This window comes from Balaenoptera ricei, chromosome 12, assembly GCF_028023285.1.
Source record: "Balaenoptera ricei isolate mBalRic1 chromosome 12, mBalRic1.hap2, whole genome shotgun sequence".
Lineage (NCBI taxonomy): Eukaryota > Metazoa > Chordata > Mammalia > Artiodactyla > Balaenopteridae > Balaenoptera > Balaenoptera ricei.
This window is the reverse complement of record NC_082650.1, coordinates 66304222-66448400: the sequence shown is the minus strand read 5'-3', so window position 1 is coordinate 66448400 and position 144179 is coordinate 66304222. Positions and strand designations below refer to the sequence as shown.

Sequence of the window (144179 nt, the reverse complement as noted above, 5' to 3'; positions counted from 1 at the left end):
CAAATATCCCCAGGATAACCTTTTTAAATACCACTCAGTGTTAAATTTGGAGATCATGAAACACTTCCAGGAATGTTTTTTCAGCCAAACCTCCTAACAAGTAGAATGAAGTAGAAACAATTCATCACCCAATGTAATGGCACCCATAGGTATTTTGTAATTATTCTATAAATGCTAAAATGTGTGACCAAAAAAATAAGAGATAAGTTTCCTAATCAACAAAACAAGTCAAGTCTCAGGTCAAGAATAATCCGTGTAACATTAAATTGTACCTTATTACGACATGGCTGCTTGATTTTATTACATTTATATCCATAAAGGAAACAAAAAGGACAAACAAATGCAGTTGATGAACTAAATCATGCCTTTTTAAACTCACATTATATCTGATTAGAAAAGGAAAAAGTCCAGCCTCAGGATCTGAGCTCCATGCTCTCTTGATTTATTTTATTATTTTGTTTCAGATCTAAGTAGTCATTTTATTTGAGACACAGCCAGCTGAGAATTTAAATTTCACTTTTATGATAGTTTTCGTTATCCTTTGGCTAAGAGGGCACACAAATGGACCCACCAAAAACTAAAACCAGTTCATAAAAATATAATTATACATTTTTATATTTATCTACACTTTATGTGGGAGAGTTTGGTATAAAGTACATTTGATTAAAACGTTCCAGAGCATAGAATTGCCAGGAACAATTTAAGCTCCATAAATGTTTCCTTTAAATTGAATCAAAGAAGGCTGAGAATTCTATAACACTCTGCGGAAATTCAATGCTTAGTTTTTAAATGAAACAATTTCAAAAATTGGAGCTCCGTCATCATTTTCAGCCATCAGAAACACTATCATAATACAGAGCTTTGATTTCTCCTCATCCCAAACTCATCCACACTGAAACTTTCACTTACAATCCACAAAGTGAGGCAGAAGGCTGAAAAAGTATGTGTTTTAGATCATCTGAGCAAATGGTCTCTTCTGTTCACAGGTAAATCTATTCCTTTACTTAAGCCGTAACTTTTTGACCTTAAAAGTGAAAATATTCCATTAATTAAATTTCTCAGGTCTGTTTAAATCACAAGGCATTCATTCTTTTTTTCATAGCTAAAGATTTAAATCGCTTATGTTTAATATCTTATGTGTAAACAAGGGCTATAAATTATTGATTGGTTAATATGGTCCATGAATGAATGCATTGTTCTCAAAGTAGACTAATTTTGCTTTCTAAAGAAAGAAACAAATCAAAATCTTTAATGTCTGTGAGGTGTTATACAGAAAAAAATGCTTTTAAAATTTAGTAGGAACAAATGAAAATGTGCATTTAGTTAGATTGTCTCTGGTGAAAGTATATTTCATTCAAAACTTTTATTAACATAAAGAATTGTGTTACTATATTAAATGATATTAAAATATATAGCAACATATATAGATGTTAAAACACATATTTAGCCATTACTCTATTTAAGGGTATAAATTAATTTTGCAAAATTCAAAAGCTAATATTTGTTTTAAAATACAGAAATATAAACTACAAACATTCAGGAAACTAGGAGCAAAGATTAGATGTACATAAGCATGTCTCTAATAAAGATGAACTAAGGAATTTAGTTGATGCAGAAGCCAATCTGGAAATTCCAGAATGAAAAAGTTGACAGTAGCTTCAGATTCAAAATGACAGTAAAGATTTTCGGAGACAAATGAATCCAAGGAATGAGGAAGCAATGGTATTACTTAACTGTATATCATGTCTAATATGTTAAATAAAGAAAGGAGATGGATTTGCACTGATGGATTAAAGTACATTGTGGCCTAAGAATATAATCCAGGAAAGGAATGCAGCAAAAGTGAAAGACATTCTTCTAGCTTAAGCTCAGGAAATACTCAAAGTTCAGAGTAGGAGAAGTCAAATTCTGAACTCAGAGTTCAGAGAGAGTGGACGTGGGCCACAATGATTGTTAGAAACAGTGTTGACTATTAAAAATTGTTATCATTATTGAAACATCTGGGCCAGTCAGCCCCTCATCCTTCTCTCCTCGTCCCCACTCTTCACAACCAATATAAAGAGACAGACAACAGTACCATTAAATCTAAATCTGGAGAATAACTCTGAAGATAATAGCATATCTGTCTGGGGAAGTTTAGTGTGGGTGTGCCTTCAAGAGAAGCAATAAAGGGACTGCTATAGTTTTAGACAGACAAAAACAAAACCAAAGAAAAACACGCAAAAATAGTTCTTCACAAGAGAAAACAATACAAATATTTTTATACTAATATAAAGATCTTTATTATGTTTTTACTTTTAAACTAACAAATATTGAGTGTGAGGTATTGGTTTAAATGTTTTCTATGTAACTTACAAGAACCCTATGTTAAAAATTCTATTATTTATATTTAGCAGGAAAAAGGTACAAAACAGATCAAGTAAATTATACCAAGTCATGGAATTTACCAGTGGTGGAGCCAAAATTTGAACCAGACGGACTTGGTTTAAGAACTGATGCGCTTAACTCCTGATCTGGGCTGCTTCTCCTCTGTGATGCCAGGGGAGGGCTGAGTCCAAGTCTGCCTGTCTCCTTCCACTCTCCCTGACTTTATTTTCTAAAAATGAATTACACACACAATAGCCCCTTAACAGATTGCCAAATCACTTTTAAGCTTCTTTTACAGGGAAGAAAATTTTAGGAATAAACTTAAAATTCTGCACGAACCCCCTTTTCCAGCTAACCCAGTCCATTTTTCAGATATGAATGACTCAGATAGTATCATCAGCTGTTTAACAAAAAACAGCAACACAAAAAGAGAAGAATGAAGAGAAATAAATCCAATGAATGATCCCACAGGAAAGTGATTATTTTTAATATAAGAAGAGAAAAAATATATATATATGTAATTATAAACGTTATCTATATATGTATTATACATATTCTTTTTCATATTCTTTTCCCTTATATGTTATTACAAAATATTGAGTTCCCTGTGCTATACAGTAGGTCCTTGTTGGTTATCTATTTTATATGTAGTAGTGTGTATATGTTAATCCCAAACTCCTAATTTATCTCTCCCCCATCCCTTTCCCCTTTGGTAACCATAAGTTTGTTTTCCATGTCTGTGTGTCTATTTTGCAAATTTAACTTTTAATTTTGCCAATGCAGAAGGGAATACTAAATATTTCTCTAATATAGGCATTTCATTCATTTTTTAAAACACTGTTCCTGCAATCTATCATACTTTAACACTTGGATTGTTTCATTATCTCCTTAAAAAGTGCTCCACACCCATTTTTGATCCTTCTAAGCCCTTCTCTATATCTGCAGTGATCCTCAAATGGAAATGTGATCATCATCTCCCCTGCTTAAAAATCATTGCTTTAATAAAGAGCACTGTCATTAAAATATATCTCTGCATGATCTGATCTCTGCTCTTCTCTTTCCTCCTTCTTTTTCATGTTCAGATAAATAAATTGTATTACATGTTCTACTAATTATTTTGAATATTAATGAGTCTGACACTAACGGCAATGTCCATTTAACATAGTGTTAGCCAGAACACTGAACCCAGGGAAACTTACCCAAGAAAATGTTACAAATTTTTTCCTTCACTTTGAGGGACATGGCACCATGTACCTTTCAGCCTGGAGGTTTTTGCACTCCAAATGGACATGCTTATTTCAGAGTCCAGATTTAGTTAGAACTTAATCATCACATTCCCATTGGATCATCTTCCCCAAGAAGTCACACACAATCTCTGAGGACCCTCAGATCATGTCTAGTATCTTATTTATCTCCCTGTGACCCTGAGATTATTAGACAAACTAAGCATACAAAACAGAACTGGCAAGATTCAATCAACTTGATCAAGTGTTTAGTCTGACTCATATAATTATTCAATATTGAACTTTCTCCATTTTGAGATATAAAATAAAAATGTGAAAATTTCAGGAAAAAAAAAGCTTTCTTTTAGATACAATAGATTATTTTTTAAGTGCCTAATATAATTCCAACCTAGTGACTGGAAGTAGAAAATAAAATTCTAGTACTGGTAGCATGAAAGAAAGTACAGAGCATAATAGAGTATCAATAAGTAAGATGGATGAAAGTGGGTGGCAATTTGACTATACATCTGGTGAAGGTAGAATTTTGAGAAAGTAGAGTTTACATAACATTGCATCATTATATAGCTCAGGGTGTAATATCTCGAATGCAAATTTTAAATAACTCGGATATATGGCCAAAACTGAAATAAGCATTTCTCTCTTTTGAAAGGCACAGCTGTGGCATTTAAAGATGAGTTATAGAACTTGTGTTCCAAAGTGTATGAGAATTACAGCCAACACAGCTTCAAAACATAAACCAGATATAAATAAAAGGAAGGAATCAAGCGCTTATCCTACTTTTTCTATATGAACTATAGAATTGGGTAACCAAAGAGTAGATGAAGAAAAGTGTCTCTTCATGAGAATATTTCAACAAACACATGAAGAAGGGTTGACGGAATTGCAATTTCAACATTTCACAAATCCTAATGAATGAAAGGATCCAGGGATTGGGTATTAAGGGCTTCTACTTTTATCAAAAGAGAAAATTGGTCATTAAACACCTCATGAAGAATACAACACTGGTTATAATGTAGTTTTCAAAAAGAAAGAAAAGAAAGAAAGAAAAGCTAGCCTGAGTTAGATTAAGCCTCTAGATTCAACTACAAATTTGGAAGAAAAGCAGAGGAACATGTTAAACTACAGAGGAATGAAATCAGCAAGTTTCAGCCTGTAGAAAACTATAGGACAGATAAGGGTCTTTAAACAAATGGATTTCAGGAAAGAAAAATGATAGAGGGGGATTTGATAGATTAAAACAAAAATATTTTCAAAAATAACAGGCAAAACTAAATCTCAGCATCTATGGAAGCACAATTAAATGATAAAGTAAGGGGGTAGTTAGTATAAAAGTCAGGAGAGGTGAATCTTAGAAGAGGCTATCATTGGGGTCCACATAGGGGACTTCTGTGGTGGTTGATGAGGTCTTATTTCCCGACATGAGTGGTGTTTACAAGAATGTTCCCTTTCAGATAATTTAGAAAACTAAACATTTGTTTTATGAGATTTTCTTATATTTCTTATTTAAGAAAAATAATATAAGTTAAAAAAATAAGAAGAGGAAATAAGTTACTTTAACATACTCTGGAATTTGGTATCATATCATAGTTAGAGTGAGTTAATGTCTTTAATTAGCAAAATCCTGAGTAAACTATCCCAAATAATCTATTTTGTTCAAAGAATCTAGGTTGGTGTTTAGAAAATGTGGCATAGCCCTAATACTTGTATTAATGTCAAATTATTTTGTGCTTTCTATTTCCTTTGCTTCTTTAATTAAAATGCATATTCATTAGTTAAATTTTTAGAATTTGGAAAGCTCATTGGGATAGTTGCTGGTAATAGGATTAGAATGGAATTCATATATAGATTGGTGGGCTATTAAGATTTTTAATACATTCAACTTATCTCCACTGAGTGTTATAAAAATTAGCTGCAGATTTAATAAAGTACCTTAAAGTCTTTACAGGAAAGCACCATATAAATACACAGCAAGCCATAATAATAACAATTGTAATTTATCCTGTTGCCTAAATAAAACCATGGTCAGTTAACCTAGACTGATGAATTTGTACATTGGGAAGACTGAGATAAATAGAAACCTAAGGGAAACAGTAGAAAAAATAAAGAGTAGGAAATTTACCATCTTAAACATCACAGAAGTACAAGAAAGCTGAGAATGATTAGTTATGTTAGATATTACTAATATTTACCTACATGTTTTCCACCTAACACCTGCATCACTTAAGACACAAATGATCCCAAACATAGCTCTCAAATTTCTGGATTTATTGACATGTTTATATAACAATTTCAAACTTGATATTTTATAACAAAATTAAAAATAAATATGACTGACTGCCTTTTAAGTCGTTTTGGTTAATAAAAACTTCCTTCATATGGAAAATATTACATATTTAAAATTATTCACTGGAACCTAATAAATCCTTATTTTTCCTGTGGCCTCTCTCCTGAAAATTGTCTCAGTTGGTGAATGCTTTAAGATATGTGTATGACTCTACACAAACCAAATAGTCCATAGACACCTTTTATTTGTTAAACACAAGCCCAATGCCTCTTAAGTCAGAACAAGCCCGGGGAAGAGAGAAGGAAGTCGGTTTATAAGACCCCTGAGTTGCAAGCCCAGGCAGTTGGATCTATCAGGAGATGGTCATTCATCTCCCACATCAGTGGCATCTTCATCAGTAGATCTCCTGGGCCAAGTTCTCCTGAGTCCAGCAAGTAGCCTTCAGTTTCTGAACAGAGGGCCTCCATGACCCTCAGTCTCACTGAGACCTGCAGACGATGGCCTAGTTTTTCTTTTTAATCTGGTTCTGGAAGGCAGGATCTGCCTTAGGAAACATTTCAGAGGAAGTGTTTATGGCTCCCCTGTCATCTCCCCACCCTTTCCCAGCCTCTCCTCCATCTATGAAAACCCCCTTCTCCCTTAACTCCCCCTTCATCTGGGTTTTGACTAGTTCTGTAATGGGAGCACTGGAGGAGAACTGGAGGGCAGAGGTAATTTCTCTTTCTTGCTCTGCTTCACAACCTACAGAAAAAAAGAACCCTCAAGCTGACATGCTTTAAGATGAGAAAATTTCTTATAAGAGAGGGAAACATCTGTGAACCACTCCAAATGAATCACCCCATATCTTGAAGAAAAGACTCTTAAAACCACGCTACTAAAGACCAGATTATAGCTAACAAATAAGAGAGAGTAAATATTAAAGAGAAAAATCAAGATACTGGTCATGAAGAGCTTTGTAGTTTGACTGGATGACTTTACTTAAAAGTCATAAGTAATTATCCATTACTTATAATAATAAAGTAAAATTATTACTATCACTGTTACCAATACTAAAGAAGAAAGCTTGTATACCAGAAATCTTTTTGGAGATATCAGAGTTGTAAAGTCCCCATTCATTAAAGCTATTCATTAACTGGATTTATCGCTGGCAAATGTGAAGGCATTTAATAGCTGTGGATGTTTGGGGACTAGTGCGCCTTTCATTTGCATGTTGCTCCATTCTTTAACCTTCTGCTTTGCTTGGTATTTTAGGAAAATATTTTTTCAAGCTCCTTTGACAGCTGGGTTTTGACTAGTTCCATAATGGGAGCACCGGAGCAGAACTGGAGGGCAGAGGTAAATTCTCTTTTTTGCTCTCCCTCACAACCTACAGAAAAAGCTGCACCTCCCTGGTGGTCCAGATCACATGGCCTGGCTTCCAGATTCTGGGTACCCCACTGCCTCCCACCTTTCATTTAGCCGTTGGGTTTTTCCAGCTTCCTACTCTTGCTAGTCTGGGTTAACTAAGTGCTATAAATTGCTCAATTGGATTTTCAGTTCTTTCTTCATTTGCATATCCAGTTTATCCAAATGTTGCCTGAATTAACTTCTCTTTACTTTGAAGAATCTATCATGTTTTCTGTTTTCCTGACCAGAACCAAAGGGATGCGGCAAGTATGGAAGCACCGTGCGCTGTCTGCACTCAATGAGAGGGCGTCCAAGCTTGCACAGCTGTCAGACAACTTTGGAATCCTTCAGCTGGTTTCATGTTCCCATCCTCCCAATCCTGCTGCGGATCTGTGTCAGCAGGACCACAGCACTCTCCTGGGGGAGAAGAAAAATGATGGAGGTTGCAGGTCCCATGCATAAGGCTTCTCCCTATGTCTCTGTACTACACGGACTCACACATAAACCAGGGTGGAAGACAGAATCCAGGCAGCAATAAAGATTTGATGGCGGAAGCACCAGGCTCTGTAAATATCCCTTTATGAAAAGAAGAAAAAGAGAAAATGCATATATTTAATTTCCAAAGAATCCCATATCTGATGACATTGGATGATGGTAACACATTACCAAAAATAGAGAAACTCTATGGAATGCCAGACAGATGAATTAATATAGGCTTAGAAGACTTGGATTCAAGCCCTAGTTTTGATCTTTACTTTCTGTGTGAACACAGAAAGCCAGAAAACAGCACTGAAACTCACTTTTCTCATCTGTGAAATAGGAATGGTAGCGGTAATTTTTAACGGTGAATAGTTAACACCTACCTTGTCAGCTATATAGCAGCTGCTTCTACCTCAAAAAGGAGATATATTTTCAGTGGGCAGGTAGTTACTTTCAATGCCTCTGCCAGCCTTTCTGTGAGGATAGAGCAGGCAGCAGAACAGAGTAATGAGGTACTGCATATGCAAAATTAGCCTCAGAGTCAATGGGGGTATCAAATGTGTATCAATGGGGGTATCAAAGAAAGGTGACAGGAGTGCCTTGAAGGACAGTGGGCGATAAGTAACATAGGTAGAAGAGAAGTGGCCGGGAGAATACCAGTGGTGGGTAGCAGGAGTCTTTATAGCAGGGAACTCAGTCTGATTTAAGGTTCTTTGCTTTGCCCAAAACCTATATACAAATTGCCAGTTTTGGAAAACGTTAAGGACGGGGAACTGGAACTTAAAGCAAGAAGTGAACAGGAAAATGTAAGCTTTTCCCTTCTACCTGGAGATTTGTAGGGATCTTGGGGAGGACTCCAGTCTGCGTTGAATGGGGCTTGATTCCAATTCATTTAACTCTCAAAGAAAAAGGAATCTCAGCGAATATATGGACCAAATAATATACAGGAGAGCACATGACAAACAGGTAGCACTAAACAAATCTCATTCATTGTTTTTAATGTTCCTCTCAAATAATTAGTAATGGTGATTCCGAGAGCTTTCCTTTATTTAAATTTTGTATTACATAACTGTTTCAATTTTTAATTAGTAATCATCAGTCTCTTGTCCTATATAACTACTTTCGCATATAGGAAATGACAGGACTAAACACTTGCTACAAACTAGGTTCTTACAGCGCTATTCAAATAAAAGCACATGTAGGACATTGATGGAACCATAGTCCAAACATCCAGACAGTTTCCTATCATTACAGTTAATTGTGATCTTAATTTGACTAAGGGCCACTCAAGTAAGTATCATTCAGATGTCATCTTCCTGTTTTCATCCCCTGGCCTTGTATATTGGCTAGACATTGTTCTGAATGCCTTGTGTTTGACTCTACACCCCAGTGAAAGCCTGCTCCAGTAATTGCTTCATTAATGGAAGACTGCTTGATATTGAATATCTTCATGTAGCTTTAAAAGTCTCCTAAAAGCCATAAGTTCCTTAGTGATATCAAATCACACCATCATTGCACCTGTAATAGAAAACACAGGTAAAAAATAGTGCCCTGCTATCTCTATATTGGAAATGCTTGTCTTAATTAATATGCATTCTTTTGAAAGAAAGAATGCACTAGTTAATATATAGTTTGTTAAAATAAATGTGCATTGCATTTAGGTAAGTGTAACTACATGAAAATGATGCTTTGACTTCAATGAGCACCACTGGAATTTAAATGAACCAAAAATAAAAAAACAAAAAAACCTCATTGAATTTTTTTTCCTTAAATGCAGGCAAATATACAATGCAATATCATATATTTCCCAAGTAACTTTTTCTGATAATATTTCTTTGAGGAAGATCGAGAAGCAAAACACAGATTGTCATTACTGCATTTTCTGTATTTCATGCATTCTTTTTAAAAACATGGCTAATGTAAAACCATGGTGATTTTCCCTGCCTAGTTAAAAGATATATCTTCTAAGCATAGTGATATTTGGCATTTTCATATTTCTTGCAATACCATACAACCAAGTAAGCCTGGTTAACTTTAAAATTGTTTCATGTTTAGAATCAGCAGATTGTGGGTATTATTTGTTCCTTTGTTCATTTTTTAATGATATGGGATGACAGGTATCCTTTTTTGAAGGAGTAGTGTTTGTCCAGCAAGGTTAACAGTCAAGGGGGTTCTATAATGTGCCTGGCCTAACTTCCATTTTAAAAACAGAAATAATTTCTAGAAGAGGAAACTTTCTTTAATAGAGTGAAATATATTCCTATTTCATTCTGGAAGGGATTAAGCCAGAGGTATGATTGGTGCTGTAGTATACTAGAAACAATGAATTTAATGTACTTAATTATAATAACACTTCCTATCTTCTTAGCAATTTTCTCTCTCTCTTCTTCACCATCAGCATCCCCTTCTCATCCTTCATGCCAGAATTTATTTTCCATCCCTTTATGAGGTTATACCATTTGAAATTAGTAAATATTTGCACTTGTCTTATGATTGTCAAAGTAATCAATGCATGTTGGTGGAGCCATAATTAGCAAGGTCCATGAAAGTGCGTTAAGAAATACTGCCATAATCTGAAAAATAAATCCAAGCAGCATATCACATCTCTGCAATGGAAGTTACCTTCTAGATGAATAACTCCCTAGGCTGAGACTATCGCAGAATTAGAATGCAATCCATTTTGCACTATGGTTCCATTACTAATATTTATTCAAATATGAGCTTTCGTATGCTAAGTACATATCTCCTCGCACATTTGAAATGGATATCTTACACATATAATCAGCAAAAAGATTTTCGTCAGAAAGAAAATTATAAATGATAATATATCAAGTTTCTTCTAGTATAAGAATTCAAATACTGTTCAGTAAGGCTATGTGTTTGTTCAGAGAGCTTATATTCCAATCTTGTGTGTCTGTCTTCTAGTTACCAGAAGGACTTATTCTGCAAGTATACAAGTGTGTGTGTGCCTTGTAGTTCATTACAAAATTCATATCAAATTAAAGGGGCAAAAACATCTCAATTCCTTATGACATATTTAAAAAGTCATTTTTTTTTTCTGAAGTATACCTCACTCCAGTTACTTTACACGGGAAGAATTTCACTTCATGTATTGAATATAAGATTCATTGAATTTCACATTTCTCCTGTCATATATTTGTTTAACTTACATTTGAGAGCTGAAATGGTCAATGGTACATTTTGGAGGTTTTTTTTTTCTTCATTTATTTCTTAAAATTCATCTATTTTACACAAAAACAGAGTCTCCAAAATTCTTGCAGATAAAAGAATATGGCTACCGAGTGGAAAACAGATAGCAGGAGGAAAAACGTTCTAAGAAGCACAGGGAATGAAAAGAAGAATGCATTTGGTTGACATCTGAAATGGGAAAGAGAGTCAATGAGGCAAAGAGATTCCGAAAGGTACTTCCAGAAGTTGGGAAAGTTTTCTCTCTGACGCTAGTAGGATTATGTTAAGGGAACAAGAGAAAGCTAATGTTATGTGTCAAAGGGTTAGTGGTTGCATGGTCTATAGAAAAGAATGGAGCTCCTGCACATGGTCAGGGAAGTGTCTGGAATATGTTAAAACAAATCATGGCAACTTTAAACAGAGCCTCACATCATTCACAACCCTATGGAAAGAAGGGTCCTTTATTGGAAGACTAGGTTTACACTACTTGAGATGGTTGCAAGGGAGTTCATGAGGAGAATCAAAAACAATCCATTGGATTGTCTCCAGTTTGGGGCTGCTATGAATAATATTGTTATGGACATTTACAAAATCATCTTCATGTGGACATATATCTTAACTTCTCTTGGGTAGATTCCTAAGACTGGAATTGCTAAGTTGAATACTAAGTTTATGTTTAGCTTTTAAAGGAAGTGTCAATTGTTTTTCAAATAGCTATATAATTTTGTATTTCCATCAGCAATATATGTGTTCCAGTTTCTCTATATCTTCTCTTTTACGTGAGAGTAGAAGCATAGAAGGCTTATTGGCTCAAGATTTTTTTACAAAGTCTAAGACCTATCACTGGCTGAGCACTAAACTATGCAGATGTAGAGGTGCCCTCTAGGAAGCTACGCTTAAAACTAAAATCAAGAAGGGGGAAAACTCCCAGAGCAGAAACATCGGTGACCATACATTATAGAGGAGAGAAAATACTTTACAAATTTAACCCAGGTAAATAAATAAATGAGCAAATGAAACAAAACCAAACCAGAACGACAGGTTGAGAAGTGAATTCAAAGGTCAGGGCATATTTAGAGTGTGTCTCGTTTTTATTTGCTGCTAAGCCCCTGTGAATAAATGTGCAGGCACCTTCAGCCAAGGATGTGTGTGTAGCTTTGGCTTACTCTGACCTCTGCAGTATTTTAGCCTAGGATCAACCTGAGATAGATAAAAAATTTATCAAGCCCTGCTGGTTGTCACACCTTCTGGAACTTCCTGTTAAATCACTCACTCATTTGCAGATCTGTTGTTTGCCCCAGGTAGTGCTGTAACCTCTGGCTAGCTGAGCTGCTTGATTTTCTTATTCGCTTTCCATTTTAAATGACAAGAATCCAACTCCTCTTGCAGTGGAGTTGAACCTGAGGGTTTTCAAGACCTGTCCTGCTTTGGCTGAATCTCCACAGCAACAGTACTGGGGGCAGGGGTTGGGAGAAGACTGGGAACAGCCTCAGGGAAGAATTCCAAGCACTCCTGTTCCCCTTTGCCAAGTTGAGTCAGTTTCATTTGTAAACTCTCCTTGGTATATTGTAGGCCTTTGATTGATCTTAACGGTGCTGAAATGATTGTCTTTTGAAAGTTTGGGCCAGTTTTATAGTCGCTCTTTGAGGAGAGAATTTGTTGATCTCCTCACTCCAGAAGTGAATCCTCTGGATTATCTTTTATCTTCCCTAAAATACATCCCTTGAAATCATCTAGGAAGACTAGATCCAAGTAAATTACAGTACATGTGGTGGAAAAAAAAAAAAAATCTGTGTTTACCCCTGTATATTCTTCCCTCAAAAACAGCTTAAAGAACTAAAATTACCTAAAAGATTAAGAAGAAAGAGAATGAAGAGGAGGTTGAAAGCAGATAAGTGATATGAAGGGAACATTGGAAGATGGTGGGTACAGGAACTCAGCAGATGACAAAAGCTTGCATGTCAGACTGTAAGGGGTGGGGCGGTGAGGGGGAGGGGTAAACAGGCAGCAGCTAATTCATACTACAGAACCCAGAAGAGGGTCAGGAATTTGAGGTGCCAGTCACCTGGAAACCAACTGCCCAAAAACAGAAGAGTGGATGAAAGATACAACCTCATAAATGAAAAAGGCAGCAAACAAAATAACTACAACAACAGATAAATACGGATATATTTTAGTAATATATAAATGGAAGGAAGTACAAGACGATTATGTAGAGCTTGGCATTCCTTATAATATTAAAATAAAATAGTATACGTATGATTATATGTGTATCATGGGTTATTAAACTATGGCCTGAGGACCAAATCTACCTGTTTTTTGGGGTGGTTTCTTGAGCTAATGTGTTTTCTATACGTGTAAATGTTTGAAAAACACATTTCAAGGCCCATAATACAGATTTATTGGAATATAGCCAAGCTCGTTAATTTATACGTCATCTATAGCTGCTTTTATACTACAATAGCAGAGTGAGTAGTTGAGACTGAAACCATATGGCCCTCAAAACCGTATCCAGCCTTTTACAGGAGAAGTTTGCCAAACATATATATTCACACATACATACACATACATACACACTCATATATATACACATATAAGCATATTAAATTTTAAAAGACTAAAATAAACATATAAACCTACATATAGTTATATTTGCACACATATATATTTAAATGTGAAATGCAAATGTTTTTATTTATAAACATATATAGTCATATATTTATAAACACGTGTATCATAAATGCATATATTTGTAATACCCATAGATAAGATAATCATAAACTCAGGAATCAGGGAAGCAGTTGCCTCAGATGAGGGGATACCAGGAAATGGGTTGAAGGAGACCATATAGTTAGATGTAAGTTATTGTCAAATGTTTAGTCTTTATGTTTAAGTGTGCTTATTAAAAATAAATAGATGAGGGGCAAGATAGGGGCGGGGATTAAGAGGTACAAACTACTGTGTATAAAATAAATAAGCTATAATTGTTGTAATATATATATATTACAACACAGGGGATATAGCTAATGTTTTGTAATAACTATAAATAGAATATAACCTTTGAAAATTGTGAATCACTATGTTGAAACATATAAAATTGTACATCAACTATACCTCAGTAAAAATAAATATAAAAAATAGAAGATAGATAGATAGATAGATAGATAAATAAGAGGTCCATGCATGGACCAAAGATTAGAGTGTTTTGTAAATGAGAGAATATGATTAATTGAATTATGTGCAATGGACATTCATTACATTTAAAAAAATTATCTTCCTAATTAGCAATTAGCCCTCTTGATATCCTTGCCCATCTCATACAACCTGAAAGTTACTTTTACCATCCAAGAAAGAGACTGAGGTTTTACTCTTCAGAGGGCTAGAGTAAGAAGCAGTACCAGGCATGGCTGAAAGTAGGAGAGTGGAACCAAATTGAAAGTAGGAGAAATAAAGGAACTCGTCTCTTTTTATGTATATTTATATATATACTTTTTTTTCCCACCAAGACTTCTTTAAATATTCATAGACCAGCATTCTTAGATATGTATATGTATATCTAAGTTAGATGTGTATAGGTCTATTTGATATGTATATGTAGGTTCTTAGATATGCATATATATATATATATATATATATATATATATATATATATATATGAATTCTTTGTTGGTCTATGAATGTCACTTTTTATGGCATCATGTTCTTATTTCATGGATGTAATACAATAGTAATTTTTATTTTTTTAATTAATTAATTTATTTTTGGCTGCATTGGGTCTTTGTTGCTGCTCATGGGCTTTCTCTGATTGTGGCCAGCGGAGGCTACTCTTCGTTGCGGTGCACGGGCTTCTCATTGTGGTGGCTTCTCTTGTTGCGGAGTGTGCGCTCTAGGCGCGCGGGCTTCAGTAGTTGTGGCTCGTGGGCTCTAGAGCACAGGCTCAGTAGTTGTGGCGCGCAGGCTTATTTGTTCCGTGGCATGTGGGATCTTCCCAGACCATGGATCGAACCCCTGTCCCCTGCATTGGCAGGTGGATTCTTAACCCCTGCACCACCAGGCAAGTCCCTAGAATAGTAATTTTTAAAGTAACCAAATTTATTGAACACTTAATGTTCCAAATGGAACAAACTTTAATAGGACTTCAGGAAATAGACAATAGAGAAAACCAAGGGGGAGAAATTATTAAAGAAATAATATATAAATATTACCTATATTGGTAGAGCATGCATTTCCACATTGAAAGGGAACACCACATTATAACCAACATAATAAAACTTTAAAAGACCTACTAAAATACACTACCTTATTAAACTTCAAAATTCCAGGAATACAGAGAAGATGCCAAAATCTTCCAGAGGAGAAAAAGTAGGCAGGTAAAGATTTGGTAATCAGTATAGCATCAGATATATGTGATATAATACTAAAATCTGGAAGAAAATGGAATTACATTTTCAAGTTTCTTTTACAAGTTATATCCAACTTTAAATTCTATATCATGCCAAAATATGAAACAGGAGTGATAGCAGAACATTTTCATGCATGCAAATTCTTAAAATTTTAGTATTTCATACTTCCTGTTCTAGGAGGTTTCCAAAGTTTTACTTCATCAATATGAGGGCAACAATGAAAACAAAGAGGAAGGTGTGGAATCAAGGGAGTTCATCCAGCTCAGGAGAGAAACAAAGGCAATTCCCATCCTAAGGCCGTTTTAGGATGACCACTGTGCCAGTGTGCATAGCAGACTGCTACAAGCTTTATGGGGGCCAGAGGGTAGTGGCTCAAGTAGGAGGAGTTCCACGCCCCCGCCTGCCTTAAATATTGGAACTGAGAAGATTTGTGATGTGACAATATAAAGTGGAGTTTTAAAAAATTCTGTGAGTATCGTATTTAATATAATGACAGATTAAACTAAGAAAAGAATGTATCTACTCATCATTCCATTTTAACCAAAAAAATCCATCTTTGTTTAGTGTGATATATCCCCTGGGAAAACTCATCTCATCTATACCTACTGACTATGGACCATATCCTCCATTGATACCATGAGTATTGTGGTGGTTGATATATCAGTATTAATTAAAAATAAGGTATCACAAGTACAGACAAAACTTCAGTTAGCAATTTATGAAACCAGCATTAAACAAATGAAAGCCTTTTAAAACTCTCTAAGAAAAAACTTAATCAATATAATTTCAATTAGTAAGAAAATTCAACTTAACTTACTTAATCAAAAATTTCAGCATTATTTAGAATAATTTTTATTGGCCTGTCTGAGCAATATTCTCTTTGTGAACTCTGTATCTTTTTTGGATATTTTAATAATGATTCTTCTCTTAGCTATTATAAATAATTATACATGCACACATACACATATGGGCATAACCTGCCCACCTCTGAATAACACATGTTTATTGAAATTCAAGGGCAAGGAGTTGGCACTTGGGAAACTTAGGGTGAATGTCCAGTTGACAATCTGGAAATCTCATCAGGTACACCCGAAGAATATTCTCCAAACACTCAAATCTGCTCTCCACTTCTTTCCAAGTTACTGGCACTTGTCATCTCCTGCCAATAAAACTAAATCCTTTTTCCATTCTCTTGGCTCAGTGTTGCCTCACAGTGTTTTTTGTCCAGCTGCAAGAAATGTTGTCTTTTCTCTGTTGCCAATTATTTCCTCAGCCAATACATTTTTCTTCATTGCCTCTTCAAAATACTTCACACTTATGTAATACTTTCTTAAGTAGGCTCTCAAAGTTCTTCCAAATATATGACTTCATTAGTCTTCTTGGTGATCCTCTAATGAATGCAGGTATAAACAACCCCAAATTTGTCAATAAGCTGGATTCTCAAAAGTCATTTGGATGTTGGTTGTTTGGAACCCAGAGGCAAATTATGGGGTTTGGATCTCAGGGCAGCTCAAACATACTTACATGAATCTATAACTAAAGAATAATTCTGTATAAATGACACTACATGGATCATCTAGTACGTATCATGATGTTTCTGCAGGATTATGAATCAAAAAGTTCAACTGAGGATTCTGGGAAAGTATTTTTCCTTGGTTGACCTCCCAGCAACAGTTTGGGAATGTCTACGCAGTCCTCAACTTTAATTCACATAATGGGGGTAATTGGAGGACTGATCCAGCCCTTATCCACAAGTGGAGTCATAGCTCCATCTGGAAGGTGTCTGACAGAATGTAGGACAGGGACATGGAAGCAGAAGGGTAGTGGTGAGCTGCAGAAGGTATGGGGCTAAGTTTCTATTTTATGAGTTCACCTTTGTTTGCTATTTTTTAACTTCTAGTTTCCCAGGGTTTGGCCCATAGATACTATTTTCATCATCAATTGCTTGATAATTTCCATCAAGGTTTCTCACTTCCTTGGTACATTGTGAACTAGAAAACAGTTAATGCAGACTCTATCTTCCTATTCCTCCAAGTTAAAAAAAACAAAACAAAAACAAAAAAATCACTTTGGGAACAGTGTAAATATTCGTAGTAAATATTTACAGCTTTGAAGAGATACAATCAAATTTCATGGAGGGGAATATATACCTGTATATTGGTAATGATGCTGGTCATGATATACACAAATGACTGGGATTATATTGATACATTCTTTAAAGAACTGCTCAGTCTAAATACTTCTCTAATATTTTAGAGGAAAAAACTCAGCTTTTTTGACACTGTAGCACAGAAGAAGTACAGCTTCTGAAAGTATGAGAAAGAGAGAGATTAGTATTTATGGTGAGGGCAGGATGGGATCATTTATTCACAGATGTAAGTTAAGAAGAGTTGGACACTGCCAATGAATCACCCACAAGTGGTTAAGAAGAGAGGTGCTATGAGGAGAGAAAGAGAGAAGGAGAGAGAGAGAAAGATGGAGATGAGTTTGTGTACGCAGATTACTCGGTAAACGTGTATGGAGAAGGGGCTCAATGTGAGAGGAAAAGGGAAAGGACTGAAAACGGGGGCATGAAAAATATTTCAGGGGTACACAGTGATATAGAAAGAGGGTAATTGCTAGAGATGATGCACACAGCTTCTTTATGTTCCCATATTGTTGATAATTTTCTGATTTTTCGCCCATTGTCACAGAAAAAATAGAATTCGTGTTTTATGCTAGAATAAAATTTTTAAAAATTGAGGTACAGTTGATTTACAATATTATAAAAGTTTCAGGTGTACAACATAGTGATTCACAATCTTTAAAGATTATACTCCACTTGTGGTTATTGTAAAACATCGGCTATATTCCCTGTGCTGTACAATATATCCTTGTAGCTTATTTATTTTATACATACTAGTTTATACCTCTTGATCCCCTACCTTTGTCTTGCACCTCCTCTCTTTCCTCCCCTAAGTGGTAACCACTAGTTTGTTCTCTATATCTGTGAGTCTTCTTCTTTTTTGTTCTATTCACTAGTTTGTTTTATTTTTTACATTCCACATATAAGTGATAACATCCAGCATTTATCTCTCTCACTCTGACTTATTTCACTAAGCATAATAAATACCCTCCAAGTCCATTCATGTTATTGCAAATGGCAAAGTTCCATTCTTTTTTATGGCTGAATAATATTCCATTGTGTGTGTGTGTGTGTGTGTGTGTGTGTGCGCGCGTGCGTGTATGCCACATCTCCTTTATCCATTCATCTCTTGATGGACACTCAGGTGACTTTCATATCCTGCTAACTGTAAATAATGCTGCTATGAACATCGGGTTCATGTATCTTTTCAAATTAATGTTTTTGATTTCTTCAAATATATACCTAGGGGTGGAATTGCTGGGGCATATAGTGGCTCTATTTTTAGTTTTTTGAGGAACCTGTAGAGTGTTTTCCACGGAGGCTGTACCAATTTACATTCCCACCAGTGTACGAGGTTACCCTTTTCTCAATAACAAATAACATTTTTTATTTGTGGTCTATTTGGTGATAGCTATTCTGACAGGTGTGAGATGATATCTCATTGTGGTTTTGCTTTGCATTTCTCTGATGATTGCCGTTGTTAAACATATAACTTTTTTTTACAATCTGCATAGTTGATTTCATATGCGATCAGTTTTCAAGTTCTGAAAGTTCTAATTATTTTTGTTCGTGTTTACTTTTCCTTTGTGAAAAGTTTTATGAGGCTGAGAATTTGAGACATTACGTGCAGACATCAGGGAAGCAAAGTAAAATACAAGAAGGGAGGAATACCATGATATTGGTGGTGGCACTTACTTACCATTTCTTTCTTCCTCTGATGCCATGCCATTTAGGGAGAAGTAGACCAACTACTTGACATCTTCTCTTTTTCTCTTAGAGCCATTTATCTTATCTGATGATTTACTCTATCACCTGGGATACCAAATGAGAAACTATCTCTGGGGATGTGGGGATTCCGAACCTTTGCTAGCGTTTGGAATAACAAGAGTTGGAGAAGAGGAGAGAGATGAAGTAGGTGCCCAAGTCTTTAGGGTTGGGGGAGGAGCTTCTGTGACACTGATCATTTGAGGTTGTTGCCAGGCTGAGTGTCTAATGTTTTGAACTGAGTAGGTCTTGGAGGTTATTGATCCTGATACCTCATCTAAAGGATAGTTTTAGATCAATTGCATAACACACGGGAACAGATAGGGTTCCCAGAAACAATTACTGAAGGAAATTATTTATCTAATAGCTTAGTAGTCTTACTGAAAAAAATCAGTAAATTTGAAATGCAAAATCATCCACGGAGAAAGTTCTTTTTCTAAATTCCGTTAACTTACCATTAAAGGTGACTTGAACCTTCAGAAGATGCCAGAGCTAAAGCAACAGTAAGCAGAGGTATCATTAATAATTATATACTAATGCTCCAGTTTGTACATAAACACGATTCCTGGTCAGTAGGTATAAATGAGGCATAAACAAGCACATCTGGAAGGTTCTGGATATACAGTAAGTTGATTGATTGATAATAAATAATGGATCACATTTGGCCATTTGAATTAATTTGGAAATGAAGTCAGCTGTAAATAGATTATAAGACTAATGCTGCAATATTAAAAGTAATTAATGAGTTAAGTTTCAACATGGTCTCAACAGTAGAACTGCAGACTTTGCAGGCACTCAGGAGAACAGATTCTGCATGTGGATTCTGAATTAATTTATTATGTACACACAGCTAAATTCATTTTAGGAGAGTGTCATGTAAACTCTAAAAATAATGATGTTACACACATCTGCTTTTTCATTTTGTTAATTAAAAAAAAATTTTTTTTAAATAAATTTATTTATTTATTTTTGGCTGCGTTGGGTCTTCGTTGCTGTGCGCAGGCTTTCTCTAGTTGCAGCCAGAGGGGGCTACTCTTCAATGCGGTAAGTGGACTTCTCATTGAGGTGGCTTCTCTTTGTTGCAGAGCATGGGCTCTAGGTGCACGGGCTTCAGTAGTTGTGACACACGGACTCAGTAGTGTGGTACACGGGCTTAGTTGCTCCATGGCGTGTGAAATCTTCCCGGACCAGGGCTCGAACCCGTGTCCCCTGCATTGGCAGGCAGATTCTTTACCATTGTGCCACCAGGGAAGTCCACATCCACTTTTTTAAAGACCACGTTCATTTTGCAATATAGCTTAAAATATTTTTTAGTCTAATCATACGAAAGTGAAACAATGCAAATCTTCTCTCCTATAGTAATTTTTATGCTTTTAGATAAAAAATGTTTGTGTATAACATTTTTTAAGTTGAAAAAATAAGCTGTTTTAAAGAAACAAACTAAATGAATGCCGTCATCCACTCTCCTTTTCATATAAATCATTTGGTTGAAGAGTGTTAGTATGTATGTCTCCTGTTCAGTGTTTTAGAAAGTCATTTAGAGAACACTACAATCTGTGAGTATAATACTCGCCGTAAACTGATGATATGTTGACTGTCACAGAAGGGCTACACTTTTGTTTTTTTGTGACGAGGTCACCGTCTATATTTCAGCATTGAATTTCAATGCGCATATATTCCACTTAAAAGTCTTTAGAGCATGGTGATTAAGTGCTGGGAGCAGAGAATGTCTAAAGTTATAAAAGTAGAGAAGCAAAAGATGTGATACTTCACCTGATCCATTTAACTGCCAGTTCAATAATGTCTCTCCTAATTTGTTTTTATTTAAGGTATGTAACATTTTGAGGTTTCTGAAGGATGGGTGCTATTCTTTTTTTTTTTTTTTTTTTCTGAATGGTGCCATGAGTCATTAAATGGCCACTCTGTAGTTCTTGATACCTACCTGGAATGGGTTGCAATATACTTGTGAGGCTCTTTTGCTCGGTGATCTCCTTCAGTGTGTCAGAGAATTTGCTTTTTAGCCTTAACTTCTAATCTATGCCAGTGTAACACATAGTCTTATTGATACAGGCCTAAATTATTGCTCTTACACAAATTAACATTTTCTCTTCACAATAATCATGTAAGGTAAATATTAGTCCAAACTGACAGCTGCAGAAACCACAGCTCAGGGAGATTACCCAAGATGCTTCTATCAATTACTTGAACCTAGATCTTCTGAGTCAAAAGAGCATCTTAGTTTCAAAATGTCATAGAGATGAATATGTTTTGATATGAATGTGAAGATGTGTTATTAATTATATTTTGAGTTATTCCTAGAGTTCTTTTCTTTGCTACTTTTCTGCCAAGATGAGTGAAAATTTTAAATGCTTTGAAAGAAGGAATTAATGGGGCAGTCTGAGATTGTAACAATAACTCTCATGCAAAAATCAAAGCAGAGTAGAGACAAGACACTGCTATTTTTATTTTCTATGATGCATGATTTTTATCGAAGATACTGTCCCTGAGTCTATGTGATTATAAAGTGTATATTTTATATAATATTAGTTTGCCTTAGTTAAATGGCCGGTTGTTTCAAACTAGCATAGTACTAATCAGATGCATATATTCTCTTGTAAGGAATACGAAATGTGATTTCTAGATGGGGAGGTTGTATTTGGAATTCTCTGCATCTTTTATTCTCCCATTGTCAAATGTATCATCGCATTTTCAACACTTAATTATCTTTTCACCTAATTGTGTCTTATTTAACTTGATCATTTAAACTGCGAATGTGACTTTTTAATGTTCATCTTGTCTTTATATAAATGAACTGCTAGTTTCTAACTTGACTTTTGCTTAACATATGAAATCTGAAATTTATAAAAGGAAAAGAGAGAAGTGAGAATTAAAAAAATAGTGTTTGCAAATGAGAACAGTTTTCAGTAACTTAGCTACTAGACCTTGACACGTTCCTTGAACTAGGCATTGGGTCACTCCCATTTTTCATAGCTTGTTACATAATTAACTAAATCATAAAAATGGAACTAGTCCATTGTGACAAACTGAAATGTCTAAAAGCCTGCCTAAGGCACTGCACTGTGCAACTGTTTAAGAAAATTCCATCTCTTCTGAGTTGGTGATGGATAATGTGACAAAAATATTCCGATTAAATTCTAACTTTGGAATACTTAATAAATTAGTAACAGCATTAGAAGTGCCACTTTTATTCACCTGTCAAGGAGGAGGGCTGTGGTGCTGATCTTTTTGCCCTCTTTGTCTGCTTTCATGGGAGCTGCTTGCAGCTGAGGGGGTCGTATCTTATGAAGGTACAAGATGACAGCAAGGTAAGACATGTGGTTCCTTTGATGCCTTTGTACTTACTCATTTCTTCTCTTCAGACTTGGAGTCACTGAAGAACACAGTGTTTTTCTTTGACAGCTTGAAACCTTAACTCTCTCTTCCTCATCATCATTTTCCAATCTTTTTTTGTATTACGGAAAAATTATTTACTTTTAGTGCTTTAGGGCATTGCTCAGTGAGGTGTTTCTCTGCATAAAAGAGATATATAGTTTGAAGCGATATTGAAGATGTAATTAAGTAAAATTATAATTTGTGAACAGGTCATTGAATGAAAGTTTACATGTTAGCATATACATTTCCCACGAGGGTTTTGTGGCACATGCAAGGATGAAATGAGTTATATGTTTTTACACAAATTAATTAAAAATCATTTAATCATTATTATAATTACTTTAGCAGAGTTATTCATAAGTTATTGTAGGTATTGTTTTTGTGTACTTGCATACTTGCAGCCATGTGTAGAGTGATATACTAGAAAAACACACCATACTAGTAGTTAGAGCATGGAAGGTTTAATCCTTCCATGAAGTAATGTGACTAGCAAAATTTTTCTAGTTGGTTTCAGGACAAGATTTGTTGAGACCTAATGGGCAAATGGCTTTTCCACAATGGTGAACTTCCATTTTAAAGTTAGGAAACAAATCACTGAGGCATTTCCTCTATTTTGAGGAACAATTTGTGATCTTCCTTTGAATCTATGGTTCTGTTCTAGGGTGATTTCCCTGCTCCTCTCAACACTGGTCTCGGTTATTCTAACTTTGGCTTGGACAACCTGTATCCATTCTCACGTGGGCCCAACATCAAGTGGCTTGTTATCCAGACCTATTTACATTGGTTCCTGTTTTTCCTTTTTAGTTTGCTTCCTTGGTATCTTTTCCCTATCCCAACATGACTACCATATTTCTGACCACTTTGATAACTTGGCAACTATTGATATTTGCCTGATTTCAAAGGATTCTTCTATAGTGGTTTAGGAGGAAGGGACTTAATTCTAACTTGGAAAATTCCAATTCTGGATAATAATAATTATATTATTACTATTGCTACTACTAGTAATAGTAATGGTCATAGAAAAAGTTCACAGCAGGTTAAATTTGATATCTATTTCCTGACCCATCACATCACTTGCTGTAACCAGGTGAGGACCTTTCTTTTCACTGACTAACCAGGTAATGCAAGAGAGACCTTTAAGACTACCTACCTAAGTGACTAGGTTAAGCACAGGAAGCTCAGTTGTGAAAAGGAGAATACTGTGATATTACTTCAGAGAGAGAAAAATCTCCTGAATAACTACACAAGTCATGAGAAAAAAAAAAAAAAAAAATTCCTAACCAGGGAGTGTTTCCAGACACTCTCTTCCCAGGGAATTTACAACTATTTGCATTGTACATTCTATCACAGTATAGTTGAAGTCCTAGTTTCATTATATTTTTAATTTTTTATTTACTCACACTCTAGTATGTGTTGTGTTGTATTCATCTTTGTATTCTAGTTCCAACACAGGTTTGGTCACATAATTGTTATTATTATGGTTGTTGAATGAAAGAATGCATAACATAGTCTGGAAGTCAGTCCAAATACAATTCACAGGCATCTCCATGGAACATCTAAAACTAGGACAGGATGAGTGTGCACATTTGTCTTTTCTTAAAGTCAGTTCAACCATCATTTTTAAATAGAGCCTCAAAGAGTTGCTGAAAATTATGATTTAGGATTATTGTAATTTGTATTGAGATATGAATCCCCCAGCATAGTGCAGTCTACAAAGTAGGTGCACAGAAAATACCTGTTGAATGAATGTGTAAATTAATGAGTGAGTCCATTAAAAATCCACCAAAAAATGTAACTACTAAAAAATTCCAGCCACCTCAAAGATTAAAAAAAGAAGAAAGGAAGGAAGAGAGGAAGGAAGGAAAATGGAGGAAAAGAAGGAGGGAAGGAGGAAGGGAGAGATGGAGACAAGGAGAGGGATTAAGGATGAAGTAGGCTTGGCAGTGAGCATTGGAACTATTGACATAAAATTTTCCTAATGTTTATTTACGTATTTCCAAAACAAAATGCAAAATCATTAATAGCTTTTGAAGTAAAAGACGCACATAGTTATAACACCTTAAAATAATAGAAAAGGGAAGAAGGATGTCAAAGATGACTCCAGGTTTCTGGCTTATTAAACTAGGTAAATGGTTGTGCCATTCATGGAAATAGGAGCCCCTAGACATGAGTCAGTTTATGCAGAAAGATCATGTGTTTGATATTAGGTGAAGTTGGAAGTAGCTTTGAGACAGGCAAATGCTAGAGTTAAATAGCTATAGGAGAGGTGGAGGATATAGCATGTCGGTTTGAAAGTGGGTTTGTGGCAATTAGATGGTAATTAGAGCCATAGGTGGGGATGAGCTGGAGTAAATAAAAGGCTCATGTTGAGAAGTCGTTATCTATTCATTTCACTGTACACCACCTTGTATTATATATAAAAGACTGTAAGTCAATTATGTCAGTTAAAAAGTTTCTGATTAATAAATGAGGTTTTGTTTGTTTGTTTGTTTTGGCCGTGTGGGGAGGCATGCAGGATCTTAGTTCCTTGACCAGGGATAGAACCTCTGCCCTCTGCAGTGGAAGCTCGGAGTCTTAACCACTGGACCACCAGGGAAGTTCCCTAAATGAGATTTTATAGACATCCTTTTTTCCTCTCTGCTTTTTACTTCCTATCATTTATACTTGATATTGTACAAATAACTGCCCACCCTCATTTCTCTTCATACACTCAAAAAAGTAGGTTTTTTATGTAAAATTCATTTGTTTCTTCATTCATGAAATGTGTCTCTTATATAAATTTATGTTTTATATACATTACATACATTATATACATTAGTACAAGCTTCTGGTGGGGAATTATGGCATCATTACCTATTTGTTCTTAAAAATGCTACTTTTTAAGGATGTTAAAATTCATTGCTTCTACACTAATAATTCCGTATGTTGTAAAACAAGCTAAACTGGAAAAACAATTAAAGCCTCTGGAAAAATATTACTTAAGGTAAGAAAATAACATTTTTTTCAAATTTCACATTCAAAATCCAAGGAAAAAAATCTTTATGTTTATCCAGAGCTGCGTTCACTATATTACACTCAGAGCTAAACTTTCCATGCATGTTCTGCTTTGTCCTTATAGTCAATTTTTTAAATAGTCCCCTTGGAAAGATAATTCTTCTGATACAGAAAAAACAACAAAGAGGAGCAAAATGTTTTGGAAATAATTCCAAGAGTTGATGTCCACAACCATCACTGAAAAAAAATGTTTTATTTTTCTTCCCTAAGAAGATTTATTTCCGAAACTTCCTCTTTCAGATTTTTATATTTGAATAGAGTTCTCATATAAGTTGTAATGTGTGAGTGCTGTCTACCTACCCTTCAGAAAAGCAAACCATGGAGAAATACCAAAGAAGAACATGGAAATGTGTCAATATGTCACAATTTTCATGGCAGATTATTAGTGTGAGTTTTCTTCAATTCTCTAATTCTGTCTGGCTTCATCAGAAGATACTCATTCTTCCTACAAGAAATCTTGTTACTTGTAACTGTTCACATTTCACTAAAAGTAGGAAAAATTAGTGGATAAAATCAACTATTCTATTTACCATCTGTATCTTCTTCACTAGATTGTTAAATTTCTGATGACTTCATTTTGTTTCATTTAGCCCAGTATTTTTTTTTTTTTTTTTTTTTTTTTTTTGGTTCTCTCCATCAGGTTGGCCTGAATTCTCTAGTCTTCAATTCCTGGAAATGGAAATGTATAGCTGCTTTTTGGTCCCTAACATTGCTGCATAGCTCTACTGCAATAGATACTGCTGATTTTCTTCTGAAAACTGTCTATTCATTTGACTTCCATGTATTCTCTCCAGGTTTTCCATGTGTCTCTGTGATACTGATTGTTCTATTTTTCTCTCCTCCCTCCCATCGTGAACACTGATACTCTCCCAGCCACTTGCTCCTTAAATATTATTACTTTGGGTTCCTACTTTGGCTTTTAGCGTTTGCTTCTGTGTATTTTCTTCAGATGGTCTCATGTACCCTCACAGTTTTAACTATCATCTGCCTGTAGATAACTTTCAGATGCTTCTTGAACTACGATTTGTCTGAGATTTAGATCATAAGGATATTTGAATTATTTCACACCCTCTTTCACTTCAGTATGCCTAAAACTGCCCTTGCATCTGCATTCCTCACCACCACACATCTAATCCACCAAGTCAGAGGCCTGGGAGCCACTCCAGAGCGCTTCTTCACACCTCCACATCCTGTCATATATAGTAAGTTCTGCCACCTTTACCTAGAAACTCACATAATGACTTCAACCAAGCTCCACACATGTATTTACCGTTCTGGTTTAGAGCTTATCCTTGATCTCACTTTAATTACTCTAGTAGCCCCTTACAGGAATCCCTGCCAGAAGTACCCATTTTAATATCACAATAATCCATAAAGTACCATATCTATTTATCCATAAAAATATATTTCATCATTAAAAACAGTTTATTTTGTACATCATTGAAAATAGTTCTAGACATTAATCCTAAAGTTATTGTATTCAAGAAAGAGTAAATTGTCTTAAAGAATTATGCCTAATAAATTGTTAAAAGTTTAAAAGCTGGGAAACTTCATTCTAGCGTAGAAAGTTTTAATTTTCTGGGTTCCAAAATACCTTAGATATATTTTGTGTGATATTTGGCAAATAATATAAAATCAGCTCTTGCATTAAACTTACTTTGAAGTTTCAGATTTAGTTAAGCAGGCCTCCTCTGTGGCTACCCAAACCTCCCTAGACATATTTTAACACAACACGTTATATGGAAATTTTTAATTTATGATTTATGCATTTTTTTCCCATTATACCATAAAAATCCTATCCTTTTTTTTGTTTGTTTGTTTTCCCTCTATTTAGTACTTTGTCTAGCATACGTAAAGTACTTAGTAAATATTTATGAGCTCACATATTAGGATTAAGTGCATATTATTAAGTAAAGACACTAGTTCTCAATTCTTAGAGTATGAAACATACTTGATAAAATTTGGTGACTTAGTCTGTGTAAATAGCTGACCTTCTGTGATGTGATGTGGTGTGCAAAACCTCTATTTTACATTTTTCATATAAATGGGGAAAATGTTATATTAAGCCCTGTTAGACCAAGGGTTAAAGTGAGAATTCAGTGTTCTAGCACATATTTGTTTATATCACATAAGGGCACAGCACTAATGTGCTTTGAAGTGATTACTGCTGTGGTAAAATACTGAAAAAAAAAAAATACAATCCAATGTGACATGGGAGAGTGAAAATCTAAATCAAAGCAGAGCATGCATATTGTTTTTACATTGTACCTGCCAGTCAAGCTAAAATTTTATGAAGAACTGAGAAGCAATTTCCACTCATGTACATTATATCATGTAGGTCATATTCTTTTATGTAAATCTCTTTCACTTGGGTGTTTAAATATCAATATAAATGTAGTTCTAAAAAGTATGGCTTTTATTTCTTTCTCTCTTTAATTCATTCTGAGTTTTGGAGAGCAAATGTTTTATGGAACATGACACCTACAAGGGGCATTGTCTGAAGAGGTGTTAAAACATGAGCTGCATGTGTTTTGGATAACAGTGGTATTGCAGGAGAATGCTTCTTCCGCCATTGTACTTTGTCCCACAAACAAGGAACAGGGAGATGAGGGCTTGGAAGATGTGTATTAATTCACAGGTGAAATGAAACAGAAAAGATAAAGGCTCAAGTTTATCCCTTGGGGGAGAATAGACATCCATTAGCTTTAAGATCGTTTTGTTTCACATTTCCGTAGAGCTAACTGACAAATTCCACATTTTTGCATCCATTTTCCCCAAATATCCAATGCTTCGTGTTATGAAAATCTCTCTTTGCCAGTTAATTATAATGTTGGACATTGTCTTGTGTATATTAGCTTTTTCTTTCTTTATACGAATGTGATCAATAATAGCGTTCCTAGATTCTGCCAGGACACGTCATTTTTGACTTTCTTCCTGGGAAAGAAACAAAACAAAGCAAGGCAAAACAAAAAATCCCAAATACACACAAATACACACGTCGCTTGTCCATAATTATTCCTATAGTAATAAACAATGATTTGTGAACTAAACATGTGAAACTCCAGGTCATCTCTTTAATGTTTCCTTATTTACTATTTATGAAAATATCATTAAAGTGACATATATTATTTTCATTATTTGGAATTTGATTAAGATAAATACATGTAGCATACTACTAATTAATTCTAGTGATTCTTTTTTAGTTCTGAAATTCCATTTATGACAAAATATACACTTTAAAAGATTCTGGAATTAAGGACCCAAGCAGGTGAAAGAGTTCATATTACCTTAATCAATTGTTCATTTAATAATTGTATCATTCATAGTTGTAACAGAAAACAGAAATCTCAGACAAGATAATTGAAAAGAATTTAACGAAAGGACTAATTACAAAGGTGAGGGCAGGGTTAAGTGATAACGGAAAAAGCTGGCAAAGGATCTCAGTCGTAGCAACCTCATTCTGCATGTGAACTTTCTTATCAAACGTAACATGTTTAAAACCTAAGTAGTATTTCCTCCCCGAAATGGGCTTCAGTTGCAGCCTTTTCATCACAGTTGAAGCCAGTTTCATACTTCAAGCTTCTCAAGCCCAAAATCATGGAATCATCCCTGATTCCTCTCTTTAGGCTACACTGTATATCTAATCAATCAATAAATCCCTTTGACTCCACCATCAAAGTAGTCCCAGAATCGGAACACATTTTACGACTTCTACTGTTCCAATACCAACGTCCAAGCCTGAATTACTGTGACAGCCTCTTAGCTGGTCTCCGCAATTGTACCCAGGCTCCCTAACAGACTGTCTTCAAGACTCTCACTGTAATCATTTTAAAGTGTGAATTAGATCCTGTCACTTCTCTGCTCAAAACCCTGCCATGGTTCACACTTCATCCACTTATAGCCCATAGGGCACCACATAGCCTCACTGTTTCTTTTGTTTTCATCTGCTTCCTCTATCCTCTTTTCTCAGTATAGTCTAGCCATTCTGACCTTTTTCTTTGAACAAACAAGCCATGTCCTTGTCTAAGGGACTTTGTAGCCCCGTTGCCTTGGCCCAGAGTGTTCTCCCACGTCTTCCCTCTGAAATTCACATGGCTACCTCACACATCTGTTTTAAGTCTTTGCTCAAATGCCATTTAAATATTTTATTCTATTGTCTCTGACTTCCGTTGGTTCTGCTAAAAATTTTGCTATCCGTCTAGATCTTGTAGCTAATCCATATTTTTTTCTTGCTTGTTGAATTTAAAATTTCTTTTCTTTTTTTCTTTTTTTTAGTGTCCTCTAGTATCACTGTAAAGTAACTGAGTGTTTCTACCCTGATTGGGACTCAGGCATTCTGAATTCATCTTTCATCAATTCTAAAACGTAACTCTGAATATTTTCTTAAGTGTTTACTTAATCTTTATTTGTGTCTAATCTGCAGTTTAATTTATCTATTGAGTGTTTCATTTCAAAGACTATATTTTTAACTATTAAAAGATTCATTGGATTTTCTACAAAGCTGACTGATCTTATTTCACAGTCTTATTTTATAGTATTTACCTGAAAGTTCTATTAAACGAAAATTCCATTATATAATGGTGGTTGTTTCCATTGATTTGTTCAAGGTAAAGTGTTTACTCATGTATTTTCTAATTTCATAAACTCAAACCTGAAAAAATACGTAATAATAGCAGTCTAGAGTTGATGAATAAATGAATTTGGACACGGGACAGAAACAAATGCAGAACTTCTCCAAAGAGAAACACTCTTCATCTAACCACAAAGGTATTTCACCAATAAAATTCTGAATCAGGACAAATCTCAGGGCAAATCAGGACCAACCCAAGAGAGACAAATTTCCTTCTGCTGCAGGTCATCTTAACTCATTTTTTTCTACTCCACCAGCTTCTGAAGAAGTAACCCTCCGTTGCTCTTAGCTTTTTTGTGGAACTTATATTTAACTCACTCTGCTTTCCCAAGGCCTCATCACTTTTGTCTGCTCCTGTGATAACAACTATAATCCTGGTTTACAGACCCTAACAATCCTTTCCCCAACCCTGCTAGGGTTTTATCTCAGTTTCTGGTCCCTGTGGATTTGCAAACCCAACTGCACATTTAAAGGATATTTGGGACTTCCCTTGTGGCACAGTGGTTAAGAATCCACCTGCCAATGCAGGGGACACGGGTTCGAGCCCTGGTCTGGGAAGATCCCACATGCCGCGGAGCAACTAAGCCCATGCGCCACAACTACTGAGCCTGCGCTCTAGAGCCCGTGAGTCACAACTACTGAGCCCACGTGCCACAACTACTGACACTAGAGCCCACACTCCACAACAAGAGAAGCCACCTCAATGAGAAGCCCGCGCACCGTGACGAAGAGTAGCCCCCACTCACCTCAACTATAGAAAGCCCGTGTGCAGCAATGAAGACCCAACACAGCCAAAGATAAATAAATAAAATTTTTTTAAAAAGGATATTTGTTATCTATTTCAGTAGTTGCAGACTGTATGATCATCCATAATAAGGTATTACAAAGCGCTAGACATTCTATATGTTATGTTCTCTGATTACAGAAGTGAATAATTCATAGTCCAGTTTATCTCCATATTTTTAAAATTTTCTATCCATGAGTCTTATTAGCTTTTTTCTAAGATTAAATGGTGCTTATTCAATAAAATCAGGTCTAAAAATTGCAGATCGTTATTCTCCTGTGTTCTGTTGCTACGATAGTGAGTTCAAATATACCTGAATACCTGTTCTTCTTCAATAAAATAGGTAAATTTGATGAGCTCCTAATTTTATAATTTTAGATTATATGCATAATTAAAATGTTTGTAAAATATTATGTTTCAAAGTATGGTATATAAATATGCCTCATAATCAATTAAACTTTCTCACTGCATTCTCATACAAGAGTATTTTTTCCACATGCCTCAATGTCAGCAAACAACATTGGTGCAAAGTGAAATTATTTCAGACTAGACATAAAGAAGCAATCCAGAGTTTTCGTCCCTGCATGTGACAGTGTACAAGTCGGGGAAGGGGGATGTCAATATAACATCTAGTTTTAAACCAAACTAAAGGTCTAGAAAGGATGTTAGTAGCAAACCTTGTAATTCTTTCTGGCTCTGAGAAACTGATCTCAGCAACACTCATATAAGCCTTCCTGGCTGCTTGTAGAGTACCACTTAAGAACATTACCTTTTGACCTTGTCCACAGATGCTGGAGCTCAACCAAGTCCAGGACCAGGTGTGATTACATACCTGCTAAGGAGGTTCTCAATGTCCTCTACGTGGGAAGCAGGTGTGTTATGATGGATTATCAAGTTGCTGTTCAAATTGTAGGTTGACACAGGCTACCCCTAAGTCTTTTCAGCAAAGACAAACAAAGCTCCAAACAACTTGACTAGTGGAAAAACAATGTGGCCTTCCCACAGGAAGAAATCCCTAAAATGACCCTCTTGTCATAGCAGGTTCTCTGAATAGTTTCCAGATGGTGATGGAGTGTCCTCACAGCTCCACTATCCCTAAGGGGCAGGAGCTAGAAGGACAGCCTCAGGCCCTGCGGGGGAAAGGTTTTCTGTATAAAGCCAAATGGCCTGATTAAACCACTCCCCCAGTGCCTTTAGATTATTGAGCACTTCGTTCTAACCAGCTAAACTGACACCGTAATGGTGCCTTAGGTAGCAACATCTTCTCACATTGCCAAGGAATAGTGCTAGCGTGTATATAAAAGGTGGCAGCCAGAAGGTAAAACGTGGGCTGAATCAGGTAACAAACAAGGCATAGCTGAGCCAGAAACACAAAGAGCATTTATTCACAAACCAAAGCTATTCTTCTATGAAGGCATTGCGGACAAGACTGCTGTTCTCATGCTGATTTTCCCTGTTATCCCTTTACATTCTGACAACAACACAGCCTGCAGAAGGACTATCCAACAGGGGCATGTCTGTGTATCTACCCCTTGCCTTGTTTCTGTAACCCTAAACTCTAACTGCTTCCCATTTCTTTTTCCCACTTCTTTCTCTTAAACAAATACACGCAGAGGAAAACCACCAGGCAAATGTCTGGGTTTGTAAAAGGGCTAATATTCCATAATGGAGTTTTAATATTCTTCTAAGGCTTACTCTCTTTTGCTCTTTTTTTTTTTTTTCAGCCATGTCATTTGGTATCTATGACAAGAATCTAAATATTCAGTAAGATCACATTCCTTGATATTTTACATTTCCTGACCTACAATGACATGGATATTCTCATCCACACACTTCAGAATGTTAACATATTTGTGTGTTGTTCTCATTTTTGGTACATGATGAAATAGCCGTTATTTTATAACAACAGGGTCCAGCTAATTCCAGAGAACTGAAGAAATTATTTCATAGACCTTAGTTCTCCTCTCCAAAAAAGGTTATAAGATACTTCAGGTCAGAGGTCGTAATCCTGCTATATATTATATTATAGTATTTTAAATACATACGTATGTTACTGAATTTTAAAATAATAGAGTCAACATCACAATCATGTAAATTAACCAAATGAAATTGAAATTAAACATGCACAAAACAGTGAAAAGATACTAAATTATATAAGGCAAGATATACATAAAAACTTCAGAGGCTAACAAATGTTTTCTTCATATAGAATCTAAAAATTTAGTGTCCCCTCTGCTTGTTAAAAAGGAACATAAGTTTTTTCTGATATAATTTGTTAACAAACACACAAATCGCCTACACCATTTTTGTTATATGATTCCTGCTTTCAACTCTCTGGATTTTGTTGGATGTATTGAACCAGCATGTCTTACATTCAGTTAATTGGTTTGCGTCCCTGGCTTTTGCTCTGTAATTGCCTATGCCTCCGTGATTAGTGTTCCCTCGCTATTAGTCTGTCATTTGGGAACTCAAGACTTGTGTATCATGAAGCGATGATGATACAAAGATGGTTTCATACACAACCGGAATCTACAGAAATTAGAATGCTAAGTTTATGTCCCATTTTCTTCATTCTCATGAGGAAGGGTACTTTGCAATAAATATTTTTGTATTTGGTGCTTTGTTCCATACAGACAAAAACAGATCACATAAGCTACTTTCTCTTGAGTGTGTGATTTACGAATTATCCCCTATCCTCTAATTGCTATATCAGAAGTGGAGTTGCTTGTGGAAGCTTAATTTAAAATCCTTGAATGAACAGTTAGTATTGCCTGTCTAATATTTTGTGTGAGTTCATTTTCAAACACACCAGCCATGGAACACTATACCAAAGGACTAAGAAAAGAAGATACACTCAGGAGGCATTTTTCCTTATCCGTCATGCAAATGAGTGTCTTTGGATGGGTAATAACAATTTGATGTTGTTTGAAGGTGTGCCTTTTTTATGCAACTCAAATCAGAACACAATTAATGCAAATGCATATATAACAAGCAAGCAGATAAATGAATATCTTCTTCGTGTCCTAAAAAAAAATTACAACTGCTGGTGACAAGAGAAAATAATGAAGAGAAGGTTGGACCAGGAGTCAGAATATGTAGGCTCCTTAACTGATCTTCCACTAAGCACATAGAATCTTCCAAGTTGAAATGCCACTTAAAGGTCGTTTAACCCAACTTTCATTCAATATAGGAATTCCTTTAAATATCTCTGAAAAGGGTCTTTTAACTTGACTTACATCTTGGAAACCTACCATCCTACAAGGCAGCTCATTTCATTGAGAGAAATAAAATCTATTCCCCCTTTACCATTCATGACTCTAGGTTCTGCCCATTTAGATTCACGTAAAACAAATCAAAACCCTTTAGCAATTAATGACTCCTCAAATATTTACAAATAGTTATCACAGTAGCTCTAATGCATTTTTAAATGTTACACCAGTAACCTTAGGATTGCATGGAAGTCTCCAGACGTGGTCTTTCCTATGACTGTTATTTATTTTTCTTTCGATACTATCTTTAATTACTTCAGAACTCACTAATTAATTTTTCATTACTGACTAATTTGGTAGATTTTTTCAGATGAATTCAATTGAATCTAGGTCTGCTACATTGCTGTTGAAAATGTGTGTACAGAGATTGGCATGTTTGCTAAGAAAGGAGACCCAAATTACATTACCCCAGGTAGTGAGGCTTTCAGGAGAATTTGCCTTGAAATCTCTGGTTTTCAACTTGGCATATCAAGAAAGGCAATATTTTCAGCACCACAGAGTTGGTTGCACTCACATATTTATTAAATGCCAAAGATTGATATGCCATTCAAAAGCCAGTTTCTTCATGTATAGTGAACAACATGCACCTTGGCAGATGAAATTTAGAAGAATAGACTATGTCTGCCTTCTAATGAAGTCACCCACTCTACTAGTGTGTTGATATCAAGAACACTGAATTAGATACCAGAGAGTAAGTTCATGAACTTAGACTCAGAGGACGGGTTGGAGGAAAATCCTGACAGCTATTTCATTCAACTCAAGGAGAAGTCTAATGAGCAATCCCTGCTCAAGAACAGAGTGTATCTCCCAGGGGAATGAGATGATCAGATGCCCCAGATTCAGGGTGTCTCTACTCAAGGAAGCAGTTAGACATACCACCAAGTTTTGCTTTTCTGAACCCGTTTATTCTATCGTTACTATTTCCATACTTTGGGTTTCTTTATTAAATATATTAGGTCATTTTTTGTTTTGGAAACATTTTAGCTTTTACTGTATTATTGATTTCATTAGTCAGACTCTCAGAGTTCTTGGAGTGATATGCTCTTCCCTGGACTCCTGCTCCCATCTAGTTATCTAGTTATCTGCTAGTTATCTGTTTCAATTAAATTCAAGGTTTAACATTTGTTGATATTTATTTCTATCTTCTTATTTCATCCTCAAGTCCCTTGTTGAGGTTTTTATTGTCCAGTACAGTAGTGAATAGATTTGAATACTCTTCATAATTTATAAGGATATCCTCTAAACTTTAGATCAGTGTGATCCATGAATGACACTAGCTGTACCTTTTCTATTTCTATCTTTTATCGTGATGATGAGCCAACCACTTAACATCTGAGGGACTCAATTTCCCAATCTATTCAGGGAGCATAGTAATTTGAACAACTTTAACTGTATTTCTCTATGGCAGAGACTTTTCCTGTTTAGATACATGTGCAGTCCTGTCGGGAACAGTGAGAGAAGACAGAGCACCCCACTCTCCAGCCAGATTTGCTCTAACTCAAGAAGCAATACGAGCAGAGCAACAGAACCGCAACCTGGGCAGACTTTCCAAACAAGTCATAAGGCACAAAAGAATGTGAAGAGAAGGAAAAATTCTTCAGGTAAGAAGGCACAGTAACAAAGACTGAAGAAGTCAAAGCAGACAGAAAGACGTTCACAATGGAGACAGAGATGTGAATCCTGGTGTCATTTTCTGAGCGGCCCTTTAAGTGGATTTTAGCTACAGATGGGACTATACCCTAAGGGCTTTAAGTGACCATCTTAGACTAGACACTAAATTCTCTTTTGGGGGCCTTTCACCTCTCAAAGTGAACTTTTTCCCTTTGATTCTCTTAAAGCTGGAATGTCCCTACATATTCCTTCATTGAAAGATGGATTCTTAAAGGTCTGTTGTAATCAGCAGGCACCAGAGATCTCTACCTGGCATTGCTTCACTCAACAACTTAACTTACTATACTTTGTATTTTCTAATCTTGAATTGGATTTACATGATTTTAGTGGCTCAGACATGGCAGAGAACAGTGTATGATGAAGGGAAGTTGAAGTCATAAGGTCATAGGGTTAGTATCGTCTACAATTGAGAAAAGTTGAGGTCCTCCACCCTTCATTATGCCTGGATGATTTATATGAATGCAGAGCAGAATCAGAAAATGTTTCCCATTTGTTTTCCCTCACCTGAGATATTGATCAATACACTCTATGGGCTGGCCCTTGGCAATCTGGAATGTGGCTTAAAGTTCTCTCTGTGTAGCTAGTAGTTTCCTCAGGTACTGTCTCTCTGCTGGGTGTCATTTTGAGAAAGAAGCAGCAAAGATAGAAACCATAGTTGTAGTGAAAGTGAAGAATGTAGTGAGTTGTAAAGTTTTCTTGGGGATGAGGTTGACTATGGAAATCACCACAGAAGTATTTTCATATAACTGGTTGTTATATCCCGTGATTGCCAATTCATCTCTGAGAGAAGTTTAACGACAAAGATAGGCAAATTGGCAGAGATTTGAAAAAAACACCAACCAATTCTGATAGATAAAAGGGAGACTATGATGGGACATTGTATCAATTGAGATTTGAGGAGGTCAAAGAGTTCAAAAACTGGGATGGTGGTTGTGACTTATGAATGGGGATGGAAAGAGAGCTGGTACCAGAATGTAATGCCCATGGCCATGTGGAGGAAATATGCTGGAGATATAAATCTAGGTGGAGAAAAAAAGTCAAGTGTTCTATGGATTTTGAGTAATACAACATTTCTGGTATGTCAGTAATAACAATCGAACATACTATCTATTTGGGTCTTGCTAAATGCAATATTAATATTATATCAACAAAGGCCTCACCTATTCTATTTTACAGTCTGAATGGATGGAAGTGGCACCTAGGGCAACTAACTTGTTGGCACAGATAAAACTTCTTGGGTTGGTTGTAGAGTTCTCGATTTCAATAGCAGAGCATTCATGAATTCTTTGCCTTCCCCCCTTGGAGATATCCCTTACTGCTCCTCGTGCTAGATTTTTTTTCTTAGTTGCAGTTGTGTCTTGGATTGGAACATTTCCTAGGGTTTAGTTACTTATGTGGACAAAGAAATTGCCTGGGGTGATGTTAAGAGTTGGGGGTAAGGTGAACACTGCCATCCAGGTGCTCATATTGCTAAGTGATGACAAGGATCTGGAAGTTGGTAGATTGTCACCACTCAGCAGGGAAAATGGGGAAATAACAATTGTATATCTAGAGCGATGAGGGGTTAGGATGATTCTTGTTGCTGGTGTGGCAGGAAATTACTTTTGAAATATTATCTGATTTTCTCCCTCCTGTTATTCCCATTTCTTCAATTCTAGTAGAGAGTCAGGTCTGTATTCATTTACCAGAGAAGAAATGTGAAGGATAGTGGAAGGAAGCTCAGATTTTGTCTAGTTTTGGTTTCACACCTTAACGAGGAGAGAAGGAAAAGGAGCTAAGTGTGTTTAGTAGTCCCTAGAGAGAGGGCTAGAGGTGATGGGTCATTAGACAACATTTTGGTAAATGGTCTCCTTGAAGGGCCTTGTTTCAGTTGTCAGAGTTGTTTGGAAATTGAAACATTACTTGCGACTGCTCACTCCGTGCCCAGACCTATATTAGCTGCTCATGTCACAGGTACCAATGAAATCTTCCCTTGGTTGGGAGTTAGCACTCAGATTAATGTCCACCCAGCAGGAGTGAGGCCCATCTATATCTCTTCATTAAATGAAGTTGTTTCTTGTCTAGTTTATCCCTTGTGGAATTTTTCCACAATCTTAACATTACAAGACATCCATAAGCCTCAAGAAGAGGGCTGTATCCCTGGTCACCTGGCAGGATGGATGGAAGGAGAAGGTGACACACCTGTATTTAGAGAAGGCTGAAAGCAGCCTGTATTCAGACAATGGTTAAATACAACTCCACTTTCTCTGTAGTTTGGGTGAGCACAAGTGATAATGTAATTTACTGAGAGAGGAGAAAGAATACACTGAGGACATGATGGTGCTATTTAAAATATTGAGTTTAAGATGTTTCTGGAACAGCTAAGTGGAGATCTGCCATAAGCAACTGGATAAATGGAATGAAATCTTAGTAGAGTCTCTAGTTTAGAGGTGTATATTTGGGACCTAACAAATTTTAAGTTGTTTCTTGAAGAAACAAGAAAGAAATTTCAAAATGGGTATCTCTCAGGATACACAGTGAATAGAAAAATGAGTCAGAGTGTTGGGAATACAGATATATAAGGAATACAGAATATTTCATAAGACAGACTTAAAAAAAGCTATTAGTGGTAGAAGGAAATAGTGATGTCAGATGAGTCAGTGTCAAATGCTAGGGCAGTGGGACAAAAGAAAGACCACCACTTGTTCAGTGAATTTTGAAACCTATCATTGACCTTCATGTGCAATGCCTTTGGAGCAATGTAGTATGGATGTTTGACTGCTCTAAGCTGAAGAATAAGAAAAGAAGTGAACATGATCTTGTCTTGAAAAAAAGAAAAAGCATATAGTCAGCATCTATAAAGAGATACAAAATCAATAGAAAGTGATATTTTTATAATTAAAATTTTCAAGATGAGCAAGTCTTAGAGGTGTTCACATGTTGAGCTGGAAAAACCAGTAAAGAGGGAGAGTTTGAAAATACATATGAAATGGCACAAGCATGTTACCCAAGCCAGGTTACCTTGCAAATTAAATGTATATGTATATCTACGAGCTTGAGAGGGATCAAACCTGTGGCCTCTGCATCTCTGGCAGGTGAATTAATTGCTCTGATGACTTGTGCTTTAAAAGGGGGCATTAACCATTGATGTCACTAGATTGCCACCTGTCCTGCAGTGGTCTATGTGGAGCTCGAGTGATTCCTAAATACTTTCTCTGTGTCCTCAAATGCCAAACCTTAGGAGAACCTTATTCACCATCAAGTTATTGACCATTTTTTCAGTGATCTTTCAAAACAGGCTTTGCAATAACTACTCCGTTTTAAAATCATGTCCCCCAAAGACCTCAAGTGAGGGAATAGAAGTGTGTAACCACAGATATCCTAAACTATTTTCTATTTTATTGTGTTAGTTTACAGTTACCCGTAATATTATATACAAGTAAAAATATGATGCCCTATTTTCTTTGCTGCCAAGTCAGGACTATAATTTAGCCTGACAAATGGGCAAAGGTTTCCAAGCACCACATGGCTGGTAACTATGTCTTGGAATATGGTGAACCCACATTGTTTTTACATCCATGGAGGTGCTAGTCAAAAGTGCCTCTGTGAATTTCGAAATGAAAGCCTGGGAATCATAGGCAGTATTACTCAGTTCCTTTATGAACGAACCTGGGATAGCAGACTGCAGATTCTGGAGAAGGTATTAATGAATCATCCCCAGATGATCTTCCAACGACTCACAGGACTTCAAAATGAATCCTATGACCTATTTTTTAATTAAAAAATGCATTTTAAATGAATTATTTATGAACAAGTACAGCTGTAACCTTGATACTATTAAACTGTTCTGGGCTGTTGAAAGGTGTCTTATAGCAGCGACTATTCATAGTCAAACATGCAGAATCTATTAATATAGTCGGTGAAAAATATGAAGTGGTCTCTAAAGAGGTGGAGATAAATGAGCCCATCAATTCCTATTGCCTTCTTACCATAGCCAGTCACCAAAGATTTGTGCAGAAATATTTTATTTTGGAGTTATTTTGTAATCTGCAAATATCTATGGTTCTGTCTTTCAAGCTTTATAATGTGACTATTTAACACACTATAAGTAATCAATGAAAGGAATATTGGCTATGCATCATATTTTCCTTAGGGGTAGAATGAATGAACATGGCATTTTATTTAAGACCATTTTGACTATCTCCCACATCTGAGATAAATTGAAAATTACTTTGACATTGGAAAAACAGAGGAAGTCTTTCCCAAGCACTAGCCAAAGAAGCTACATTATTTTTCAGACGTAAGTGCTCAAAACACAAAATGATGTTTCAGTCAGGATTCAGACTACTTAACCCTCTGGATACATTTTCCTAAATCTATTTTCTATTTTCTAACTTAACCATTTTATTTTTAAATATATAAGTTAAAGATATTAAATTCTTGTCTAATTTTAAAAATATTTTAAGCAAAAGTTATATTGTGTACAGAGGAAAGTGAGAAAGAAGACTTTAAAGTGGAAAAAATTTAGTGATGAGAAAAATGACAGGAATGGGAATAATTAGGTAAATTAACATTGGAGGAGCCCAGAGTACTTTTCTCATTTTCTCCTTCCAGTAAGAATTTAGAAATCTCAGGAGCTAGAAAGGAGCTAAAATAAATCACAATGTAGAAAACTTAATTAGAATCTGATCTATATTGATTTCTGGTATACAAATGTTTGCAAAGATCATAGAAACTAATAAACTAATTATATTCATAAAGCATATGTTAATATAGTGAAAGGTTCTGTATATCTCTCTTCTTTATCCTTTATAACAGACATGTCAGATAGGATTGTTATCCCATTTTACATACTAGTAAGCTAGGCCTCTGAGAACTTGCTTAACAATAACAAAGGTCTAGACTAGTGTTAAGAAAGTCAGGACAAAGATTAAATGTCAGGTGTGTGACCCCAGGGGCTATCCTATACCTACTGCACTGCACTACTTCTCATTAAGATTTTGAAGCAAAGATGCTATAAGAAAGAACTTGTTTCTCTTCTAGAAAAATATTTACACTTCTATAAGTAAATGCATCCCTTATTAAAATGGCATTTGTGCATATGTATTATATTTGGAGGATGGCAGGTATACATAGACTCATTATTCTGTGGTGTTAAATTTATGGGCTAAGGCTTCCCTGGTGGCGCAGTGGTTGAGAATCTACCTGCCAGTGCAGGGGGCACGGGTTCGAGCCCTGGTCTGGGAGGATCCCACATGCTACGGAGCAACTAGGCCCGTGAGCCACAACTACTGAGCCTGCGCATCTGGAGCCTGTGCTCCGCAAGAAGAGAGGCCACGATAGTGAGAGGCCCGCGCACCGCGATGAAGAGGGGCCCCCGCTTGCCGCAACTAGAGAAAGCGCTCGCACAGAAACGAAGACCCAACACAGCCATAAACAAATAAATAAACCAAACCAAAACAAACAAACAAAAAATCCATAAAAAAAATTTATATTTATGGGCTAAAAAGATAGAAAGTTTCCTATAGCTGCTTTTTAATTTTTAATTTTCTGGTGATATCTAACATCTTTTTTGAAATATTCATTTGCACAAGACATGGTCACATATATTTGGCATGATAAAGATTTAACGAAGTTGTTCTTTTGGGATCTCCAAATCATGCAGGAAGAATTTTTAGGCAATACATTTAGATTTTCCAAATCTTTTAAAAATTATACAGGCTATCTTAATTTGAGTTAGCTAGTGATATTAATTTGAGACATATATTAATTCAATTTACATAAGCATAAAATGGTTAAATTATCAACAATTTTATAGACTTCATCTATGTAATATTTTATGTAATTATTAGCTGCTTATAGGTAAACTCTGTATCAGTTATAATAATAATGATGAACAATTATGATAATATTTCACATAATTGACACTAAAAATCCAAATAGAAACATTCAGATTACAAAAAATTAAGTCATCATTATAGGTATTTTACCTCATATAACTATAGCTAGATCATTAAATATAGAAATTATAAAAAACAATTTACAGTATTTCAAAATATGTATGTATATATATATATATATATATATATATATATATATATATAAGCTAATGTTTTATCGGTGTTGATTATTTTAGTGTTTTAAATATAATATAAAACCCCATTTGAAACACAGACATCTCTTAAAGGCTATGAAAAGTTCAGACATATTCATATATGAATGCATAAAGCATGATAAAATGAAAGCAAAATATTAAGGAAAACCTACCAGGTTTGCTGTCCTGCTGAATACTCTTTGACCCTCTTATTCCCTTCTAATTTGTGCCTTGAACTTGTCTGCTACTGCTGCTGCTGCTTTGTTATTGTCATCTCCATTTTTTCTTCTTTTTCTTAAATAACTACTATTACAACGGCAGGTTGCAAAAATGAGCACAAATTCTTCTCTATTCATCAAGAGATGGAGTATAATTTTTTACCCCTTGAAATGACCTAGGCCATGTGAGTTTCCTTGGCTAATGGGACATTAACAAATGTGATTCAAATCGATCAGGGTTTCTCAACCTCAGCACGGTTGACATTTTGGACTGGATAATTCTTTGTTGAAGGGGATTGTCCTGTGCATCGTAGGGTAGGATATTTTGCAATATCTCTGGCCTCTACCCACTGGATGCCAGCAGCAACCCTCTGACTATGTCAATCAAAAATGTCTCTCCAGACATTGTTAAATATCTCCTGGGGTAGGGAGAATTGCCCCTAGCTTGCAAACCACTGATGTAGAGTCTTGAAAGAGCTTTCATCTGGGGACTTGCCCTCTCATGCTGCAATCCTAGATTCAGGCTGGAATCCTGAAACTACCATGTGGAAGTAACCTTTTGGAGGATGAGGCCATGTGGAAGAGAATGCAGGCATTCTGGCCAAGAACGTGTCCGCTTACAGACATGTAAGTAGGCTATTCTAGACCATTCAGCTGAGTGTACCCTACAGAGATCAGCAGAGCTAATCCAGACCAGAGGAACCACTCGGCTGATACACAGAAACATGAACTAAATCAACAATTGTTGATTGAGGTCTTTAAGTTTTGAAATGGTTTATTATACAGCAAAACTAAATTATATGCATTTGGAGTTATTTTTATTTAGCTTTCAGTGGTCTTTGGTTTTCTTCTGATGGACACTATCTAATTATTAATTAGCTTATAATTAGCCAATATAGCATAGTGATCAAAAATACGGAGACTTAAAGCCAAACTTACTGAGTTTAAATCCTGACTATATCACTTTCTATCAGTATGACCTGAAGTAAATTACTTAAACTTTCTTTACTCAGTTTCCATACATGTAAAATGGAGTTAATAAAAGTGACAGGAACACAATAAGATTTTTGTTAAACAAATTTGGTTTAAATCTTAATTGGGGGTTTCATCTTTATTTCCACTACTGACCTCAACTTTAGAAGCTTAGATATACATTTATCTTCTTCCCTATTATAGACCATTTCTTTTCAGGGTCCTATCTGAGAATACACATGACTTTTTGACTCTACTCAGAATATATTTTTACAGTGGAAATTTCTTTTACAGATGAAAAGAATATTTATAAACCCCATAACATTAACAAACCTTAGAGTGGCCAATTCAAATTTAATAAGAAAACTACATAGGAGTCTAGATTGGATCCCTATCTCTGCTGTAGTCCAAACATCACTCCCAAGGTGATATTATTCATTCCAGATGTCATTAGCCTGTAGTTTCTACCATCTTTAGGCTCTGAAGCAGATCTGGCTTCTAAGTAGGGAAAATCAAAAGATGTCCATATCCATATAGTAGGGCCTCCGGATCAGATGAATTTTATTGCTGGTTTTCATGTTCTGTCTTATCTTCATGGTACTTGAGTTCTGCCCTGGCAACTCCATTTGCTGAGACTGGGTACTATTTATCCACTGCATGAAACTTCTGATCTCAGTTAATTTCTTCTCTGGATCATTTCTTCCTGCTAATGGACTCCCTAGACCTCTTTCTTACAAGGATATCCACCTGATAACAATCCCTTGACTTTCTTATTTTCTTCCTATTACCTGCTGTCAATCTTTCCTGATGTCCCGTTTACCTCCTAGATGCCTCCTCCTTGTATACCTCTGGGTCTCCTTGTCTTTTCCAGAAGATTTGTCTGAAATTCTTATTTTTGTGCTTCCAGAACTTGCCAGCTTAGCCAGATCCAGTTCAGTTCATTTCTACAAATATTGCAGCATCTATTACATTATAGAGATAATATAGCAACCCTTCATGGCAACTTTTAAAATAAACCTGATAAGTTAGTTGTAGAAGCCAAGACTGGAAAATGTTAGGTAGCTTCTAAAATCATACAACACCCCAATGTTCATTGCAGCACTATTTACAATAGCCAGGTCATGTAAGCAACCTAAATGCCCATCGACAGATGAATGGATAAAGAAGATGTGGTACATATATTCAATAGAATATTACTCAGCCATAAAAAGGAACGAAACTGGGTCATTTGTAGAGACATAGATGGACCTAGAGACTGTCATACAGAGTAAGTCAGAAAGAGAAAAACAAATATTGTATATTAACGCATATATGTGGAATCTAGAAAAATGGTACAGATGAACAGGTTTGCAAGGCAGAAATAGAGACACAGATGTAGAGAACAAACATATGGACACCAAGGCGGGGGAAAGTGGGGGGGCGGTGGTGGGATGAATTGGGAGATTGGGATTGACACGCACACACTAATACGTATAAAATAGATAACTAGTAAGAACATGCTGTATAAAAAATAAATTTAAAAAAGAAAAAAGAAAAAAAAATAGTCATACAAAAGTGACCGTTGAACTATGATTTAAATCCAAGAGTGCTAGTGACTCTGAGTCAGCACTCTTCTTATTCTGTTTCCCTTATATCTTATTCACACTTATTCCAGTTCATCTGCCAACACAAACTCATAAGGACAGTTCGAACCACATAGAATAATCAGCATTTATTTTGTGATTATCTGTATTATTTGGTAGGCAATGGACTATCGCTAAAAGTTGGTGAATAGAGAAGTAATAGGATCAAAATTGTGTTCTAGAAGAATTAATTCAGAGTAGATTAAGGGAGAGGAGAGGCTGAAGGTAGTGAGCTATTATAACAGTCCAGATCAGGGGTAATGGGGTCCTGACACAAAGCAGTAAACCTTTAGGGAGTCAAAAGAATAAAACAACTAACATTGAATACTGGTGCCCTCTGGCATGAGTGAGAAGATAAGGAATGTCAATGGTAATTACAGGCTATCCTCAAATGATTCTCCCCAAATTATTATATTGTTGAAACCTATTAAAATATGCTGAGTTAAAGTTTTTAAATTTAATTTATTAATACATAATGTAGTGAAACATCCATTCAAATTACTTTAGGTGTGGGGAATAAATCTTTGGTAAAGGCATTAGGAGTTCAAAGTATTGCTGAATAATTAAAGATTCCAGGTAAGCATTTACCTCATTTGCTTGTGGCCCTGCAGAATGCATTCTATGATTGTCTAATTAGTTGAATAAAAGATTCTAAGGTTGGTGAATCACTGCCACATATATTCATTTCCTTATAATCTTGTATTAATGGTTCCTGTCATTTCGAATGCCCTTGGCTCCCTTTTACTTTTCATCAGCTACCTTATTTTACTGCAAGACCCTGCTGAAATGCCAGCTTATCTATGAAACTCTCCCTAATGACTTCAAGTAAATTCTTCTTTGGTGATTTCATTGTATATAGGAGATTGGCTTATATTTTGTAGGGGAAGAAATATAATTTTTCCTCTACCCTTCTGAGTTCTTAGCTGAGACTCCTGTAATAAAAGATTGATAAACAAGAGAAAAACAAACAAGTTTATTAACATGTATACCTCATGAACACCTGGGAGAAACTTGAAGTAGTGGCTTTAGAATTTAGGGATAAATATCATCTTAATAGGGAAAGGGGAAGGGGAATATGGACCTTTTAGGGGAGAGTTAGTGACTTTTAGGAAAGATGAATGGGTGATGAGATGTAGGTCTGGTGTGGTGTTGTACTCCAGTACCCTCTCCTGGGATAAGTGCATCAGTCTTCCCTGGTCGATGAAACCCCCGGGGAGAAGATTTATGACAAATCAGTTCCCTTTGGAAGATCTGTCCTTAGACAGATAAGAGCTCAGAGAAAAACTCTCCCTGTATCTGCTGTTTTCCAAGTGTCTACAGCTCAAAACAACCAACATACCAAAATGGCATATTTGGGAACGGCATGTCCTTAAGTCCTACAGTCATAATTTGGGGTGACATATTCTGCTACTCTTCAATTTCCATTATGGCTCTTGCCTGGTTATATTGCATTTGCCATGTGTCTCCCCAGGCAGATTAGTGATCTTTAAGAACACAGAAAATATTTTAGCCATCTTTATTTTTCACTTTAATTACCACTCATAGACCTGGGGTCACCTATATATCAAGGCAGGAGGTAGAAGGAAAATGAAAGTGAAAGAGAAAACATTTTTGAAGCTAAATATTTTTATAAATAACAGGTCATTTGTGGCCAGATTTTCTTCCCTAATATTTTGTGTGGGCAAGACAAATTTTGTGTTTGAATACCTTTTTCTGTTGCAGGTGTCTAACAGCCCTGCAAATTTTTATCTTCTAATACTCATCCAGATTTGCTTATTTATGTGACAAACCTGGAGACTTGTGTTAGTGACCTTTGCTTTACATATATGCTTTGATTTCACATATACAGTTGTCCTTAGAAACCTGCTTTATTATACCAATTTTATAGATGAAGAAACTGAGACTTCCAGAGACTAAGTAATTTTCCCAGTATCACTCTAAGAATGTACCCAATGGAACTGAATCTTCTAAACAAAATCATTAGTTTCAGGAAGCTTTAACTAAAAGTTGAAGATTAACTGGAGAAATGGAAGCTATCACCATAATAAAATTTATTCCAGGTGGTTGACATACAGAGTTACATTTGAGCTATTAGTCCCAATACTTAATAGCTGGGTATCAGGGAACCATAACTAGTATCTAGATGCAGAGATAGGACTTAGTTACATGCTCAAGCTTTATGGACAAAATGTGTAAGAGTGGTTGCATAAAAGTACTCTCCACTCCATTGGTGGTTTATCAGTAGTTATCACATCATAACACACTGTTTAAAATGTAAATACTGTCAGTTGCAGTAGCAACTGTCAAGTGTTCTTGGAAAACACACAATATTCTGGGAAACAGCAGCACCATTAAAACATGGGTGGGAGGGGGTGAAGGGGAATCAGGTACCATTTAAAGGCAGATCATCTGTGCTGATTGTCTTCATCTCAAGAAGACAGGTTTGCTTCCAGAATCCTCAGCTTTTCTCACAACATTTATTTGAACTTAAAAATACCTGATAGGTTCCAAGTCCTCCCAAAGGTAAGAGGACAGTTTTGCTGTGCTCCCAGGGAGGATATTGATACTGATGCTGGTAGTTATACTGTCACTACACCTGACTGTGAGCTCAGAGACATTGCTGGAAATGAAGGCTATTGCTGACCTTCGGGCTGAAAGTCAAAGGAAAGATATAAGGAGAAATACTAACTACTCCTTTTTTGTTTGGTTTCAACTTCTATTTTAGCTAACCTAAATATGAAGTCTGTAGTGAAAGGTAAACATAGCTACAACCACATTAATACTGGTAATCAGGGTGTTTGACCATATGCAAGGAAGTTAAAATGTTCTTTAAAATCTCTTCATAGTTAACATTTGTTTCCTAACATGTGTTTTAAAGATGAAATACACTTGTTTAAGAAAATAAGCCTAAAAAATTTTTTTAAAGGAAAATAAGCCATTGTTCATTAATGATAATAAGCCATTTGAGATAGGAGTTGAGGCTCCCATGGAGATGGGTAGGCCAGAGTTAAATAAAAAAGATCCATGAATGTTTCTATATTAAAAAAAAATTAATAGTAGTTTGGAGACAGGTCAGAGCCATGAAGAAAATGAGAAGAGTGAGGGAATTAGTTTCAGAGAAGTACAACACTATGAATACAGTAGTTTTAAACATAGTGTTCAATACTGTGGTACTATTAGCATATTTGTATTATAAATATCCCCAACTCTTCAAACCTTCAGTAAATGTAGCTACCTCACACAAATGTCATGTGAGAGTGAAGTATTTGTTGGAGGAGGATTGACTATTCCATTTCTATCGATACCCTGAAAAATGGAATTCACATGCACTGGACAGCAATAAGATCCAAGAACTAAAAGGATTAAGCAGGAAACGCAGCTCAAAGATAGAGAGGACCATAAGCCACAACGCTTTCTTGCCTTGAAAATTTGCAGAAATTTTCAGAAGGTCACTGGAATTCTATAATGTGCAATAGCATTTCAATCAATACCCTCTAGAACTTTGGTGGCACGAAGTGAACCTGAGTAGGGCAGGAAAAAAGAAAAGAATTTCATCTCTTAAAGAAAAATGTTTTTGAGAGACATTAGAGGATAAACTGTGCTTGGAGAGGAAGATGATACAGATTTCTTACTAACTTACTTACTTTGGAAAGGATATAAAACTAGATTCATTTATTTCAGTACATTTTCTGAGATTTTTTTTATGTGGCATTCTTAATTAAATTGGAGGGTAAAATGAAGGATGATGATAAGTCAATTGAAATAAAACGATATCTCTTTCAAACTGGAAAGCGTTAACTGTAATCAATTAAAGGATATATCTGCGAATTAACTGATAGTCTAATCAGAAGTGAATGAGAACTTTGAAATCAGGGCAGACGGCAAAACAGAGATGAACAGACTAAAATACTGACCCCCCCAATACATCAGTCGATAAAAATAGAAAGTGTTTTATCTCCTCTACTTCTTTTAATAACAAGGATCAGATCAAGCATAAAGTTTCCTTTGCTTTTCGGCTCCTTAAATCAGGGACTTCAAAGAATTAAGTCTCTGCTCATATCATTAAGTGATACAGGAGAAATCTAAGTGGGCTTCAGCTTCAGAAACCCAGTGTCCCTTCGTCCTTGATCAGTTCATGAGTCCTGATACTATTTGACTCTGTCCAGCCCATGCATCTCAGCACCTGTACTCCGGAATCCCTGCTTGGTCCGTGTTTCTGGGCTTCAAGGATGATCTTCAGAGTACTGACCACTGTGAGCTTGACAAGTTTGCCTTTTTGACAAAGTGAAAGAGGTCATTATATCCGCCAGTGGGATCCACAAAGCAATTCTTAAGGAGGTTTGAGCCAATATTTTTACAGTTGCATATCAGGGATACTGTGAACACAGGGAAATCTTGTAAACAGTGCAGAATTAAAAAAAAAAAAAGTTTTCAAAATTTAGCTATCAACAACATTTGTCTTTTTAATTGCCCACAGCACCATGTTGGTAACACTAAATATGTATTTTACTGATTCATATGAAAATGACAAAACTAATTACTGCATCTTAAGTGCAATTCTCAGAGATATTCTGCTGAGAAATAGCATCTTGTAACAAAATGACTATTCACTGTCTAAGTAACTCCTAAAAAAGTTAAGAAATGTATGCAGAACAAGGTAAAAAGATACTTCTTTCAGAACCATTCTCCGTATAAAATTAATTTTTCTCAGTGATTATTGGAACATGTTTACTCCTTGACGTAAAGAACTGAATCACTGGCCCGGTCTTGACCCTGACTAAAAGACTCATAACGTAATGAGAGAAAGCAACAGAGGTAGGGCAAAATTAAAATTATTTCATAACTTATCTTTAAATTATTAAAGATATTTTGTTCTCTTGCTGTTCCACCAGTCAAGAGAATGCTTTAATTATCTTCCTGTGGAGAACAGAGAACTGTGTCACTGAAATGAATTTAACCAATTTGACTTATTAAGATGTTTTATCATGATTCCACGTGACTTGTATAATGCCAACAACTGTTTTTTAATATATACATTTTAATAATATACCAACAACAATATTTTCCTATAAACCACTGAGGTCTTTGTAAATTTCAGTGTTTCCTAAACGAATTTTACCTGGTATTGCTGCATGGGAACTTTACATTTTTCAAAGCACAGGTATAGTTCCATTAGTATTCCCTAAAACTCGTGAAAAGTAATCAAGATACCCTCACTTTTTTTTTTTTTTTTTTTTTACAGCAGGTTTGTAAATCTCCAGGGCACTTGCATTTGTCATAAAATAATATAACAAGGAGTTCCTGACGTAAAGTGAATATCCAAGAGAAGTATTCTTCCCTGCGGTATTTTGGGAAGACCTGGAAGATTGTAATTTGGCGACATTTGGTGGAAAAAGGAAGAACTTTCAGTATGTTTGTTGAATGTATCTTCAACAGTGGAAACACCCTAGGATAGCTCTAAGATAAATAAATCTGATAAGCCTTTCTGAGGTATTGTTAAGAAAATGACACTATTTCTTCTTTCCTTCTCTACCTCTGCCCCCTCCTTGTTTTCTTCTTTCCTTTCCTCTTGCTCTTCTTCCCAATATCTCTTCCTCCTCCTCCTCCTGTCTCTAACACCGTCACCCTGGAAGCTGTCAGTGTATTGACTGCAAATATCATGTATCCACATGGAAATTAAAATTGTCCCACACTCTAGAGGACAGATCACAATGAATCTAGAAACTTTTAAACTCACGTCCATGATCTCTTATCTTTTGCAATGATCATAACTGAGGCCCCTTCACAAAATTCATGTGGGTAACATTTTATTAAAGAGAAATTGTAATCCTGGAGTATATCCTTTTTTAAAACTGACTTGATTTTTCCTTACAAAAATGGTGACATCTTGAAAGACAAAGAAAGACACAGGAACAATTCCACATTAAAGGTGATGAAAGTGATATGACACTAAATGCAACGAGTAACCCTGGACTGGATCCTGGACCAAAAAATAAAATAAAATAAATACGCTAAAGGACATTATCAGGACAATTGGATATATATATATATATATATATATGTATATATATATGTGTGTGTGTGTGTATATACATTTGTTAGCTGTGACTGTTGGAATGTAGGCAGAAAGGATGCCTGAGTCCACTTTTTTGATTCATTAAGAATATATGGTTGGTGTTCATTGAGTAACTCAATTTATTATCTGAAGTTTAGGATCAAAATTTCCATTATTGAATGTGGCAGGAAATTGGGGATTCATTGTACAGGTTTCCCAGAATTAGAATATAGGTATAAATATTGATATATGGATATATCTATATAGATATATAGGATAGATATATAGACTAGAATATATATAATAGATCAGTGATAATTTTGTATCAATGTTAATTTTCTAGTTTTTATATTTGCATTGTTATGTAAGAGATGTGAGAGAATGCTCTTATTTTTAAAAATACACACTAAAGTATTTAAAGGAAAAGGGGAGCCATCTTCAACTTGCTCTCAAATGGTCCAGGGTGGGGCATAAACGATAACTAGCTAGCTACCTAGCTAGTGAGATAGATAGAATGATTTTATTCCTCCAAAATAACCTTCTATTTCTAAAAGGCCATGTCATTGGAAAGTCTGTAAGGAAAATCTCCTCTGTATCTAAACAGTACCTACTTCCACGTCCTGGAAGGAGACCACTAGTTTCCATGACGGAATCCTTAACCAATGGACAGTATTTGTAGAAAAACTGATTGTATGTAGAGTCCAGGGTAGCTTTGAGCTCATACACAAGGAAACTTAAAAATACTCCCTTTTAACTGAGGTATAGAATGATTCAGCTGGAGGGCCTCACAGGCAATGTTTTAGAACAAGGGGTTGAAGAAGATGATTAATCTGTTTGCGCCTCCACCTCAGAGAGGAGAACTTTCCTCCTGCCAGGGGAGAGTACTGTCTTGGTTTACTGAAAAATATAATTAATTCTCTATGACATTTATGTGTAAGTCAGTGCAAGAAGTTATAGGATATCTGGCAAAATATTTTGTTGAAATAGAGGCAGATAGAAAACAACCACACACATACACACAAATGCACAAAATTAAAAATACACATCCTTAGCATTAAGTATTTACTCTCTGACACACAATGCTAGACAGAGTTTGGAGCTTGGGAAAAGACACACAGGTCAAAATCAAAGATCTCTTGCTCCAAGCTTTGCTCTAGTCTGAACCTCAGCAGCCTACAACTGAGCAGCGGTGACAAGCTGCCCATATTTGACCAAGTGAGGTAACCGGGCTACCTGTATACGGTTCAATGCCAGACTGAGTGAAACAGACAAGGTATACCTTGGGAACTTAGAGAAAGAGAAGGTAAATGCAGGCTTCACCAGAAAAATCTGGGAATTGAGTTGAGATTTGGTAAACCTGTGTCAAATAATTTCCTTAAAACAAGCAACCGTGGAAATATGTTTCAGATGTAGAGTCCATAGTCACAAAAACCACAGGTTATACCAGATTTTGTTTTCACAAAAGGAAATACATCTCTTTGATAATATTACGTGTTTTAATTTGAAAAATATGATTATATAGTACATCTATTTTTCCCTTCTAGTTTCATTGAGCTATAATAGACATATAACACTATTTAAGAGGTACATAATAACTTGACCTACATACATCATGAAATGATGACCACAATGAGTTTAGTGAACATCCACCAACTCATAGAGATATGAAATAAAAGGAGTAGAAAAAAAAATCTGTTTCATTGTGATGAGAACTTTTAGGATTTACTCTCTTAACTTTCATATATAACATACAACAATGTTACTTATATTACTCACGTTGTACACTATTCCTAGCATTTATTTATCTTATAACTGAAAGTTTGTACCTTTTGACCTTCATCCAATTCCTCTCACCCCATCCTCCACCTCTGGTAACCACAAATCTGATCTTTTTTTTCTGTGACTTTTTTGATTTATTTATTTTTTGAAGTCTAATTGACTACAACACTATGTTAGTTCCTGGTACACAACATAGTGATTCACTATTTCAGTACATTACCAAATGATAACCACAATAAGTCTAGTTACCATGCCTCCATACAAAGATATTACTTTGTAATTGACTATATTCCCCAAGCTGTACATTTCACCACTGTGACTCATTTATTTTGTAACTGGAAGTTTGTAGCTCTTAATCTCCCTCATGAATTTCACTTATCCCCCCTCACTCTCCTCCCCTCTGGCAACCAACTTTTGTTCTCTGTATCTATGACTTTGCTTCTGTGTTGTTATCTTTGTTCATTTGTTTTGTTTTTTAGATTCCTCATATAAGTGAAATCATGTAATATTTGTCTTTCTCTGACTTATTTCACTTAACATAATACCAGCTAGGTCCATCCATGTTTTCATGTGGATTTAATTCTCTTTTATGGCTGAATAATATTCCATTATATATATGTGTGTGTGTATAAAACAATCCTCTTTATCCATTCATCTATTGATGGGCAGTTAGGTTGCTTCCATATCTTGACAATGGTAAATAACACTGTAATGAACATAGGGGTGTACATATCTTTTTGAATTGGTGTTTTGATTTTCTTCAGATAAATACCCAGAATTGGAATTGCTGTGTTGTATGGTAGTTCTATTTTTAATTTTTGAGCAATCTCCATTCTGTTTTTCATAGTGGCTGCTCCAATTTACATTCCCACCAACTGTGCACAGGAGTTCCTTTTTATCTACAACCCTGCCAATACTTGTTATTTGTTGTGTTTTATAATAGCCATTCTGACAGGTATAAGATTATATCTCATTGTGGTTTTGATTTGCACTTTCATGATGATTAGCGATGTTGACCATCTTTTCATGTGTCTGTTGGCCATCTGTATGTCTTCTTTGGAAAAATGTCTGTTCAGGTCCTCTGCCCATTTTTTAATCTGATTGCTTGCTTTTTGATGTTGAGTTGTATGAGTTATTTGTATATTTTGGACAATAACCCCTTATCAGATATAGCTTTTGTAGATGGTTTCTCCCATTCAGTAGGCTTCCTTTTCATTTTATTGATAATTTCCTTTGCTGTGCAAAAGTTTTTTAGTTTGATGTAGTCTCATTTATTTATTTATTTTTTGCTTTTGTTTCTCTCGCCTGAGGGTACATAGCCAAAAAAATATTGCTAAGACTGATGTCAAAGAGGGTACTGCCTATGTTTTCTTCCAGGAGTTTTATGTGATCATATAGTATGTTTATTTTTTTTAATATTGAATATTTTAAATATTTCAAACATACTAAAAGTATAAAAAATAACAGTTTCCTCCAACCACCTTTTTGGTATTCTGTTTACATAGTGAATATTGTATTGTTAGCATTTTTATTCCATTAAATATTTTCACAAAACATAATTTCTAGTAACTGCATTAAAATATTACTTTTTCCTCTATCATAGATATTTAAGTTGTGCATCACTTCCCGCCATTATAGTTAATAGCATAATGAACATTCTTGTACATAAGTCCCCAAAACTATACTTTTAAGATTACAAGGAGCAAAATTTCTGAGTTTTAAGACTTTTTATATACCATCACAGTGCCTCACAAAACTGCTGCTTAGTGAGTATGACTTTAAAAGCTATTAGGCTCATAAATCTCAGGCTTATAAATTTTGAACTAAACAGAGCAAAGGTTTAACTTATTTTTTCTATAACTGAAACCAATGCAACTCACAAAACTCTTTTTGTACTGTTAGAAAATTTTTAAAAAAGGGCTTCCCTGGTGGCGCAGTGGTTGAGAATCTGCTTGCCGGTGCAGGGAACACGGGTTCGAGTCCTGGTCTGGGAGGATCCCACATGCCGCGGAGCAACTGGGCCCGTGAGCCACAACTGCTGAGCCTGCGCGTCTGGAGCCTGTGCTCCGCAACAAGAGAGGCCGCGATAGTGAGAGGCCCGCGCACCGCGATGAAGAGTGGCCCCCGCTTGCCGCAACTAGAGAAAGCCCTCGCACAGAAACGAAGACCCAACACAGCCATAAATAAATAAATAAATAAATAAATAATTTTAAAAAGGTACTTAAAAAAAAAATAGAGGATACCTAGTAAAATTTGAATTTCAGATTAACAGCAAAGAACTTTAAAAAAAAAATTTAAAAAAAGTCATACAATTCAAGGTCGTCATTCATTTCTACTTTAGAAATAACGTCTGTTTTTAAAAATAAATATTGAGTTAGATTTAGGCCCCATGCTTATCTTCTTTCTTGGGGGTAATTCTTTGGGAGACACTCAAGTCCCCCTGATATCAGCAAGTGGGTGTTTGAACCAATGGCTCTTCTTCCCATTGGTCTCTGCTGAGGTGTAGACTGTTCTGAGGGAGCTCTTGCTATGTCTGGGCTCCTTAGTCTCCCTCTAGTCACATGATCCATGAATCTGGGCACCTTGTCTGCATTCTCTCCAGTCTCTTGAACCCTAGTTCCTCTCTGAGTATGGATTTAAGCTTACCCCCCAGCCTCCTGACTCTCTGGGGGTTTAGAAATTCCAGGAACCACATTCAGATCAGACCTCTCTGGACTGCCCTCAGTCCCCTCTGCAGAGACCCCTTCCAACCTCTGCCACTCCCACCAAATCTCCCTACCATCCTAGCTACGCTTGCCTTGGACAGGACCCACCGTCACGCAGATTGCAAGTCTACTCTTAGAGGCTGGGAGCCCTTTGCGGGCCACCTTTTGAGTAATAAAGTACAAGATGGAACTGTTCTCAAATATCCCCAAAATTATTAGAGGGTTACTGTTAGGAAATCTTTTTTTTTTTAACTTTTTATTTTGTATTGGAGTAGAGTTGATTAACAATGTTGTGATAGTTTCAGGTGTACAGCAAAGTGATTCAGTTATACATATACATGTTTCTATTCTTTTTCAAATTCTTTTCCCATTTAGGTAGCTACATAATATTGAGCAGAATTCCCTGTGCTATACAGTAGGTCCTGTTGGTTATCCATTTTAAATATAGCTGTGTGTACATGTCAGTCCCAAACTCCCTAACTATCCCTTCCCCCCACCCTTCCCCCCGGTAACTGTAAGTTTGTTCTTTAAGTCTGTGAGTCTGTTTCTGTTTTGTAAATAAGTTCATTTGTATCATTTCTTCTTAGATTCCACATGTAAGCGATATCATACGATATTTCTCTTTCTCTGTCTGACTTACTTCACTCAGTATGACAACCTCTAGGTCCATCCAAGTTGCTGCAAATGACATTATTTCATTCTTTTTAATGGCTGAGTAATATTTCATTGCATATATGTGCCACACCTTCTTTATCTATTCCTCTGTCGATGGACATTTAGGTTGCTTCCATATCTTGGTTATTGTAAATAGTGCTGCAATGAACATGGGGGTGCATGTATCCTCTTGGACCCTGTTTTTCTCTGGATATATGCCCAGGGATTGTGAGATCATATGGTAGTTCTATTTTTAGTTTTTAAGGAACCTCCATACTGTTCTCCATAGTGCCTGCACCAATTTACATTCCCAGCAACAGTGTAGGAGGGTTCCCTTCTCTCCACACCCTCTCATCTTTTATATTGCCATATCATCCTCTAAGGCCAAGACCCCTGAAGATAGGCATGGGCCAATAACTCAGAGGCTCAGAGAGTGTCTAAAACCTGGGCACAGCACCACCCCCTCACCATCTGACTGAACATGTAGCATATTTCCCAGTGAAGAGGAGACTCTGCTTATGTCCTACCCTGCCTTTTTCTGCTGCTTTATACTTAATTTTAATTCCTTTATGTTTTGTTCCTTCTGGCTTTGGCTCATGATCTTCCAATAAGTGTTTGGAATGAAAATGATACTTACTATAAGATTTTTGGGGTCGGGGAGAGTGAGTTTAAAACCTTCTCTCAGCATTTCAGTTGACTTCTGTCTTGCAGGATGAGGCATTGTGCGCCAAAAAGGAAGGCTGATACCCAGATGGTGGAAGAAAGATAATGAATTCAAAGAAGGAAGGAGGAAAGTAATTGCACTTTATATTTAAAATTATCCCCCTTCTACATATTTGTGTAAGTGTATTGGTGATAAATGTATCAACTTATAATTAGTAGTAAGTAGCCTCACTAGAACTTTGCTGGCAAAGTTGCTACTTCTAGGAACATGTGGTAATTGATTGTCATTTTAATTCCTGTTTATCTCTGAGTGGTTTCTAATGAGGTTTAACATGATTTCAAATGAATAAACTATTTTATTTCTTCCTTATATATATTTATTATTTATATTGTTAATTCTTAGAAATTACTTAATAATTATGGGAATCATTCAATTTAATCCTTTACATTTTCTATTTATATTAATCTCACAGTGCAATTAAAGAAAAATTTATTTCCTTCTATACAATAGCTAAATCTCCTCTTCTTTCTAGTTTATGTGCTATTTACTCAGCAGATTTCACTTAAAAAATATTGAAGAATAATAATCATGTAGCTTGTTTCTAGACTCTAAAAGAAATGAGTCTAGTGATTCACTGTTAAGTATAACATAGATTTTTCATTAAAGATAGGTATTATGCATTATTTAAATATTCTATTCCTTTTTTAAGTTTTAAATTTTAAACAAAATCAGGAATGAGTATTAAATTTGGGTTTTCTTAAATGATGGTCAGATATGCATTTTTAATCTCTTAATGACATATATATATTCATAGTTTAGACAAATGAGCCATATTTGAATTTTCCTGGAATAAATCCTGCTTGGTTGAGATGGTGGATTATTTTTAGGAATTATTTACTTTACTTTGCTTATATATTATTTAAAATTTTATCACTTATATTCAATGCAAAAGAAGACACATAATGTGCATGTGTGTCTGTTTGCCAGATTTAAGTGTTAGAAATATGTTCTTTTTTTAAAAAATAATGAAGACATATTTCAATGTTTGCCAATTGAAAAAGTGGATGTGTTCTCACAGATCTCCCCATGTCACCATTTTCCTGGGTACTTCAAGTCTTCTTTCAAATATTAAATGACAAGATATTTGATAGTCATAGCTCAAAGTCACAAAGTCTAACAAGCATTTAACTACTGTGTGTCTTCAGGATTTAACCCCCTTTTCTTAATTCCCTGATCATGAGGCATCAAATGTTTTCCAGAAAAACTTGATAATTTGGGGAGGGAGGGAGGAATGTCTAAAGTCATTATAAAAATCTGCAGTACTCAACAGGCCCTGCTCTCATTTCAGAGTTCAGGACAGAAGGCTACACTTCTCTGGCTTTGCCACCCCTGGGCCGTTTCTTTCCTGAGAGCAGTAGTAGCCCAGCTTGAACCAGAAAGGCAACAGAGAGTACACATTACAGGGAGCAGAACCACCTAGGCTTCACAGGTAGGTCTGAGAGTGAGAATGTTATGTAATTTACTGTTCAAACAATGCAATTATATGAATGGCAGACTATGTTAAAAATAACTAAAATCAAAAAACTCTGAAATATTTACTAAATGACCATCCTATAAAATAGTTCTAAATCAGAAACTATTTCCAAAAGAAAAATTCTTTCTGAAAATATATGTTCATGTATTGTACAATAAAGTAATTTTTAAAAAGTATGTTGACTATCTGAATATGAACAATTAAAATAAGCAAAAAGATTTTTAGTAAATATTTTACATACTCTATCCAGTTTTCTTAATCATGTCTGTCTCTCATAGCATGTCACTGATATATTTCAATAAAAAAGAATTTTTTTCCCCAATGGAGTCTTTTCTATATAAAATTTTCTGTCCTTTTCAAAATTGCCTTTTATTTTCATAATTTAAAGTTCTCAATACCTCCAACTGACTTTTCTCTGTGGATCATAATATTTTAAAATAAGAAATACTTTATAGAATTTGAGGCACTTCATAAACTCAGAGAAAATACTGCTAAATCAAGGGCATCTTAATGTTCTTTTTTTTCTATACTGAAACATGTGACTACTTTAGCCCAAATATTTTCATGTTCTGTCTTTTTTACTTCATTCAAAATACCTTCTTTGGCAAATATTTTTGCATTACAAAGCTCATCAAATGAATTGTCCCTATTTTGTGATTTGTTTGAATGATTCACCAAATCCAGTTGCTGTAAAATTGTAGACCTTGTCAATTTCATTCTATTCCAATATTGAGTATAAATTCATTCAAGTAAACGTAGGGCCATATCACAAACTTTTTTCTAAAAGTTAGGATTTCCAAAGTGCAATTATAAAATTTGAAAATTAAAACTTTCCTTTCAAGATATATTTACTATTTGTGAGTCTATATTTTTTTTCCAGCTTTATTGAGATATAATTGATATAAACACTGTGTAAGTTTAAGCTTTATTGAGATATAATTGATATAAACACTGTGTAAGTTGATGTGATATATTTATAATTGCAAAATGATTAATGTCATAGCTTTAGCTAACATCTCTATCATGTCACATAATTAGCATTTCTCTTTTTTTGTGTGATGAGAACATTTAAAATCTAATCTACTCTTTTAGCAACTTTCAAGATTATAATACAGCACTATTAACAGTACTATCTATATGTTAGATCCCCAGAACTCACTCATCTTATAACTAGAAGTTTGTACTCTTTGACCAACATCTTCAATTTCCCCCACTTCCAGATGCTGGTAACCACCATTCTAGCTTCTCTTTCTATGGGTTCAGCTTGTTTAGATTCCACATATAAGTGATATGTTACAATTTCAAGTAGCCTAATGTACCTGTAATTGGAATTCTTTAAGGAGATAAGGGTAACAGAAAAATATTTAAAGAATTGGTGACCAAACACTTTCCACATTTGATGAAAGGAGCATTTTGTGCATCACCATGTTTCTCTGAAAATGGAGATTCCAAATCCAAGATGATTTACTGTGAAATTTTAAAATAAAATTACAATCAAAAATAAAATAAATAAATGAATGTAGATTTTAAAATATACAATATGTGACAAGAAACTGCTCTGTATAAGAGTTAAAACTTCTCAGCCTCTATTTTCTCCCCATACATATCAGATATACTTGAATCTATCATTTTCCGCTTTGCCCTCTGACCTGGCTCCTGGCAGCTTTGTGCTCTCGTTGGCAGTGGCACCAGCCAAGGCACAACTGGCTGGTGCATCACATGGCCAGCAGGGTCAGCGGCAGCATCACATATTTCTCTTGCTTTCACCAGAGACCAGAAGCAGTGAAGTGTCCCTAGCCACTCTTGGATGCACTTAATTTTATCAGCAAGCACCTGGCATGACCACATTGTATCAGACTAGGGTAAAAAAAGATGTATTAAAATGAGACCTCTATTTGCTATGTATATGTCTCCCACATTACTGGGTGAGATTTAACATTAACTGGAGATCTACTAAACTCATCCTGACCTATTTTAGGACAACGGTTAATAACAACAGCAGTAACAACTACAACAAAAAATAAATGAAAAATGAAAAGTCTAGAACAAATGTTAAAAAGTCTTAACCAGGATTGCCAGAGGCATTCCGGGTTGTATCATCGTCCCATATTAAAGAACTAAGCTTGCATTTAAAAACCATTATGTTTTAGATGCTCCTGTGTCTCTATATATTTAAAAGATTGAATCAATACTTTTTTTGGTTTATTATCTTTTTGTTTTTAGAGGTCTAGGCAGATGTAACTTTGCTTCACTTTGCAAGATGTCCTAGATGAAACTGTCACTCTTTTCTCCCAGGCATTGATAGATTTTTGAATAAAATTCATAATTTCTTGCAACTTTGAAGCTATATTTGTTCATGTGAATTGATTTCTTTGTGACACAGTACTATGTGCATTTATTTGATGGGGGAAATCCAGAAAGGTATAAGTTCCTGTATAATAAATATCTAATCACAGTTTTATAATCAAAAATTCAATTGTTATAATAAAATTTATAATATCTAATGAAAAAAATAATTGTATAAAACTAAATGTAGATACTACTCTTTTTTGATAAAATTATATTTATTCTTACATCCATGTTTTTATGGCTACAGGTAAAGATGGTATATTCAGATTATTTCAGAAGGATGATCTATAGGTTGAGAAATTTTGTGTGATGTCTTCCTTAGGCTCTTTTTGTTTAGGCAATTGGAAGAAAACAATGTTATGATAATTTATAGAACTGAGCGTATCTGAGAATCACAAGCAAGAATATTTCTCTATTTTTATTTAGCATATACTCAAAATTATGTAGATGTGGTACTCTAGAAAGAGCTGAGAAAGGATACAAAAATATAAGGCAGAAATCTCTTTAATCAGCTGACAGTCTAAATGAGGAGACAGAGCACACACATACAGACACACAAACACACACATGAATGAAGACTATATTTACAGAGCAACATATTAAACAATGACAATTAAAATATTAAACGTAAGTAAATACAAGTTGAGGTTGCCAAGTAAGAGATGGCAGATGAGGTTAATCATAAAAGACTTCCTTGATAAGGAAAGATTTAATTGTATCTGAATAAAATGCTTCTTAAACGTAGAGAGTATATCCATGGATTTTTTTTTTGCGTGTCTGTTTTTATAACAGTTCCTGATGTCCTTACTCAGTCTTTGGGTGTCAGACTGAAGAAAATTATATTGATGGTCCCTACTCCTGACGTTCAGCAATGCTAATACAGGAGGCATATTCCCATCCAAGTGACTGACAATAAATGGGCCATGGGCCATGGCTCATACTTATTTAGCTAACACTAGCTGACAGCTACTCTTTGGAGGTCAGCCAAAGAAATTAAGAGAAAGGGGCATTACATGGACTTTCTTTTTCCTAAAATAATCAAATAGAAGGGAGACATTGAGGAGAGGCTGTTTTTACAACTTTTAGTTGAATACCTCTCACATCAAGTTGGGAAGTATTTCTAGGATTACAGAGTGATGATAGAAAAAGGAGAACCCTTTTATGGTAACAGAAGATGCATTCATTTATAGGGATTGGTTGACTTATCTTCTTTTAATGAAGTGTCCTAGAATAGGTTTGAATAGGTTTTGTCCTTCTTCTCTTTGGATTTTAAAGTCTGTAAGCTGGGTATGAGCAAAAGTCACATAAGAATTTTATATAATAGCATGCTCTGTTTGTTTTAAATATCCACATGATTCATCCCATTGGGTTAGAGTATGCTATTCAACATGGCATCTTTAGGAAATATTACACGCTAACAGCGTTCACAGAAGGAACGTGTGGCCAGAGATCTTCAAGAGATTCAAGGCTTAGTATTTATTGAGAATCTCTTTTACAAAGCTGAGGGTGTTTATTGATGAGCATAATGAGCGGGATTACTTTTTATAGGAATTAATTAAGAACAAATTAAGAGCATCTTGGCCACTACAGCTGAACCAGTGCCTCTTTCCTCTCTCTGCCTTTATTCCAGCCATTATTCTTTCCTGCTATCTGCTCTTTTCCCTTCTACTCTGTGACATAGTATATACTTCTTCCAAAAAGCAATTCTAACTTCGTGATTTAGGGAGACCAATCCCTTAATCAGTGCACTTTCTGTATCTTTGCATGGGTTGTACCTGTTCAGATGTCACTGGGTAATTTCTTTAGCACATTCGTTCTTTCAATCATTACACAGACATTTGTGGAGCTCAGCTCTATGCCAAACACTCTGCTCAATGCTGACGATACAAAGAACCACAGCATGGATGCCCTACCCTTGAGCTTGCAGGTTGGAGGCAGAAGCAGGAAGAGATGATTCCAATATCAAATGATGAGTGCTGTGAGGGAAGAGGCTTGGGGCACAGCAGAGCGGCTTTTGTCCTGGTTCTGGAGAGAAGAGTCAGAAAAACCCTCAGGGAAGAAGGAACAGAATGACCCTGCTAAACTCTGAAGTTCAAGGGAGCTCAGCCCATGAAGGAGGTTAGGTAAGGAGCAGACACTCTTGGTTAAAAGAGCAGCCTAGACCCCCAGAAAAGACCTATGCCAAGTGAGCACAAATAATTCATGTAACTACAAGTCATCCTGGGTGACAGGACAGAGGAGCAGGAAATGTGTTAAGGAGTGGCAAAAATGCCAGTTAAGGAGGTAGACAAGAATGAGATTTTAAGTTAAAATTAAAACAAAGCATTCCAATAGGTCAGCAATTCATTTTAAAGGGTATGTAAGCCACCTAGTTTACGCAAAATTGTGATTATGTCAAACTTGTGTTTTAGAAGATCACCATGGCTACAAAGTAGAGAATGGATTGAGAAGTCAAAGCTGGGACCAGGAAGGAGAGTTGCCTGAAGAGAGCTACAAGACAAAAAGATGGGGCTTAAACAAAGAAATCAGAAAAAAATGGTTGGATTTAAGAGTTAGTAAGGATGTAGACTAGATGGTATCTTTTTGTTGATTTGGTTGTAGATTCTGAAGGAGAGATTCAAGGATGCTTCTTGATTTTCCTGTTTGATCAGCAGGATTGACAACCAGGTGTTGACTAAGATTAGGATATCAAGAAAGAATCTATATCGGCATTAAAGAAAAGTAGAAAGAGAAAACAGTGCTTTCTGATTGAAACTTACTGAGTTAGAAATGTGTAGAGTAATAAAGAATAAAGAATTAGTAGTGGTCAAATACGATGTCTCTGGAGGGGAGAAGACTGATCTGGGACAAAGAAAATGATTTTGGAATATAAATGGTAGGGCAACTGAAATGGATAATATCATCTAGGGAGAACTTGTAGTGATACAAGGAGAAGTTCACTGTTGGTGAGAATGTAAATTGGTGCAGCCACTATGGAGAATAGTATGGAGGTTCCTTAAAAATAAAAACTAAAAATAAAGTTACCATATGATCCTGCAATCTCACTCCTGGGCATATATCTGGAGGAAACTATAACTGGAAAACATATATGCACCCCAATGTTCATAGCAGTGCTATTTACAATAGCCAAGACATGGAAGCAACCTAAATGTCCATTGACAAGTAAATGAATAAAGAAGATGCGCCATATGTATATATATATATATACATATATATACACACATATATATGTATATATATGTATATATATATGTATACATATATATATATATATATATATATATATAGTGGAATGAGTGGAATATTACTCAGCCATAAAAAAAGAATGAAATAATGCCATTTGCAGCAACATGGATGGACCTAGAGATTATCATTTAAGTGAAGTAAGTCAGACAGAGAAAGACAAATATCATATGATATCACTTATATGTGGAATCTAAAATAATGATAGAAATGAATTTATTTACAAAACATAAAAAGACTCACAGAAATAGGAAACAAACTTACCGTTACCAAAGGGGATAGTCGGGGGGAGAGATAAATTAGGAGTTAGGGATTAACATATATACACTATTACATATAAAATAGGTAAACAACAGGACTTACTGTACTGTATAGGGAACTATATTCAATATCTTGTAATAATCTATAATGGAAAAGAATATGAAAAAGAATATAAATATATGTATATATGTATAACTGAATCACTTTGCTGTACACCTGAAACTAACAAAACATTGTAAATTAACTATAATTCAGTAAAAATGGTTATTAAAAAAAAGAAAAAGGTTCGAGAAAAGAACCCTATCCTTATAAGGACAAACCGATAGGAACAGTCTATAAAAGAGGCAACAGACAAGAACACTAGAGAAAGAACAGCAGAATATGGTATTCAGGAAGGAGAAAAGAGGATTCAGAATGAAGAGTGATGAAGAGAGTCAAACGTCAAGAGAGTACAAAAGAAATATAAAAAGTGAAAAGAATCCAATGGTTTCAGAATCAATGAGATTCCCCTTGACAAAAGCAATTTTAGTGAAGATGTGGAATGGAAAAGAGGTTTTGCGTTGAGTCACAAATAAGAAGTTGGGAATAAAGAAACCGCTTATTGGGGACTCTTAGCAATCTTCATTTAAAGGAAGAGTGTGAAACAAATGGCAGCGATCTTGTTTCTCCCAACCTTAGGTATCCTGCTCTTCTATTATGTTGGTGGGTACCTGTGACCCCAGTGGATGCACAGACTACTTGTCTCTGACCCCAAAGTTGGAAAAAACACTGTTCTTCTCCAATTCTTAGTTAATAATAGCAGCTATATTAAAGAGTAGTGATAAATCATACATCATAAATGTTAGTTTTTATCCTTATTATAGTCATTCTTATTTAATACCTCTAAAAACTGTCATGGTTATAGAGATGTTGGGTACAGAGTTGATTGATGTTTCTTATTGACTCCCTACAGGAATGTAAGAGACTTTAAAAATTTATTCAAAAAATGTTTATGCTACTCCTCCCATGTGCCAAGGTTGGTAGTGGGTGATTTTTGCACCATGATATTATGAGGGTCAGAAAAGTTAATTTCATGATAGAATCACACAGATAGTAGATGACAGACCTAGGGGTTAAATATGGGTCTTTCTGACAGCAAAGCTCATGGCGTGCACTCTATGTGTCACTTCTAAAAGAAGAGGCAACTATTACTATATTCTCAATATTATCTGAATAATTCAGCTTGTAACATGATAGAATATTATTACTATACTGTATTAGTTGGGCAGGGGCTCTGCCATCAGGGAGGCGCACATAATCTTGATTCCAAACCACCCTCAGCTTTGGATTTTCATAATTAAAAGGTAGGATAATAGTAGTAACTATTAAATGTGCTTAGTATAAAGGTTGTTAAAAGCTAATCTATATAAAATTCTTTACAAGGCCTGTCACAAGGTAAAAACTCTAGACATGTCAGTGATAGTGCCAACAGTAGCAGTCATACTAGTAGTCATTATAGCTTGTGATATTCTTATTTTACCAAAGAAATAACTATCAATATGAGGAAACTACAGCTACAGTTGCCAAATTTGGGTAATAAAGTCAGTCAACCAGTAAATTCAGCCACAGATAAAATTTGACAAGTAACTTTCTCTGCTAGTTGAGTTAAATTACTTGAAAAATTTGACATTATTTTCTCACAAATACTCAGAGAATCACTGACCTAAAGTTTTCTTTATCTGCAACATTTTGTCCCCTCAAATCACATTTTAAACAGTTTATAGCAGAAGTTGAATTGAAAAGAAATTTTGAAATGCCTCTCTTTTTTTGCCATTTTTAATATATCGACTCTGTGCTCTCAAGTGACAAAGCTATTTATTTTTATCCTAAGTGTTTAATATTCATTTCATTTCTCATGTCTTTAATCCTCTTCAGTCAGTTCTATTAAAAAGGGATTAAATTTTACTAAACACAACAACAAATATTTAATTTTTTTCATTTTTATTAAAAGTATAAGCTTCCTTGAATAACTTAGAGTTTAAGAAATGAAAATGTGGATGGAATAGTGGAAAATTATCTAAATTATGACATTGAAATCATATTTATAATGATGGCCAACCCCAGTCACATATACAAGTGACACTGGAAAGAAAATAAAAGCTCAGATGGTTTATTAAAGTATTGAAGTAGGGAATATATCTACATATTTTCCATATAAATGCTTTAGCTTGGGTTATGTAACAAAACACTTTCAGTTTTTCATTTTTATGTTCCTTAATTGTCAGAAGTACTTAAAACTGAACGAGAGTGAAAAATAAACTGTGGCACTTTCCCATGTGAATCCACATGTCAGCTATTCCCTGGCTGAAGGTTTTGGCTATCACCCTTCAGGGCCTATTGCTTTTCTTCTGGGTCTGTTTCCACAGCTTTACAGATTTCATGGTGATTCACAGAAAATTTCCCTGATGCTTCTTTTGAAGCCTGCCTAAAATTGACATCTTTTTTTCCTTTCAAATACTCCTTTTATTTTCATGGGCCATTATGCTTATTTATTTAGAAATAATATGTCCTAAGTGTATTTACTATTGGATAAAAAGACACCTCCATGTATCGCTAATATAAACACTTCACAATTGGTTAATTACAGAGGAACACCTGGAGGTCCTGCTGCTTCTAATTGTCTCTCTCCCATGGTAGCTGATAGTCATATACAAAAATAGGAAGCAGCCAGCGCTTTGAACGAGACTAGCCATGGAGTCCTAAAGTAAAGGCATTCATTAGCCATCTGTCCATGGTGGGCTATGGCCAACTCCTTTCTACTATGAATAAAGCTCATATTGGTACCTTAATGTATTATTCTTAAAAATTCGCTCTTACAAAAGATATGGAAATATGAGCTGGGTGGATTTCATTTCAGTATCCAAAATTATTTTAAGTACTTTTATCAGTTTGAAAATTCAAGAGAAATAAAATTTTAAATAGTGAAAGAAATAAAGAAAATTAACTTCTTAGGTAGGAGGATTTTTATTTTCTATTTTTCCCATTGAAAAGACGGTTGTGACATTAAGGACTTAAAAATGTGCTTGTTAAAAACCCAAACTAGAAAATAAAATTGTTGGTCCAATAAAGGATTTCAGAATGATGTTAAAGCATAATCTACCTACCACAAAAAAGTCAAATTAGCTCATGTGATAATTCTTTGTGCTATAAGACAATACTAATTTTATGTTATCTAGGTGCATGAGTCTAAAACTTGATCTACTGCATTCCTGCAAGATGTACTCACAATACATAAATGATATTTAAATACAAACCATTTTACCTTATTAGAACGTGGATTTTACTTCAGAACTTTTCAATTTCATTTGCTGAAAACATCTCGTAAAGAATATTTTCTACAAATGGTTGGGAGAGTTTGTACTAGTGTACAGGTTACCTCTATGAACTTGGATTAAAAATATTTAATAGAGAAGTTAAACAAAAACTGCAAAAGAAAGCTAAAGAGCTATAAGTAATTTGTAAGCCTTATGTTTTTCACAATTCCCTTATCTCCCTCTGTATTAGTTTACTCCTCTTTACTCAATAAATTTTTTGTCTTCTATTTCTCAAGGCTGAAAAAGAAATATATATATATATTTATATGTTTACATACATATACACATATATGTATGTAAACATATAAATATATATATATATATATATATATATATATATATATATATATATATACATAAAGAAAAACTGTGGCCAGTTGGGTTGCTTGGCAACAGACACCATGCTTTCGTGTGGATTTGAGACTCTTGCTTCTACAGGCTGTTAAAATTATATGTTTCTTGAGAGTGAGGTATAATGTTTGTTCTCTTTTCCTTTTTGGCTTAATTTATGCATGCAAAACAAATTCTCTCCTTAATTCCAAATTTTAGTTCTCTGAGAGTTGGTTATCATTCACTTGCTTGGAAGAAAAAGCTACGTCTAATTCTGGAGCCTCTGCAAAAGCTTCACCCATTATGCCCTCATAAATTATAGAATGTAATCATGAGAGATGGAGATCCTGGGTACAGAATGTGTGTAGCACAGAAACAGACTTGTTGGTTTAAAAACACTTTGAAATTGTCCAAAAGTTATCATCAAATGGAAGCCTGAAGGGAGCAGGGATAAAAAGGGGTGTCTGCAATTGGAAACTCCCATGTGGAGATGTGAGATGAGGTGAATGAAACAGGCTGATGAAATAAAGATCCGAATGGAAAAGAGAAACTGGGAAACGAAATGGATAAACATGAAAATGGGAGGAGGGCAAGACCTCCACAAAAGATCAGAGAAGAAGAGAAAATACATAAACATGATCTGGGAAACCCTGAAAGGAAACAGACACTACCAGAGAATGAGGGAGGCTTTCTTTCCCTCACCTCTTTCACGTGAGGGGTGACAGCTAATGTTATTTCTCAAGGACAGTGATAAAAAAAAGAAATTGCAGAGGGGAACTGCATCCTGCAGAGAGCAGAAGACTTTTACTCACAGCCCTCTGTGTGTAAGCACTGCATTAATAGAAAAAAAATAGCATCGCCAGTCCTCATAGCTTGAGTAAAAGAGCAAAACTTGAAGGCCATACACAGAAAACAAGTGAGAGTATACAAAATACTCACAAGGTGTCTAGATCTACAATGGCATCTAGAAAAATCTATGCTTATGAGAAGGCATAGCATTTAACAGTGCTATATCTATCAGGTTAGTCTTTGCCAGATCCCGAAAAGGAAATGATCATTTATTAGGCAGGTGATCAACAGCATAAAGGAACTCTAGCAAAGTCCTATATATATTTCTAGAGGAAGCACTTAGTTTTCTTCTGTACTCCAAAGAAAACGGTGTTATCTAGTATCTTTCCTGGCGCCCTGATTCAAATTAACTCATGGAAGCAAGCATAGATCAGCATCAGATCAGTCCAGGCTCAGCAGAGAGAACTGGACAGGAGTGGACATGTAACAATGACTAAAACACTGATGAATGGATCTTTGATGGCATCACGAGGTTTGCTTTTTAGTGCCAAAATATAAAAATGATGTAAGGCAGGATCATTTCTCTTTTTTCCCCACATTTTGTCTTTCTCCCTCTCTAGTTTCTTTCTTTTTTTTCTTTCACGCCTTCTTTGTTTCTTCTACTCAGCATCTTAGTTCCCAAGAAGATAATCACTGGTGACTAATAATCAAAATTTTCTTTCTTATTCTGTAATGGCTTCAAGGGTGTTCCTTTTCTTAAAATAAATTTGTAAAATGAAACTCTATTATTGAGATCTTTTGTCACTTCACTGATGTTTTAGGTCTCTAGTAAATTTCTTGGTAGAAGTAGATTGCATCAAAGATATCGTGTGTGTGTGTATGTGTGTGTGCGTGTGTGTGATGTTGTTACTTGCAAACATGTTAAAATACAAAGAATTTCTGTGAGAAATGATTGATTGGATTCAAAGTATGGACATTAGATGGATTTCATATTAACAACACTTTGTCGAGGAAATTTAGTGGTCGAGCATTGAAACCTATAAATTATCATCATAATCTAAATGTCTGAATCTAACGTGCCTCAGTTTCAAGAGAAAATTTCATCAGAGATGATGGAATAATCAGGCACACTTTTATGCATGTGTGTAAAGTTGGGTGTCAATTCCTAGAAAATCCTGTATGAGTATAGATTTTTGAGGGACAAACCTAGTAGGGAACAACTAATATTTGTTTCCACTCTCGTCAAATTATTTGTTATCCTTTCCTTGTCTCTCGAAGAAGTTTCACATTATTAGAAAACCAGAGGCTGTTGACTAAACTAATGCTTCAGGCAGGAAACTAGAAAAAGGAAGGTAGACTGCTTTATTTCAATCCAAAACTTGGGTGTGAAGTCTTAATTTAACCACTTTTGCAAAAAGCTTTAGACTATTCCTCAAATTTTGAATAATTTGGGGGTATTTTGGCACTGGAGTAAAAAGCAAACACCTCTACAGAAAACACAGATTAGATGAATTGTTTCATCTAAATGGAGAGGGAGTTTAATAATGCTCAGTGTCCCCACGTATATATATGCTCTCATTACAGAAAGTAGCTACTGCATGTAAGATTTATCACGTTTTTTGCAGTTCTGTGAAAACCACAATTAGTTTTCATTAGGGTCAGAAAAGTTCCTAGAATACCATGTGAAAGTACTGCATACACACACCAAAGCACATACGACCTCACATACACTCCCTGCTTTAATCTATTTACAGTTGTTAGCATGCTATTAACCCCACTAATTGAAATGAACTCACAGAAACAGAATTTGAAGGAAAATTGTAGAAAAGGAATAAAGGTAGAAATTGCTATTCAAAAGATTGCATTTCTCTGGATACATCACCGTTATAATTCTAGAAAGTTTGGAAAAACCAAGTGAAATTTTCAGGTTGATAAAAATTTAGAGTTTTTTTTGTTGGGATTTAGATAGGTTAATATGGATTTTCTAAAGATCTCATTTCCCACCAGAACCTCCAAGAGAAAGGTCAACATAATTATCTTAATTTCCATCTTCGGACAGCTGGTTAAAGCTGTCAAAATACTTTATCTTTACTTTTTCTTCTGTGCTATCCAAGAAATTAATACAGGTTGCCAATACACTTGGACCAAAAAGTAAAGTGTTGTCAGAAAGACTCCCATGTTTGCAAATTTGCTGGGAAACTCTTGGGCAAGGGGTGCAAAAGGACAAGCATTTAACTTACTGACTTTAAAAAACTTACTGTCGGTGACTAAGTGGGAAACTGACAGTCTCAGGGAAGTGATGGTGGTCCCTAACGGGCTGTCAGTCTTACCCATTCAGTTAATACTCTCTTCATTTTCATGGAAGCATATGCTATGTTACTAAGGAAATGCCCCTTATGTTTTCCTGTATTCATATTCAGCTTTCACCTGCCATACTTAACCTCTGTGTAGCATGTTTGCTCTTATAGGTATCTGCATTCAGGAGATACCGTTGGTTTTCTTTGAACTAGCATGAATGGCAAAATTTAGTTAGCATTAAGCATTTGAACCTCACCCTTTTTCAGAGCATTTTAATTCCCTGAGATCAGTTCACCTTCTGTTTGTATCAAGTGCAAATCATTGTAGTACCTGGTGTGATTGTATACATAGAATGGGAACTCAAGGAAAGGTTGGATTTGTTCTTTAGCTCCTGTAATAGTGTACACGGTAGCTCAATGAAGGAAGGAGGGGAGAGGCAAATACTACTATGATGTAAATAACAGTTTCATTGACAGATTAAGACTTTTTGGCTTAGTAATCCCACGAAGATCACTCACCACCAAGTATGGTAGAGCCAAGACTGAAACTCAAGACTTTAAGCTCAATGTTGTTTACATGTCATTATCCAATGTAACAGTTTCCTAGGGCTGCATTAGGTTCCTAGGGCTGCCATCATAAAGTAACACACACTCTATGACTTAAAAACAACAGAAACTTGTTCTCTCACAGTTCTGAAGGCTAGAAGTCTGAAATTAAGGTATCAGCAGGACTTTGTTCCCTCTAAAGCCTCTAGCTAACATCCTTTCTTGTCTCTTCCAGTTTCTGGTAGTCCCAGACATTCCTTGGCTTGTAGTAGCATAATTCCCATCTTTGCCTCTGTCTTCACCTGGAATTTTTTCATAATATCTTCATATTATCTTCTTATAAGAACACCAGTCATATCGGATTAGGGCCCGCCCTAGTCTGGTATGACCTCATCTTAACTAATGACTTCTGCAGTGAGACAGAGTCCTGGGGATGAGGACTTCAGCACATCTTTTTGAGGACGCAATTCAATCCATCACATATTCTAAAAGATTACATTTAGATTATATTTGTAGTATTAAGCAAGTATGTATGAAAGACAGTGTAAAAATTAATGTCACAGAAAAGCATTTGTATCTATTGTCACAAAGAAATTGTCTTATGATTAGCTTGATTGCAGTGTATCTGGCATCTACCAGATTAAATTCCTACCTATGAACAAATGACCCAAGACATGTAGGTAATGGGATTTCTAGTAGAAGTTTAGGTAGTATATTATTACTCACAGGCCTAGCTTGATTCCTATTTTTTGTTTGTTTGTTTTTCTGGGAGGAATATTTTGGTAATATATTCACCTAATGTTAGTGTAAGCATCTTATTTCAAAATTAGCAGAGAGACAAGATTAAATGTTCATTTGTTATTCTGGTTAGGAATATACTTTGTCTTCTCTTGGAATGCAGCAGAGCACCAAGCATCCTGTCTGGTTCCAGTCTTTTTTATGTTTTTTTTAGTGATTTCTTTCCTAAGAGTTAATACCCGTCATGCAGTCATGTACATACTTAAATATTTGGAAATAAAATGGGTAATGTTTTGTTAATTTGGACTTACCATAAAAACTTTATCACTACAGTATTTAATACCTGTGTTATCAAAGAATCCAATTTACATCCACATGTTTTTATCCTTTTTCACACAATACAATAAAATCCAACCTATTCATCACAAAAAAGGAGGGAACAGATTTTTACTCTGATAATAGCATATTAATATACGGACATATGAATGTATGAATTCTGACAGAGTTTTTCAAAATTACTTAAAATAATTATTTTATTCCTCAAACAGATATTTAATGAAAATTACTATGTGCCAGACACTATTCTGGATGCTTTTGATAGAACAGTGAACAAAACAAACAAGAATTCTCACCCTAGGGACTTATATTCTAGTGAAGAAAGGATGACAGTTTATATTAATCTATAAATATATATTTACATATACATATATAATTAGAGCACAAAAATTTAAACTAAAAGAAAAATATTTCATGTTAATTACCTGCTAAATAATAAAGAATATTCAGAAAATTTGATCAGGAAATTTTCTTCAGTATTTGAAAACTTTGAGTATAACTTGTATTTTTTTATAGTTCTCAGTTATATATTAAGCCAATATTAAATAAATATTTAACAATAAATAAAATTACTCCTATCAACCCAATGATTTATATTTATCTGTGCTCTAGTCTAATATTTCTATATATCTATATATGTATATCTATCTTTCTACACATATGTCTTTTTCATAGTTGCAATTATAGTGGCTATAAAATTGTGGTTTTAATTATTTTATTAAAATTATTTAATAAACTGTTACCTCATTTTTTTATATTCTCCATACTTACCATTTTCTTGATTGCTCAATCTACCATATAACTATGACTTACTGTGCCCATTTTTTTCATATTTAAGTTTTTAAAATACACTTCTGTCATTATAAAATACAGTGTTAAAAAAGCCTTTTACATAAATTATTTTAATTTCTTCTTTTGAATTTTTCCCTATGACATGATGAGAGATTTTTTAGAATAAGGGTTGGAATAATATATGGTTCTTACAATGTATTGATATATTGCCATTCAAAAATGTTACTTCATAATAGCCAATATTATGATTTTCATCTATCACAGCACCTGTCAATCAATCAGCACATTTCCATCTGTGTGACACTTTAGATGACCACTTTCTTCATTAGAGGAATTGACACATTGACATTGTAAATGGTTGACTTGAGCTTGGATAGATGATAGTTTGTGTTTTGTCTTTCATTACACATGGTCTTACAGTTTTATCCTTTAAAAAATATTTGTTATGATAATAGTGTCTAATAATAACGGTGGGAAAGAATTCCTTCATAGGTAGCCAAACATTAAGCTATGGTTTTGCCCATTTTTATTGTAATAAACAGAAACAGAGGTCCTTCAAATTAAGGGGGCAGGGCTGATGATTATGGCTACAATGGGCCATATTTAAGCTGTAGAATTAGGTGGGGAATAATGTTGCCTGTTTCTTCCCATTTCTTTCCCAATTTGATTTTAGTTTTGCTTAGGATCGTCCATTAACAAATCATCCAGAGTAATCCCTAAATGCATAATGTCAAGTGCAGCAGAGGACTGGGAAGGAAAAACAGAAAAGACTTCCATCCTTCACACATTGAGAAATAAAGCATGTTTCATAAGATGTCAATGCCTTTTGTGAGGCAAATCTGGCCATAATTATGTAGACACTATATTTTAGTGTTTTATAAGCTAAAAAAGGAACTGAGAGTATAAATATTATTTTGCATTCAAAAATAAATTGATAAAAAAAGTTAAAATGCAGCAAATGAAATCTAGAATTCCATCTATTTAGAAAGGCTAAATTTGTATTTGGAATAATAGCGTGCCATGTACTTGATTCAAATTGTAAGTAAAATGGTATCTACTGAATTTGCAGGTGGGACACACATAGAAATAAGATGAATTTCTATTTTTTATTTTTAAACAATGAATTTCTAAGAAAATGCAAAACATTTGCTGGTACGCATTACTAAATGCTACCATGCAACAAGATTGAGTCATCTTTTGGACCCATATGTTAACTAGGAATCCGAAAATACAGACACTTTTTTATGAAGACAAAAACCAATTTACCTTTAACATCATTACTTTTTGCTATTCTTTTTCTCCTTTATCAATGCAATTATTTGCAACGGCCAAGGCTTGAGATCTCTGAGTTTTTATTTTTCTTCCCATGCCAATGATTTGTGTATTAATGCAAAGCATCGATTCTGTACTGCTCAGTTATCCAGTGTATGGCAAAAAAAGGGGCTGAGGATGTGGTTTTAAAATGCCCTTTACTTCAAAATTCACATTATAGAAATGACATCTCTGGTTTTATAACTGTGAAGCTTGCACTGTGTTGCATAAAATGTTCTCCCAAGTGGACAGGGTCACTTGCTTTTGAGACTAATTCTCATTCTTTGTGTTCAACTTGGGTTGAAGATATTAATGCATATCTTTGTGGTCTGGGTCTTGCAACTATATTAGGTAATAGAATATTTTATGTTTTGAGATAAAAACTTTCTTACTTATTTTCTGATGAAGTAAATATGCCAGATATTTAGCAATGTATGCTTCATCATTTAAGCACGGTGATATTAATGATGTTAACATCAGAAGTAATGGAACTTGCTACAAGATAATTTTACGCTGCTGTATAATCTACAACATTTTCCAGCAACAGTTATATAATTTAAAAACTCTGCAGACTTAAACTTTATATCTGGAAGAAGTAGGAAATGAAAGATAAGGTGACAAATCTATTAATTCAGTCAATGTAGAGATCACTAAACTATATATACAGGACTGACAAGATAACTCTATATTATTGAATTAAATACATAGAATCATCAGATTTTGCAGGTGCAGTTTTCTCTTCCTGAAAGGATTTCCCCCTCCCCACTTTTCCTGGCAAGCTCCAATCTATTTTTTTCAGGCCTTCTTGTTCGTCTTCGTCTTCATCTTCATCTTCTTTTTAAAGATTAAGTTAGTTTTCCTACTGTGAGTCCCCACAGCAAACACAAATTTATTGCAGGAATTTGTTAATACAATTCCTTCCCTGATAGCTATTGCTCATATGATATCTTTAGCACTTGCTGTGGATTTAGACTGCCTGGGTTTAAAACCTGGTTCAGCCACTTAGCAATCCTGTGACCTTGGCCAAGTGGCTTAGCCAGTCTGTAAGTTTCCTCATCTTTAAATTGAGGTTAAAAATAGCACCTACTTCACAGAGCGGTTGCGACGATTAAATTATTTAATACTTGCACAGTGCTTACAATAGTACCTGTCTGGCACACTATAAAACTGTAGCAAATGGTAACTATTCATATTAACTATTATAATTCTATTACATATATTCATTAACTGAATGTTGAATTTATATGTAATAAGCACTTTGTATGCAGAAAACATGGCCTTATTGACATAAGTAAAAATCCTTTAATAAACTATTGAACAAAACCAAATCATCCCTTTGATAAATGCTTTACAGTTGAAATTATCTGGCAAGTTAACTCATTAATTAGGGAGATGGTCTGAAAGCTCTGTTATCTTCAAGACTTCACCATCAAATTGTAGCATCCAAAATTTGATATATTTATTCAGATTTTATCAGGGTTATAAGAACCTTTGTAATACTTTAATTTGCTTTTCAAATAAAAAATATTCTGTTCATGCTTACTGGTGTAGAATTTTGAAGCCTCATTCATTCATTTCTCTCTGTGTTGGAGAGAACCCTACATTTTGGGGGAAAAATACTGACTATGCACATGCTTTTTGTTTATCTACTTGTTTTTAATCAAGGTCTGGAATCCAGATTAGTCTTCTCAATGTACATAATGTATCTTTGCGTCTGCTTCCCACTCAGTTGGTTTTCAAATCATTTGGAATTGTTCTAGAATTTCTCAGTGAGTATAATCTCAGACACTCTAATGCCTAATCATTCTGAAAAATGCAAGTGTAAGAACTAACAATTATGGAATATACCAGAAAGATGCACAGTTAAAAATCCATTTTTGTAGATAATCTGATTTTATTCTTGGATTAAATTAATTCATTGGGAATTTTCATACTGGGTTCATATCATTTTTTTTCCGCCTGAACATTTAGCATTATATAATTAATATCCATTGAAATGTGCATAGCAACTTTATAATACACATTCCAGTGTCTATTATAGAAATGTTTCAGCAGACTGTATCCCATCAAATAGAGTATGAACGTAGGGAAGAAATATCTCTCTGGTCTCGTTATTAAGATTGCCAATGATCCTTTTAAATAATTGATTATTTGCTTTATGAACACTGTGGATCATGTAAATAATTCACGTATCCCTTTTGGGTTGGCTGCTGTGAATCTCAAAAGCAAATTCATAGCCCACATTTTGCTGTTTTCACAAGATTTCATGGCATGTCTTTTATATATGTTCCTCACCCTATTCCATCACACTTTTTCTACCCCTATTATCCCTTCATGGATGCTCTCAATTTCCAATTACAAATATTTTAGTTTTGAGTAAAATTTTTTCCATTACCTAAAATAAATCTGGTAGAAACAAATACAATTTAGGATTATGGTTAAAAACGTGGTCAAGGATGGATTTAGAGCATTTCAGATCATGGACAAAGTCATTGCATTATTTAAACTTCCCATTCAGTGTTTGAGGTTATTTGTTAAACATCTTGAATATAATCATGGCATTATATAACTATCGTCACATGGACAGTTTGATTCCTGAAACTACTTGCTGATAAAATCCGAATTCATTTACCAAATATACAATCTCTATAGGCTCAAATGAGCTGTTTTGTATACTCAATTTCTGTTGCTGCATTTCAATAAATCAGGAAGAATTGGACACACAGCTCCTTCTTCAGCTCTCTAAAAAGAAGTCAATCATTCTCCTTGATGTAGGTCCACTGATTTAACATAAGCTCCTAATCGCTCCCTATAAGTGCTTATTAACCTGTTCAAATTGTTTCCTAAAATAAGCTGAATTATTACTTGCCTAGCCTGTTTTCTAATTAAAATTATTTTAAACTCTTGGCATTTTGATTCTATTTTTAGAATGACATTTCAAAAAATGTATGTAATATAGCAAAACAAACCAAAACTACTTTTTTTTTTAACATCTTTATTGCAGTATAATTGCTTTACAATGGTGTGTTAGTTTCTGCTTTACAACAAAGTGAATCAGTTATACATATACATATGTCCCCATATCTCTTCCCTCTTGCGTCTCCCTCCCTCCCACCCTCCCTATTCCACCCCTCTAGGTGGTCACAAAGCACCGAGCTGATCTCCCTGTGCTATGCGGCCGCTTCCCACTAGCTATCTATTTTACATTTGGTAGTGTATATATGTCCATGCTACTCTCTCACTTTGTCCCAGCTTACCCTTCCCCCTCCCGGTATCCTCAAGTCCATTCTCTAGTAGGTCTGTGTCTTTTTTTTTTTTTTTTTTTTATAGTAATCTTTTATTTATTTATTTATTTATTTAATATATATTTTTTTAATTTTTGGCTGTGTTGGGTCTTCGTTTCTGTGTGAGGGCTTTCTCTAGTTGTGGCAAGCGGGGGCCACTCTTCATCGCGGTGCGCGGGCCTCTCACTATCGTGGCCTCTCTTGGTGCGGAGCACAGGCTCCAGACGCGCAGGCTCAGTAATTGTGGCTCACGGGCCTAGTTGCTCCGCGGCATGTGGGATCTTCCCAGACAGGGCTCGAACCCGTGTCCCCTGCATTAGCAGGCAGATTCTCAACCACTGCGCCACCAAGGAAGCCCTAGGTCTGTGTCTTTATTCCCGTTTTGCCCCTAGGTTCTCCATGACATTTTTTTTTTAGATTCCATAAATATGTGTTAGCATACAGTATTTGTTTTTCTCTTTCTGATTTACTTCACTCTGTATGACAGACTTTAGGTCCATCCACCTAAACTACATTTAAACACTATCACTGTTTTCACCAAAAGCAATGAGACCAATAAAGGAATACAAAATACTTCTGCTACTTTCTATGAAGTCTCCCTTGCTCTACCTAGCTGAAAGTTATTTTTCTTTTTTTTTTAATTCCTTAGTACTTCTTTTTAGTATCTTTGGTTTATAGCTCAACTGTTAAGTTTTTAGCCATGATAAAAATGATGACTGTATTTCATATTATCTTTTATTCTCCACATATTCTTACACAACAAATGAATGAATACATCAATGAATGAGCAAATGTGTCTTTCTAAACACCATGCTAACTGGTAACAATATTCTATCTTTTTAAAATTATTTCAATTTGAGTTTAGCTATAATTCTATAAGTATACATTTAAGATCATTTAGAATCTTAAAAGCTGTATTCTCTCCTTCTTGACAAATACTATGAAAATTCTTAGGTAATTTATTTTGGCTCTTATTTTATGTTTTCTTTCTTCTAAGTTTTAATCTGCAGTCATAAATCAAAATAAATAATAGAAAACAGGTAAGATAATTTTAGTTTAAAACGTGTTTTCCATTTATAATAATGATGTTTATATTTATAAAACTTTCTATATTATCAGTAACATGTACACCCATAATATGTAATGTTTATTCATTCAGAAATGTTTATTGAGCACTAATTGTGTGTGCGTTTTTTAAAATTTATTTATTTTTGGCTGCATTGGGTCTTCATTGCTGCACGCGGGCCCTCTCCAGCTGCAGCGAGCGGGGGCCACTCCTCGCCGCGGTGCGCAGGCCTCTCATTGCGGTGGCCTCTCCCGTTGCGGAGCATGGGGTCCAGAGCGCAGGCTCAGCAGTTGTGGCACATGGGCCCAGCTGCTCCGCGGCATGGGGGATCCTCCCAGACCAGGGCTTGAAACCACGCCCCCTGCGTTGGCAAGTGGACTCCCAGCGACTGTGTCACCAGGGAAGTCCACTAATTGTGTTTTATACAGTGTTTTACACAATGTGGATACAAAAGTCAATACGATATGATCTCCTGTTCTCTTAGAGTGCATAATCTACTAGGGGAAATAGTACAATTATTTTAAATAAATAATCCTAATGTAATATGATAGGGAAGAAAAATTAGGTACAAATTCTTATGTAAGTATAAATGAACTGCAGATAAATTATTCTTGTCTTCCAACTAGAAAAATTTAATATAAAATACATAATATCTGGAGAATCATAAAAATGTTTATGACCCAACAGAGCCATGACTGAGAGACAGAAACAAGTACTGCAAGGTAAAATAAAGAATATTTCAGTTCACTATTAAGAGTGGCTTACAAGCTGGGACAAAGTGAGAGAGTGGCATGGACATATATACACTACCAAACGTAAAATAGATAGCTAGTGGGAAGCGGCCGCATAGCACAGGGAGATCAGCTTGGTGCTTTGAGACCACCTAGAGGGGTGGGATATGGTGGGTGGGAGGGAGACGCAAGAGGGAGGAGATATGGGGATATATGTATATGTATAGCTGATTCACTTTGTTATAAAGCTGAAACTAACACACCATTGTAAAGCAATTATACGCCAATAAAGATGGTAAAAAAAATAAAGAGTGGCTTACAGAGAGGTTCCACATCATATGTCAACAGGGAAATGCAAATTAAAAAACAGTGAGATACCTATAAAACTGTGAGATACTACATACCTATTAGAATGTTCAAAATCCAGAACCCTGAGAACACCAAATGCTGGCAAGGATGGGGAACAAGAGGAACTCTCACTCATTGCTGATGGGAATGCAAAATGGTGTGCACACTTTGGGAGACAGTTTGCTGGTTTCTTACAAAACTAAATTTACTCTGGTTATACAGTCCAGCAATCATGCATCTTGGTATTTGCCCAAAGGAATAGAAACTTATTTCCATACAAAAACCTGCACACAGATGTTTATAGTAGCTTTATTTATTGCCAAAACTTGAAAGCATCAGCGATGCCCTTCAGTAGGTGATTGGATTAATAAACTACTACATTTAGGCAAGGGAATATTATTCATCACTAGAAAGAAGGAGCTGTCAAGCCATGAAAAGAAATGGAGGAATATTAAATGCATATTACCAAGTAAGAGAAGCCAATCTAAAAAGCCTACATACTGTATGATTCCAACTCTATGACATTCTGTGAAAGGTAACACTATGGAGACAGTAAAAAAAGATCAGTGGTTGCCAGGGGTTAGGGAGCAGAGAGAGATGACTAGGCAGATCTCAGAGGCTTTTAGGGCAATAATACTACTCTTTATGAAACTATAATGGTGGATACACGTCATTATACATTTGTCCAAACCAATAGAACCTGCAACGCTAGAAGTGAACCCCAATGTAAACTACGGACTTTGTGTGATAACGATAGATCAATGTAGGTTTATCAATTGTAACAAATGTACCACTCTGATGGGAGATGTTGAAAATGGGGAAGCTATGCATGTGAGGGGACAGGGAGTGTATGGGAACTCCGTACTTTCTGTTCCATTTTACTGTGAACCTAAAAATTCTTTTTAAAAAGTATATTTTTTTAAAAAGTGGCCTATCGTTACTTTGTTTATCAAAAAGGAGGTTTAGTATTTTTTAAAAAAACAGGGCAAAGGCTGTCTATAAGACTTCTCAGTAGATGTAGAAAACTAAAGGAGAGAACAACAGCCTCAAAAACCCGTTGCCCAAACTCATTAACATGAGGCCCTCAGCAGTGGGGAACTTTCAGGCAAATCTTTCCTCTCTGTTAAAATTGAGAATAACAATAGATTACTAGTAAACTTTGCATCCTCGTGTTTATGGACAAAACACATTTTACCGTATAACTTAGGCAAATGTCTTGACTCAAACAACATGCTTCGATCTAGTATCATGTCTGAGAATGAATATGAGGTTGCCAGTCAGCACTAATGACTCTCTGCTATTTAATTCACTTTATAAATCTCCACTCTGGAGCCTCGGAGTTTGCAACCTAATTACATATTGGAAGTCATAGCCAAATTTCCTGCGTCAAACTTTGATCTGTCTCTGTTCAGCTCCTTGCATTTCTGAGGTCAAACTCCTGAAGAGATGAGTGCATTGAACTAAGTAGGTTGATTAGGCCTAAATAATTTAATCTTAATTTCCTGCTGTCATAGGGAGTTAGCCATTAAAGCAAATGGGTGAGTCTGGTTTTCAGTTGACTTCTGTGGAAATACATACCTGTAGATGAGATTCCTCATCTATAGACCCAACTGGGAACTCAAAGTTTACATGCGTTTGCTTTCATCTTTTAGCCACCCTTGATTCCCAACTATGGAATATTAAATAGAGTCCCAATGTGTGTGCAGGAAAATTTATTTTAGAATTGAATGCCATATGGGGAGCAAGGAGAAAGAAAAAAATTCTTAGAAGGGTGCTGTAGCATTCTGTGGCACAGCTCACGGTGGTGTGAAAGGAGTACCATATGCCATATGCCGACTGTTAACTGTTAATTAATGTGTAACAGGAAAGAAAAGTCACCCCTGTCACTCAATAATATGGATCTGAAATTTGTGCAGTGCTCTTTCTGTTAAGTAACCAATTTACTTTTGGGAAATGAAAAGTAGGATTGATCATTATACTAAACCTAAATCTTTAAATTATCATAGTCTTCGTGGTGTATCTCACTCTTCAGGCTTATTTTCAGAAATAAAAGCATGACAACTCAAGTTTTCACCAAAATGGCCCTCTCTGAACTAAATAAACCAGTGACTAGAATATAATACCTTTTTTGTCTCCTTAGTTGAGCTTTCTCGGGATAGTTTTGCTTTGTTTTTGTGTTTTCTTTCTTTCTCAGTGAGTGACTTTGGACCTAAAGTCTGGCTGTAAACTATCTGAAATTCTCATCAACTGAGCCGTCTGATGCAGCAGGCACCATACACGTTCGCATCTGATAGACCTCATTGAGTGTGCTCTGTTTCTATTTCCATACATCAGATATGCGTGAAAGTGCATTTTCTTAGCTTGTTTTTATTGCTAATTTTCCTTATGGGACAATGCTGTAAAATGCCATAGAAATGTCATCAGGCAATATAAACACATAGCAATCAGACTGTAATTAAATTTATCAGACTTCTTTGGAATCTAGCTAATGGATAGCATTTACTTCTTTCCTTTAGTTCCAATTCAGTTCTACATTATATAATTTTATACACAAGTAAACTGTCAGGTAAGATCAGTCAAATTTAAAATGTCTGTTCCAATCTTAGTGTAGATTTAGCTCTTTCCTCTTATTCCATTTGCATGGCACATTTGAGCGTTTTAAATTTTGTTAAAAGCGAGAATCATGATAGACACTCAGTCCTTCCTTTACTGTTTTCCAGTAAAGAAGTAATTTTCCAGTGTACAGAAGACTTTTAGAGCAAGAGAATACTTTCTGTGGTCTGTAATGGAAAGTCTTGAACTCATGCTTGTTATTTTGTTTCCACTTGCTGTCTTTAGCACAGATGATCTTAAATCTTGTCTTTAGACCTCTTCAAGGTCGTTCATGTGGCCTCCTGTCTGAAATCTTCCTTTCTGTTTACCAAGTTGGGATATAACTTTTTTTTTTTTTTTTTTTGCAAAAGTTAAACTATTGTTTTATTGACTGTGAGTTGAGGAAGTTTATATTTTCCTCTTTTTTCTTTTTTCTTTCTGAGGACAACAATTGATCAGAGAAGCACAAAATGATGTTCTAGTTCTTTTTGTCTTGAATTGTCCAAATGGGCAATTTCTGTAATCTTGGACTTTTGGCTCACTGTACTATTGATTGCTTCAAAATGACTGTTGGATAGGAGTTGCAACCTAGGTCAGTGCAGAACTCTTTCTTAACCTGAATTTAGCAATCTTGTTTTGAGTTTGGCTGTGGAATTGAAAGACATCTCTGGCCTCCCTGAGAAAGTATGGCTTACGAATGGTTCGTTTGTTCTAGCAAAGGGAGATAGTATTTTTACGAACTTATAACATAGCAAAGTTAAAGGTGTTGAATTGGAAATGATTCTAGCAACACTATATGTTATAATGCTAAGCTGTATTACTGAAAAGAAACCAGCAGACCCAAATTTCTTCTCATTTTTTTATATTTATAAATTCTTTTATGTGACTGAGTTACTGTGGCTTTTGCTATTTATGCTCATTCAGTTTCTAAACGTCTGGAACTTGGAATGGGGCTGATGAGTCACATTAAACAGCCTCATACTCTGGGACAGCAAAGATTAAATGACACACGTAATTGCACTCATTTCACCAGGAAGCCTTATTTCCAAGGGCTCTGCCAGTTGTCAGGTGCGCTATATTACAGTCCCACGTGGCATGTGACATCTTTGCTGCTTGCTGCATCTGGTTGGAGCCCTCTAGTAAACGCGGGTAGTTAAGCTGGTGAAAGGGTCCGGGTGTAGGACAATGACGCCCATGTTAATGATGGTGAAGCATTTGAAAAATAACCCTAGAGAATACTTCACATCTGATTAGACAGGACAACACTTTTTCGTATTAAAATGAACGCAGTCATATTCCACAGTTGCATTAATTGATTTATTTTAAGAAATATGAGTATTGGTCATTTTTCCAAAAGATTCTTCTTAAAGTAATTGCTAAACCTAAAGGAATCTGCTAATTTAACAAAATTTCAATGTAAATATTTCTGGGAAGACTTACTAAGAGCTGGGTTAATGATCTACTGGACTTAAATCACTGGCACTTTACTAAAGATTTCTTAATTCACATTTCCTCCTTCCTCTCACTGATGAGAAAATGCTCAACTATATGCAAATGGTCACTAAAACCTCACAGGGGTTCCCTTCCACTTTTTCTCAAATTAAAACTATAGCTACTGTTTTTATAAATAAAATAAAACACAAATATAGTAGAGTATGGAAGATATGAATTTATTTCTTCTCTCATAATATATTTATATATTATATACTATATTATATTATTTTAAATAGTTAATAATAATAAACTATGTTATTCTATTCAGAGGAATCTCTGTCATCTCAACACAGTGTACATTATTAGAGTACTTAATGAAAAGAAATTCATGTACATGGTCGACTGATCAAAAGACTACCATTTCTAGTCCATTTTTTCTACTATGCTTTCACGTAACTTGGGAAAACAATCAGATCAGGTGGAGAATGAAAATAAAAATGAGATTTGTATTGTTTTGAGGAAAGATTTTGGGGTAAGTAAAGGGTTGTTGGCAGCCAGATGTTTTCCATTGTCATCAAGGAGTGAACAAGAAGAAAAGGTTTAAGTTACAATGGGAGGAATTAAAGCTAAATAGTATAACACAACCACAAAAGTAGTAAAACACAAGGACCAGCAACCGGAGGAAATCTTGTAATTTTATTTTTTTTCCTGAAAACAAAAAAACTATCTTTCTCTTTCTCGCTCTCTTTTTGGCTTTAATGTTCATATCGATAGATGCTATCGGACACCAAACATATTAATATAACTTTTAACCAACTATATGATGGAATTGATGGAAATCAAACAATTTATTAGTGATATGGGGTAAAATATAATGCCCTTTAAAGGGACGGTTCTACTTTGATACGCCACCTTTTATCATGAAGGCAGAAAATTGAGTTTTAATGAAAATTATTTTCAATGCTCCATTAAAGGGCAATGACATATTCAAGAAGTTTTAAAATGTATAAACAAAAATATATACTCCATATTAATTATTATTAAAACTCTACATTTAAATTTAATCCATTGCAAAAGTGTTAGAATAGTTAAAATCAAAATGTCCTAGTAATTTAAATGAGCATTGTGCTAGCACACCCCAAAATATAAGCTAGTCTGGTTTCAGAGGCTGTCATATACAGATGTGTTTTGTAATACAGAGATGAGTTTCTCACAAACACATTATTATAAGTTGTTATAATATCTGTGTACTTTTTAATGTTACAATGTTTTTATGATGGGTTTAATCAAGCTATAAAATAATCTATAACCACAATATGTAACATTTATTGGTCTTTCCTTTGCCTCTTTATCCCAACTTCTTCCCTTCCTCCCCTCTTTCAAATTGAACAAATGTCGGTAATAGTTTGGGTTTCTCACTACACTAGATGCTGAGAATACAGAGATAATAAAAGTCAGTTTAATCTCCAAACCTTCACAGTCTGGTGGAGGACACATGCAAATGAACTATGAGAATGCAGTAAGGTATGTGCTATGATATGAAATTCAGAAGTCTAGACTGTCTTGGATTCTGCAGAAAAGGAAGTAGCACTTACTAGGGATATCTGTGAAGTAGGGAACATGAATCTCTAATTAGAAACAAGATTGTGAGTATGGATTTACAGGCAGTAGAATATTCTCTGTGATTAGGTTAGAAGCTGCCCTAGCTCGTCTTCCCTGGAACCAAGTCCCCGGAGAAGGGAAGGGAACCCAGTGGAACAAAGGTAGGCTCGAGAGGAGATGAAGGCTTAGGTGTAACCTCTGTAAGTCTCTTAGGGAAGAAGTCATGGGAAAGTCCCATGACTTTCCACTCTATAAACCTCCAGTAGCAGTCATTTTTATTGTGGCATAAAAATGGAAATATTCTTCCTTCAGTCTCCCTTTTTGGTTACATAAGTAGTGTAGGTTCACTATGAAAATAACACTTTAGCAATCAGATTAAGTCAAAAGGGGGAATAAAAGCTCAATGTTCCACAACGCTGTAGCACATCTTAATTTAAGCTTAAGAAACCAGTCCATTTTTGTCTTCCTGAGTCCCTATAGGTTTGTCTGGGTGGTTTTGACCAGAGTTTCATTTGTCCTTGGGCCACTACTAGACAGAAAGTTGTTTCATAGCCTCTCTCTGTCCTCTTGTACCTGAAGAAAGCACACAAACCTCATAAGGCTTTCTAAGAGATTTTGCTGCTGGCAACAATGGGCAAGAGAAACATCAAATGCAAAGGGAAAGTTTAAAACTGTCGAGAAATCTAACTTTGCAAAACTGGTTCTGCTCTTCTAACTTGCTGTATGACTTTGGGCATAGTATTCATTTAATCATGTATTTAAAAAAACAACAAAAAAGATTTGACCAGATAATATAAAACAGTACTTCCAAGCTCATTATTTTATTCATTGGAATATGAATAAATTAAGTCCCAAATTTTATTTATTAAAAAAAAAGGAAACAACTTTTATTGAGCCCCTAACCTGGCTCCTCTGAGAAGCTTTTACGACCAGGATTTAGTGCTCTTGTGTTCTTCTCCAGGACGTGGCAAAATTTGGTGATATTCGTCATTCCATTTGTTGACAAGTTTATGTAGTTTCTCTAGCTGGCTGGATGAATACCTGTATTGTTTTTTTGTGTGTCCAGACTGGAGATGTATTCTGAGGAAAGTGTCTTTGCAAAAAGAGGAAACCCATTTTTTTTTCTGTTAATCGTATAGGAGCATCTTTACTCCCTAAGGCCACCAAATATGCTCTATGATCCAAGAAGGTTAGCTACTCTCTAGCCCTTCCTTCCCTGATACCTTCCTTCTTTTACTTGGAACCTTTCAGAGGAAAAAGAAAACACAATAAGACAAAGTCCTACAAAGTGCTAAGGATGAGTCAGTAAATATATAAGGACCAAAGTCAGTGATATAGAAAAAGGAAGGAAGGAAAGACTCAACCTCTAGCAGTGGAGAAAAATAGAGTGTCTCCGGTCAGGTAAATCATATACAAAGTAGAGAAAGTGAGAGTTAAGACCTGCCTGTCATGTGTAATCATATGCTATTTAGAAGCCTCATTTTCAAGAGTTATACAATGAAAATAAAAGCACAGCAAATGGATACTATTTCATAGTTGTCATACACTTTTTATTCTGCTTTGAAATTATAGAAAGATAGGACTATTTTATATTCTACAGATAAGGAATCCTAGACGACTCTCAGAGACTGGTTCCCCCTGCTGAGGAATGTACTCGTTTCACAACTGGATGACACAGGTCCACTGCCGGCCACTTGGCAGAGCTTCTATTCTCTTAGCAGAATCAGTAACTCCCCGTCAATGAAGGTCACCAAATGATTTCTCAACTAAAATATTTTTCCATGAGCTTGCCTGAAATATTAACCTAGACACTATTTTGTCATAATTATTTTGTTGTAAGTAGAAGGGCAACATGATTTATTAAATGATCAGAGACTCAAATCCCAGTTTTAACATTTACTGTCTCTGATATTACAGAAAAAGTTACTCTACCTATCTGAGCCTTGGTTTCTTCACTGTAAGACAGAAATAATAAAATACATACCTTCAAAGATTATTTTGAAGATTACATTTAATATAAATAAAATCCTTAACACAGCATCTGGCAATAAATATTGTGTAGTATTATTTATCTACCTTCCAGTATGTTGCATTGTTATTCTGTTTACATTTTAAGATGCAAAAGTTAGCTGCCAACGTTTAAAAATATATATTATCCATTAACTTCTTTTTCTTTTCTTTTTTAAAATATCTTTGTTGGAGTATAATTGCTTTACAATGTTGTGTTAGTTTCTGTTGTACAACAAAGTGAATCAGTATATGTATACATATATTCCCATATCCCCTCCCTCTTGCATCTCCCTCCCACCCTCCCTATCCCACCCCTCTAGGTGGTCACAAAGCACCGAGCTGATCTCCCTGTGCTATGCAGCAGCTTCCCACTAGCCATCCATTTTACATTTGGTAGTCTATATATGTCCATGTCACTCTCTCACTTCATCCCAGCTTCCCCTTCTCCCGCTGTGTCCTCAAGTCTGTTCTCTACGTGTGTGTCTTTATTCCTGCCCTGCCACTAGTTTCATCAGTACCATTTTTTCAGATTCCATATATGTGTGTTAGCATAAGGTATTTGTTTTTCTCTTTCTGACTTACTTCACTCTGTATGACAGACTCTAAGTCCATCCACCTCATTACAAATAACTCAGTTTCGTTCCTTTTTATGGCTGAGTAATATTCCACTGTATATATATGTGCCACATCATATCCATTAACTTCTTATCCTAAATGTGTCCATGAAATTACTTATCTAAAGGCTTGTATCTAATCTACAGGCCCTGAAATTACAGGATACCCAAACTTTAACCCTTGACGTAGAGAAGGATGCTAGACAAATTGAGGGAAAGTATCTACGGTGAAATTCAGATCTGGTGACATTCCGCAGTGGAGAAGTACCCAGGGGTTGATTCAAGAATGTTGATTTTAGAAGCGATGAAATAGTGGAGATGGGGTGAAATCGAGGTCAAGGCTTCCTGATATTCCATTTGAGTTAAATCTCACCATGCAAAGTGATCTCAGAGTTTCCTTAATAACTATGACAGTGAGTACAAAAACACCTTCCAGGAGAATCAAGAGCTAAGGTAACAACTCTCACCTTTGTGGGAGAGAAAACAAGCAGTGAGTGAAAAACTGATGGAAGGACAAAGTGAGCAGGGACGAGCCTTTAAAATACCATAAGCTGGATGTGAAATGAAAATTTAGCAAAATGAATCATCTTGCATCTTAAAGTTATATCGTGAGTATTGCTCGCAGCACAGTCTCTTAGAAAGCCTCATGAGGGTTGTGTGCTTTCCTCCCAAGAGGACAGAGGGAGGGTAGGAAACAACTTTCTGTCTAGCAGGGGCCTCAGGACAAATGAAACTCTGGTCACAACCATCAAGAAAAAACATTTGTAGGGACTCAGGAAGTCAAAAGCGTAATGCTACAGCCTCAAATGGCCTCACATCCCATGGTGTGTGAGGAGAGAGAGAGAAGGAGAGATTTCTGGTGTTTGTTCTTATAAGGGCACTCATTCTGTTGGATAAGGGCCCCACCTTTATGACTTCTTTTAACCTTAATTAACTTCCTTAGAGACCCCATCTCCAAATACAGGCACACTGGGGGTTACAGCATCAACATGAATTTGGGGTAAACACTAACATTCAGTCATTTACTTATAACATTAGCTTATGAGTAACTATATTCATTTGGTTTCCCCTGTAAGCAGAGTCTGAGATTAAGACCTAGGAGATTTCCTCGGAAGGCAAAGACTGAGACACGATTTGCGAGATGAGCTCAGGAAGCAGGAGTGAGAGAGTGGGTAGAGCAAGCAGGAAAAGTCAATGAAAGAGTACATTAAGATGCTCCCTTGGGCAAAGATCTCCTTTCAACCAAGATATCAAAACACCCCACAGACTATTCCAGAATTTTTAATCTGAAAGATGGGAGACTGAAACATTTATCCATTCTTATCATTGGTTGAAGGATCAACCTAGGGAAGCTAATACACTAGTGCTCTGGCCAGGCAAGCTCGCTCCAAGTAGAGAAGGTGTAGGGACAGAATGAAGGAAGATGTGCCATCTGAGGGTAGGCTGGATGCTGGCAGCCAGCACAGGGGGGCTAGAACTGCCACCTGTGCTGCAGCTGATGTCAGAGGTGGGCCAAGAACATGTAACACGAGCACCAGAGGCATCTGTGTAATATTTATCTTTGTTTCAATACAAGCAGGCAAAAAGTAAATTGGTTTGTAAAAAGCTACATCTTAGCTCCATTTAAGAAGTACAGTTACTAATCATATTGCATTTCAAAATCAGAAGAATGGATGTGAGGTGGTGGTAGTATAGAAAAGGGAAGAATGGATATGGGTTTCAGTTACCTATTACTGCCTACTAGTTTAAACCAACAACTATTTAATTAATTCTCATGATTCTCCAGTGCTGGACTCGGCTAAATGGTGTTCTGCCTCCCCTGATGCTCACGAGAGCTTCAGTTTGCTGAGGGTTGATGGAGCTGCAGTGATCCAAGATGGCTCTCCCTACTGGCTGTCAGTTGGAAGCTGCTTTGGAGCTGTTGACCAGAACACACTTGCATAGCCACTCCCTGTGTCTTGGGTTCCACGTTGCATGGAATCTGGGTTTCAAAGAAAGTATCTTAAAAGAGAAAACTCTGAAGCTGCTAGACTTTCATAATGCTTGCTTACACTCAGAAGTCTTTGAATGGTACTTCCTTTGCATTGTATTGTTCAAAACAGTCACAGGACCAGCCAGGATGCAAGGGGAAGAACATATCTCCTCCTTTGATGGGAGAAGTGGCATGCTTGTGCAAAGTAGAATATGATTATTTGCAAGCATCTCTGTGCCCTGGCTACTACAGCAGGATAACAGGGCTTGTGGACATTTCATGGGAATTAATTCTTCAACGATTCTTTCCCAAGGTTCTACTTTTTGGTTAATGCTGTGCTTAACTATCTATTCATAGTAGGGGTTTTAGATGAGGACCAAAACACTTTCCTACACTGATTGAGGACAATGGGGAGTATTCCCAAAATTTTTCTCAAAATGTAGTATTAAAACTTACATTAGGGTCCTCTGGTATGATTTTTAAATAATATGAACGCTTGGGCACAACGTACCTGATGTGTCATGGTCTTTAGGTCATGCTCAAGAAACCGGCATTTTAAATGAGGCACACAGGTATCTATGATAAAAAAAAATATATATTGCTAGAAAGATACAATTCTATGTCTTTGGTCTAAAATAAGGGAGGGCCACTAGGGACTGGCGGCTGTTCTGTACATTAAAAGCTTGAATAGATATTTCAGGTAGCATGTATTGAGTAGCATGAATGGAGTTCTAGAAACTAGACAGAATGGTGCTTTCCTGGAAGTAAGTCCATCAACCTAGAGAACAATTAGGAGAAAAGGAGATCTGACGAGACTAGATGAATCAATCTAAAGTCTAGAAGTGGACGGATTGTGAAAGCTTTGAATATCGTACTAAGTAGTGAGCTTTATCTTGAAGGTAAAGCATGATCCTTACAAGGTTTTAACAGGAGGTGTCATACTCAGAAGTATGATTTAGAAAGGTTATTGTGTCTACAGCTTAGGTAATGGATTAGAGACACAGGGATAGGGTAAGAGGGAACAGAAGTAAAGAAAATGAGAATGGATAATGGCACAAACTCAGGTAGTGATCTATGTGGGTGAAGTAATTAAGCCATTAGAGTTGCTTACATGGGAATACATCCACTTTCTTGTAGAATGTTTTGCACTTCCACTAATGGTCCTACAAGGGCATCCATCCAATCCTGAAACACAGGTGAATATATATAATACTAGCTCACCTACAATTTTAAAAAGATTCTCTGTGTTGCCAGGTTTTATGAAAAACTGTACAATTAGGTGCACAGGCATCAGACACATTTCTAAGGAGACAACTTTTTCTCTCTACTGCACATCCAAAGTAACATCAGGTGTCAGTGTTCTGGGAAGGATACAAAGCCTAACTTTTCAGCTGATTTTATAGATGGGCCTAGCCACACCCTATTCGTTTCACTTTGTTTTTCCTATTCTCTATATGGAACTTTATGAGGTATAACCATAAAGTAATGGTTTTTTTATGTGCCTCGTAAACTAACTCTGGAGGCAATTTCAAGAGATTCAACAGTTCTGAGCTGTGGCAGCTCTGTTAAAACGGAGGAGAACCGCCTCAGATGATTATTTGAAAAGGGCAACACCCATTAGAACGTGTTTCTCTGGCAAATTGATTTTAAAAACATCCTTTTTCTTATCTTGACCCCTGCCTACCCGCTGATTTCACTAAGCATTCCATGATAGTTTATTAACTACTTTATGGTTATGCCTTACTTTAAAGAAAAAGTTAGAGTTATATTAGGGAACCTGTTTCTTCCCTTTCAGGGAAAGTCAACTAGGTTTCTGTCTGGAGGGCTTTTGACAACCTCTGTATCCCTGATGGACACATAGCAGGCCTGTGACTCATTTGCTCACCCAGGAGAAAAGAATGCAGGGGAAGCAAGCACACTGGGCCTCAAAATGCTAAAGGCAAAAAGCAAGATCTGAGCAAATCTTGGAACAGTCTCAGGAACATGAAATATATGCTGACTCCAAATGCGCATTTCCATTTTTTAAAAATGAGGCAGCCCTGATCCTTGAAGAAGAAAGTTAAGGAAATCAACTTTTATTGAATCATGGAGGGGCTATCCACAAAGGTAATAAATCTGAGCATAGCTCTAAGCCTTTGCTGCCCCTTATCCTACAAACAAACACAAAACAATGGAAATGTTCGCTCCTCCTCCTGGCCTAAGAAACCCCTAGTCACTCTCTAAACTGTCATTCTCTCACACACCCAAGAGAGGTTGCAAGCACTAACGACATCATTATTCTGTCTCCTTCCAAATGCCTTATGGTCCTGCTTTCATCAAGCAAGTCCTAACTCCCAACAGGAATTGTACATTCCCAAACCAAACTTCAAGATTCACAAGCAACTTTGATATTACAGAAAGATGGCAGCCAGATTCTTCTCTCAAAAAGTATTTTCTACAAAAGTTATCAGGTTCCAATCCTTGTTATTGTGAGCTCCAAAGGAAGCTTCTGAATTTTACCCTGCAATTCTGGTCTTAAATACTACTCCTGTCTCCTGTAGATGAGAACACAGCATCTGTGCTCTGTAAAGGTACTGTTTCTTCTGGAGTCTGTGGGTGTACACTAGAACTAATGCAGACACCCTCTCATGACAGTTTTAGGTGCCTAAAAACATGCAACCATCCATAACCTTCTTCTATGCACCTGGTAGAATTGAGCTTGGCACTAGAGAGTTATTGACAGTAATTGTAATGAATTATGTATAGACCGAAATGAGTGTCGTCAAGAATCAGAATTTTTAAAAGCAAAAGTGGATATATGCCAATGTCAATGTATATACATTGGGTAGAGATAAGCTAGTACAGAAGTATAAATGAAAGATGGTTTAAGACTTGCCAGTAAGTGAGACTTTTGTTCAAAACTCTCTTTTACTTTTTTATGATAAAATGAGATATTTATACGATAAAATGAGATTTTTTCCATGCTGGGGAGATATGAGGAAGTAGACGTGAGTAGAGCTAATAGTCTGTTTGCAATGGAGTAATTTAAATATTCTTTTTTTTTTAACATCTTTATTGGCGTATAATTGCTTTACAATGGTGTGTTAGCTTTTGCTGTATAACAAAGTGAATCAGCTATACATATGCATACATCCCCATATCTCCTCCCTCTTGTGTCTCCCCCCCACCCTCCCTATCCCACCCCTCCAGGTGGCCACAAAGCACCGAGCTGATCTCCCTGTGTAAATATTTTACTTCTTAAACATACATTCTAATTTTTATGAGTCTGCATTTATTTCTTAGTATAAAAACTATGTTTCCTGTCTACTTATAAGTTTAAGCTTAGATTCATACAGAGCATAAAATATAAATGTAGCAGACACATATACTTCTTATTCCCCAATTTCTCTGAGAGAAAATCTAGAGAAGTGCTTTGAAATGCAAACATTACGTAAGTACAAGGCAGATTTTTTTTTTTTCAAGAACTGGAAGAAATAGTCAAAATGAAGGATCTTGTAAGATCAGCTAGGCAATGGTTCCAGGGTATGTTTATGGGACAAAGGATACCAGTCTGTATGTTTTCAAATGGTAATTCTATTGCCAAAAAAGGGTATTTCAATGGCACACTTTGTTATCAAAAATGTATTATTCAAGAAGTCAACATAGAAATGTGTTCCATGATTGGGCTTCTCCTTTCCCACCTCACTTTGGGGACTAAGCTAAAGCTACTTAGAGAGTCTAACTCCCTGCGATGTGGTTCTCCCAGCCAGTGGGTTTTAACACACGTGGAGAGGCTGTATGGCCAGTGTCTCTGTATGGCCAGAGAGCTTGGAGTCTGATGCCAGACTTCTCAGGTTTGAACTTGACTCTGGCACTTAGTAGTCCTAAGAGAAAGGGAAGTTCCTTAACCTTTCTGTGTCTCAGTTTTTTCAACTGAGGGTAATAATGGAATCTACCTTGCAAGGTTGTTATAAGGAACAAACCACTTAATATAAGTTAAGTACTTAAACTCTGAGTAACACTTAGGAAAGTATTTGCACACCTATACACACCTACTCATGCGCATATATACATACATATACATGTATACACATACATACACAGATGTCTGTGAGCCAGTGTGATGCTGCTAGTGACAAAGTTTCTGTATCTACAGAGGGCACTTTATGTATCTGATATCTAAAAAAGTGGCCTAACAAAGAAATATGTATTCTTGAGAATACCTGGAAAATACAGAATACATCTAAGGTAGTACCATTTCCCCTTGTTTGCTCTTAGTTACTATTATGCTGGTCCTGTGTCAAGGAGAGCCACATTTTATCACTATTCCAGGCTGAAATTTTTCAAAGCAGCTTTATTCCCTACAACTTTCTAACCTAGGTATCCCTGTTCCTAGATAATTGGAAAAGTATAGGCTACATTTCAGATGATGGATATAATTTTGCCTTCTTAATGAGTCACTTTTGGAATCATTAAGACATTTAGAAATGAAGATGATGATATTTTATCAGACAAATATTAATCATTGTCTTGTACGTACAGATTTTTATGAAAACCCATCTCACTACTTTCCATCACCCTTTTTTTACAAAGGTTCTACAAATATTTATTGAGGACCAGTTAAGATCCAATCACTCTGATGGATAATGAAAGTGCACAAATGAAAAACTTGGTCTCTTCCATCTCTGGGATGTAAAGAGACTAATAACATAGTGCGGTGATCCTCGAAGTATGACTGCGTTCCTTAGAGTACGGATCCCATGATGCCTGAGAAATAAAAGTCTCATCTCCACGTTAGTTAACGCACTAGAACGTATCCATTGGAAGATGATCAGTTGTACACTTGTAAACCTGAGTACTTCATAATAATTGACTCTATAGAGTATGTGATACCAATCAAAGTATTGATGTTAAAATACATTGTCAAATTTCTGCTTAGAGAATGTTGTAACTATTTATCCATAGAAGTTAACTATGATCAATTAATTTATATTCATATTAGTCTCCTAAAACATGCTTTCACGTGATGAATAGCAACTTACACTTAAAGCTTTGACTTTCAAGAGACAATGGTCACAAACATATCTTCACTCTCTTGCCACGTAAAGTATTAGATAGGAAAACAATTTTTGATCCTGAGATGTTTCTGTTTAATTTTAGATTATCTATTATGCAAACTCTCATTCTTCACCTTTTAAAATAACAGTTTCCTATAGGAAATCTCTTTCACTTTTTGAAAAGCTACTCTATGCACTTTGAAAAGCTACTGTGTATTTGGTACAAAACTGAAAATATACAAGAGGACAATTGCTAAGTTTCATTACCTTCCCTGCCCTCACAACTCAGTGACTCTGCAGAAAGGATCCCTATTACCACTTTCTTGTTCATCCTTTTAGAAATCATCTAGGAAATGAAGCACATACACACATAATTATTAAACATAGTTGATAGCATATTTTACATATGGTTCTACACTTTGCTTTTTCACAGAATGTAATGTGGACATCTGTCTCTAAGTTAGAGTAAGTTACAAGTGCCTCATTCGTTTCAAAGTTCGCACGGTGTGGACGACACACCCTTAGGGTGACCCTGGATAAATGATGCCTCTTGCAATCCACTGTGCTTGACCATAGGCAGAACTTGCTTCTAACCAATAGAATATGTCAACGTGATAGAATGACACTGCCTTGGTTAGGTTCCATTAGGTGGCAAAGGTGAAGGAATGGCACGCCCACTTCTCTTAGTATAAGATTCTGTCTTGGCAGGCTGAAGAGACAATGTCCCCTTTCAGGCTTTGAAGAAGTAAGTTGTGATTCTGTGAGAGGTTTGTGGAGCAGGGCAAATGGTTAGGACCTGAAGGTAGTCCTAGGAGCCGAGAGAAGTCCCTGACAACAGATAGCAAGGGAAAAGGGGCCTCACCATCGCAGCTGCATGAAACTTACTTCTGCCTACAATGCAAATGAGCAGATTCTTCCCCATCAAGCCTCCAGATACGGACACGGCTTTTGGGCCTCAGGATTCTTCTGGGAAAGAACTCTTCTATGGGAAGAGCTGGTAAACCATAAAGCCTGAGCCAAGTCTGAGTCCTAAGTCTCAGGGCTGCAAGAAAAGGACAAGAAAACAAACCAGCAAATCTGGTGAGCGATGTAGATAATGGCGGAGGCAAGGCACGTGTATGGGCATCGGGTATGTGGGAAATCTCTGTAATTTTCTCTCAGTTTTGTTGTAAACCTAAAATGATCTTTAAAAAAATATGAGTGTAAGTATGGGTATTGACTGGAAAGAGTCTTGAAGGAACTTTCTGAAAGATGGAAATTTTTATATCCCTGTGCTACAAGAAAACTCATTGAATTATACATTTAAGATCTAGGCATTTGTCTATATGTAATTTTATCCTTAAATCAATGATAAAAATAGGAAAGTAAAACAAAACAAAACAAAACAACAACAACAACAAAAAACCACAGCTTTGCAGACACTTGATTGTAGCCTGGTGACACCCTGAACAGAGAATCCAGCAAAGCCACACCTGGACTCCTGACACAAAGAAACTGTAAGATAAGAAATGTGCATTGTTTTAGGCCACTGATTTGGCATCGTATTTTTACAGCAATGGCTTTAATACATTTGGTGGATCATTGATTGCTTTATAGCTTTTTGAACCTTGAAGGCAAACAGAAAATTGAATTAATGAAACTCCCTGTTTTGTGGAATGCTATAACCATTGGTTCAAGATCCCTTTCCTTTTATACTTATTTGGTTGCTTCCTTTAACCCATAATCCTCACTCACATTCTTCTCTCACCAACAGGCAACCATTTAAATGAGTTTGATGTGGATCTATTTTTGTTAGATTATATTTCTGCCAATTGTGTACATGCATTTGAAATTTGCCTTAGATGTTCATGAGGTATAGTCTCATGTCATTGCTCCACGTAAACATGTTGTATATGATTCCTTTTCAAAGAGTTAAGAGTTAATATGAGCAGATCATGTTCAAAAAATAAATCAAAAACAAGGTCAGGGTTCAGGTTAAGAGGCAGAAAACAATAAGAGAGTGAGGTTGTGAGCTAAGGAGTTTTGCAGGAGTCAAACACCTGCTGTTTGGTCTTCAGTGTGAGGCTAGGATACAGGTCAATCTGCCTTGGAGTGGGAAATGATCCTTTTAAAACATGAAAGCTATTATTCCCTCAGTGGCTGTGGAATTTCCAGAAATGTCAAGTCGGACAAAATTTGGACATTGGTAAAACGAAAACTACAATACAGTAAGGAGGAGAGAAAAGTCAGGGCCAAGAATGAGCATGAATTGGGTGGCTACATGTAAATATCCCGCATATAAGGTTCTACTCTTTGTGCCTAGAAAGTGGACAGAGGGCGGACCCAAGGAAAGAGGATGGGATTTGGGTTTGAAAACATGCGATCAAGTCCCAGCTACCCTCTAAGAGGCCATGATGCTTTGGGGCATGTAATTGGATCTAAGCCTCATTTTCCTCAGAAGCAAAATTAGAGTTAACCAGAACACCTATTTTACGAGCTCATGTAAGAAATAACGTATAATTTTTCATGTATTTGCTAGTTACAGTCGTCTCTATTTGTTCTGACATTTCAAAAAATGTTATATCTTACATTAAAAATAACCGGTATATGAATCTACTGCTGTAGGGGAACAAAAGATTAATAAAACAGGGAGCACCTTTCCTAGGCTGTAACCAGTGGAAGGACTGAAATGTCCATGGATAGATAGTAGCAAAGTAAACGAGTTCATGTCCTTCTTATGAGGCTCTTTTAAAAGTCTAGTCCAGGCTTCCCTGGTGGCGCAGTGGTTGAGAATCTGCCTGCCAATGCAGGGGACACGGGTTCGAGCCCTGGTCTGGGAAGATCCCACATGCCGCGGAGCAACTGGGCCCGTGAGCCACAACTACTGAGCCTGCGCGTCTGGAGCCTGTGTTCCGCAATAAGAGAGGCCGCGATAGTGAGAGGCCCGCGCAACGCGATGAAGAGTGGCCCCCGCTCGCCGCAACTAGAGAAAGCCCTCGCACAGAAACGAAGACCCAGCACAGCCATAAATAAATAAATAAAACAAATACTTAAAAAAAAAAAAAAAAAGTCTAATCCAAAGATTTCTTGGTACCATTAAAGTTTTAAAAAGTGTTTCTTTTTCTTTTCTCCATTCAATTATTTATTCAACTGTAGGCTCATGTTTTTCTCAGACCTCAAAAGCTGCGCATATAAAATAAGGTCCCCTTTGCCATTACCTTCCCGATTTCCTTTTCCTTTTGGAAAGTTCATTCTTTTACGAGTTTCTTTTTCCCATATAATTTTTGGCAACCCCAGAGGAACACTACATTTTCCACAAATCTGTATTGGTGGTAGGTTTTCAGTTCTGCAAGATATTCTAGCAATAGTTCTAGAAATATTAAAGTTACCTCCGGTTTCATTATCTACTCTTGCAGGCAACCCTGTTTCTGCTTACTGATATGTTTCAAATGCAATCATACTTATTGCCCCCAGTGCAAATAAAATCGGGCTGTATTATTTTTTAAATTCAGTGATTGACTTAAAGTAAAAAATTACCGCCCAGAAAAGCAATCTGAAACCTGCTCTCAGGTATGGCTAAGATTAGCATTTATAGAGCTCATTCGTGGTCTGTCCCCCCCTGCCACCACTATGCTGCAGGTCTTTACCTAACAGTCCAGAAGGAGATACCTTTTGTTTTGGACCAAAAAATGTTCTCCATTATTTTACAGAACAGTGAAATTTTTTGGCAGAAGTATATATATTTGCCATACAATGAAGCAGAAAGCTGCTTATGCCTTCAGAGTAAGCACTCTTCTGGTCCCCAAATTTTTAGAAATATTAGGGTCCATTCTCAGAACACCACAGCACAATCACCATTAGTGAGAACCTACTGTTAGATCCTAGGATCATTATGTGTTCAAACTCCTCACATTAGACATTCTGAATCACCCCTCCTGCTCTTTAGGTGTTCGTATTTTACTTAGAAAGACAGACATGAGTATGGATGTAGGCGGGGCAGCATGTGACCTCTGGAACAGAGGCAGTTGTGCTCAGAGGAAAAACTAACCATTCTCGGGGTCTCAGGAATAAAATCGACCCCCCAAAGCTGTGCCTTTTGAAAGAAGTAAATTTATTTTAGCCAAGGGTAAAGAAGGCATCTCAAACCAAGGGAACATCTTGTGTAAAATTACAAAGTATATGTTGTAATTTGTGATCTGGGGAAAATGATAATTTGATGCAATATTGTGTTATGTGGAGAAAGTGGCTGCAGGGTCAAATAAGGGACAAAAACTGAAGGATCTTCCAAGTTACACTTAGGAGCTTGGGTTCTGAACTGTAGCTGTTGGGAAGATTGACCATAGTCAGCTTGAGGTCAGATATTACATGCTAACTAGCCTTTTTTCCCTGTAATCAATTACATAAGATGAGAATGAACCATAAAATTTTTATTTCTTATATTGATGATCATAGGTAAGGGAGGAAAGACAACTTTGGAGCTGTAAGAAATTGTATTCATTTCATTTTTTAAATTATTATAGAATATTTGAGACACTTATAGGAATATAAAAATACAATAGATGAAAAATATAAAAAAATATAATATTACAAACATAATATACTTTAAACCCCTGCTTTATTCCTCCTTGGTAACATTTTCTTCCATCCTCACCCTGAGGTTATGACTAATTTTACCAATTTAAAATGTGAACTGGGACTTCCCTGGTGGCGCAGTGGTTAAGAATCTGTCTGCCAATGCAGGGGACATGGGTTCGAGCCCTGGTCCGGGAAGATCCCACATGCCGCGGAGCAACTAAGATCGTGCGCCACAACTACTGAGCCTGCGCTCTAGAGCCCGCGAGCCACAACTACTGAAGCCCGCGCGCCTAGAGCCCGTGCTCCGCAACAAGAGAAGCCACCGCAATAAGACCACGCGCCACAATGAAGAGTAGCCCCCGCTCGCTGCAACTAGAGAAAGCCCGCGCGCAGCAATGAAGACCAACACAGCCATAAATAATAAAAATAAAATAAAATGTGAACTAACCTGAATTTGGTATTTTTTCTTCCAATATTTAATGACTCTTCCTCATATATACGTATATATACACAAATGTATACTAATATGTAGCTGCACACAAAAATAAATGCACAGGTAGATATATAATTGTGTGGATGGTTTTTAAAGTTTGAGCTGTACGTATACTTCTACAATGTTACTTGATTTTCTTCAATATTTTTGTGTGATTCATCCATTTGGTGGATACATGTAACATTATTTTATTCATTTTCATTGTTGTACAGTATGCCATGGTATGATTATTACATGTTATATATATTTTCTCCTATTGATGGAAATTTGTATGCTTCCAATTATTTCGTATCAGCAACAAAGCTGCTGTGAACATTTTGAACAGATTTCTTTGCACACGTGGGTGTATTTTTTTTTGCTACATCTTACCAAAATTTATGGATTATGTAGAGTGGGGTATTATTTTTATATCCAGTGCACTATAATGCTAGAACAAGAAGACCAATATTATTTCTTAAAATCGTGTACCTATGTGCATCCATGTCCACAAAGCCTAGAACAAAAAATTAAGAAATTGAACAAAGGCTTTTAAAGCTTCTAATAGATTATAATCAAACTTCAATTTCACTTCATTGAGTAAAACACGTCAAAAGTCCATTCTCCATATGTACCTGAAAGTCTATCTTTATATCAAGGTTACCTTTATTTATTTCCAGGATCATTACTTACAGTATTCTTAATCAGTCATTCCCTCATTCTATGTTTAATGAAGTCTAAAGACACTTAAATGTTTACTATTTCAGTGGTGATTGTTTAATTTATAAGACAAAGTCTCATCGCTCACATCAAAGTCATGCTAGTGAGGCTGTAAATTACACATTTTATGGTCTATAAAACTTAATATGATCCAGTTATCAGGGTGTTTATTATTAAAATATTTTTACAATATCTTTCTAGATATAACTAGACTTTAACTATTATGATGACCATCCAAAATATCTTCCCTGAAGAATAACAATTGCATGCTGACATTTTTTCTAAGTACTTTTATGAGAACAGGGGGAAATATCACAGGGATCTTCTTCAAATATCTACCATAGGAGATAATTTGACACATGCCACATTTTGGGAAGCATTAATCTTTTCTTTCGTATCCCAGAGGGAAAGAAGCTAATGGAAATATTGTGACTAACTTCATCCAAAATGCTCTAGTTTGATTTTTAGGCACCCACAGCTAAACCACAGGGAGTGAAGCGTACAATACAGGATTAACTAATTCAAATTCAACAGATATTTAATGAGCAACTTTTTTGTGCAACATTCTATTCTAGGAACCCAGGACACAAGATAATAAGATGAAATCTGGCCACACATGGCTTACATTCTAGAGTATTGCCTTTAATAGCATGATGTAGCCTTGGATAATATTCTAGAATTCTGCCTTATGAAGTATCTGATAGTTTTAGAAAATATATTTCTTCACATAAATAATGGCATATGTGAAGGTAAATATTTTTCAGAAATATTCTACAAAATGCATCTTCTGTCACTGCATTTAAAGTGTATTAATGGTTGATAAAAAATAAAAATACTGACAATATGTAAAATAATAGGTAACCCAGAAACCATAAATAGACATAGCAACAGATTTCATGACACCCAATTTTAAAATTCCAAAACTATATACAAGATATGTCAGACAGAAAATATGTTCCACAGAACTTTGTTGTAAAATGGTATAGTTGCTGTGGAAAACAGTATGACAGTTCCTAAGAAAATTAAACATAGAGTTACCATGTGACCCAGCAATTACACTTTTAGTTATAGATCCAAAAGATTTGGACTCAAACAGATATTTGTACATCCTTGTTCAGAGTAGCTTATTCACAATAGTCAAAATGTGGAAAGAACCCAAGTGTTCATCGATGGATGAATGCATAAAGAATATGTACATACATACACTGGAATATCAGTAAGCATTAAACAGGAATGAAATTCTACGACATGCTTCAACATGGATGAAACTTGAAAACATTATGCTAAGTGAAATAAGCCAGAGATAAAAGGACAAACATTATATGATTCCACTTGCATGAATTACCTGGAATTGTCAAATTCAAAGATACAGAAAGTAGAACGGTGGCAGCCAGGTGTTAACAGGAAAGAAGGGTGGGGAGTAATTGTTTAAAGGATACAGCTTTTTCATTTAGGATGAAAAAGAGTTCTGGAGATGGTTAGTGTTGATGGTTGTACAGCAGTGTGAAAGTACTTAATGCCACTAAACTGTACACTTAAAGATGGTTAAGATGGTTTATTTTACGTTATGTATATCTTATCACCAAAAATAAATAAATAAATAAAGTGAATTTAAAATGAGAAACTACAGAAAGAAAGTTTTGATTTAAAAAAAAAAAAGAGGAGTGAAAAAGACCTGGGAGACAATGGGGAATCAAAGGAGGTTTGCTTTGTTTTAAAATAAAAGAATCAGTGGATGTTTGGAGTATCCAGAGAACAGGGAGATATTGATGGTGAAAAGAAAGAAAAACAGTGTAACTATAGGAGCAAAGTCTCTGTGTGTGTGTGATGGGAGGAATGGGAAAACCAAACCACATTGCATGGGGAAGCACAAATAGGTAGTAAAACTATAAAGAAAATAAGGGGACAATTAATGTGAAAGTAATCGATATGAAAGCCGGGATAGTGTGCCTTTTATAGTTGAAAGAGGGGTGTGACACATAAGGAACATCAGGGGTGACTGCTCTGTTTCTTGAAGTCAGTGATAGTAGACTTTCTATAAAGTGATGGGTGTACGTTTTTAAAATATTTCCTAAATTTCGTATTTATGTATGTGTTCTATCAATACTATCAAAAGTCAAAAAAATCACAGCAAATACAGAAGAAGAATATTCCACGTGTATGTAAAGTACTTACAGATCACTAAGGAAAAGGTGAACAGCCTAAGTTTTTTTTTAATAGGCAAATTACATAAACAGCTAATTCATAAAAGAAGAAAAAATTGATCACTAAACATACATTATGATGCTCAACCTCACTAATTTTAAATGCTAATAAAAATGAAAAATTGTACCTTTTTTTAATAAAGAGTTAGCATAAATTTTCAAAGATGGATACTTTTCCAGTCTGATGAAAATGAAGGGACAGGACATTTTCTTTAAACAATAGGTGTGAACTCTGTTCAGATTAAAAATGAACAAAAAATATGATCAAGCAATTCCACTTACAGGGATCTATTCTGCAGTAAGTAAGCAATTATCTTACAAATATACAAGGATTTCACTGCAGAATTATTATATAGCAAAACAAAGAAACAACAACAAAGAAACAACCTAAATATCTCCAAATAATAAACTGATTACGTAAATTATGGTGTGTCTATGTAATGCAATACTACAGAAGTATCTGGAAAAAATGTAATATGTCTTTGTACTAAGATATGTCCATAACAAATTAAGTGGAAAACTTTTGTAAAGTGTAATCTCATTTTAGTTAAAAAGAAATTGTGTATGTATGTATGTATTCATTTGTGCGTGCAACATAAATACAAGGGTAGAAAAAATATATCTGAAGACACAGCAAACTACTAATATTTGTAATTTTTAAGGGTTGTAATTACAGGGTGGCAGATTTATTTCCACTTCAAATCTATCATCTACTTATCTATCTATCTATCTATCTATCTATCATCTGTTGATGTATCTCTCTCTCTACCTATCTACATGTCAATCAGCTATATGAATTGAAGAGCTTATTGATGAATTTTACCTTCTTCTTTGTGTTGGTTAGTGTGTTTCAAATATTTTAAAACAGAAAAGTAGTTGAAAAGTAGTATGTATTTAAACCCTGCATCCTTTGTTCTCTTTTCCTTCACTTAGATTTGAAAGACTAGTACTGCAATTTTTATAGATTCCAATTTCTAGATTTAAATTCAAATATACTATTTTTCTAATGCTTTTTATATTGCTTTCATTTTCTTCTGAAATTAAAGATAAAAATCCAAAGTTCTTTCTCTATTCTTTCTTTAAATCTAGGGTTAATGTCCAAGATAAAGAAATTTCCCCAAAATTAGGTAGTTATGTTTCTTAAGTGGCTGAGAGGATTGCAGACTCATTTCTATTGAGAGTAAATAATCTATTTCTAAACACTTTTCTTGATTTTACTCTGGAAAAATGCTACTTTTATTGATCATTCAGGTGCTGATTACTAATAAAATTTTTAAAAGACACAATAAACAATGACCAAATAAAGCACTGCAATCAGAAATGACAATTTACCTCTGAGAATATTGTGAGAGAAAATCCTTGATATGCTATGCCTTGAGTGTTTCCTGCTGATTATTTATATGAGGATAATGCTATTAAAATTAGAGCTAAATTTTCAAAATTTCTTTGAAGCTTCCCTGTATTCATGATTAAATCACCCATTCTGATGATCAGCTCAGTAAAACATGCAACTGATTTGATTACTAAATCAAATTAACCATTCTGATGGTTGCTCTCACCTGCTCGCTTACCTTCCAGGTTATCAAAGTGATACTTAGTAGACTCAAATATGTAATGTAACCTGATTTTAGAAATGCAGCTTTCAGTGTTTCTGAACAGATTTGGAAAATTACAGTAGAACTAGCAAAATGTGGTTCAAGGCAGAATGCTAGGTGTGGTGACTTTGTAATGTGCAACTCTGGCTAAGCTGAACTTCACTTCCCAGAATTTCCTTTTCTGTATGTTTCCAGTTAGGGTGGACCATAAAAAGGATTCTTGTGAGAGATTTAGAGAGAAGAGGGGAAGCAGCAATGATTTTGTAGTTCACACATTTTGTCACTAAGTGTTGACTCTCCTCCTTGGCAGAGGCTGGGCCTGCAAGCACTCAAACTTGCCCTTCAGCTTCTTTGGCACCTGGGCCAGGTGTGTGTTGCATAATTCAGTGATAAAGGGCTTCAGCTTCTGCAGGACACCTGTACCATCAAGGTCAGAGGTAATGAATATTAAAATGGTTTCAGTCTGTCCTTGTGGGCCTCAGAGAATTCCTGTAGGATCTAGCTTTTTCCTGTTTTCCCCCAATTTACATCCATCTTCCCATCTCAACTACCTACCCTGGGATGTCAAGGTCCACCTTCAGATACCAAGGCTGCAGCTTTGCAGAGACAGCTTCACCACTTTCCCAGCTATGTGAGGTCAAATCCCTCACAAATAACAGATCCATAGATAGATACATAGATAGATAGATGGATGGATAGATAGATAGATAGATCTCCGAATGGTTCTAAATGAACCCAGACTAATATATTATGGTGTAACCTTAAACACTTTAAATTTGATTTCAATTTCTCACCAGAAAAAAAATGATTTTAATATATTTTAAAAATTATTATGAAAATGTAATTGTAAACTAGGCAAAAGTAATTAATACTTGTCTTATTAGGTACTAAATAAATGCTGAGTAGCATCAAAAATATGTTGAAGAAAAGAGATGTTCAAGAACAATATTGAAAAAAACCACAATCTCATTTTGTTCTGTTCCAAAAATATCTGTTCTATTCACTGGGAAAAAGGACACAATTCAAAATTTGCCTGCAATTGTCACTTTTAGACTCACTGTATCAAGGACCAGGGCATTGTTTCTAGAAGCTCAATGATAGTAGTATTCAGTAGTTGCTCCTGTAACCCTTTCCCATCAGTACAGATTAGCTTATCATATTAGATGGCTCATAATTTGCAATATCAGAATGCTGACACTAAGTGTTTAGAAGACATGGTTTATAGCTCGGTGGGCCTGGAGCATGAAAGGAACGAACCCCATATGGTAGAGGTCAGCCTGTGACTGTGAGCCCGGAAGGACAGGCTCCTGGTGATGGCACCATTAAAAGGGTACATGGGAACAGAGATCTGAGAGCCAGGGGTGGGTGTCACAGTAAACATTTCTCAAAATATCCAATGGTAATTTGAAAGTACTTTGCCAGCAAGATTATTGAAATCCAAGAGTCCAGAGCATGAAGAAAAACTTTTAAGGTCTGAGTACATTTTATATCATTAATAATTTTTAAAAACACATTTCATTTATTTTACCTTTATTATGCTTATAAAATTTTTAGTTTGTGCATATTTTATTAGGTACATAGTAGTGTGATATAACCAAAATTTAAGATATAAATTTTTAATAACTACATTTCATAAATCAATATGCATATAATTAATTGGGAGTGTGTTCCATAATTTTTAATTTTTTCCTACAGGTTTAAGATATATTGGTTTTGAGTTTTTGATGAGGCCTCATTTTTCTTTGATGATCTCTGTAGCCTCCCCAAAACATTGCACAGTAGATTACATGTAGATATGCAGTAAACATTGCTAATCAATAAATACATAAAAATGAATAATTTTTATATTAGTGTTATGAAAAAGCCTCCATATTATTAAAATAGTTTACTGTCACAGTAACTGTATTAGTAAAATACTAGAAAAGACACTAGAATGCCTTCAGGAAGGCAAAGACTTTTTTCCCGTTTTGTTGTATCCTAGATGCCTAGAACAGTGCCTGGCATATTGTAGGTGACAGAGTCATTTGTCAAATGTTGTTGCATCAAAGTTTGCAACATACTGTTGTTTTTTGTGTGTGTGTGTGGCTGCGTTGGGTATTCGTTGCTGCGCGCGGGCTTTCTCTAGTTGCGGCGGGCGTGGGCTACTCTCCATTGCGGTGCGAAGGCTTCTCACTGCGGTGGCTTCTCTTGTTACGGAGCATGGGCTCTAGGCACACGGGCTTCAGTAGTTGTGGCTCGTGGGCTCTAGAGAGCAGGCTCAGTAGTTGTGGCGCACGGGCTTAGTTGCTCCACGGCATGTGGGATCTTCCCAGACCAGGGCTCGAACCCATGTCCCCTGCATTGGGTGGATTCTTAACCACTGCGCCACCAGGGAAGCCCCCAATATATGGTATTTTGACAGTCAAACCAGTTTCTTCTACTTTCTTTCTGTTTTGTGTATTCAACTCCACTTATATATTGATAAAGTGAAAGAAAAAAACAAGCAGTGACACTGGATTTAAGACAGCTGATTCGGCACACAGGATGGGGTCTCCCCACCACCAAATGTTGAGAATGATAGAAAGCATTTTCAGAAAGCTAATACAGAGCCAGTTTCAAATAGAAAGCAAAGTTTTGGTGGAATAAGAACTCTAAGATTCAATTTTGGGTTGGAGAAATGTCCCCAAATAGCCGGCACAAAAGATAAAAACATGGCAAGCGTAAGAGCAAAACAGACACATGGGATATAAGACCCAGAGCATCTTGATTTTTAATAGGAACATGGGGAGAGGAAGAGAGAGAATGTATATAAAGTAATATTTGAGGAAAAAAACAGCAAAATGTGAACACAGTTGAGTAGATAAATATGGAATAAATTTCCAAGACAAAAATATAAAGAGAAACCTCAGAAACTACTACTGTCAGAGAAAAATAAAGCACGTCATTTCCAAAGGAAAAACACTCACTGACCACAGACTTAATAACAATGCTGGATGTAGAAACATAAAGGAGCGACAACTTCAAAGTGCTGAACCAAGAATTCTCAAACCCATCAAAGATCATTCAAGAGTGAGAGCAAAAAGAAAATTTCAGACATAGAAAAAAACCCAGGAAATTTACCTCACTCAGAACTCCTCTCAAAAAATCACTAAGGCAAAGAAATGAGCAATATATTTTCATCAAATAAATGTGGATTGCAAAAATCATATTTAAAATGAGACTACACAATTGAATTCCAGATGATTTAAACACAAGCAGATGGGAAGAAGCCCAAAGAGTGGAGAGAAATAAAATCTAAATTAAATGCTCTCAATTATTAGGAAATTGTAAGTTTAAGTATGTTAGTGAATATTTCATAGGAAACCAATAGAATGGAAATAGGATGCAAAATTTTCAAATACGCAGAACTGGTAGAAAAAAGAAACTAAAAAAAAAAAAAAAAAAAGAAAACCTTAAGATTATACAATTTATATTTTGTAGAAAAAAAAAAACTTTCTGTTTAATTCTGTGACCAATATCTCTCCAATCATATCTGAAATTTCCTTCTTGTGGTCAGAAAAATCACAGAATCTGCCCCAAAGAGGGCAGGCATTTGTACATTAAATAAACTCTGGAGCAACCAGTCTTCCCCTGTCCTCTTTCCATGATAAGGGAGACCAAATGTGGTACCCTCTACCTTGACACACTGTGAAAATGTACCACAAAAGAACAATAGGTGGATTTAATATGAAAGAATGCAAAAAACTTTAAAATACACTTATATGGTTTGTGATAGCAGCATTTTAACTTAAACACATTGCTTCCTTAAAACCCCATCTCTCAAAATGACTCAAATCACACTTCAATAGTCACACTTCATTGACCCACTCCACTGAATCCATTCCTGTCTGCTCTTTCAATGCATAAACAAAAACTCAAAACTAAAAATTTGAGATTTGCAATAATATGGAAAGAAGGGAAGAAAGCATTTTTTTAAGAAAATAAACATGTTAACATTTTTTCTGAATGTTTCTCATAATATTAAATTTAAATATATAGTATCACACTCCTATTCGACGTAATACTTTCAAAATTAACTTATATATTTAGGTGAAATATTTGTAGTCTTGAGCAAAATAATATAACAGCTACCATTTTAAATTCCACAGGAAAAGATGACTTTAAGCATTTTAAATATTGTGATAGAACCGTTTACATATTTCTAAATCTGTTTCTAGTTGGGCATTTTTCCAAATCTATTAATTTGGCCTTTCTCAATGTCGAGAATTGCAGGGAAGATTAGTCTAAATAAGAGACTGTGGCATTAGAGTCAGTGTTTCAAATGCAGATGTAAAGTTTATTTGAGTCTGGTAATAATGTCAGAAAAGACCTTAATGAGCTATTTGAAATGGGATATGGGTAATATGAAATATTCAGAATGTTAAAACTTGATCAACAGGAAATGCTGACATAAGTAAAGTCATTTCTACTTAGACTAAGAAGGGGCAGGGACCGTGTTTTTTGTTCTTTCCGCTGCATCCTTTTCTGTTTATCTTTTGTTTGTAGCAATGAAAGGCAGAATATTAGTAATAATAGCTAATTTTTGAGCGCTTACTCTGGGCTGCACATTCTGCTAAGGATTTTATGTTGATGAACTCATTTCAGAGTTCTATCTTTGTCTTGATTTACCTTAAGAGGAAGCAGGGCACTCTATCGTGTTCTTACATCCATGAGAATGGCAGAGATCACACTGAAGTGGATGTGTGGAGCTGGGAGTCCTCATGGATCACTGATGGGAATGTGGAATGCTCCCACTGTCCCCAGCTTAGAACTCAGACCACCTGCTCCTGGGTATCTGTCCCCAGGGAATTCTCACAAGACTTCAGGGCAGGGCCTGTATGCAGTTGCCATTGCAACTTTATTTGAAGTGCCAGCTTTTACATGTGAACTTGGTCTCAACACTAGAAAACTTTGTAGATAAAAGGTGATGGAATTTCACTCTGGAGCACAGCAGGTCAAAGAATAAATGATAAAAACAGACATAAATATTCATAGGTCATGAAAGCATAAAGCTAAGTGGAAAAGAAACAATGTATATTGAAAGAGCATGCATCAAAAAACCAACAAAGAATACAAAATAAACATGTTAGAATTGTCTAATTAGAAAGGAAAATGGGTGGAAGAATGGGGAAAGGGAGGCTAAACAATTTAAACTTTAATTTGAAAAAAGAGAATGAAGAAATTCACATGGACCATGGAAGATAGAATGCCATACCTGAAAAATAAAATTAACTCAGTATTTTGAACCTGAGGCCTAACATGAAAAATGTATATAAATATAAACAAAAATATTTTACTCCAAAGTTATTGAAGAATATTGTCTGTCAGTTCAGACAAAAAGAAAGATAACACCCATCACTGGTTAGGGAGTGAGGTAATAGAAACTAATATTCATCTTTAGTGTAAGTTAAATTTGTGCAACCATGCTTGGAGGAAATTTTTGTAAATATGCATTCTCTTTGTCTAGCAATTTATCTTCAAGGATAAATAAATGATGGGAAAAGTAACCAGAGATATATGTGAATGGCTGTTTATTGAAATAGCTGTGGAAGGCCATCGGCTGATTTCACGTGTATCTAAAAGATTGCAAAACAAATCAGATATATGATAGTCACACTATTGATTTGCATGTTATATAAAGGAAGGCAATTCCCTGCAACTTAAATATGTTACAAAAATTGATAATCATCGCTCAAATTTTAGATAAGCATTTCACATTTGTTCTTTGGAACAGATCAGCATTATGAAAATTATTGCTCTATTGAGGTTAAATTGATTCTTTTTTTTGAAGCATGCATAATTTCCATCTCCAAATCCATCCCATTTTTGCATCGTCTCTGTTACTATTAAACTAAAAAGGGTAAAATACAATAAATTGATAGTTATTTTATAAATGCAAACACACACAGAATGTAGACAAAGGTACTTTTTAAAATGTGAAAAAGAATGATTGTCTTCTCTAGTGGAATTAGGTTTTGTTTTATTTTTACTTCCCTGTATTTTCTATTTTTTTCTCTAAAGAACATAAATAATCTGTAATATAACAGGTCACGCTAATTTTGATTTTTTTTGGAAGATGTGGGGACTCTTTTGTGGATAAGGGGGGCAATAAGAGTGAAGTAAAGGAGTTTCCTTACAAAAAGACACAGTTCACCAAATTCATGATTTGCCTCTGAATTAGCCTGCAAAGTTTCTGAGCTAGAGCCTTATGACACTGCCATTTTATAGGTACCACTATTTATTAAACACATTTTTCCAACAGTGGTCAAATCTCAATATTTCTCCCTGAGGGTAGAGACAAACGGATAGCTATCTTTTCTTCCAAGTAACAGACAAGTCAAATCAACTTGACTGCAGGTGTTCATACGTTCATCAATGTACAAGACTATTGATCGAGAAAATCCAAAGACTCATTTCTCTTTTTTATTTACTGTTTTTCTCTAAGTTTTAGAAGAAATGGATTTAGAGAATTATTTGATTTTTTCAAGTTACAGAGCTGGAATTAAATCAGTGGTCATTGTTGGAGCAAAAGTAAGAAGTGGGAATCTAGGCATAAGAAAGCTGAGTGATATTTACCGGTAAATATAATCAATAATATTAGTCTTTGCCTAAGAAAATCTCTTTATTTTTTTTTAGAATTCAGATTTACTTTATTTACCTAACATTTTACTAAGAAATATGACAAACACACAGAAAAGTTTAAAAAGCATTACAGGGACTTCCCTGGTGGTCCAGTGGTTAAGACTCTGTGCTTCCAATGCAGGGGGTTCTGTCCCTGGTTGGGGAACTAAGATCCCACATGCCACGCAGCCAAAAAAATAATAAATAAAATAAAAAATAAAAAGCATTACATATGGTGAACAGCCATATTCCCCATATTCCTACCATTTAGATCCCAGAACTAACATTGTACACCTGCTTTATTACTTGTCTATCTCTTGAACCCTTTAATCTCTATAAATTCGTCTTAGTTTTTAGTGCATTTCAAGGTTGCAGACATCAGTATATTTCTATCTAAAAATATTTTAATATGCATATCATTAACTAAAATTCAATATTTTTTACATTACTACTTTTTTTCCTTTTGAGTTAAAATTTTAAAATTGATTTCCTCCAAAAATAATTAAGTCACTTTGAAATTTGGGGATTGAAGTAGCTAATTTTTCACCCTAAACAATTTCTGAGCTAATGTTTCTGTAGGATTCTTTAAGGGCACTCCTCATGGAAGATCCATTTTTGTTTTGCAATCCAAGTAGGGCAATTTAGAAAAGAAGTCATCAGAAGGAACCACCTCCATTTTCCTATCAGTAAATCTACAAACTAACTTTATCTGTGCTTGTCTTCTCTATTCCTCTCATTATAACCTAGCTCACTAGGGTTTTGCCCGATGCAAGTGTCTGCTTTGCAGGATGTGGTTTATTAAATTTATGAAGAATAAGGCTGTTTCAAGAAATAACAAAAATATAAGAGAAAAGGAGAGAGTAAAACTGTTTTTATGCTTAGAAACCCTCAGTATTCTGGGATAAGATTGCAAAACACACCAAAATCCAAGATGACAATTTGTTTTACCAAAAGAGATATTATTTATTAGATTACATATGCCTATATAGATGGGGATATGATACACTCCACAGCTTATGTCTTCCAAAGTACAGAATAAGGATTATCTGACAAATTATGCAGCATCATTTTTTACTGGCTTTCTTCTGGCCCAAAGGCTTTTGAAAGTTTTCACAGACATAGTCAATGAAGGCCAAGTCGATATAACCGGAGATGAAGTAGTATAGAAGCTCTGATGGTCATGACGGTCATGATCCATGGCTAGATCTTCATGGATATTTGGCTATTTCCCAAAATTACCACCAGAAATAGTGTTTTAGTTCTAATGGTGTCTTTTCCATCCTTCACAGTATCAAGTGATTCTCTGGTTATGATTCTCAAAGTGATGAATTCACTGTAGAACTCTATTGTAAGCACATCATGGGCCAGAATATGGCAGATGAATGTTTTACATCAGTGAAAAAGATGAACATCTTTACAAGAATGAATTCCCTCTATAATAAGGAACAAAGTAACTTTAGATATGATATGGTTGATTGAAAAGAAACTCATGCTGCTATCCACAGACCCATGTTCCATTTTATGAGAAGAAACCAAAGAGAAAAGTTTAAAAGAAGAGGTAGAATTATTCCAAACTATCTGACTCAGAACAAAGTTCAGGTAGCTCAACAGTAGGCAAGCTACTTCAGAGTTTAGGATCAGGGTATGACAACTGAACCAAACCATCATAGCTTTCTAAGATTTTTCAGACTAAAAAGTAAAGTATATTGATCAAGAAAAAAGTTACTTATTTTCCAAGGCCACTCCTTATAAATGTGGTAGTAATCCTTTTCCTTATAATCTTCTCAAGGCATCCTATCTCCCATATATTCCTTCCTTTTTCTGTATCATCAATCTCTTCCACTCTACTGGATTCTTCTTAACATTTAATCAACATATTCTTCTATACACCACCCTAACTCCTATCACCCTTAAGTCCCTATAAAAGCCAAATTTCACAAAAGATTATATGCACTTTTTTCTCTGCTTGCTCACTTCGCATTAATTTTAAATGCAATTTTTTCTTATACCATTTCAATAACATTGCACTTATTCTGTTCCTGTGCTTGCTGTCAATATACCAGAGATACTTTTCTGTCTTCATGTCACTTCACTTCTTATCTGTGTGTGATTTAGTTAATTCTTCACTCCTTCTCAATTCTCTATGTTTTCTTGATCTCCATAACATCCTTGACCTTCATGCCAGAGTTAGATAGCACCAGAAGGCAGAAACAGACAAAGATTAAGGAATTACACAGAGGAGGGTAGCGACTGAGAATTAAGTAGTCCCTGGTCATAATAATAGTTGTGATGGGGGAACTTGAAGATAATTAAGTATTTATTGCACTAACTTACAGTCTGTTATGTATAACCATGGATAGAAAAAGAAATAGAATCTTTCATTAGATCTTAAATTGTTTTTCATGTTTAATTCTCCCAAATTTATTTACTCCTTCATTCAGTACAATTTATTTGCAAGGTTCTGTCCCATTGCATTCACTGGACAAAATTAAAGTTTAAATACATACTTCATGTAGATAGTTATGCTTCAGAACTACAACAAAATGTTATATGCTTTTCTTCTCTTTAGCATTCTAATGTTATAAAATACCTGTAGCACCTTAATCCTAAAGTGCAAAAAAAGTCTTTTATTTTATCACAGAGACCATTTCTAACCCATTATCTGGTATATTCTGGTTGTATTAACAGCTTGTACTATAATAAGTTGCTATAGCAACGTATCTTAATCCTTTAAGAATAACCTTTACAATTTACTACTGGTTTTGAACACAGAGATATACAAATGACTATTTTCAATCTACATTATTATTAAAATGAATAGTGTATCAAGCCCATATCTAAAGTTTTTTTTCCAGAAGTGTAAAATGAAACCAGCAATATTTAGGTTTATTTACCTTAAGTATTTCTCCACATTGCTTCTATTCAAAATGAGGTTTTCGTATTAGGTATCCCAAACCCACGTTGAAAACTCACCATCTGGAAGGGTGAGCATCGTTAAGAAAATGATAAACCAGACCATGATTGACTCTCTATCACTTGGTGGTCTGAGTTCTTATCCAGCAGACAGAATGCTTTGTTTTTTTTTTGTTTTTTTTTCTCTTCAGCTATAATGAGTCTCTTGCCTGTAATTTGTTGTCTGTTGAAAAATTCACTGAGAAGGGCATAACTATGGACAAATAACCATAACTCTTTCTTACGGCTTCTTGCCAAAATTGGAAGACATGAGCTGTCTTTACCGAAAATTTTCAATTAATATTTTATTCTGATATAAAAATAGTAAATGTCTTATCTAAGAATTTAAAAACTATACTGATATAGAAGGAAAAAAATTCTAGATTTCCAGGATTATCACAGTTAATACTTGGGTGTAGACACAGAACAATTAAGTTTACACTGTACCTACTGTGAGGTTACCTGCTATTTTCATCTAAAAACAAATCATAAATTTGTCTGTATATTCTTATGGCATTTGATATTTCCATAGTATTTGATTTCAAGGATGTACATTTCTTTTTAACCATTTCCTTTTATGGCTCATTTAGGTTGTTTTCAATAGCTTGCTCTATTACATAATATCCCACTACCATATTTATATGTTAGTCTTCTTTCACTTTTCTATTTACTTGAACTTCTAGGTCAACCAACAGCACATTTTTTTACTATTGGTATTTGTATTTGAAGCAGTTTTAATTAAATGTTAAGAACATGGGCTTTAGAGTGAGACCTCTTGAATTAAAATTAAATTTGACACTTTATAGGTCTATAAACAAAGAAAAGTTACTTAGCCATCCTTTGCCTCCACTTTCTCATCTGTAAGATGGGAATATATACATTACTATCTCAGAATATTTTTGAAGTAATTAAGTCAGTTAATAAACTTAATAAATGGAAAAAACCTCTATCAATGACTGGTAAAAGAGTAAATACTTCAAAATACTAAATATTATTATTATTTGCCATAATTAATTAATGCACTAATTTACACTCCCAAATTTTGTGTATACATATACTTATGTCCTTACAACATAATCAATATCATATATTATTAATTTTATAAGTTTAGATTTAATAGTCAAATTTTACTGGGTTTTTTTGAGCATCTCTAATATAATTTTTTGTTTTGAAAATTTTAAACAATATTTTACAGTTACTTTGTAAATTAGACTTTGTAAATTAGATGCCAAAGCAACATCTGAATTATTTTTAACCTCCCTTCATAGTACATGGAAACTTTATTGATGGATTAATAAGGTGACATTTTTTTCATAGTAGACAGTTTGAAAAAACATTCTCTTTCAAGTTTATCTAAAGCATAATTATAGCATTGAAAACAGTTAAACATGAAAGACGTATTGATTATTATTTATTTATTTTTATAATCTAAGGTCAAAGAGTTTAAGAGACTTACCTAAATAAACATGGCTGATTAAAGTAAGAATACGATGAAACTAACTTCTTTAAAATTCCAGGACAGTTCTTTTACTAAACCATAATATTTACACTGAAAAAAAACTGGCAAGTATTTTATCCCTATAAGTAATCAAGGTTCCACTATATCTGAAATGCTCTGTGCAAGCCAGATGTCTATAGTTTAAAAAATGGTCAGGGGGATAGGTTTTACCTCAAAAATTTAAATAGTAAGAATGCTAATCTTAAAATGAAGGTAGGGAGGAATCTGATTCTTAAAAAGATATCTATATAATGAAAACAAACTCAATCAGAAAATAGTCAACTACCATAAACACTAGAGTCCTCCCTTGAGTCTTATCTATAGAATAAATACAAAGATATACTACATGGCATAGAAAATAATAAGTTCATGAAATTTATAATGCGATAGGATCATAGACAGACTGAAAATATGGATTCAAGAAAATATTAAATACACAAATGATAGGTCCTTCACAGATAAAAATCTGTTAGGGAAGTTTTCTTAAATGCTTGATGTTTTCTGGAGGGCAAACAAAGTTTCCTAAAAAGACAGAGCTAGTTTCTGTGTATCAGTGGGCTGAATGTATGAATCCTCCCAAAATTCATGTGTTGAAGCCTTAAGCCCTATTGTGACTATATTTGGCGATGGGGTCTTTAGAACATAATTAAGATTAAATGAGATCATAAGGGTAGGGTCCTTATCCAATAGGATTAGTGTCCTTATAAGAAAAGAAAGAGAGACCAGAGCTCTTCCTCTTTCTCTGAACACACACAGAGAGCAAGGACCTTGTAAGGACATAGCAAGTAGACAGACATCTGCAAACCAGGTAGAAAGCTCTCATCAGAAACCAAATCAACTAGAACCTTGATCTTGGACTTTTTCATAACTGTGAAAAAATTAATTTCCAATGTTTAAGTCACCCATTCTGGTATTTTTTTTATAGCAACCTGAGCTGAAGAAATCACTGGGCCATCCTAGCAACGATGTTCAGTGTTCCTATGCTTCCCAGCTGCTATAGATTGAAGATTTGTGTCCCTCCCCAAAATTCATATGTTGAAAGCCTACCCCCACATTGATGGTGTTAGAAAGTGGGGCCTCTGGGAGGTGATTAGTTTCTGAGAGCAAAGCCAGCATGAATGGAATTAGTGCCCTTATAAAAGAGGCCCCAGAGAGCTCTCTCACCCCTTCCACACCAGTAATGCAGACTGAAGCCAAAACTTGCAAATCTGATCTTTAACAATAATAATGACTATCGTGTAGAAACTCTGTACTGATATTGGAAGAATGGCTATGAGGGACTTTCTGGTTCATTACACTAATTACATTGTTGTCTTTCTGTAAATTATCTGGATAATTGTAGCCAGTTGTCAGCTTTAACTGCAAATGAAGTTGGAAAAGAGCAACCTTTGGAAGAGAAGTCAGATAGATTAAAATAATAAGAAAAGAAACAGTGAAGAATTTTCCCCCAAAGAGAATATGTACATATATATTTGCAAAGCATTATCTATAAATTTAGAATTAGGAAGATATCCACAAAATCTTCTAACATTTGATAAGTCTATGAACTTTCATAGATTGTTTTCTCACAGACAGATTTTTGTTTTCTCATCCAAGCTCTTTTAGAACTATGAAGGTAAAGATATACGAATACTCTCATTGAAGTAAATCAGTTGAAAACTCCTTAATAAATCTGAGGAAAAACAGTATTTAAGGTGACCAACTATCAGACCATATTTATAATTCAGGTCATTTGTATTTTTCAACTACTGACTTAATGTAATTATTTAACAATTTGAGGTAGGTGCGTAAAAGATAAAATGACAATTTTTAAAAAATCTTTTAAGTACACGTTGCGCATGATGGTACTTAAAGTTAAATTACATGAGGAGTAGGAAGTGTTCTCTGTCAGTGTACCTTCAGGAAGCAGAGGATTTTATGACTTGGTTTTAATGGCCTCATGATTCCTGAGGGGAGTCATAAGTTTTTAATCAGGCACAGTTGCCATTTAGTAAAAGCCAACTTTGCTAGGCTAGGTCAGTGACAGTGCATTTAACGGCTTCACTGATAGTTTTGTACATGTTTTCTCTTAAGCTTATCCACATTTCTGGACATTTTTAAATTTTTTAACTGACCTAATAGAGTAAAGTCATAGAGTCCACCGGTCATAGCAAAGGTTTTGGCAATAGATACTTTTAGACTTTCAGTCCCAAAGCAAGTATGAAACTATTCTAGTAACTTTTCATCCTTTAAAAAAAAAAATCTTCATATGGACATTGGGGAGAAAAAACCATAGTATGATCCAATGTTTTATTATGAAGAATTTGAAACTGTTATGTAAATTTAGGAAAGTTCACTTAACAATTTTGTCAAGATGTCTGGTTATGACAGTGACACTATCTGTCCCTTTCCCTCCACTTTCAACAACAGTTTATGTCCTAGTGTTTTAAAACTTATCTCGAATCTTGTTAATCAGTTTTTTCTCTGAAATTTCATCGTAATTCCTCCCCTCCTTTAACTGTATTCTCAAATTTACCTCAAGTGCCCTTGCATAGTGATACCTTTAGGAAGGCAATCGTAAAGACGATTAAGAAAAGATGATGAAATATCAGGTATATTATTATAATGTCATGGCTTGGGCAATATCCCTTCATCATTCTGTGCTGAGATTTCTCTCCTACTGACCGCTAGTGTTTCAGGTTCTGTTCTCCCTCCAGGAACATTGCATTTACCCACCCCTATGAAGTCAGGAATGCTGCTTTGCTATTAGAAGATGGCCAGAAGAGGAGCATGTCATTTCTAGGCTGAAGTGTTTAATTTCCAGTGCAAGTCTCTCAGATTCTCTCTCCCTCCATTGACAATCATGGAGGTTTACTTTGAAAGGGCAACTTCTTAAGATGGTGAAACCTCTGTCTGCCCAGATCTTGGGTGACTTTGTTAGAAGAATGTCTCTTGTGAACCTGTATTTTACACCTAGATTAATCAAGAAACAATAAACTTTTACTGTTTGAAAGCCACTGAGATTTGAGGTTGGTTGTTATCTGGCCTATCTTGGCTGATCTACACTTTAATTTTAATTCATTCCTAATTATCAAGCTAATTGTGTGAATTATTCTGCTTATAAAATAAATGGCTAGATATGGTTGTTCAATAAAATTTGTATAAGTGAATTAAATTGCATATATCAGTTTTACTGACATGGAAAGTGTGTTCCCATTTAACTGTAAATAAGGCAGCTATTTCCTTTGGACTAGTATGCTGAATTATGAAAAACTGACTTCATGAACTAAGCTTAATACTCATCAAAATGATACTTTCTGTGTCACTCTAGATGGCAGTACTGATAAGGAATGAAGGCTGGGAAATTAATCTAATTTACTGAACTTACTGTGGAGAGAACTATATTGCTCTAACCTTTCCACCCCTGTTCCATGTCCTAGTCTACCACCTGCAGCCCTATAAACAGAACAGCCTTGCTGGATGGGAGCCATCTGCAAAATAACTCATCTCTTCAAAGGGCGCCTGGATTCAAGTGCTACAATGTCTTCTAACATGCAGTTTATTTTAGTTATTGTTTTTAAATAATCTTTAGTTTTCTCTTTTGCACATTGGCAAAGACTTTAAATAGCAGATGTCAAAAGCACTTGATTCTTTTGCTTATTGACTTTCCAGAAATGTTACGTATGACAATCTGCTTCTACGGTGTAGTTTGTGTGAAATAATGTAATTCAATCATGTTTCTTCTATAGACAACAATGGTCCATGGATGAGAAAAATTCTGAATGCATTATCCAAAAATAAGTTTCAATAATTTTTGTTATACTTAGCTCCTCCAGGATAAACAAAAATTCATGCCACTTATGCTGATGCACTAATTCTTACTTTACCTGCTGTGCATGAAAAATATACACTGGTAGGGGAGCACAAATAGTGGTAATGGTACAAAGATTCCTTATTCCAATATTTACCTTTTGTGGGCAGATTTGGGAATTTTCTTTTTCCTTTAATGAGAATTGAAGATAAGCTGGCTTCACTGTGAAAATACAAATGTTAAAGTTATCATGAATGCTATGCCATATGGCACTTAGATAATGGTAGAAATAGGTTGTTGAACACTCAGAATGGGAGAAAATATTTGCCAATGAAGCAACTGACAAAGGATTAATCTCCAAAATTTACAAGAAGCTCATGCAGCTCAATATCAAAACGACAAACAACCCAGTCCAAAAATGGGTGGAAGACCTAAATAGACATTTCTCCAAAGAAGATATACAGATTGCCAACAAACACATGAAAGAATGCTCAACATCACTAATCATTAGAGAAATGCAAGTCAAAACTACAATGAGGTATCACCTCACACCAGTCAGAACGGCCATCATCAAACAATCTACAAACAATAAATGCTGGAGAGGGTGTGGAGAAAAGGGAACCCTCTTGCACTGTTGGTGGGAATGTAAATTGATACAGCCACTATGGAGAACAGTATGGAGGTTCCTTAAGAAACTAAAAATAGAACTACCATATGACCCAGCAATCCCACTACTGGGCATATACTCTGAGAAAACCATAATTCAAAAAGAGTCATGTACCAGAATGTTCATTGCAGCTCTATTTACAATAGCCAGGACATGGAAGCAACCTAAGTGTCCATCGACAGATGAATGGATAAAGAAGATGTGGCACATATATACAATGGAATATTACTCAGCCATAAAAAGAAACAAAATTGAGTTATTTGTAGTGAGGTGGATGGACCTAGAGTCTGTCATACAGAGTGAAGTAAGTCAGAAAGAGCAAAACAAATACTGTATGCTAACACATATATATGGAATCTAAAAAAAAAAAATGGTTATGAAGAACCAAGGGACAGGACAGGAATAAAGATGCAGGCATAGAGAATGGACTTGAAGACATGGCAGTGGGAAGGGTAAGCTGGGATGAAGTGAGAGAGTGGCATGGACATATATACACTACCAAATGTAAAATAGATAGCTAGTGGAAAGCAGCCGCGTAGCACAGGGAGATCAACTCAGTGCTTTGTGACCACCTAGAGGGGTGGGATAGGGTGGGTGGGAGGGAGATGCAAGAGGGAGGAAATATGGGGATATATGTATATGTATAGCTGATTCACTTTGTTATAAAGCAGAAACTAACACACCATTGTAAAGCAATTAAACTCCAATAAAGATGTTTAAAAAAAAAGAAAGAAATAGGTAGTTGATCCTCAGATACATTCTCATTAGAATGTCACCATTTTAAGCATCCAACAGACGAATTTTCTATGGAGCAGTTTGTTCTAAGGATGGTTTTCTTGGCTGAACATAGGAGGTTTTAGAGTTTCATGAACTGTTGTATAGCACTATGTATGAATTGAATAAGAAGTCAATTGTATTTCCCAAGGTGTGTGCTTCCTAATCTTTCCAGACACTTTGATATTTATTTAGTCTATATAACAAATTAATGCTAACAGTAAAATACATGGTATACTTTTTAAAGACACATCTTTGCATTACTATCTTTTATGGTGCTGGTGATTCCCAACTTCTCAGGTTTGAAATAACTCTCATTGATGGTGGCTGAGAAGAGAGCTTGTTGTTACCCCATCTGGAAAGATAATGCTATGATTATATGCAGGTATAATTTGACTATTAGACCTTAGAAGTAAGATTGATATGAGAACAATAACCTAAGGCAAAACAAAGTGTCTTATACATACAGCTGACTAGTGTTCCATGCAAATTTGCATTATAAAATAGAACCTTATTTGGCTGTAGTGTTTGTTTTTTATTACCTAACATGTCATTTTATTGCTATATTTATTTTAAATCTTTGCTTTCTATATTATATATTCCCTAAGATAAGATTAAATCTTTGTATTACTTTGTATTTTTTTTGCTAAAAATGAAATATTTCTTCTAAAGTAAATAAACAGAACTATGTTTACAATAGCTTTGATTGAACTAAACAATTATTAGCATAAATAGAACTGAAAAAAATTCAAATGGCTATGCTAAGAGAGTAGCAACCATCATTATTGAAAGTTTGATATTGATAGAAAGACCCAAACCCTTAGGTTTGAATCCTTCGTTTTTCCTTCAGTGACTTCCAATTTAAGATAACTCTTGGCACACCATGTTTAAATGTGTTGGAATGTAAATACATTATTTATTCCATTAAGAACAAGCTCAATATAGTGAAAAAGAACAAGACCTTTGAATCTGGTATATCTAAGTCAAATTCTGATCATGTCATTTACAAGTTGTGTAACTTTTCAGTGCCTCAGTTTCTTCAACTGTCAAATGGTGATTGTAATAGCATCTACTTTGGGGGGGTGGTTTTTGGTATTACTAAAAACACTTAGAATAGAGCCTAACATATAATTAGCACTCAACATTTGCTCGTTGTTATTTTTATTTTATTATTATTACTTTGTATCATCGGACACTGTATCATTGGACACTGTATCATTAGGACACTGTATCATTAGGACATTGTATCATTAATACATTATTATTACATTATATCATAGGACAGTTTCAGCCTATGAAAGTTATTGACTTTATCCCAGATGCTCATTTTACAATTGGTGACATGACAAATCTGTCATACTACTGCATTTTCCTAGTATATTAACTCTTTAATTCTCTTGGATAACACTCTGAGATGACTATTCCCTTCTTAACTCTCCAAACCCCTTTCTTCATCTTTAGTTTCATATGATGACCTGGCTTCTTCTTCTACTGAGGAAACTGAGAGGATCAGAAGAGAGCTTTCTCATGCTCATCTACCCAAGGACCATATGCTCCCAAATGTCCCTCTCTCTTCTGTGTTATCAAATTTTTGTCAAATTCTTTTCTTTCCACTCAAGCATTTCCATTAGCACATAAGTATATTATAACGTTGTATTTTTTAAAAAATCTCTTTATCCTTTATTTTCATCCAGCAATATCTCATTTAATCTCTCCCACCCCCCAAAAACCAACCAAACAAACAAAAAACTCACAACCAAAACAAAACAAAAGCTCCTTTAAAGAGTTGTCTTACAAACATTCTCTCAATGCTTTCCTCTCATTCTTTCTTAAATCCATGACAAAAAGAATTTTCACCTCTACCACACAACTAAACCAGCTATTATCACTGTTAATAATAACATCAATAATGCTAAGTCCTATGTTCATTTTTGGTCATTATTTAAAATATCAGCAGGATTAAAAATAAATTCTCTTCTCTTGAGTTTCCTAATTCAGTTCTATGACCTTGCTACTTCCTCCTTTTAAGTCTTACTTACTCAACTTTCAAATTCTAAATATTGCAAATAGCTCAATCTTTCTTTTATTCTCTGTTGACGTCAACTCCTGGGATTATATCATGCAGTTCCTTGGCTTAAAATTCTAATATTTGTTAATGACTTAAGTTTCTATCTCTCGTCTTGAATTTTGCCTGTAACTGCCTATTCAATAGCATCAGTTGGATGACTATAGATAATTTAAATCCTCTAACAGTCTTCCATTGGACTTTTTTCTAGTCCCAAATGTAGTTTATATGAATACTCTGAAAAACAGCTTACTCAGAACAGAATATTTTGCTACAGCAAATATTATATATATATATAATAATATAATGTATATTATAGTATATTATGTTATATTATATTACTTTGTCAATTAACTGTGTCATGTATATAAAACCCTTTTATCTCATGTAGAGAGAATATGATGTTGGCTAGATAAACTCAAATACATAAAAATATTGATGGGTTATGATTTTAGCTAATTTTATATGACAAAGAGTAAAACAGATTTGGTTTAATTTTAGCAATAGTACTTTCCTACTTCTCAGAAACTTCCAGAGTAATTAAGTTTCTTTTCAACCACTCAAAATACTTAGTTGTATGTCTCATAGTTTTCTCTCATTTGAGTTTCCTTTTTAATTCAACAATTCTACCTGTAATGGTATGAGAGACACTTTGCAAGAATCCAACTCAACTTAGTCAACCATAACACCATGAGAAATAATAAGTTGTTGTAAGCCACTGAGTTTTAGGGTGTTTTGTTACCTGGAGATTATTATCTATGACATTGGAATAGTTTTGAGCTGATAAGTCATACCAAAATTAATAAAACATAAACAATTTTAAAGTGTTCTTTCATTGATTAAGCTCTTTAGTTATTGATTTAAAAATTGGCTTATCAGTAAACCTACAAGTTAATTATATTAAAAATATATTTTTTTAATTTTCTAAAAGAATTAAAAGAACATACCACAGTATAAATTCATTCAATATAAACAGAAGCCTTAAATAAAATATAAAAACATTTATATTGATTATATGAATATTTTATATAAAATAAGCTAAAAAATTATTCTCAATGTAGACAGAGTAGATAGAACTGTTTTTTTTAAAAACTGCATTTGTCTCTAATATTGTGTCAGTGATAGTTTTCTCATGAAATATTGTGTTCAATATGTATATATAGTCATTATTTTTCCATAAATTTTCTGGTACCTTCTTAAAATTGCATTCTATATTTATGCATTTGAGATTAATGCCTTCCATTGATTTGTCTGAGAACAGATTATGCTAAATGAACGACAGTTTCAATTCTATATTTTGACTGAAATATGTACATACATCAATCCAGTTATTTTAAAGATCCACTCTCATTGCTACCTTTCAGAGTCCCTTTAAATGAGTTATTTTATAAAATAAAACTTGTCAGAAAGTTATATCTATTTATGATTCTTTTCACTATATCATCAAATTTAAATGCTGCAAAACCTTGGATGTTTTCAATTTCATTTCATATCCAAATAGAATATAAGTTCAGTTAATGTGAACAGAAGCCTTATCAAAATATTCTTCTCACAAATATATCAAAGCAATACAATGATACAATTCTAAAATAAATGTTGCATACTGAGTTCTCAACATTTCTTTAGTTTTTCCTGTGTTTTATATGAACAAACTTCAGCGTCTTTTTGCATGCTACATTTTCAATAGCTATGATTTGCTAACACCCTCAAAAGCTGAATGTTTGGGGCATTTCATTCATTAAGTACTTGGATTATCCAAATCTTTGGATTAAAGATTTCCAATTTTTTTAAAAAATTGCAACCAAAATATTACAAAGTAGTTTAATACAAATATAGGAAACCTAGTTTGATTTGTGAAGTAGTTCTTTATAGGCTCAAATATATCTAAATTAAAATTAATGTTGCACAACAAAGGGAGAATTTCATACTACCACGATGTTTTATTCAACATCAGTTAGCATCAGAAAAATGTTGTAGTTCATTTATCTGAATATGTATAAAAATAATTTTTGGCAAGTCTGGCTTCTATTTCAGTTGTTAGAATAGTGCAGCTTGTTTGAACACACTTGTGCATTATATGTGTCCCACAACCAATTACAAATAGTTCTGCTTTGCAGGTTTCTTAAAGTAAAACTTCGTAGTCTCACCACACAAAAAATAATTTGATTATAAATGTTGAAATTTATCTGAATTTATGCATTACCAATGCTATCAGATATTTTAAAGAAAATTTCCAAAAGCTCAACTTTGATTCCTTAAATTGTATGAGAAATCATACCATTATTGTGATTCACTGATTTTCTATTTGAAGTGTCTGCTGACACTGATTATCAAACTTGCCTTATTTAATTGATGAAAAGCTCTGCAAATGGAGTCAACACAGGTCTAGTTTCCCTTTTCAAATGCACAAGAAAACTTAGAATTAAAAATGAGAGAAATTAACTGTTTATGACAGTTATTTGCTCTAAAAAAGTTGCATTTTTCAGAGTGATATATACGTACAACTTCCTACAGCAGCTTGTTGTCAGTCATTTTGAAGCAGAGTCTTCTTAAAATAGCTACTCATAATTTGAAGCTGAGGCTGATAACTTTTCAGTAGATTAGATCTTCTGAACAATGATAGTATTATTGACCCATAGTAGATGGTAAATGTCAGCAGGAGTTTGTGAAGGTGACATATACATATTACTTTCCTGGAATACAGAAATCCAGAACACAATTTTCATGTGGTTTGGCATTTATTAGTATAGAATGACTTAGGAGTGAACATTCCCAATACATTGGACATGCTTGGTCTAGAAGCAATCTCTACATTCATTGGTGACACCTCCTCTGGGACCAGACACTCCTGCTAGGTGTGCTGTCTCAAGCCTGGATCTATGCTCCTCTTAATGGTTCAGTTCTGACAAGAATGGATTTGTAAACCTTGCTGGTGCCAAACTTATTTACCAAAAAAAAAAATAGAGGAAGAAGACTAAAGATAGAAACTTATTAAAAAGATCTACAAAGAAGGAAAATGAAAAGACAAAATAACTCTGACAAAAGAAAGAAAAACACAAATGAGAAGCTGAAAATAAAAAAAAATTATAAAAACAAATAAAAAGTAAAAACCGTAGAAAATTAGGAAAAATAAATTTCTCATAAAGTTAGTTCATTGCTACTAAAATTAGGAAAAAATAAGCTTCTCACAAAGTTAGTTCGTTTTATTGGAAAATAGAAATGAGTTTCCCAAAGTAACATAATTAGGTAACAATAGTTTTATGTTAAATCATAAAAGTACTTCAGCAAAAACCTCCAGAACACTCTGTGGGCTCAATGACCTCTACTTTCTGTATTATATTATACAGAAATATTATATCTAACCTACATTCCTCGCAGACCACATAGGCCAGTGGCCTTGTGACTTTCAGGCACTTCTCAGGCAGTGAACAGAACAGAACCATGTGGTACCCCTAGTGGTCAGCAAGGGTAGCAGTGTCCGATACTGCTCTCCCCTCCTTGCACCCTGCACAGGCACCTTATCTCAGCACCCTTGGTTTATCAGCAAGTGCCTCGTATGCTATTGTCTTGAGAGGGAGAAGATAACAACTCTGCACCTGGAACAACTGGAAAATGAGTAGCAGGTTATCACTGTTTGCTCTTCATATTTATCCACATATTAAAATGAAAACTATGTCTACTATACATGTGTCTAATTCACTACTAGAGGAAGCTATTGCAGAGCTGGAAATACAAAGCAGAGGTTTACCCAAACCATCTCATCTTATGTTAAAGCAACATTTAGTAATAATATTCAGTAAAAAAAAAAAAAAAAAAATGAAAATTCTAAATCAGGATGCCAAGATGGTCCACATCCCTCGGGACTCTTCCAGGCCAACTGGGATAAACGTATGATCACTCTGTCCCTCAGCCACAAGTCTGCTGCCCTCTTCAATGCGTGAGTAAAATATAGACATCACTTATAAATTCTCTGCTGAATGTTTCAGTTTGACTTCAATTATTCCACTTTCTTCAGCTTTCTTCAAGCACTTATGTATTTAGTTCATTAGAGATGGATAGCTTGACATTTACTTTGTATATTTTCCCATTATATATTCTTAGTTAAATCTTTTCTTTCTGTATTTGTCCTGTTACCCTCACTGGACTCTCTGTATTCTTAAGGACTACAGCCTCTTTTGTAAATCTCAGCACATAAATATTGTTGATGTACTAATTACATGGCTCTAGCTTAATGTTCACTTGAAATTAATTTACATTTAATGAATATAACATTTAACATTGAACATTTAATGAACTAACAATTCACTTTTTTAAAAGATGCCTATGTCAGGATTGGAGGTAAAGAAAAACGCTCTGGTTTTTCTGGACCATTTGCAGCCTAAGATTTATGCCTTATATTGCCGGATCTATTTTTTAAGGTGTCTCATTTTATTCATCTGAAGTGACAGCTACTATAGATATTTTCCTAATCTTTTTTGATAGTTTTAGGTCCAGTTAGTTTGAGCTGTTTAGAATTCTCAGTAGTTTCCCTTCAAACACAAATGTCATATTAAAAATGAAAACAAAGACTGCAATGCTCAAGTCATTCCCCATTCTTAACCCCCTTAGACAGAATTTTTATTCACTTATGGGTGATTTATTTTTAATTCACTTTCAAAATGATTAACTAGAAACTTTTCAATTAGATCATTCTTTTACAAATATCACTGGGAATAAAGTATACCTATGACTGTAAAACTTTCTTGACAGCATACAATTTTCAGAAAAAAATAAAAGAGCACAAAATGCCAATATAGGCATATTTATTTCCTTATAAATCATATACAAGGCATACTATACTAATATATTATAGGTGTAGAAACTTAGTTGTCTACCTGACAGAAAACTTTTCTTTCTTATTAGCAGAACATATCCATTTCACCTGGGTGATTTGTCCAGCCTTTGGGCATTAACCATTCTTAGGCTCAGTCAATCATGGCCGTTCTCTTTGCTGCTGCCAGTAGGTTGGTCTGAAAATAATCATGAAAATCAGCCAGGGCCAAGCAAACACGAGAAGATTATCTGCTAGGAATTTCCAGTGAAGATTTTCTTCATTGAGAAAAGAGTATTTCTACAAAGGAGAACCATCTTTCTGTGTTGACCCTTTTTGTGCTGTCCTTGCAGGCAATAGGTTAAACATGATGCAGACATCATGGAGGTTGCAGTTATAAGAATAGTTGAGAATGGTGGAATGGCAGAATAGAAGACTCCTGAAGAAATTACTTAGCTACTGAACTAATTGTATCACTGCCTAACTCTAGACCTCTTGCAAAATAAATTCATATATTAGCTTCTTAATCATTGTTAAGTCTGTTTATTTAGGCTGTAGAATCCTAACTGATATAACTGTGCATTACAAAAGATTAAAAACATATTTAAGGTAATTGAAATTAATAGTACTTTTTAAAAAGTATTTCATTAACATGTATTTATAAATTGTTCAAAAGCATTTTTATTCTCCCTAAAACATATTTGGTGACCATAATATCATTGAATATGCTTTATTATTTTTGAAAATCGTGGTTTAATATTTTGTAATATAACTGTGTTGGTATAATTTGAAGTTTCATTTGTTTGAAGGCTTGTTTTAATGGCTGTCAAAGGCAAAAAGTTTTATTACTAGGATACGTGGATCCAAATCAAAGAAGTACATTGTTGGCTATCCCTTCTAAATTCAGTTTCTCAATGGTTAATTCCAACTACCTATTACACAGAGCATAAAGGCTTTTTTTGAAATTTGGTTAGGAAATGACCATGTAATTATTCTTGCAAACTCATTGAAAGTAATTGCAGGGCTTCCCTGGTGGCGCAGTGGTTGAGAGTCTGCCTGCCAATGCAGGGGACACGGGTTCGAGCCCTGGTCTGGGAAGATCCCACATGCCACAGAGCAACTGGGCCCGTGAGCCACAATTACTGAGCCTGCACGTCTGGAGCCTGTGCTCCGTAACAAGAGAGGCCGCGATAGTGAGAGGCCCGCGCACCGCGATGAAGAGTGGCCCCCGCTCACCGCAACTGGAGAATGCCCTCGCGCAGAAACGAAGACTCAACACAGTCATAAATAAATAAATAAATAAATAAATAAATAAATAAATAAAAGAACGTGAATTTCTAAAAAAAAAAAAAAAAAGAAAGTAATTGCAAGTCCATATTTTTAATGAATCATTCCAAACCCCACTACAGTTCTTCATTTTGAACATTGAAAATAGACTATAAAATTCTATCTTGAATTTAAAATATAAGCATAAAAGACATTTTATAGGTGAAATACTTGTTTTTGGTCAAAATTAATTATGGAAACATTTTGAAAAGTAATTTAAAAATGCTCTCTCTAGAGTGTCATTCTTTTCTTCTTTTATTTTCTACTGGAAGCAGTTACTTTCCCATTCTCTATTAAACTATCAGTTTTGCCTATAAGCACTAGACTAAATATTTATTGATTTATTCATTTCTCTTTGTGAGGTATGGTGTGGAGTGCTTTCTGGTAGATAGCATGCTATTGACTCACCTCACACACTCACACACACAAACACATACAAGTTTACAAATTTGAAACACTTGTCTTCTTAATAAAGGAAAAATATATAATTATGCAATTCTTCCAAGTATTTTTCCATGATGTAACATGAGAACTTCTGCATAATACAAAAGATCCTCCTTCTTTCACTTTCAATCTATTACAAAACATTGTAAAAAAAAAAAAAAAAAAAAAGATACTACATTTTAAACGTCTTGGTTTTTTTTGCTTTTTTTTTTAAGAAAAAATTGATCTCACGTAGTATTTTGACCATTTCTGGCAACAATTTTCCCACTGAAATAGCTTGCCCATGAATAATGCAATGAATGAATTTCATGTGTGGTGCTATTTTTATGACGTTAGGAGAAATTGTTTTAAGTCAAAGCAGTCATTCCATCAGTATTAAAAAAATTTTGTAAAGTAAAATTTATTTTGGCTTTAATTAAAGGAATAGATTTTTAAGACGTTATCTTCACCTGTGCTGAGTCTCTCAATACTGAAGCCAGAAAAGCAGCTCACAAAAAGGTAGCTATTCATTGTAACCTAAAAAAAAAAATCTCATAAATTGAGTCATGCTAGAAATATCTGTACATTCGCTTGAACTATGCAGCAGACCTTTCCTTTCTGGTCAACTTGTTCATCCATGTTGTAGCATCTATCAGTACTTCTTTCCTCCCTTGTAATCTATCATTATATTCATTTGTTCACATCTTTATCATTATCTTCCAAAAATACTTGCTGAACAAAGAAATGAAATTGGTTCATTAACGTGCCATTTTTCATGTATCACCTCCGACATTTTGAACTGAGGCAGGAAGAGCAAGGTTTTATTCCAAGTTATTTGGTGGCAGGGTCTCCTTCTCCTCCTCCTCCTCCTTCTCCTCTGGTTTTTCTTATCTTTCACTATTAAATTTAAAAAATTGTGTTTATTAAACTTAATGAAACTGTGTAAAATGCTCATTTGAATCTCACATGATTTAAAAAAGAAATTATTCTGTTTTGTTCTTTGCGTTTGGGGTACCTAGTTCTAAAAAGCCTTCCTTCTAAAAAGACTGCTGAGTTGCTATGACTTCAGAATATCACTGTCTAATCACTCAAGACACAGTGTACACTTACGGGAAATTTCACCACCAACAATAGTGGATGAAAATCCAAATTTCAAATTGTCTACTTGACATTTTAAAAATTTTGGTCAGATTTTTGCCAGATGTGCCTAATTCTGATTGTTTTACTTCAAAACCTCGTTGACAAAGAGCTTGTGTTAGGAGAAGAAGATGTGTCAGGTCTGCAGGTATCTTGTTGCTTTGCTTACACAGGCATTATTACTTTCTGTGGGTTTTTTTCAAGGAAATTTTCTAGGGCATTTGTCTATTTGAAGAGCATTAAGGTAGGTGAAACTAGATAATATAATTCACATTTATAAGCATGCATAAATTGCAACATGTCACAAAATCCTGCATGTATATGACCACATGTGGGTGCTCCTGTCACACTCTGCACATTACAGAATGTTCAGCTTTCTCTCGGGATAACTCATATGCCATATGGACTTATCTGGCCTATGGCTCTGGTGAACACTAATATTTATGCAAATATCAAATAGTTAAAGGTACGGATATAAGTTATAATAATTAATTCCCACAACCAAATATATGCTTTTGATCATTCCCTGGTTGCACACACCCTTCCCCCCATTCAAGGAAGCTGCATACTAGAAACAGACTTAGGTTTCATGCATTCTTTTGGTCCAGTGAGTTATCAGCAAATGAGCTCAGTCATGACGAGTATATGTAAAGAAGGTCATGGGTATCATATATTAATGCTCATGAAGGAAAATCAGTTCCCTTCTAGCAAATAAATTTATGTTGTTTTCTAATGACACTGGACCCCTTGTGAGTCTGAGATGTATTCTAGAAGAAAGTAAATGTAGCATGGTAGTAAAGATACCTGTGAGATCAACTGTCCCAGTTCCTGGGAACTTCATGTATATTGGTTGTTTTTCTTTTTCTTTTTTTTTTTTTTTACAGCTTTATAGACATATAATTCCCATACTGTACAAATCACCTATTTAAACTGAATTGAATCTTTGTATTAGGAAATTCACGGGATTGCACAATCATCACCACAATCTAACTTTACAACGTCTGTCCTCCCCCAAAACATCCCAGGCAAAAGCTAATCTTTCTGTCTCTGTAGATTTTCCTATTCTGAACATTTAATGTAAATATACAGTATGTAATCCTTTCTGACTTATTTTTCATGAAACAATATGGTTTTCAAAGTCTATCCATGTTGTAACATCCTTCAGTAGTTCTTTCGTTTTTACTGTCAAATAATATTCCATTGTATACATACAAGACATTTTATGTATTCATTCATCAGTTGATGGACATGTGAGTTATTCCATATATATTACTATTGTGTGAATTTGAATATCTTACAGGATGCTACCTTACTGTCCATAATTAATTGGTCTAAATGAGGCTCTTATAAAATTTCTGAAAACTAGACCCTTCCTATGATGTTGGAAATGTTTTATATGCAAAAGATAGGCTTGTTCTGGCCACATTTCCCAGCATGTGAAGAAGCTGCTCAACATACAGAGACTAGAGATAAAAGATGAACTAAGAATGCTGAAGGTTTCTTCTTCACTGGTTTTTGTCTTGCGGGGCCTAGCAGCTTCCTGCCTTTCCCATTGTTTTGTTGTTCATCTCTTCCTTGGATTCTTCTAGTCAATATACTCCTCATTTTTCACCAAAGGAATAACCATGAGAGGTCAACTTCTCCCAGGAACCTGATGAAATAATCTCATACAAAGTATAACCTACACCTCAGTGTGGAGTCGCAGGATGTGAAGTGAGCTTTACCCTGTTGCCCCAGATTGGCCACTTTGACAGAACCCAGGGGGAGGTAGCCTGAGAGTACCCTAAAAAGAACAGAAAAACATTGTGACTAGGCTTCTCAAGATTTTAAAGTATTGCAAACACACACACAAACCTTCAACACCAACAAACAACAAAACGATACTTTTTCTGCCTGCTACTTCCCTAGCTGGTATAACAAGATGGCAGCGTGGAGTTAGGTCTGAATTAGAATATGTAAGCTTGAAAGTGAGCGCTGTGGCTTTTTCCTGCTTTTATTTACTGTGTTAAACTTTCCACCCATAAATGTGAAATTCCAAGAGATTTATTTATAAATGTTAAGGGAGCCTATAACTGAGACTGACACCTCATGTCCTAGTTGGTCATCTGTCTACACAGTAAACTTGCCTACCTGCCGACTATGCTTACGTGAGCAAGGGAAGTAGTGAAGAAGGCAGATAATTGCAGAGAGAGAAAACAAGGCAGAGAGGAGGATCAAAAAAGACAACTGAGTTTCTAGAGACTGAAGTGAACAGTGCAGGAATTAACTCAACTTGAACCAGCTTGCTGCTATGCGACCCCAGAGAGCTGAGTCCAGCGGCGAATGTCTGTTCCACACAGAGCAGGAGTTGAAGGGAACCAGAAAAGCTTAATTCACTGTAGGTCTCTCCCTTCAGTGGCGTAAGCACAGCGGAGGCCCTCAGGGCTCCTAGAGGACCCATACGTGAACATGCCTGAAAACCAGCACTGTGACACCTGCTGCGAAGTGGGTCCTGGGACACCAGTCTTGGGCACAGAAGCAGTGACAAGCAAAGAACAACTACAGCAGTGAGACATTGCTTCCTTTCAGCCTCCGGAATCCTCACTCCAGCCAAAAGAAGAAGAAAACATGTGCAAAAGGGAGGGGAGGAGAAGTGAGAGGGCAGGTCCATATCCCTCTGGCCAATGCCCAGGAGGCCCTGGGAGTGTGCGGGGCAGAGGAGCCGTCAACTGGACACGCAAGTGAATGTTCATTCTAGACAGGATTGTTATACTTCAAAGTGACCAGAGAATTAAAGAAAATATTATTCTTTAATGATATTGATATCATTATCAAGTTTCAATTGTTCTCTGAACTGGTTACACGTGCAGCATTTTCCCAACATTCTCAGTAATCGCAGCGGTAAAATGCGTGTGTGTGTGTGTGTGTGTGTGTGTGTGTGTCTCTTTGGAGAGGAAAGGGACAGCTTTGACCAAAGCATGAAAGGTATATACAATGAGATCTAATGGCGCTCAGAGATAATCTGGTCCAAATATTCATGCACATGAGGTAATTAGAAAACAAACTCAGGTAACATGGCCTGCCAAGGTCACGTGGCCTTCTAATAGCCATGAGCAGCCCTTCCCTAAGGGGTTAGTGCTCCTGCTGCTTCAGGGTCTTCTCCCATTGCTTTCTTTTTTCCTGAGGGTTTCCTCAGTTTGTCCATTTTCTGAGAAACCTCTGACAAAAGCATAAAATAATAACTCTTTCTGGTTTAGCATGAATCATGATTTGTCTCCAGTCATATGCCTAGCTAGGAAAATGGCTAGGTAATCAAGGACAGCTATTCTCATCACTAGCAAATATTTACCTGTTCTCAGTGATCAAGGCTAAATGCTTTGAATGTTACCATTTCCAGATAAACAGGAAGTGTCATTCGGCCTTGCTTAAATATCTTAATTTGTAGGCCTTTGGATGATGATTTATCTTTCATCAAACAGAATTTTCAACCTTCTATAAGCCCTCATTTAGGACTGGCCCTGTGATCACTTTTTGTCCTCCTGTTGACATTCAAGAAAGTCCTTGGGTAGAAGAAGGGGATGGGAGTAGTGGGGAGACAGAAGGGAGAGAATGCAGTCCTGAGCAGTCCACGCCAGATTTCTATTAAGACTTGTAAGTGTGAAAGAGTTGTTAAATGAAGTATTTGTGATATGAGAATGACTATCTAATCTTTTAATTGTTCACATGGTTTTTAGATGCTTTTAAAAATAATATACAGAATATTTTTTGTCTTTTTAAATACCGCCTTTAACCTACTTTCTCTTATAAAAGGCCACGTTTTTAAATATGAGAGTAGCATCTTTATTACTATACTGTACAATATATAATTAACTCATAAATGATTCAGCTTAGGTAGCATTAAAAAAGAATTATAGCATAAGTCTTTGTAAGTGTGTGTTAAGGTTATGGTCATGGCTACTGCAGGCTCTATGATACTCTAATTCTCTTAAGAGACTTCCTGGCTTCAGCTCTGAGATGTTATCTATTCGATTCTAAATCAGATGCTGTTTTGTTCTTAAAATCTCATTACAGTTATTCTTAGAAAGGCAACGGAGCAAAATAGAGCACTTGCTTTAGGTAAGACATCTCTGTATTCAGTCCTCAGAATCTCCAGGTCATGGTCAACAGAGGATGAGGAAAAGAGTAAAAGGAGTGATAGGGGGCAGTTAGCGGAAGAAAGCGGAGGCAGAGAGGAAGAAAAGGAGAAAGGGGATGAAGAGAGGAATCAGTGGGAGGAGGACGAGAGCGCCTGAGAGAAGAAAACTTCAAGAATAGCGAGCAATAGAAAAGAGGAGGAAGGAAGATGGGAGGAAGGCAATGGAATGGCGCATGGAGAGTCTCCTGGGAAGATCTCATTGCTCCTCAAACTCGGTTTTCCCACAGAGACCAAGATATTATTTTTTTAATTTTTTAAAATTAATTTTTATTGGAGTATAGTTGATTTACAATGTTGTGTTAGTTTCAGGTGTACAGAAAAGTGAATTGGTTATACATATACCTATATCCACTCTTTTAGATTCTTTTCCCATATAGGTCATTACAGAGTTTTGAGTAGAGTTCCCTGTGCTATACAGTAGGTCCTTATTAGTTATAGACCAAGATTTTAAATGAGAGAGTAAAGGTGAATCTTTTGGAAAGGTTCATTGTACATATTCTTTGGATTTAAAAAATATATTTCATTGTCTATTATTTTAAAAATTCACTCTGGCAAAACATTTGAAATTTTTCACATTTAAATATTTTAGACTATACATTTTAAGACTATGTTCCTTAAAAATACATGGAACATTTTTTTTAAATAAAATGAGATCAGAGTGAACAAACGAGATCAGAGTGAACAAATGAGATCAAAGCAACTCCATTTTTCTGAGTCAAGAGTTTTTCACTTGTTCTTCCATTTCATTATATATTCCTCTAATAACATTTTAGTTGATGCAAAATATTCCAGTGCACTGGAATTCACTGTATCATTGTTCATGCTTTCCATTGCCATGAGGGCGTTTTCTAGGGATGGGGGGCATTTGGTGTTTTCAAATAGCTTTCTGTATTGTAAACTGGGTAATACTGAAAAATCTTTATATGCATTTCTGTGTGAATATTTATTATTTCCTTAGCACCAACTACGTGAACCTGTGAACATGTGCTAATGAGTTTGTGAATTTTATGTCTTTGGTGACTCATTACCAAATCATTCCTCAGAAAGTTACTGATTTACTATCCTTCTAGCAGTATTTGAAAAATCCCACAAATAGATGTTTCTACATCACTCTATAATTAGTGAAATGTTGAATTATTTTACTACCTGAATAATACGAAGTTGAAAAAAATGCATTGAAGATTAAAGGAGACTACAGTAAGTTAAACTAGATCAAAGAGCAAAAAATTTTCTCCATGAATGATTTTCTTTAAATTCCTTAAATAATGTTCTAAAGGCACTGTAATTGTTTGGAAAGGAAGAACTGATTATTAATACCAAAAGAAGGCCTATAGACTTAACAATCAGTTGCTATTTGATTAAAGGCCTTACTTTTTTCTTTTCTTTCCATTTCTGTCTGCACATTATAAACAAATTACTTGCGGAGTTACACGGATGATCATCATTTGCCAAAATTATCCAAATTAGCTCTTTGATATCCTATGCTGTATATTCTGTGTATACCAGCTTCAGCTGACACAAGGTACATTTTAAACTCTTTCCAGTGCAGAAGAGTTCATGTATTTGAATTTCACATGCAACACCTAAATTATTTTGCTATACTTACTACATAATAAATGCTAAAATTATAATAAGTGCTAGAGTATGCAAGCAATTAAAACATAGTCAATCCAATTGTATTTTAAGGTTATAAAATGGTAACTCCAAACATAATCATTCCAATTGATTTCTGAAGGTGTCCTTTGCCTGAACAAGATACAGAAAAGGAGAATTTGGATTTAGATAAATGATAAAGTAAAGATGATCATTTACAAAGCAGTATTTTAATTGTTATTTATTTCTTAAGATCAATCCTAAAAACTGTTTAAGAGTTATAAATGAATATGTTGTTTTTAATTGTTTTGACATCTGGACAGCGCAAAAAACATCATAGAATAATTCTGATAGAAATTATGTTTTATATCTTACCCAGATTTACTTTGCTCTTTAAGACTTTTCCCAGTCCATTTTTCCTATTTCTCAATATTTCTTTTTCTGATAGCTTCATATTCAAAGCTGAAAATATCAGTTTGCCTCTAATAAATCATGTCTCAAAATTGAATTTACTCAGAAAAAGAAATCTGGATTTTAGGAAGTATACATTCTATAAAGGGAAGAAAGGAAAGTTCTAAACTGAAGATGAGTTTAGATCTGATGAATGCTTTTAAAAGCATTCAGCCAAAGATAGAAGAACTGCCCAAGTGAAAAATATATATCTTTTCCTACTAAGAGACTATTATAAGCTGATGAAATATTTTAGATAGAATGATTTAAGGTAATTGCAGCAGCCAAATTTAATGTAAAGGAAAGGGAACAGCCAAAAGTGAGAAGAAATTTGAGAGTGTTCATAATTAGATAATAAGACAGATTGAGATCCTTTGTGAGCTGGGTGGGATTCTTTTTCCTGAACTGTTTAAACATGTAATTTTGGTTGTTAAAATAAAAAAGATCATTTCAATAATATTTAACTGTTATCATTCATTTGTAATCACATTGTGTTCTGATGAATGGCTGGACTTTTTACTGCTAGTTTATGAGAACCAAATTTCAATTATATCAGAAAATAATACATCTTCATTTGTGAGGCATTTCATGTAGAAAAAATTAAGTTTTCCCTGATCTATAATCTAGGCATATTTTTTTTTCTGTTTGTACACAGATAAGATTCTCTGAGGCACTCATGAATATTTTGGTGGCTCCCATGGGGGTCTGACATTTCAATATTTCCTGCCACGCTTGAGAAGGAAGCATTTAAAAAAATTAAAGGCACTGATAAGCAAATCCTTCATTAATAAAACAGACTATTAAGTTTGCAGCTCCAGTACTTAAATTTTCCCTTTTTTTTTAATCTAAAATTAATTTGCAGGTACCATGAACCTTTTTGAAGTCTGAAAAAAAAAGGGCAAGATTTTTTTTAAATGGCTTCATCTACAGTACATCTCTGCTCCACAGATCATTTTCTCCTTTATTTAATAATTAATGCCAGCTACACCAGCATGTTTAAAGCCTCAACAGATAAGAAATAATTAAGTTAACACCACTCAAAATAATATGTAACATCTCAATCAGAATTTTTAAGTGGTAACAAGGAGAATGAAAGTATTGGAAGCTGCATGGTAGGATTTTTTTTTTTTTTTCCAGTGAAAGTCAAAGGCACAGTCATACAGAAGCAAGAAACACCACAATTTAGTGAAGTTGTTGTATCATCTGCTACAATAAATGATGTAGCTGCCAGCAGTCTAATGAACACGCAGACAGTACTTTCTTGGCTCTCTCTGTTGGTTGTCTACAAACCCCCAAATATATTCCTAATTTAAATAGTAGATACTTCCCTGGATGTTGACCCTCCCTTCATTTTCCTCCTTATTCCAATCTCACAAATACTAAATTGCTTGGCTCAAGAAAAGAGGTTTAATAGTCCCCACCTTCCTCTCTAAGCTCATGGAATATAATAGACATGAATAGCAAAAGTGTTTCATTCTCTCTCTCTCTCCTCCTTTTTTCCTCCCTCTGTCTTCTCCCTCAGTTTGCTGAAGCAGCTATGTGCTAGTCTCCGTCTCTGGAAAAGCACTCATGTGCCTTTGCCCATACGCCATAGGAATCATGGTAAGGAAAGAAAATGCACCATATAAATGTAATCTTCCTGCAAGTACACACAGGCAAACACATTCCTTGCATTATTTTTGGACCACTATCTAACACCGAGTTGACGCAGAAAATCTGGGCACCTTAATTTGGCTTCCCTTCATTTCATGTGCCTTATCTGAGAAACAGGGAAAATGACATGAAACACAAAAGTCCACTAAAAACAGTGGCAAAGAGAAATGATTTCCTCTTTCAGCTGCAGTTGTCTTCATCACCCAACACGCATCATTAACATCATCATCCTGATTACATTTTATGAAAGCTTACTGCATGTCAGGCAGATTGTTAAATGTTTCCAAAGAATGACGGCCCTTTGGTTTTCCATTAGAAAAGGTGCGGAGACCCCATCGGCCCAGTGGTTGAATTTGTACAGCGCCACGGAGTGTGGTAACTCCCTTCTGCCCCAGAGAAAAACTTAAAAGGACACATTAACCCAAAGTCACTGCACCGCAGTGTAATCTTTGTCTGGAGCCATTCATACTATTCCCAAGCCAAATTCCCAGTCTAAACTGAGTGACCCAGGAAATACGTGGGGCAATTGCAGAGAGCGGGCTAATAGGTGAGTGGCAGCAAATCTCTGCTGTCTCAGTTTGAGGGCAAGGAGGAGGTGAAGGGCTGAGGCCTTTGCGAGTTACTCACAGCAGGGCTGGCTCATGTGCTTGTCCTGTGGATACTTCTAGACCTGGTCAGGTCAGGCGGGGGAATGAGTCAGAGACGAGGTAGGAAAAGCTCTGCTACCCCCCATCACTGCTTTGTCCACGACTCCAAACCCTGGACTTATGACTTAATAACACTATCAGAAGCAAGTCAGGCTGACGAGAGAGCTTTTTTCCCATTTGTTCCCACTTGTTCCTTCTCTCCTCATGACCCAATCTTTCAGGACATTTAATTTAGGTAGTTTTCCTTAGTGGTCAATGGCTTATTTTCTTAAAATAACCACAGGGCACTCTACTCCACAAGGAGCCTATGTACTATCCCGTGCTGTTTGTAGAGCAGCGTTTATTTATTCATCCTTGCAGGATATTCACATCGCCTCATGAGTACCCCAGGCTCACCTGTCTTTGCACTTACCGTGTAATATAGAGCACTTCTCTCCTTTAGAGGAGAGATTCTGTCATTCACCTTCTTTTTCCCAGCTCCTAGCACAAAGTCTGGCCTAGAGCCTGCACTACCCAAATATGTTTTGAAACAAACTAGACTGAGGCAGTGTATCTCATTTATTTATTCATACACATAAAATATGTTTCCATGGGTAGTAATTTTAATCTGTTAATCATGACATCTGAAGTCAAGGATAGTTCCACTCTTTTCCTGATAGCTCTGAGGGAGGAAACAACATGAAACCATTTCCTAATGAGTGAGTGCCCAAAACTCTCCTGAAGGCATAGATTTTTTTGAAATGCTGACAGTCTTCTCTGTATAATAGGGTTCTAGAATCAGTGGAAGTGAAACATTTGTCAGGGTTTTACAAAGAAATAGAACAGTAAGGTGTGTTTGAGTGTGTGTGTGTGTATATGCACGCATATATTATATATACACACACGTATACGTATATACGTGTGTGTATATATATATACATATGTGTGTGTGTGTGTGTGTATGTATATATATATATATATATATATATATATATATATATATATATATATATATTCAAGTCCAAAAGACAGTCCACAGGCAAAATTCTGTCTTTCTTAGGGGACCTTGTTTTGTTTTCTCTTAAGACCTTCAACTGATTGGATGAGACCCATTATGGAGAGCAATCTGCTTTGCTCAAAATTTATTCATTAAATGTTGATCTCATCTAGAAAATACCTTCACAGCAACATCCACACTGATGTTTGATCAAATATCTGGATACTGTGGCCTTGCAAGTTTGCCACATAAAATTAACCATCATACTAAATATTACAATAATATGAGAATTTCTGGGAAAAATTTTTTTTGAATGATTTCAGTTTGGTGTAGAAAAGGCTGTGGAAAAAATTGATTAAACACCCAGAGATAAAGATTTCATTAGCCAACTTGCACTAAATGAAGTTTTGCCAAAATATACTAACTTTTTCTACCTCAGCTCTCTGTGGAATTTAAATCTGTGAACTTAGGAAAAGTTGGAATTTGCATGCTCTAGCAAGGAGTTCAAAATCTTCTCTCCACTTTTCCAATTGCTGTCATTTCTTTGCATGCACCCTAAGCAACCCTAAAGTAATTATCCACAAGAAAGCAGTTGCCTTTTCTGTCTCTCTAATTTTGCAAAAGTTCTTGGCCTGTCTATTGAAATTCCAATAAGAAATCAAGATTCTGCTCAAATGTCACTTCTAGGAAGTCTTCCATACCTTGCATGTGGAATAAGTAGTTTCCTTCCTTCATCTATGTTTCCATAGTATATGGTTATAACTTTTTTAAAAACAGTCTGATTTTATTCAAATTATTTAGATATAAATCTGTCCTCAGTAATTTGTGAGCTCTCCCATATAAGAGGGCAAAGTACTAGTTCCTTGAAAGTCTAAGTGTGGGCCCCAAATCAGCAGCATCAACATCACCTGGGAGCTTGTCAGGAATAGAATCTTGGACCCATCTCTCACTTTCTGAGAAACCATGTGTATTTTAACAAGATTTCAGAATGACTTAATGATACTAAAATGTGTTAAATACAGTTCCAGGTGTTGTATTAACAAAGATGACTAAGACAAGATTTCTGCATGAAAGGAACCCATGTTCTCCTAAGGAGATCATTATCAGTTTCTAGAACAGGCTCTCACATTGAGTTTGTAAGCGCTACTCCACATGTCATGGATATGCAACTCCCCCTTTGACCTTCCCGTCTCTCTCTATTCTTGAACTCCTCCTGTTTTCCAGGTCACCTTATACTGATTCTAAATGCAATTCAAAATAAAATGTATACTAAGCCATACAAATAAGTATAAGGAAATCCAATACATTTCTTGTGCACCACCCATCCACCACCCCTTTCTAATCAGGTATCTTAACATTCAAAGTTCTTGTTTGTGTCATTTTGTTTTGTTTTGTTTTCCAGTGTCCATTGCTAGTGCCTCATCACAGGCTAGGTTTGTCTAGCCTGTTCCAATTGACTGGAAAACCATCAATTCTTGAAACACAAGGTTGAGATGTCCTTTTTTTGCACCTCCATGAAACTAGAATGATGGCACATCACACTGCCATTTTTGTTTGCTTCTCTAGTTAACCTGTGGTCAACTTGAAGTCAGAATCACTGTCTGCTATACAACGTTACCTCTAGTGTCTTATTCACGCCCTGGGGGCTGGCGGGTCCTCAATAAATATTTGTTGTTATACTAGTTTCATTGGCTGGTCTAACCATAAAAATTACATAAGACAGATGAACAGGAGACAAAGAAAGTTAATTATGCACGTACAAGACCCCAAAAGACGTGAGACTCAAAGGCAGTTAGGCAGTTGAGGCTTATATGCTATCCTGAGCTAAGGAATGGATAGGGGTCTGAGGCTTCAAAAGGGAGGAAGACAGTTCACAGGAAGATGAGAAGAGAAGGTGTTTGGTAACCAGATATGTGCACTGCCCTGCAGGTAAGTCTCTCAGATAAAAAAGCTATCTCTGCTAATAGCTCTCTTTCTGGGCCAGACCCCTATCTATATTTCTAGGCAATTAAAAGAGAGGTGAAAGTTTTTCCTGAGTCTGCTGGGTCTTGATTGCCTTCAGCTCAAAATAATCCACATGCCAACGTGGCTTAGTTTGGGGTGGCAAATTCTGCTCCCCTTCAATTTGGTGAGTGAGTGATGAATGCAGTTAGATAAATAACAACCACACATTTAGAAAAGGACAGATCCAAAAGACAGAAATTACCCCAGCAATTTATACAAAACTGGGTTATCAAAGCAGGAGTTCTTCTTTGATGCAAATGTGGGATTTTTTCCCCTCTAAATTATAACAACCATAAGGGAGAGTTTGTGTAATATTTTTGATTGTGGGGATCTCAAGTTTAAATTTGATCTTTTGAAATTAAATTCACTCCTCTCCTCCCCATCCCCCACATGGCAATTAGCATGAAGTAGGCACTGAGCAGAAGTGAGGGCCATTAGAAAAATAGTTTGTTGCTAATGAAATCAGTGGAAGGCCACCAGGTTCCTTTTCAATTCTTCTAGGTACTCAAGTGGTCAGCTAAAATCAAGAATTTATATCTTTAATCTCATAAGTAAATTCTTCCCTCAGCTCTATTTTTTTCTTTTTTTTAAAGATTGATTGATTGATTGATTGCTATGTTGGGTCTTCATTTCTGTGCGAGGGCTTTCTCTAGTTGTGGCGAGCGGGGGCCACTCTTCATCGCGGTGCGCGGGCCTCTCACTATCGTGGCCTCTTGTTGCGGAGCACAGGCTCCAGACGCGCAGGCTCAGTAGTTGTGGCTCACGGGCCCAGCTGCTCCGCGGCATGTGGGATCTTCCCAGACCAGGGCTAGAACCCGTGTCCCCTGCATTAGCAGGCGGATTCTCAACCAGTGTGCCACCAGGGAAGCCCCCCTCAGCTCTATTGAAAGAAATTCTTGGCCAAGGTTAAAGAAATACCTCCTTGAATTTGATCAAGAATTTCCATTTTAACTTTAGTAAACATTAGCAGAGTTTGATGTTTCTCTCAGGTACTTGCAGGGGGCTTAGTTTTAATACCCTTTCTCTTAATGTGTTAGCTATTATTTTTACATAAATAGTTTAGCAGCAGGCTATATATTAAATCCCAAATGCACTGTCTTCTTAGTATTTCTAAAAATAAATAAAAAGCATACAAAAGAAACATTTATGTAAAATGACACACATTCCTCTAGGTTCAGCTGAAAAAACAGAGGTTTATTAAGGAAAACAAGAAATGCTTTCTAGTGGTAGAAGATAATGCCTCAAATAAACATGAATAAGATCAGCTCCTTGAAAAAAATCTCTGGATCTTGTTATAGTCAGTTTCAGGGGCGTATGGTGACAACTTTAATGATGGATTTATTAGGGCTCTGGCCGTATTTGTACAATGCCTTTAAAAGTAAGCACCTGGGCACAAAACTCTGCTGAGAGGACATTCATATTACAAGTGGCATTTGGGAATGAATGAGGAATGGCCGTGAGTCTGCAGGCTTGTAGAGCATGACGAATTTTAGTAAAGCACTTGAGTCAGCTCTGCTCAGCGTCTATCTCTAGGGACCACGGAGTTGCCCATCACCACACCCCTTAGTGCTCAGACAAAGATATTAGAAAGGCTGCCAAATTATCTTGACCTAATTAACTGGAATTCAAACTGGGGCAGTATTTTATGTAGTCTAAATTATTGTGCACTTGGGTCTGGCTATTTTCAGCCCGTAATGATGATTTCT

General features: G+C 35.4%; 1 long non-coding RNA gene across 2 annotated transcripts; it reads left to right on the top strand.

The window, feature by feature from the left end:
* The first annotated feature begins 35834 nt into the window (after positions 1-35834).
* LOC132376364 (uncharacterized) lies at positions 35835-100312 on the top strand. 2 transcript variants are annotated; one of them, XR_009506283.1, is made up of 4 exons: positions 35835-35973; positions 56833-56915; positions 58134-58274; positions 100073-100312. It is a non-coding gene; the product is annotated as an uncharacterized LOC132376364 (long non-coding RNA). The 2 variants fall into 2 exon arrangements; XR_009506282.1 differs by having other exon boundaries at positions 56833-56961.
* Positions 100313-144179: the final 43867 nt, after the last annotated feature.